At 44.0% G+C, this 144,179-nt stretch overlaps 5 protein-coding genes and 2 non-coding genes across 14 annotated transcripts in view; 3 read left to right on the top strand and 4 right to left on the bottom strand.

Moving 5' to 3' along the window:
• The first annotated feature begins 54,373 nt into the window (after window positions 1–54,373).
• LOC124048309 (protachykinin-1-like) lies at window positions 54,374–67,554 on the top strand. 2 transcript variants are annotated; one of them, XM_046368957.1, is made up of 6 exons: window positions 54,374–54,508; window positions 66,116–66,212; window positions 66,406–66,441; window positions 66,660–66,713; window positions 67,007–67,081; window positions 67,277–67,554. In XM_046368957.1, exons 1-6 carry the CDS (start codon window positions 54,428–54,430, stop codon window positions 67,312–67,314), a joined length of 381 nt encoding a protein of 126 aa, XP_046224913.1. In that variant the 5' UTR covers window positions 54,374–54,427; the 3' UTR covers window positions 67,315–67,554. The 2 variants fall into 2 exon arrangements, with proteins under 2 accessions (XP_046224913.1, XP_046224912.1); XM_046368956.1 differs by lacking the exon at window positions 54,374–54,508 and adding an exon at window positions 65,652–65,930.
• Window positions 67,242–79,744, bottom strand: LOC124048308 (histone acetyltransferase KAT7-like). 3 transcript variants are annotated; one of them, XR_006841200.1, is made up of 15 exons: window positions 79,512–79,744; window positions 78,801–78,951; window positions 78,350–78,598; window positions 78,103–78,185; window positions 77,900–77,980; window positions 77,325–77,423; window positions 76,905–77,015; window positions 76,574–76,777; window positions 74,109–74,198; window positions 73,591–73,731; window positions 73,339–73,432; window positions 72,873–73,019; window positions 72,116–72,222; window positions 68,513–68,679; window positions 67,242–68,356 (listed from the first exon to the last, which is right to left on the bottom strand). XR_006841200.1 is itself a non-coding variant. In XM_046368954.1 (14 exons), exons 1-14 carry the CDS (start codon window positions 79,527–79,529, stop codon window positions 68,578–68,580), a joined length of 1,677 nt encoding a protein of 558 aa, XP_046224910.1. In that variant the 5' UTR covers window positions 79,530–79,744; the 3' UTR covers window positions 67,242–68,577. The 3 variants fall into 3 exon arrangements, 2 of the variants coding, with proteins under 2 accessions (XP_046224910.1, XP_046224911.1); XM_046368954.1 differs by having other exon boundaries at window positions 67,242–68,679; XM_046368955.1 differs by having other exon boundaries at window positions 67,242–68,679; window positions 76,574–76,765.
• Window positions 79,745–81,933: 2,189 nt separating this feature from the next.
• Window positions 81,934–96,326, top strand: LOC124048307 (pleckstrin homology domain-containing family M member 1-like). The gene is made up of 12 exons (XM_046368952.1): window positions 81,934–82,193; window positions 83,166–83,257; window positions 85,082–85,329; window positions 86,065–86,703; window positions 87,033–87,462; window positions 88,290–88,467; window positions 89,853–90,821; window positions 92,697–92,842; window positions 93,093–93,286; window positions 93,831–93,894; window positions 94,058–94,215; window positions 94,316–96,326. Exons 2-12 carry the CDS (start codon window positions 83,204–83,206, stop codon window positions 94,422–94,424), a joined length of 3,189 nt encoding a protein of 1,062 aa, XP_046224908.1. The 5' UTR covers window positions 81,934–82,193; window positions 83,166–83,203; the 3' UTR covers window positions 94,425–96,326.
• Window positions 96,327–99,175: 2,849 nt separating this feature from the next.
• Window positions 99,176–99,289, bottom strand: LOC123989627. Its single transcript, XR_006830584.1, has one exon. It is a non-coding gene; the product is annotated as a U5 spliceosomal RNA (small nuclear RNA).
• Window positions 99,290–101,797: 2,508 nt separating this feature from the next.
• Window positions 101,798–101,913, bottom strand: LOC123989626. Its single transcript, XR_006830583.1, has one exon. It is a non-coding gene; the product is annotated as a U5 spliceosomal RNA (small nuclear RNA).
• Window positions 101,914–107,124: 5,211 nt separating this feature from the next.
• On the bottom strand, window positions 107,125–119,862 carry mfsd13a (major facilitator superfamily domain containing 13A). Of its 4 annotated transcripts, none has more exons than XM_046368950.1 (11): window positions 119,771–119,862; window positions 119,574–119,607; window positions 119,142–119,246; window positions 118,961–119,057; window positions 112,480–112,746; window positions 112,234–112,313; window positions 111,542–111,991; window positions 110,933–111,150; window positions 109,528–109,699; window positions 108,839–109,032; window positions 107,125–108,654 (listed from the first exon to the last, which is right to left on the bottom strand). In XM_046368950.1, exons 5-11 carry the CDS (start codon window positions 112,648–112,650, stop codon window positions 108,404–108,406), a joined length of 1,536 nt encoding a protein of 511 aa, XP_046224906.1. In that variant the 5' UTR covers window positions 112,651–112,746; window positions 118,961–119,057; window positions 119,142–119,246; window positions 119,574–119,607; window positions 119,771–119,862; the 3' UTR covers window positions 107,125–108,403. The 4 variants fall into 4 exon arrangements, with proteins under 4 accessions (XP_046224906.1, XP_046224905.1, XP_046224904.1 ...); XM_046368949.1 differs by having other exon boundaries at window positions 119,574–119,648; window positions 119,771–119,848; XM_046368948.1 differs by lacking the exons at window positions 118,961–119,057; window positions 119,142–119,246; window positions 119,574–119,607; window positions 119,771–119,862 and adding an exon at window positions 115,344–115,631.
• Window positions 119,863–127,794: 7,932 nt separating this feature from the next.
• sema4gb (sema domain, immunoglobulin domain (Ig), transmembrane domain (TM) and short cytoplasmic domain, (semaphorin) 4Gb) overlaps window positions 127,795–144,179 on the top strand; it is a 37,141-nt gene continuing 20,756 nt past the window's right edge. For both annotated transcript variants that reach the window (XM_046368946.1, XM_046368945.1), the window contains exons 1-2: window positions 127,795–127,961; window positions 134,115–134,388. In XM_046368946.1, the coding sequence (XP_046224902.1) occupies window positions 134,259–134,388 (130 nt within the window). In that variant the 5' untranslated portion in view covers window positions 127,795–127,961; window positions 134,115–134,258. The remainder of the gene's footprint in view (window positions 127,962–134,114; window positions 134,389–144,179) is intronic.

Raw genomic sequence — 144,179 nt, 5'->3', positions numbered from 1 at the left:
GACCAATTCTCATAGCTTTTAGCCATACCCTTATCCTACTCCTCCTCTTTTCCTCTGGTGATGGAGAGGTGAATCCAGGCCCTGCAGTGCCTAGCTCCACTCCTATTCCCCAGGCACTCACTTTTGATGACTTCTGTAACCGTAATAGCCTTGGTTTCATGCATGTTAACATTAGAAGCCTCCTCCCTAAGTTTGTTTCACTGCTTTAGCACACTCTGCCAACCCGGATGTTCTGGCTATGTCTGAATCCTGGTTTAGGAAGACCACCAAAAATTCGGACATTTTCATCCCAAACTACAACATTTTCAGACAAGATAGAACTGCCAAAGGGGGTGTGTTGCAATCGACTGCAAATATAGCCTGCAGAGTTCTGTCCTACTATCCAGGTCTGTACCCAAACAATTTGAACTTCTACTTTTAAAAATCCACCTCTCTAAAAACAAGTCTCTCACCGTTGCCGCCTTCTATAGACCACCCTCTGCCTCCAGCTGTGCTCTGGACACCATATGTGAACTGATTGCCCCCCATCTATCTTCAGAGCTCGTGCTGCTAGGCGACCTAAACTGGAACATGTTTAACACCCCAGCCATCCTACAATCTAAGCTTGATCCTCAATCTCACACAAATTATCAATGAACCTACCAGGTACCTCCTCAAAGCCGTAAACATGGCCACCCTCATAGATATCATCCTAACCAAATTGCCCTCTAAATACACCTCTGCTGTCTTCAACCAAGATCTCAGCGATCACTGCCTCATTGCCTGCATCCGTAATGGGTCAGCGGTCAAACGACCTCCACTCATCACTGTCAAACGCTCCCTGAAACAATTCAGCGAGCAGGCCTTTCTCATCAACCTGGCTGGGGTATCCTGGAAGGATATTGATCTCATCCCGTCAGTAGAGGATGCCTGTTTAAAAAAAGTCTTCCTAACCATCTTAAATAAGCAAGCCCCATTCAAGAAATTTAGAACCAGGAACGGATATAGCCCTTGGTTCTCCCCAGACCTGACTGCCCTTAACCAACACAAAAACATCCTATGGCGTTCTGCATTAGCATCGAACAGCCCCCGTGATATGCAGCTTTTCAGGGAAGCTAGAAACCATTACACAGAGGCAGTTAGAAAAGCCAAGGCTAGCTTTTTCAAGCAGAAATTTGCTTCCTGCAACACTAACTCAATAAAGTTCTGGGACACTGTAAAGTCCATGGAGAATAAGAACACCTCTTCCCAGCTGCCCACTGCACTGAAGATAGGAAACACTGTCACCACTGATAAATCCACTATAATTAAGAACTTCAATAAGCATTTTTCTACGGCTGGCCATGCTTTCCACCTGGCTACTCCTACCCCGGTCAACAGCACTGTACCCCCCACAGCAACTCGCCCAAGCCTTCCCCATTTCTCCTCCCAAATCCAGTCAGCTGATGTTCTGAAAGAGCTGCAAAATCTGGACCCTTACAAATCAGCCGGGCTAGACAATCTGGACCCTTTCTTTCTAAAATGATCTGCCGAAATTGTTGCCACCCCAATTACTAGCCTGTTCAACCTCTCTTTCGTGTTGTCTGAGATTCCCAAAGATTGGAAAGCAGCTGCGGTCATCCCCCTCTTCAAAGGGGGGGGGACACTCTTGATCCAAACTGCTACAGACCTATATCTATCCTACCATGCCTTTCTAAGGTCTTCGAAAGCGAAGTCAACAAACAGATTACTGACCATTTTGAATCTCACCATACCCTCTCTGCTATGCAATCTGGTTTCAGAGCTGGTCATGGGTGCACCTCAGCCACGCTCAAGGTCCTAAACGATATCTTAACCGCCATTGATAAGAAAAATTACTGTGCAGCCATATTCATTGATCTGGCCAAGGCTTTCGACTCTGTCAATCACCACATCCTCATCGGCAGACTCGACAGCCTTGGTTTCTCAAATGATTGCCTCGCCTGTTTCACCAACTACTTCTCTGAGTTCAGTGTGTCAAATCAGAGGGTCTGCTGTCCGGACCTCTGGCAGTCTCTATGGTGGTGCCACAGGGTTCAATTCTTGGACCGACTCTCTTCTCTATATACATCAATGATGTCGCTCTTGCTGCTGGTGAGTCTCTGATCCACCTCTACGCAGACGACACCATTCTGTATACTTCTGGCCCTTCTTTGGACACTGTGTTAACAACCCTACAGGCAATCTTCAATGCCATACAACTCTCCTTCCGTGGCCTCCAATTGCTCTTAAATACAAGTAAAACTAAATGCATGCTCTTCAACCAATCGCTGCCTGCACCTGCCCGTCTGTCCAACATCACTACTCTGGGCGGCTCTGACTTAGAATACGTGGACAACTACAAATACCTAGGTGTCTGGTTAGACTGTAAACTCTCCTTCCAGACCCACATCAAACATCTCCAATCCAAAGTTAAATCTAGAATTGGCTGCCTATTTCGCAACAAAGCATCCTTCACTCATGCTGCCAAACATACCCTTGTAAAACTGACCATCCTACCAATCCTCGACTTCGGCGATGTCATCTACAAAATAGCTTCCAATACTCTACTCAGCAAACTGGATGCAATTTATCACAGTGCCATCAGTTTTGTTTCTAAAGCACCTTATACCACCCACCACTGCGACCTGTATGCTCTCGTTGGCTGGTCCTCGCTACATATTCGTCGCCAAACCCACTGGCTCCAGGTCATCTACAAGTCCATGCTAGGTAAACTCCACCTTATCTCAGTTCACTGGTCACGATGGCAACACCCACCTGTAGCACGTGCTCCAGCAGGTGTATCTCACTGATCATCCCTAAAGCCAACACCTCATTTGGCCGCCTTTTCCTTCCAGTTCTCTGCTGCCTGTGACTGGAACGAATTGCAAAAATCACTGAAGTTGGAGACTTTTATCTCCCTCACCAACTTTAAACATCTGCTATCTGAGCAGCTAACCGATCGCTGTACATAGTCCATCGGTAAATAGCCCACCCAATTTACCTACCTCATCCCCATACTGTTTTTATTTATTTACTTTTCTGCTCTTTTGCACACCAGTATCTCTACCTGCACATGACCATCTGATCATTTATCACTCCAATGTTAATCTGCTAAATTGTAATTATTCGCCTACCTCCTCATGCATTTTGCACACAATGTATATAGACTCTTTTTTTCTTTTTTTCTACTGTGTTATTGACTTGTTTATTGTTTACTCCATGTGTAACTCTGTGTTGTTGTCTGTTCACACTGCTATGCTTTATCTTGGCCAGGTCGCAGTTGTAAATGAGAACTTGTTCTCAACTAGCCTACCTGGTTAAATAAAGGTGAAATATATATTTATTTTTTAAAGACCATGCTAGGTAAACTCCCCCCTTATCTCAGCTCGCTGGTCACCATAGCAGCACCCACCTGTAGCACGCGCTCCAGCAGGTATATCTCTCTGGTCACACCCAAAACCAATTCTTTCTTTGGCCGCCTCTCCTTCCAGTTCTCTGCTGCCAATGACTGGAACGAACTACAAAAATCTATGAAACTGGAAACACTTATCTCCCTCACTAGCTTTAAGCACCAGCTGTCAGAGCAGCTCACAGATTACTGCACCTGTACATAGCCCACCTATAATTTAGCCCAAACAACTACCTCTTCCCTTACTGAATTTATTTGATTTATTATTTTATTTATTATTTTGCTCCTTTGCACCCCATTATTTTTATTTCTACACATTCTTCCACTGCAAATCTACCATTCCAGTGTTTTACTTGCTATATTGTATTTACTTTGCCACCATGGCCTCTTTTTTGCCTTTACCTCCCTTATCTCACCTCATTTGCTCAATCGTATATAGACTTGTTTATACTGTATTATTGACTGTATGTTTGTTTTACTCCATGTGTAACTCTGTGTCGTTGTATGTGTCGAACTGCTATGCTTTATCTTGGCCAGGTCGCAATTGTAAATGAGTACTTGTTCTCAACTTGCCTACCTGGTTAAATAAAGGTGAAATAAAAAATAAAATAAAACAAGCCAGCTGGGGGCGTAGAAGCCCGACGAACCGACTCAGGTGTGGGAGCCTGGCGAGCCGGCTCAGGCGTGGGAGCCTGGCGAGCCGGCTCAGGCGTGGGAGCCTGGCGAGCCGGCTCAGGCGTGGGAGCCTGGTGCCTGGCTGAAGCATGACGTGGGGTGGGCGCCTGCCAAGCCTCCCGAAGCCAGAAGGCCTCCCAAGCCAGCTAAGGCGGGGAAGCCCGACAAGCTGGCTGAGGCACCCCGGTTCCCTCTGCGACGGCACCCGGACCCGATGTCACCAACCAAACCAAAAAAACAAAACTCCCTGATGCTTCTTTAGTGGTATCAGCATTCTGAAAGGACAGACGCCAGGGACAAGAAGCAGGTAAAGGGAATGAACAACTAATGAATAATGGACATGAAACAGAACAGGAACAGAATACAGACAGTGTCCGGGCAGAGGAAATGACCACACCACCAATGTTGATACAAGGAATACACGGGGAAGCAGACCGAAATAGGGAAGGCAATCAACAAATCAAGGTGAGTCCAATGATGCACTGCTGCGCGTGATGTGTGTAATGAAGGCAGTCGAGGGAGAGCGGGAGCATACGTGACAACGATAGTTCGTTTGTACCTTAATCACACGCGATATCTCAGACAGCACAGGCCCGATTGTGATGAAACTTGGGTGAATGACGCATCTTGCCATAGAGATCCGGCATTTACAAAATTATATAACAAGAGTTTGAAAATGTAAACTTACCCCATGTGACATAAAGTCAGTACATAGGTCCCGCTCCTGACAAGTTTACAAATTTGCCTCAGCGACGCCATGATGAATTTTGACCGATCTGCATGAAATTTGATATGTGGCATCTGTGACAAAGGTCTCAACACAATATTTTCCAGACTTGTACCTAAAACAATATAGCCGTTATTGACCAATAAACATTCACAGGGCGTGGTCTGGCACATACAGTGCACATAGTATTCAGACCCCTTGTCTTATTTCACAATTTGTTACAGCCTTATTCTAAAAATGATTTAATTGTTTTTTCCCTCATCAATCTACACACAATAACCCACAATAACAAAGCAAAAACACGAAGAAGAAAATAGGAAAAAAATACTGAAATATTACATTTACATTTAGTATTCAGACCCTTTACTGAGTGCTTGGTTGAAACACCTTTGGCAGTGAGTACAGACTCAAATCTTCTTGTGTAAGAAGATACAAGCTTGGAACACCTGTATTTGGGTAGTTTATCTCATTCTTCTCTGCAGATCCTCTCAAGATCTGTCAGGTTGGATGGGGAGCGTCACTGCACAGCTATCTCTCCAGAGACGTTCAATCGGGTTCAAGTCCAGGCTCTGGCTGGGCCACTCAAGGATTTTTCAGAGACCTGTACCAAAGCCACTCCTGCATTGTCTTGGTTGTGTAATTAGGGTCATTGTCCTGTTGGAAGGTGAACCTTCGCCCCAGTCCGAGGTCCTGAGCGCTCTGCAGCAGGTTTTCATCAAGGATCTCTCTGTACTTTGCTCCGTTCATCTTTCCCTCGATCCAGACTAATCTCCCAGTCCCTGCCTCTGAAAAACATCTCCAAAGCATGATGCTGCCACCACCATGCTTCACTGTAGGGATGGTGCCAGGTTTCCTCCAGACGTGACGCTTGGCATTCAGGCCAAAGAGTTCAATCTTTGTTTCATCAGACCAGAGAATATTGTTTCTCATGGTCTGAGAGTACTTTAGGTACCTTTTGGCAAACTCCAAGTGGGCTGTCATGAGCCCTTTACTGAGGAGTGACTTCCATCAGGCCACTCGACCATAAAGGCCTGATTGGTGGAGTGCTGTAGAGATGGTTGTCCTTTTGGAAGGTTTTCCCATCTCCACAGAGAAACTCTGGAGGTCTGTCAGAGTGACCATCTGGTTCTTGGTCACCTCCCTGACCAAGGCCCTTCTCCCCCAATTTCTCAGTTTGGCCAGGCGGCCAGCTCTAGGAAGAGTCTTGGTGGTTCAAAACATCTTCCATTTAAGAATGATGGAGGCTACTGTGTTCTTTGGGACCTTCAATGCTGCAGACATTTCTTGATACCCTTCTCCAGATCTGTGCCTAGACACAAACCTGTCTAGGAGCTCTACGGACAATTACTTCGCCCTCATGGCTTGGTTTTTGCAATCAATTGAATTTGCCACAGATGGACTCCAATCAAGTTGTAGAAATATCTCAAGGATGATCAATGGAAACAGGATGCACCTGAGTTCAATTTAAAGTCTCATAGCAAAGGGTCTGAATACTTATGTAAATAAGGTATTTCTATTTTTATAAAATCTGTTTTCGCTTTCTCATTATAGGGTATTTTTGTGTAGATGAGGATTTTTGTTTTGAACTCATTTTATAATAAGGTTGTAACATAACAAAATGTGGAAAATGGGAAGGGGTCTGAATACTTTCCGAATGCACTGTAAATGCATATAAATCAGTAAAGCATATTTGTATTGTAACAAAAATGTGGTACACATGTTGCAAACACTGTCGAACCTCAACATATGCAAGAACATCCACATCGACCTCACTTTGGCACTATAACAGGCACATGTTTTATCACTTGATCTGTTTGACCCAGAGTGATGACATTTGGCACACATGATCAGGGATATGAATCACACGATATCTCCGACACCACTGGCCCGATTCTGATGAAACGTGGGTAAATGATGCGTCTTGCCATAGAAATGTACAAAATTACACTAATGTGCCCAAGGGGGAGCATTACATCATTTGTGGGGGATGACATGTTTACTGTTGCCTTGTTGTTTAACCATTGATATGTTCTCATTTTGAGACCTTTCTTTCTTTCTTTCTTTTTTACATTTTTATTTCACCTTAATTTAACCAGGTAGGCAAGTTGAGAACAAGTTCTCATTTACAACTGCGACCTGGCCAAGATAAAGCAAAGTAGTTCGACACATAACAACACAGAGTTACACAAGGAGTAAAAGATACATACAGTCAATAATACAGTAGAAAAATAAGTCTATATACAATGTGAGCAAATGAGGTGAGATAAAGGAGGTAAAGGCAATAAATAGGCCATGGTGGCAAAGTAAATACAATATAGCAATTAAAACACTGGAATGGTGGATTTGACAGTAGATGAGTGTACAAAGTAGAAATGCTGGGGTGCAAAGGAGCAAAATAAATAAATAAATACAGTAAGGGAAGAGGTAGTTGTTTGGGCTATTGATAGATGGGCTATGTACAGGTGCAGTGATCTGTGAGTTGCTCTGACAGCTGGTGCTTAAAGCTAGTGAGGGAGATAAGTGTTTCCAGTTTCAGAGATTTTTGTAGTTCATTCCAGTCATTGGCAGCAGAGAACTGGAAGGAGAGGCAGCCAAAGGAGGAATTGGCTTTGGGGTTGACAAGTGAGATATACCTGACGGAACGCGTGCTACGGGTGAGTGCAGCTATGGTGACCAGCGAGCAGAGATAAGGCGGGACTTTACCTAGCAGGGTCTTGTAGATGACTTGGAGCCAGTCGGTTTATCGACGAGTGTGAAGTGAGGGCCAGCCAACGAGAGCGTACAGGTCGCAGTGGTGGGTAGTATATGGGTCTTTGATGACAAAACGGATGGCACTTTGATAGACTGCATCCAATTTGTTCAGTAGGGTGTTGGAGGCTATTTTGTAAATGGCATCGCCAAAGTCGAGGATCGGTAAGATGGTCAGTTTTACGAGGGTATGTTTGGCAGCATGAGTGAAGAATGCTTTTTTGCGAAATAGGAAGCCGATTCTAGATTTAACTTTGGATTGGAGATGTTATATGTGAGTCTGGAAGGAGAGTTTACAGTCTAACCAGACACCTAGGTATTTGTTGTTGTCCACATATTCTAAGTCAGAACCGTCCAGAGTAGTGATGTTGGACGGGCTGGCAGGTGCAGGCAGCGATCGGTTGAAGAGCATGCATTTATTTTTACTTGTATTTAAGAGCAATTGGAGGCAACGGAAGGAGAGTTGTATGGCATTGAAGCTTGTTTGGAGGGTTGTTAACACAGTGTCCAAAGAAGGACCATAAGTATACAGAATGGTGTCGTCTGCGTAAAGGTGGATTAGAAACTCACCAGCATCAAGAGAGACATCATTGATGTATACAGAGAAAAGAGTCTGCCCAAGAATTGAACCCTGTGGCACCCCCATAGAGACTGCCAGAGGCCCAGAAAACAGGCCCTCAGATTTGACACACTGAACTCTGTCGGAGAAGTAGTTGGTGAACGAGGCGAGGCAATCATTTGAGAAACCAAGGCAGTTTAGTCTGCCGATGAGGATGTGGTGATTGACAGTCGAAAGCCTTGGCCAGGTCAATGAATACGGTTGCACAGTATTGTTTCTTATCAATGGCGGGTTAAGATATCATTTAGGACCTTGAGCGTGGCTGAGGTGCACCCATGACCAGCTCTGAAACCAGATTGCATAGTGGAGAAGGTATGGTAGGATTCAAACTGGTCGGTGATCTGTTTGTTAACTTGGCTTTCGAAGACCTTAGAAAGGCAGGGTAGGATAGATATAGGTCTTTAGCAGTTTGGGTCTAGAGTGTGTCCCCCTTTGAAGAGGGGGATGACCGCAGCTGCTTTCCAATCTTTGGGAATCTCAGACGACAGAAAAGAGAGGTTGAACAGGCTAGTAATAGGGGTTGCAACAATTTCGGCAGACAATTTTAGAAAGAAAGGGTCCAGATTGTCTAGCCCGGCTGATTTGTTGGGGTTCAGAACATCAGCTGACTGGATTTGGGAGAAGGAGAAATGGGGAAGGCTTGGGTGAGTTGCTGTGGGGGGTGCAGTGCTGTTGAACGGGGTAGGAGTAGCCAGGTGGAAAGCATGGCCAGTCGTAGAAAAATGCTTATTGAAAATCTTAATTATAGTGGATTTATCGGTGGTGACAGTTTCCTATCCTCAGTGCAGTGGGCAGCTGGGAGGAGGTGCTCTTATTCTCCATGGACTTTACAATGTCCCAGAACTTTTTTGAGTTTGTGTTGCAGGAAGCAAATTTCTGCTTGAAAAAGCTAGCCTTGGCTTTTCTAACTGCCTGTGTATATTGGTTTCTAACTTCCCTGAAAAGTTGCATTTCACAGGGGCTGTTCGATGCTATTTGCAGAACGCCACAGGATGTTTTTGTGTTGGTTAAGGGCAGTCAGGTCTGGAGAGAACCAAGGGCTATATCTGTTCCTGGTTCTAAATTTCTTGAAAGGGGCTTGCTTATTTAAGATGGTGAGGAAGGCATTTAAAAAAAACAAGGCATCCTCTACTGATGGGATGACGTTAATATCCTTCCAGGATACCCGGGCCAGGTCGATTAGAAAGGCCTGCTCGCTGACGCGTTTCAGGGAGCATTTGATAGTGATGAGTGGAGGTCGTTTGACCGCTAACCCATTACGGATGCAGGCAATGAGGCAATGATCGCTGAGATCTTGGTTGAAAACAGCAGATGTATTTAGAGGGCAAGTTGGTTAGGATGATATCTATGAAGGTGCCCGTGTTACAGCTTTGGGGTTGTACCTGGTAGGTTCATTGATAATTTGTGTGAGATTGAGGGCATCAAACTGAGATTGTAGGATGGCCTGGGTGTTAAAAGCATGTCACAGTTTAGGTCACCTAGCAGCACGAGCTCTGAAGATAAATGGGGGGCAATCAGTTCACATATGGTGTCCAGAGCACAGCTGGGGGCAGAGGGTGGTCTATAGCAGGCGGCAACGGTGAGAGACTTGTTTTTAGAGAGGTGGATTATTAAAAGTAGAAGCTCAAATTGTTTGGGTACAGACCTGGATAGTAGGACAGCACTCTGCAGGCTATCTCTGCACGATTGCAACACCTTTCTCCTTTGGCCGTTCTATCTTGTCTGAAAATGTTGTAGTTAGGGATGGAGATTTCAGAGTTATTTGTGGTCTTCCTAAGCCTGGATTCAGACACGGCTAAGACATCCGGGTTGGCAGAGTGTGCTAAAGCGGTGAATAAAACAAACTTAGGGAGGAGGCTTCTAATGTTAACATGCATGAAACCAAGGCTTTTACGGTTACAGAAGTCATCAAAAGAGAGCGCCTGGGGAATAGGAGTGGAGCTAGGCACTGCAGGGCCTGGATTCACCTCTACATCGCCGGTGGAACAGAGAAGGAGTAGGATAAGGGTACGGCTAAAAGCAATGAGAATTGGACGTCTAGGTACTGCTGGAATGTCTACCAATGTCATGTCCATCTTTTTGTGAGCAATTACACTGGTCAATCGAAACATTTATAAAGTATTTATAAAGTATAAATAGCTCACACTTTAGATGAATCTGCACAAAAATACTTAACTAATGATTAGTAAATGGTAAATTAGTAAATGGTTGAAAATGACTTATGTTATTAAACATCTTATGAATGATCTTATGATCATTGTTAAATACAGAACGCCGCAGCCCGTCTGGTGTTCAACCTTCCCAAGTTCTCTCACGTCACCCCGCTCCTCCGTTCTCTCCACTGGCTGCCAGTTGAAGCTCGCATCCGCTACAAGACCATGGTGCTTGCCTACGGAGCTGTGAGGGGAACGGCACCTCAGTACCTCCAGGCTCTGATCAGGCCCTACACCCAAACAAGGGCACTGCGTTCATCCACCTCTGGCCTGCTCGCCTCCCTACCACTGAGGAAGTACAGCTCCCGCTCAGCCCAGTCAAAACTGTTCGCTGCCCTGGCCCCCCAATGGTGGAACAAACTCCCTCACGACGCCAGGACAGCGGAGTCAATCACCACCTTCCGGAGACACCTGAAACCCCACCTCTTTAAGGAATACCTAGGATAGGATAAGTAATCCCTCTCACCCCCCTTAAGTTTTAGATGCACTATTGTAAAGTGACTGTTCCACTGGATGTCATAAGGTGAATGCACCAATTTGTAAGTCGCTCTGGATAAGAGCGTCTGCTAAATGACTTAAATGTAATGTAAATGTACTTTAAAAGTTGTTTACAAATGTGTGAATAACTAGGTTACTAACATTTATAAACGAGGGAGTAATGATTAACAAATGATGAATAAACGATTTAGTAAACCATTATAAATGCTTTATAACGTGGAGTTATTATAATGTGCTACCAAGGGACTTCAGAAAGGTATGGTCACAACGACTTGGTAAAAACACTGATTCTCCCCTTGACATCGTAAGCTAGGACTGAGGTCGACACTTGAATATGATGCATTGCAGCTGTAAATTTTCGTGCCATAACAACAGCTCAGACTCATTTTTCTCGTTCTACGCAAAATATTGTTCCATCATTGTCTGCGCTGTCATAATACATTTCAAGACTTGAAGGATAAACTTCAAGTCAAATGAATCTTTCAGTGACACACAGAGGCTAGTCCGTCTACTCTGCCTATCTTGGAACTGGCTCATTGTCATGCACTGCTCAGTTCGGGGCCCTAAGGGCCTCTAAGGGCCCATATGGCTCAGGTGGCCACCCTCTATTGTCTCCCACAAAGCTTCAGAGATTTACCAACCCAACTCCTTCTCCTTCCCCTACCACCCCACCACCCCACCATCCTGCCAACCCCCTTGCAGCTACCTAGCTCCAGTGTACCTTACAGTGTACACGCCAGAATGGAATGTGTATAAAGCCCATTTGACAATTACAACAAAACACATCAACAAAAGGAATGGGCCCAGCCCAATTGAGTGGCCTCCACTCAGCAGACAATGCTACTGGCTCACCTCAATGCTTCACCCTGCCCTCCATCTCGGCCCAACCCTTGGCCCCCTGCAGACTCCGGAATGCTCAGGGACACTGAGGGGATAGTGACCTTTCCCCCCCACCAGTGTCCCACCTTAGATTTCTCGGGAAGATTATCAGTTGGAATAGGGGGAGTGTCCCAAGCTGCTATCCGTAGCTCCCTCCCAACCCCGTATGAAAAGATTCCAGGGAGACGTCAAGACAGAAAGACCAGATGCTTGGTTTGAGGGAGGCTCGTCTAGAATTTCATGGCGCATTGCAAAAACTTTGTAGGGCTTTAACTTCTCATTGGTCTAGCTATTATTCAAACGTAAAAAAACAGGCGACGTGACAGCAGTTTCATATTACTGGGGGATATGTCTCAAAAACTCAACACGGATTGAGGCCTATAAAGCAAGTCTGTATTATACGTCAACTCCAGACCGTCAGCAAACATGTCATATGTGATTGGTGACTTTATTAGTTGTGCTTCGGGACACCCTTCTCTTCCAGTTGATTTCCATAAGTTGTTATTTGAGTGATGCCCAGAACCTGTATGCCACTCACCTGTGTCTGTCCCAGTGGCATTGGACCATAGCTCTACCCAGGGAGTGCCATCAGGTGTGTTGATCATGATTAAGTGCCAGCCAGACACGCTACCAATCCCTAACAACTGTATGGGTGGTAACAGTGTCCCACCAGCTGGTGACATCACCAATTAAGAAGATGATCAACATTTTATTGGCCCACAGAGTGACAGTGAGCTAGGGAGAATCAACTGTTGGTATGACAAAGACCGACACCAATAGAAATAAGGTCTGAGCACCCCTACCTACATGTACAAATCAGCTTGACTAACCTGTACCCTTGCACCGGTTTTATTGTGTAACTTTTGTATTTTGTATTTTTTAAATTTAGTTTATTTAGTAAATACTTAGCATTTCACGGTGCGTGTGAAGAATACAATTTGATTTGATTTGAAATCCTTTCTTGAATACTGTTGCCAAGACATTTCTTCCACTGTATTGATGGAAGATGTGCTTATAAATGGTACGTGTTTTGATGGGTTTGTTAATATCCAATAAAATCATTAGTATATTAGAAATATGAACAAATTAATCTTAGCAGAACATAAGACACGAGCATGAGACACACCGTCTTTGCAAATGAAAGTCTCTGTGCTACAAACAAGTGCGGCAGTCCACCATAATGTAGGTAACATAATATTTAGCAGACATATTTAGCAGACACAACTTGCAGTCATTCATTAGACAGGTCCCGGGAATCGAACCCATGATCTTGGTGTTACAAGCGCCATGCTCTACCAACTGATCCACAAATGCCTCCAGGTGCAGAACACAACATATTCTAAGAAATACACTTACCAGTCTAAAAACCACGTCACAAAGGGAAAAACAAAAAAGAACAACCAAAGTAACAACAAAGAATGCCAGCCGTACAAACACGCAGGAAATGAAACAGTCTGCATGTGCAGCGTTTGGGTGTAACTCCGACAGGCCAGACTGAAACCAAACGAAAAACTTAACATTTCCGCAATTAAGGGTTTTCAATGGCAGAAAGTTTCAAATTCCAAGCCAAAGATAAAAGAGGAATATATGGAAAACACACTCCTGATAACCAGGGTGAACAGCCATTATTCTAAAATGTTACCAGATGCTTCAATAGCACGGTCACTGAGAGAGGTTATCGTATCTTTGCACTTTATTTTCAGCTTATCTGCCCCATGCTCCATTGCCTTCAATGGCCAAGTAAATCAATATTAAACCCAACCTATTTTGGATAACTGATTTTGGCCTTATTATCTCATACGTTTAATATTTGAATTAAAATTCCAACTAGTTTGGATACTACGCATTTTGCTGGTGGGGTATTCCTCGACTCTCGTTTAACCTTGTGTTGCTCTAGTTCAATATTTGAGACGCGTAATCTCTGATCCCAGTTCACTCTATTTCTATTGTAAACAGACTGGCAATGTGGACGAGGCTCTCTATCTGCCTAGAGGAGAAACCACTCTACCTCCCTTTGTTTACATGCCTAACAAATGGATCCTCAACATGACAATCACACTGTATTGCTCGAGACTTTGCACCAAACTGACAGTGGTGAAAAGGTTTAAACAACTCAAGTAAAGACAAGGTAATGACCATCTATGCTCTTCCCGTGGGAGATGCTGGTCACTCACAGTTGAATGAGGGCCACATGTGACTGACCGATCGGGGGATCTTGTTTGTATCAAGCTCAGTGACAGTTGGGTGGGGGCCCGGGGCAGGGGAATAACAGAGTAATAACAGGGTAATAACTGGTCTAAAACCCCCCGGTCCTTCTCCCCTCCATCACTCAAAACTCCCCAAATCACAGCAAGGCATCCAGAGGCCCCGTGTCTCAATCCATCAGGAAAGACGACTAATGAATGAACAAGGGATGGGTTTGAATAAAAAGTCGTTTTTCCCATCGACCAAGCTTGAGAGGGGGATAGTGATAGATGTTTCTCTTCTGCCGCCAATGAAGAAAGGGTGCATCATCTAAGACTGAATTTAGAAGATTTGACCAATGTCGATATTAAAATGCTCCAAACAATAGGATTCCTGTAGTTTTAGCTGTCAGGTACCAGTCAATGCCACAATCCCGTGTAAAAACACTTGAATTATTCATGTGGACAAGAAAGACTTTGCCGGGGTATTTAGTCACTTGTCCACTGGAGAGACGTACTCATGAACCACTACTGTAATAATTAACTAAGTATTTAAACAGGCCAAACAGCATCTCTCCTTACCCATGACAGTACAGCAGTACATAGACAACATGACACTGCGGATAGGGATCTGGATTTCAAGGTGTATGGAGAGGGGCATTTTCCTATGGTGTGGTAGCTATGTTTATATCAGTGGAGGCTGGTGGGATGAGATATAGGAGGACGGGCTCATTGTAATGGATGGAATGGTACGAGGCGGCAGGTAGCCTAGTGGTTAGAGTGTTGTGCTAGTAACCGAAAGGTTGCTAGATCAAATCCCAGAGCTGACAAGGTAAGAATCGGTTGTTCTGCCCCTGAACAAGGCAGTTAACCCACTGTTCCTAAGCCGTCATTGTAAATAAGAATTTGTTCTTAACTGACTTGCCTAGTTAAATAAAAAAGTACCAAATACAGCCATTAAAATGAGCCAGTCCTCCTATAGCTCCACCACCAGCCTCCTCTGGTAAATATGCATACAATGGTTATAGAATAACACAGCACATCCTTTGAATAAATATTTAAAAAACATTGTTAATGCATAGTATGTTTTTCCAGTGTCTCTTTAAAATAAGTAAATTAAACTGCATCATATTTATGGAATGTTTTGGGAGGTGGCAGGATCCAAGCCACTGTGACCACCCTCATAAAGACATGATTTATTATGAACAAGAGTGTCAAAATCATTGTGGCAGAACTGTAAATCTCCAGTTTTTATGGTGCATATTGGGAAAACAAAAACCCTGACCAAAAGTGATGACAAGATTGAATGCAGCTGCATATTTTATGACCTGCCTCGTTGCATTTCTATTTCTATTTTGGTCATAAAGCAGACACTCTTATCCTGAGCGACTTACAGTTTGTGCATTCATCTGTTGCCTAAACAGCATCAAATCATCGCTTTAATGTGATGGCCTATTGTCTATTTTCTCCAAAGCTAGTTATTCTTGAAGTTGTAGGGACTAGGAAGGAAGCTGTAGATTGGTTGCTGCTCTGCTACAGATGTAGGATCTTAATTTGAGGCAGTTTTCTACAGCAGGAGAAAAATCCTGCACCAACAGGACATGTGAATTTCTATGTGGATTATAGTTAATGGACATGTTTGTATGGGTTGATAGATTTTTCAAAGTGATTACAAACTTCGGAAGACTTTTTAAACCTCAAGTACACTACAAGTTAAACATTCCTGCATTGCAGGAAAGTGTTCCTGCAACAGGGTGATCAAAATTAAGATCTGTAGGTAGGGAGGGAGGAAACCCAATCCATCAGGTCAGTGTTAGCTGCTAGCTAGGCGGGTGGGCTCGAGGTGCCTGACGATTACCAGAAGCCTGCCTGACAGAAGCCGTGGCTTCTCTACTGACACACACGTGTCACCAACAACACAAGATAGGAGAGAGCACACAGGAGGCATACGAAAAGAACAAGCATTAGAAAGATCTGGTTTGAGTAATAGTTTCAAAAATAAATGGAAAAAGATCACATTATCTAAGGGCTCTTCCACAAATATGAGAACATTCAAAGAGGAAATAATAGACTAATATAGATCTACGCAGAAACTAAAACAAAATATTGTATCTATGGGGGCAATCCAGCAAGATGTACTTTAACAGCCAGAAAAGGGCCATCAATAGTATGCAAATGAAGGACGGACACCCAAGCACCATAGATTCTCCAGTGTCCTGATTGGAAATTGGTCCAGTGAGTGAGAATTATCTAATTGTCCCGATCAAATGACCATAGCACGGCTAACACTCTAAGACTAAACAGAGCCGTGCATACGTTCAATGCAGACCCCATTCGTTAATCCTCAAGTGGCTTCCTACTCCAATCAAACCTCTGTAAATCAGGCAAACATGGCCACCACCACCTCACTGCTTTATTTCAAACTCCTCCACCTTCTCTGACCACAAATAGGCCCAATTACTTACTGCTTCCTTAAGCGCTCTAACTAAATTCACTGATACTCCCCAGCAATGGACATTTGTTTGTTTTGTTTGTTTATCTCCTTATCTTCCTGTGCAGCCACATCTACATGTGATCTGCAGAGATTTCAATTCATTTTGAATAAAATGTTTGATATCAGCGTTTGGACGTTTCGTTTTGGATTTTGGGACGTGTATGAAAATCATCAGAGCTCACCCTCGTTCTACCATAGGCCATATATTTTCTTAAATAGATATGTTTCAAATTTCAAGACAATGAATGAAAATGAATTTCAATTCACCCGTTTCAAAGTGTTTTCTGTGTTAGAACACATTCCCAAAGGTAAACTGATAAAATTGATAGCAGAAGTGCATAATAATATAAACGTCTCTCCCAGGAGCCACCCAAGATAGTGAGTCGAGTCCGCATGAAGACAGTGGAGGAGACAGGGGAGACTCTCATTGGTAGCATGTGGTAACAATCCGAGGGAAAGAAGTGAGAGGGGTCTGCCTGGCCAGTGGTAATTAGAAGACAGTCCTCATGTTCATGTTTCGTTTAATAGCTCCACATTGCCCTGTTTGGACTAAAAATAAACAGGCAATTTAGGGGGCGGCGAGGAAGCCTGTGATTTTAGGGGTCCGACCTTTGACCTTTGGGTAAGAGCCCCATAGAGGTGTCCGTGTGGACCACCTGCCCCCAACTAGGACCCAGTCGCAGGGGAATGGATCCATGTTGTGTTTACGCTAGGGGTCAAGGCATAGTAATGAAAGCTATCGCAAGTTTCTATTCATATCTAAAGATTGAAACGTCCCACTGGGCACAGAGGTCAGTTCAACGTCTGGTTTTAATTTACATTTGTTTAAGTTGTCAACTAACGTGAAATCAAATAAAAAATTCAGATTAAGAGTAAAATAAAAATCCCTTACGTTGATGACTTTTTTCAAATCCAATCAGTTTTCCACGTTGATTCAACGGCATCACATAGATTTTTTGGGTTGATATGACTTGGAAACAATATTGATTCAACCATTTTTTGCCCAGTGGGGGTAGTATACTTGGAAATAATTTACCTCAAGGTGCATTGCTGGAACCTTCAGAGTTTGCAGGAGGCCTTTGCAGTTGGCTGGGAAGGAACATACAGTAGGTGCCTTGGTGGTTTGCCATGAAATATCATCCTCCAAATAAGAAATGTGTTTCCTGAACTTTTTGGTGTATCTCCAACAGCATATTAAGTTGTATGAAAAACACAGAAGGAAAATTGGACATTTTTCATATAGTAAGGTTGCATTAGGAACCTTATAACTCTGAGACATTCAATTCCCCAATCCCCAGCCCCACCCCAAAAAGTGTACTTTTGCTAAATTACCCTCCTTGTCTGGCTGGAATTTGCAGCCAAATTCATCTTGAATCTATTCCACTGAGCTGGCCAGTGGTCTGGCACAGATGTTCAAATAAGCCCAAGAACAACAAGGAGATCCTTTCACACCTGGCAACTCTCAATACAGAACGTGGCACCAAAAATGGTGCAAAAATGGTCCTAGATTGACCTCTCACCTCTGGGGATGTATCCGTCGGCCAATCATGGGACTCAACGCTGCCCTTGGACTTGCCTGGCCCAGACACAAAGACAAATGATTCTATCAGATGAAATGTTATTTAATGGCAGGGACCAAATGTGGGCCTTGCTGGAAAGAAAGCCATATGTGCATTTTTCTGATCATGTAACAGTCTTTGAATGGAGGGTTAAGCTCCGGCGAAGCAGGGCCAACATGAGGAAACGTGTTTGAGGAAGTGTTGAGGAATGAGGAAGTGTTGTTTGTTGGTCCAGGAACCAAATGTTATATTTCATATTGTCAGTGTTGCCTGACCACAAACTCAATGGAGTCAGAGCATGTAACAGAATTGTTCATTTACCACGTGAATTCCCCCGTAACCTAAAAGACAATAAATTATATAATGTCATGTGGCACATGAAGCGGATTATGAGTAATATGTTCTGACCTCAGGCCTCCAGAAGAACTAGCAAGAGCAAAACCACATATCTAAAATGCATTGCTATTTTCAACTCAACTTGGAGAGCTTGGCGCAGGCCACAGCAAAGGCCGTTGGAGCCCTCATCCAACCCAACACAAAGAGGTTTTCATGTAGCTGAGGCTTCAAAGGAGCACCAAAGTCAAGTTCTGTATCTATAGTCCTGGATGAACTAAAACTAGATACCTTCTTGCCAGTCTGGTATTGTTAGGACTATGCACTCAGCAAGTAGAGATAATTGTGTCTTAATTTTAAAAAGCTCAGCCCCCCCCCCACACACACACACAACAGGCACACACACACCACCAATCTTACCTATGATCACCCAGGCATAGCCCAATTACTCGGGGAAGGGGCTGAGGGTTACAGGAGGTTACAGGGGGAACCTGCATCCTGGGCATGGGGTGACATGTTCACTCACTCGCCCCCGTGTGTGGACACTGTCCATTGACTCTCTGAAGACAAGCAGACCCCCATGCCACTTATTAAACGTTTGTTCTTCCTGGCAGGCCCCAATCGAGGATAATTGTCTCTTTTAGATCCTAGGGCTCTGTGATCTCCCATCCATTGAGCCTGAAGGAGGCAACAAGTCTGTTTGGGGAGCAAGGTTGGATAGTGTTAGATGAATAAAGACACAAATACAGTAAAGATTAAACTCTGTCAATTTCGACTTGATTTAGTCATGTCAATATGTTGATCTAATGTCAGAGGTCAAGGTTAAACTAGAGAGTTTAGAGTTGAGAGTTTCATTACTGACTGACAGTCCAACATCAGCGGGTTCAACAGAGTTCAGCTCATTCAGATCGTAGCATATTTCACGTCATTGAAGTTCAAACGATAGTATGCTATATATGCTCTTGTCACACACACACACACACACACACACACACACACACACACACACACACACACACACACACACACACACACACACACACACACACACACACACACACACACACACACACACACACACACACACACACACACACACACACACACACAGTGGGAATGGCTTGTGTTAAAATTTACATCCAGCCTGGTTGACATTAGTGAGCTAGAGACGAGAGGGTTCCCTTCCTACATTTCCTCTCCCCATCCTCCTCCACACCTGCAACTGGACAGATAATCGACTCCCAATGAGAGTCAGTTAACCCGCCAGCTGTGGGCTGCACCACCAATCAGAGAATTAGCCAAGGTACTTTAAACCTACTGACATCAGCACACTGTAACACCCTGTAACAAGATGTAGAAGTCCCAAACAAACAGATGGATTTATGTCTGAAGTATATACTGTCAACCATGAAACCCTGCATTAGCATGGGCTCCTCTGCCTCACAAATCCACTGTATTTGGAGAGACAGGGACAGTCCACGCATAATGTGTCAAGAGTTGACTCCTGATGCCATCCCATACTTTTGGACTCCACTAACAGATCAGAGCACGCACGCACACGTGCAAACACACACACATCCCCCCAACACCCCCACACTGAATTGTCAGTGCCCGTTGGTCGGTAGTGCCTCATGTGGGGACAATGTGTTGCTGTGCTGTGGTGGAAGTCTGTAAAAGGAGGAAGTGGAGGAAATGGAAGAAGAGAGGGAGGGAGGGCTGCTGTAGCCTGGAGGAGGAGGGGGGCGAGGAATGTTTATCCTGTCCACCGCTTTTCATCTCTTACTGTTACTGTTAATCACTTCCCGCACACTGTACATGAACTGCAGCATTATGCCGTGGGGGGGGGGGGGCGGCCATCTTAGAATCTCACTATACTGCCCCCATATGAGGATGGTAAAAGGGGAACTCAGTGGGATCGCGATGACGACAGAAGGTGTGGCTGTATCTAGATAGTGCTCTGGTGGTTCTCCATCTGGGCTTGGGCTTGTTGAGAGATTTCATTCAGATTCATTGTTCATTGTAATTATAGTCCACCTGTATACAATTAATGAATGATTGCATGTGTAGTATGTATATACATCCAAAGAAGCTTTCTTTGGCTGGCAAGGAGGACAATGACTTACAATAAACCAGCTTGTAGTGACTTATGAGAGCTTAGAGTAATGTGCATCTATCATGCCCTATGGGACTGGTTCCCACCATAGCTGGCTTGTTGTGGCTTTATAATTGAAAAATTCTGTCAAAGTTACAAAAGTCTTGTTGCCTCACAAAGGATTGGAGTTTTCAGCTGACCCCCACCAAGAATACACACTGACACACAGACACACTGCCCCACACAGGATGTCCAAGACCAATGGCACTACCCAAATTGCCACAAGCATATGAGAGCACTTACGCAGGGTAGGAACCGCTCGGGGAGACGACCCCACACCTGGCAGATGAAATGGGGGCTAGAGCCAAGGCCTTTTGGGGTTAAATGAACAGACCGTGTCCCTCACCCCCAGACACAATCCCGGTTTAGTCACTGTTATCGAGGTGCCTCCCAAAGGCCAAGGAAGAACACGGAGCTGACATGACACGCTGACTTACGTTGACTCCATGCCAGGAACAACAAAGGCAGTCCATCACCATTGCCACGCCCCATACCACACAGGCTGGCGTTGGCAGTTGGCAAATGGCAGGCCTGTTGTGGGGGATGGGCGATGAGAGCTAAAGAAAACCACTTTTGTCTCCAAGTGATTAACCTGAATTGTTGTGGACGTGTTTATTTTCATGGGAACGTTTACATGGACATATTGGGATGGGAACTAATTGAGCTGAATGTTCACAGCAATATATGTCTCAAAACGAACCCGAGACAGACTTAGTTGTGAAACTTGGGAATGCTCTGTAAATCAATATTTATAGATCGGTTGAAAGTGTTACAACAGGTAAAATGTGTGGCGTGTGTGTGTGTGTGTGTGTGTGTGTGTGTGTGTGTGTGTGTGTGTGTGTGTGTGTGTGTGTGTGTGTGTGTGTGTGTGTGTGTGTGTGTGTGTGTGTGTGTGTGTGTGTGTGTGTGTGTGTGTGTGTGTGTGTGTGCCTCCATGCCTGGGTGTGTTTATGCATAATGTTTGTGTGTGTAACTCATGTGGCATTTGTGTGCGCATAAGTATGTGTGTCACCGCGGCACTGTTGAAAAGGTTAACGCCTCTCCTATCAGTCAGTCAGCAATGCCCTGCAGCCTGTTCCCAGCCTGTCAGACTGACTGGGGCTGGCTGCCTGTGTGTGTGTGTGTATGCGGCCCTTCCTACCCAGGCCCTCCTATCTCCACTCCCTTGCTCCCGCCCAGAGTAACTGGTGTGGCTCTATTCAATCATTTAGTATCTGGGAGTTTCTACGTTTCAACGTTTGAAGAACATTGTGATGACATTGATATGAATTTGGAATTCAAACTCAGGCTTCTTGAGTGCAGAGGTGTGTTGTTTCACTCTGCAGACTTTAAAGGATTTGACTTGCGATTGAATAGAGACTAGATAAGTTAGATCCAACTGCAATATCTAGAGGCTAACCAACATACAACGTACATGAAACTACGGTATAAACATCACCCGGCAACATGATGATATCACATTACACAGCACAGTTTATCCAGAACCTCCTCTGACTCATATACTGTGTATGTGTCTCTGTGAGTGTGTGTGTGTGTGTGTGTGTGTGTGTGTGTGTGTGTGTGTGTGTGTGTGTGTGTGTGTGTGTGTGTGTGTGTGTGTGTGTGTGTGTGTGTGTGTGTGTGTGTGTGTGTGTGTGTGTGTGTGTGTGTGTGTGTGTGTGTGTGTGTGTGTGTGTGTGTGTGTGTGTGTGTGTGTGTGTGTGTGTGTGTCCGCATGCCTGCTCTGATGAGGTTGCGTGACTAGATAGGGAGTGTGAGTACATATTCAAAAGGTTTCTGTCCTGCCTAAGGGAAATAGCAGCAGACTGTGTGCAGGGAGCTAACCTATTTCAACAGCGGAGAACCGGTAAAAAGCCATGTAAAACAGCCCAACCTAAAGGTAGATATACAACTTGGTGGATTGCAATAATGGGCAGCCCAGTTCAACACCAGAGTTCACTGGTAAGCTTTTGGGCCCATCATTGCAATCCACCACACATAAATCCCATTGTGTAAAACTTTGAGTATGACAGTTCCCATGTGTGGTTCAAAATTGCCTCACCCTCTTGTCACTTACAGCAACGGATTCTCAGTGCAGTTCAATGGTTGCCAGTCAGTCAGTCAGTTAGGCTAAACAGCATGGGAGTGCCTCACACCATCATCGTCACTGCTGGGTATAACCGCCATACTGGACACTGGAGACTCATAAACTGCATGTTGTCTTTAACGACCACAACAGGGTGCCTTGGAGAACAGTCCTCAGTAGCCTAGGCTCCGTGCAGAGAAATGGGCCTAAGGAAGGAAGTTAATCACCTAGGAATTGGAGTCCTGGACCAAATTAGAGTCGGCCATCTTGTTTAAAGGAGAAGTGAGAAGTCAGTATAAGCTGTAATAAATGTGTGACGAGAGATGTATCAACAAAACTTAATTCCCTGCATAGACTATATATTTTTCTATCTGATAGAGGTCAATAAGGTGAATTAAAAGTCTCATTCCACTCAGATTCTTCCTGGATAAGGAATAGATTTAGAGTTTAAAATAGGGAGGCAGAAGGGGTATTATCAAACTGAAGGGTGTGGAGGGAAAGTGGGCGAGAAAGAGAGACCCATCTGGTTCCCAACCCAGTAGTGACAGGTGGAGGAGGGTTGGAGGTGGGTGTGGTGGGGGACAGCATGGGGAGACCAAGGGGAGTGTGCAGCCAGGGGGAACGAGTCTGGCTCCAAGCCCTGTCGGGCCACAGGGACAGTGGGGCTCACCTGTTTCACTCATGTCTGGACAGGTAGCTGCCCACCTACACACACACACACACACACACACACACACACACACACACACACAACCACACACACACACCAGTACCCTTTCAGCTATACAGGGGCCAACGTCTCCTCACACACAGGAACATGATGGCAGACTTAAAGGTTCCCATCTGCCCGGCCTTGACTAGCTGCCAGAGGAGCTGGGAAGTGCTGGAAGAAATACAGGGAATGCATTTAGTACAGAATACAGATGTATTCACACTTCATGGTCTCTCTCTCTCTCTCTACACCCACTGTGTGGATTTGTACATACTTTTACATTCATTTCAGTGGGGTGAGTGGCAACACTGTACCTTTGCCCGTGTCTGAGTATTTATTGATTTTCCTACAGATGTAGGATCTAGATTTGAGCCAGTTTGCTACAGCAGGAAAATAATCATGCAGTAACAGGAAATATGAATTGTTATGTGATCATAATTAATGGACATTTTTGTAGGGTTTGACACATTTTTTTGTAAGGGAAAATCACGTCTGAATTTTCACAGTGGAAATTACAAACTTCTGAAGCACTTTTAAACCTCAAATACACTACACGTTTTACATTTCCTGCATTGAAGGAATGTTCTCCTGCAACAGGGTGATCAAATGAAGATCTGTATATTAAAAAACCTTGTCCTTCCACATAGTACATAGTAATGTGATAATGAACATAGTATATGATGAAAACATAAATAACTTTGGTTTTGCATGATGCACATACATTGCTAGAAAGCATCCTCCTGTATCTTACAGTCCTATGGAAATATTCAGCCAAACAAGGAGACTAAATTCAGCGGAGGTGTCAGAGTGTGCTGGGTGAATGGACCGGTCTTTGTGTTCCACCGTTCACTCTGCATGCCTGCCGGGTGTGTGGACGCAGCAGTCAAGTGGTGGCCTGGTGCCATGACACACACAGGACCTTTGTCTGTGGGAACCGGCCTCAGGTGTAGTTGACCCCTGACCTCTAGAGCCAGCAGGTGGAACAAAGGGCCATTAAGGAAGGAGATGGCATGTCACCACTGCAGGCTGCAGCCGACTGATAGAAGTTTACAGGAAGTGTTCACTGTCCACTTCAGAGGGCTCTGACTTAAAAAATTTTTTTTTACAAAAATGGACATTAACCAAGTGACCTGAATTAAAATAGTTTTAGTAGACAAGTTGTGTAAATGAGTATATATGCGTCAAGCATTCATTATCAGCATATTATGACTCATTCACTCTCATACAGTACTTATAAATGGCAATAACAAAAGGTTTCTCTATTCTTCAGTCACAGACACTACTTCTAACCACTAGGACTGCCAATCAAAGACATGATGATGTCGACCATCGACACCAGTGAATCCAGACTGGGTCATTCAATGACCATCTGACCGTCGTTCAAACAGGCTTCCACTCGGTTGGCTTGAGAGTGTCCCCCATAGCCTTCACCGCTGACAAAGAGAAGTGGCTTCATTTCCCTGAGATGGTGACAGACAGGTGAATCCCCTGGCCACAGCACAGCTGGTCACTGGTCAGGGGACAATGCCTCTAGTCTCTGTGGGTGCTGGGCAGTTAGGGAACAATGGGGTCACTCAGGTATAATAGGGGGCAAGGTGGTACGACCCGGGGGGAGGTATTCTGTATTCTTTGAGCGCATTTACACCTAAGATGCAGGTGGTTATTGGGTTAAGAATACATTTTGAGCCCAGCGGCATCCTCTTTTGGAAAAACGTAATATCTACCACTACCAGTATGTAGTGCTTTGAGATTGTCTGGAGAAAAATAAAATGTATATTGTTTATGTTTCTTTGTTCAAATATGTGATGGCCCAATTATGTTTGGGCTGGATACATCATCCACATAGGCATATTCCTCTCCTTTCCTTGTAGTTTGCATTACTCGGATCTATCGAAACATCCTATACATACTGTAGGTCATACTGGCTCAACACTCCCACCAAGTGTTAAAACACTGAAAAACATATGGCTGGGAGAGTTGATGCCTGAGGGAGTGTGGCTGTGTTGTGTTAGGTTGACAAGATGAACTCACTGGAAGAGAAATACACTCTGTAGGACAGCAAGGGATTTTCCATTGCAACCTGGAGGGAGTATGCTTAGGCCCTACTACTCTACCCCGCAAGTTGTTAACTAAGTGTTTCCCTCTACATGGTAGAGAAATGGGACTAGCTTATAGCTAGTATTGCTAACCTAGCCCCATAGATAGGGGATAGCCGATCGAGTCAATGACATAGCCCTGCAAACAAAGAGCTCAAAGTACAGTAAATAGATGCAACGTGATCAAACGATCAAAGGTGATAGAAAGCACTGTAGGAGTTGTATAATGTGCGGGTGTCAGTCAGTAAGCGGGGTCAACGAGTCAATTTGCTTCCATGCGCATTTTGTCTCTATTTCCTTAATTAAGCCGTGTGTGTGTGCGTGTCTCCTAGCGTCCCGCAGCTAGACTATCTGCCGGTGAATAAATCGTTATTCCTGGCAGAGATCAGGGGACTTGACGTGACAGGACTGGGGAGCTACTGATGAATAATATATGTCCCAGCGGCACCTCAGAGCAATGACTAATTCCAGGACGACACATCCTCTTGTCACGAGAGGCTAAGGCTTAGCCCTAGCATTAGCCGTCTGTGTCCTGGCCCTCCCTACTCTGCGTAGTAGTAGCTACACCGTCAAGAAAAGCGCCGGAGGGGAATGTCCTAGGTGTGTGTTTGTGTGTGGGTGCATAACAAGTACTTCGTAACTCCCTTGCGCTGTGTTTACCAAAAATGAATGTCCAGCCAGCGTTGCCAGGTGATTGGTGTTTATCCTTACAATAGACACAAGCAAGCACATTAGATATGCAGGACACAAGGGCTAGGGATTCGAGATTCGTCTCTTGCATGTATATGTCAGACCGGGAAGAATAGACGTTTACAATCTCCCTCAATCTGCAAGTGTAGCCAATGACAATACACGTTATTGACGTCTAGATTGAACCAACCGATCAAAACCATCAAAATACTTATTCCTGCAGTGGCAAGTGGAAACATAACCAACCCTGTTACATGTGTGACGGAATGCGTGCGTGCAATAGTGGTCTTTCACAAATTTGATATAACCAGGTGGTTGAACCAGTTACGTTAAGAAAATGTTTGGTAATGACTTGGCAATACAACACACACAACTCTGGCCTAAAACACCAAACAAGAGAAGAACCCTTAATGAGAACTCAAAGATTCAGAGTAACTCTAAGGACAGGCAAATAGTACAGTATGTTCCCATCCATTCAATTATTGGCAACATGGCAAGTGAGGCCTCTTCCTACTGGTTTATGACGCAGGATAGCATTTTTTGTCGTGAATCTTGTTCTGGAGGCAGCTCTGCAGAGCGGTCACTAGCTGGCACAGCCACAAAGTCAAAACAATCTGTTTTAAACTATTTTAAGCCGAGCATTAACCCTAACCACACTGATAACCCCAATGCCTAACCCTAACCTTAAATTAAGACCAAAAAGCAAAATGTTGTTTTCATATTTTTTTAAACAACATAGACAATTTTGACTTTGCAGCTGGCTTATCCAAGGCGAAATCGCTCAGGTCTGCCACCAGGACAAGATTTATTACATAAATGTCACACCCGCTCAGACCACAGAAACGCCTTTGGAAGTTTGATCATGCATCAGCTATATTTGTGCAAGCGCATATTGTAAACAATCTGCTTGATTCAGTTTCAGTTTTAAGGTTTAATGTCAGGTGCACAAGTACAGGGCAATGCCTTTCTTGCAAGCTCTAAACCCAACAATGCAGTAATGAATAACAATGTATTACTAAAACTCTTGTCAGTTCCATTACCATGTTCGCAATGTGCAGGGATACTGGAGTTATAGAGGTAGACATGTATAGTGCTATGGTAACTAGGCATCAGAATATATGATAAACAGAGTAGCAGCAGCGTATGTGATGATTGAATGTGTGTGGGCATGCGTGTGAGTCCGTATAAATGTATGTGCATATTATGTGTGTGTGTGTGTGTGAGCAAATTATGAATTCAGTGTTTGTGTGTGTGTTGGAGTGTTAGTGTGCATAAGTGTGTAGGGGCCTGTGTGTGAGTGCGCATAGAGACTGTGCAAAAATAATATAAAATACAAGGGTCAGCACAGATAGTCCATGAAGCCATTTTGTTAGCTATGTAGTTAGCTATTTTGCAGTCTTATGGCATGGGAATATAAGAACATTTGCCTTTGCTTTAAATAGAAAGTTGTCAATCAAAAAAAGCTACATCTTACAAAAAATCACATGACCTGGTTCACGATTTGTGAGAGGGCTTGGTTGGCGTTGGGAATATCTGTTATTAGCTTAGTCGCGGTTGCTAATAACTAGCTAATGCCATATTAAACATCATAATACTCAAAACCATTAGCATTAGCTAACGCACTCCGCTAACCACCCAGTGGAATGTAATGAAGCAGGTCTCCTGTCGTTGATAATTGAGGGCAATTAGAGATTCCGTTGCTATCTGCAGTGAGTCCTGAAAGAGCCTGCTATTATTACACAACACCGCTATGTTAGCAGTAGTAGTCACCCCAGGGTGTAGGAGCTACCACCAGCTTATCTTAATGATCATATCATCTCACCTCAATTAGCTGAATAGCCTTAGACCATGCCTCTATGGGGCGGCTAATGTAAATTATTGACAAGTGAAAAACAGGTAATTACAAGGTAATGACTGCTATTATGAGGCCAATGAATATGCAACCTGTAACCCTTACCACACACACACACACACACACACACACACACACACACACACACACACACACACACACACACACACACACACACACACACACACACACACACACACACACACACACACACACACACACACACACACACACAAACAAACACACTTTCTTCCTAGTTCTATTTCCCTCTGTGTGCTATCTGATTGGCGCCTTTTGATAGTAAGGAATGTAAGGATCTCTCTGTTGTAACCCCAGTCAGTGCAACAGTAATGACAAATAAACAGCAGACAGTCAGCCACACAGTGGCTGTTAAGGTGTGTTGCTAAAAATGTGGGTGTAGGTAGGAGTCAACTCTCTGGCTCTGTCTTCATCGATCTTGAGCAACCTTTCATGTTCTGTCTCTTGACAGCCGACGACAATCATGGCCATTGTTTGTCACGCAACGCCAAGGTTCAACGTTACGACCCCTGTACTTTCACACAACCAAACCCTCCTTTTGTCTCGGTGTTGTCACGGAGACTGTGATAAATAATACCTTCAAGTACCCAACCTTGAATTTAGGCCACTAGATAGCTAGTGAAAAGAAGAAAAAAAAAGGTGTAAAGGGAGAGAAAGAGGACTTTGAATGATATAGAAACATTTCAACATGAATAAAACCCAAAAGAAACACAAGTTAAAGTATAGTCTTCTGAGGGAGTGGAAGAAAGCCACTTAATGGGGGTGTAAACAACATATGAGGAGAAAAGGAGCCAAAACAATGAGAAATACCATGTACCAGAGCTCTTGTTTTTCAGTACACAGCAGTCGAAGCGACAGACACAGTAAAGTGTTTGTTTTTGGGGCCAGTCCTAAGCCCTCAGTCTATCTTATTTCCCTGACGTCTGCTTTGGTTCTCATGGGTAGGATGAGAACACACACAAACATCTCACACAAATACGTGTTCCATCCCTATTCACCGCCATGCCACCACCGTCCCGCAGTGGCCACAACAAAAACAGTCATTCTGACTTACACATCGCTACCCCAACACCAACTGCACACTATAAGCATCTCCTAATATGTGATAGTGTTTCTGGCTGACGCCATACTAAGCCACCCCAGTTCTGCTGAGGAGTATACTTTTGCAAGGCCTGTCGTCTGCGTCTGGCCATGACAATCATGAGAAAATCACTAGGTGCCTGGATGGGAGAGCTCCCGGGTTACAGGTATGCCTGTTGAAACATGCCAAATCCCTCTCTTTCTTTCTCTGCCGCAGTCAGGTTGGATTCTCGTGAACACAGTGAGACAGAGAAACGCCCTGTCTCCACCGCAGACATCAGACAAACATGCCGACCGATCTGGAGCAAAGCGAGACTTGTTGGGTCACGTGGTTGGTGGCATCACTTGATTGGAACCTAACGAACGAGCATGAATGCGTGCGCAGACACACAAACACACCTCTGTTAGTAGGAGTCACACCACCAGGCAGTGAGGCCCTGTGTTGTGTTGTGCTGCCCTGGCCTCAGCCATGCCTGCTGTGGGAGAAGAGTGGCTGATGGATGGAGAGAGCAGGAGCATTCCACTGGCAGGTGACTGGAGCAGCAGTCATTTGATCTGCAAAAGAGTGCAGAGAGAGCAGGAAGAGGCTAAGAAAATTCTGCCATGCAGATTTATGTCACAGGTGACAGGCCTGCCTTAAAAGGATTAGTAGGAGTGAAATGTTGCTTTACAGTAGATACCAAGGCAATAAATAATAATTCTGGACATGACATTGTGTGTAAAAAGTAGCGTAAAGGTTGACCACCATCATAGCTTTTCTTAGTTGTAAGTTGTGTATGGTTGCATCATTGGCACTGACATCGGCACAAATTACTGCCACGTATTTCAGCTGTTTTGTCTTTTCAAAACCATATTGTGTCCATTACAATGCACATTACTGTGTCAACCAGTCTGAAACCCTGGAACCTTGTATTTAAAAAAAATAATAATTCTCCCCAATTTTGTGGTATCCAATTGGTAGTTACAGTCTTGTCCCATCTCTGCAACTCCCGTATGGACTCGGGAGAGGCGAAAGTCGAGAACCATGCGTCCTCCGAAACACAACACCGCCAAACCAACACACTGCTCACTTAACCTGGAAGCCAGCCGCACCAATATGTTGGAGGAAACACCGTACACCTGGCGACCGTGTCAACGTGCATGCTCCCAGCCCGCCACAGGAGTCGCCAGGGCGAGATGGGACAAGGACATCCTAGGCCGGCCAAACCCTCCCCTAACCGAAACGACGCTGGGTGCAATTGTGCGTCGCCTCATGGGTCTCCCGGTCGCAGACGGCTGCGACAAAGCCCGTTATCGAACAAATCCTTGTACCTTAGCAGTGGGCAGAGAAGAGTATGCCGCAGTATCTGTGCGTTAGAGATGTCGACGATGAGTATGACGTGTCACTTCTCTAACCCCCAGGAATCTCAGATTCAAACTCCCATTAGACAGCTCTGCAAGCATTATACTTTCAAAATACACTACATGTCTTCAAATTAGTGGATTCGGCTATTTCAGACACACCCGCTGCTGACAGGAGTATGAAATCAAGCACACAACCATGCGATCTCCATAGACAAACATTGGCAGTTGAATGGCCTTACTGAAGAGCTCAGTGACTTTCAAAGTGGCACCGTTATAGGATGCCACCTCTCCAACAATCCCTGTTAGAGCTGCCCCAGGCAACTGTAAGTGCTGTTATTGTGAAGTGGAAACGCCTAGGAACAAGAACGGCTCCGCTGCGAGGTGGTAGGCAACACAAGCTCACAGAATGGGACTGCCGAGTGCTGAAGCGCCTAGCTCGTAAATATCATCTGTCCTCGGTTTCAACACTCACTACCGAGTTTCAAATTGTCTCCGGAAGCAACGTCAGCACAAGAACTGTTCATCGGGAGCTTCATTAAATGGGTTTCCATGGCCGAGCACAAGCCTAAGATCACCAATCACCAGCCATCCCCAATGCCAAGCGTCGGCTGGAGTAGTGTAAAGCTCACCGCCATTGGACTTCGGAGCTTTCTTTGGAGTGATGAATCACGCTTCACCATCTGGCAGTCCAACGGACAAATCTGGGCTTGGCAGATGCCAGGAGAACACTACCTGCCTGAATGCATAGTGCCAACTGTAAAGTTTGGCGGAGGAAGAATAATGATCTGGGGCTGTTTTTCATCATTTCGGGCTATGCCTCTTAGTTCTAGTGAAGGGAAATCTTAACGCTACAGCATACAATGACATTCTAGACGATTCTGTGCTTCCAACTTTGTGGCAACAGTTTGGGGAAGGCCCTTTCCTGTTTCAGCATGACAATACCCCCGTACACAAAGCAAGGTCCATACAAAAAGTGTTTGTTGAGATCGGTGTGGAAGAACTTGACTAGCCTGCACAGAGCTCTGACCTCAACCCCATTAAACACCTTTGGGATGAATTGCAACACAGACTGCGAGCCAGGCTTATTGGCGACCTCACCAGTGACGACCTCACTAATGCTCTTGTGGCTGAAGCAAATCACTGCAGCAATGTCCGAACATCTATTGGAAAGCCTTCCCAGAAGAGTGAAGGCTGTTATAGCAACAAAGGGCGGACCAACTCCATATTAATGCCCAAGCTCTTGGAATGAGATGGTCAACAAGCAGGTGTCCACATACTTTTGTAGTGTACGTTCATTATTCTCACCAAATATGGAGTATTGCTGAACAACTATCTTAATTTACTCCCGTACGGCCGGAAGAGGCATTTTTGCGGTTGCTTGTCACTTTTATTCAGACCCGTTTTTGGAGTGCATGCCGGCTACTATTTGTTATGCAGCTATGGTGACGGAGTGAGAGGGGATACCTAGGACACATGGGCAAGTACAGTCGTGGGTGAAGTAATGAGGAAAAAGCGGTTGCAATTACAAAGATGTCCTGTAGCACTGTAGTAGTACCAGTGCCAACACAGGTTTTCACCACAGAAGCTATGCCAGACTCTTCATCCCCAGGGGAAGTATGTGAAGTTCCATCAACAACCTTTCTTTTTTGTTTTCAATTGTCAGCTATCTGTCAGACAACCAGTTACAACAACAACCTCACGGCACGTTCACACCCCATAAGACATAAGCTATACGTTTCCAAGTCAATACTGGAGAAATGTTTCATGTAATGTAGCAATATCTAGTCTTAAATATCATTTTCTATGTCTAAATGCAAGTAAACTTCACTGGTGTCGCAGAATGCCACAGTATGCCTGGTAGTTTAGCAGTGTGCCTTGTGTTTTTGGACATTGTCAGCGAGGTGTTTAATGAATTCTAGGCTTGTGGCACCGGTCTTTCTGGTGAGCGTGGAATTGTATCACACGCTGTCCTCATAAACAAGGCTGTCTAGTATTTCCTGTTGCTCTGCACGACACCATCCTGTAAGTCCTGATACACTATACCATTCTGGCTGCAGGGGAGAAGTTGAGCTGGATCAGGGTAAGTGTGCAAGTGTATAGCGGGGTGTAGTTGGGAAAACAAGTAGGGTGGTATGTGTGTTAAGGGTGGGGTGGATGTTGGGTTGTGGAGGGAAGGTGGTTCAGCCACCGCCCCTGACTGACTTCCAAGCAGCCCCACATAACCACAAACCCCGGTTCCCCCCTCAACGCGCCTCTGCGACCAGTGCCAGGGTCAACAGAATATCCAAGAAACAAACACAAACTCCCACTGTTCTGTTCTACGTGGCTCACAGTGGTTGTGTACGAAGGGCTTAGAAACTCCTCGTTTATATCCTAACGTCAATATAGATCCACGAAGACGACCTTGAATGCCAACGCTATGTCTACACAAGGAATCTACATCAAAACACACAAAACACAACCAAATGAGCCAAAAACTAATAGGCTCATGGGCAGGACACAACTGCAATATTTCTGCCATCATCTCCTCATAAATGTGTAATTCATCCAAGCATCATTCCAAAACTAAACATCCCATTGCATGTTCACACAATCTTTCCCCCCTGGGGTGTCTATGAGTGTATGATATGGCGGTGATATGAATATTTGGTTAGAGGCATGCCTGTCAGGTGGTTAGTTGCCAGAGGGTTGGTCCCCACTCGGTCCCCCCCCTCTCTTAAAAACCTCCAGCACACCTCTGAGTCTAGGGAGCCACAGTCTGTAATTGTGGCGAAGCCACAGCACACAGCTCGATATAAATACCCACTACTCCCAGCCTGGTCAAAGTGAAGTTTATGCATGGAGAGAAGAAATACCCTCTCCTCCACTTTGGTGCCTATTTCGGGCAGGGTTCTACCAAAATCCTGAAACAGCGTAGCTTTAAATATGGTATAACTATAGCATGTGTCTATATGCAGTGAATTGGTGAAGGTCTTCAGCCATTTGAGTATTGACATTCGGTTAAGAGAAGTAAAAAAAGATGGAGGACCTCCAACAAACTAGCAAATCAAACAACTAAAAGCAATTCTACTCTTTTATAATTTAATAATATGCCATTTAGCACCTTCTATCCAAAGTTACATGCGGACATACATTTTACGTATGGGTGGTCCAGGGAATCGAACCGACTATCCTGACGTTGCATGCGCCATATCTACCAATGTGCCGCGCAATAACATTTACATGATGAATATATTCAAAACAAACAATTTCAATAGTATTACTCATTTGAAATGAAATTATGCTTTCAAACAATGGAAACCAAACTGACATGGCCACCTGCTGTAGGCCCCATAGTAGTTTCTCAACATGCCTGATTGCAGTTGCCTTTTAACAGTGATAGCGGGTAATTATTTGATTTAACTTAAAGTGCCCCATCGTGGTGGAAATCTGAAAGGTCCCCCATGTCACACTATCATGCTAGAAGCCTTCTAACAACAGCAAAGGTTGTTAAACTCTTTTATGCTAACATGTATTCCATGTTTTAGTCTCCATATTGACAGTGGAAAATGCCTTATTGTTTTGTCATAGTGATAGAGGTTTGTAAAGATGACCCTGGGCTGCGTACACACTGGAGCCATTTGACGCACAACCTGCTTTGATCTGTGTTATTACCGTGTCCACAGTAACCACGCCTCTAGTTCCCCACAGCCCACACACCTGTCAGTGTCTGCAGCATGTCTCGCCTCGAAAACACACACACAAGACATTCACCCTACAGGGCACCTGCTAGGGAAACGCACACTGTGCCATTTGAGCAAGTCAGCCACATATCAAGACACCTCATATCAACATATATCACTTTGTCTTGACATTCCTTACCTTAGTTTGTAGAACTTACCATGACGTACCATTAAAGAAATTAATGTATGGATCTCCATAGGATTTGGCCCTAGATAGCAAGTACATTAGTCATTAGAGGGTAAACATTCCATGGGAAACTTGTCATGGGAAATATTTTCTTATTGACACGCGGTGCCTCTCTTTCATTTGGCAAACACTCAAGCTATCCTACACACCATCAAACACACTCCCTGAGAGAAATCTTGGCCAACAGACCGCTTGCATATCAACCAGGGACCCAGTATGTTTTGATTAAGCTGGATAGATACTGTCCTGCATCTAAGCCTTACTGTACATCATTTGCATTACCCAATCACATGCTCATTAACACACACTCTGAGTCTCTCTCACACACATGCAGTCACACACACATTGAGAGCATCTTGACTGGCTGCATCACTGCTTGGTATGGCAACGGTTTGGCATCTGACTGCAAGGCGCTTTAGCGGTTAGAGCATATGGCCCAGAACATCACTGGGGTCAAGCTCCCTTCCATCTAGGACCTTTATGCCAGGCGGTGTCAGGAAGGCCCTTAAAAAAATTCTAAACTCCAGCCACCCAAGTCATAGACTGTTCTCTCAGTTACCGCACGACAACCGGTACCAACGCACCAAGTCTGGAACCAACAGGACCCTGAACAGCTTCTACCCCCGAGCCATAAGACTGCTAAATAGTTAACCAAATAGCAACCAGGACTATTAATTGACCCCATTTTGACACATCACATACGCTGCTGCTGCTACCGCTTATTATCTATCTTGTTGACTAGTCACTTTATCCCTACTTACATGTACATATATACCTCAATTACCTCGTACCCCTGCACATCGACTCAGTACTGGTACCCTGTGTATATGGCCAAGTTATCATTACTCATTGTGTATTTATTCCTTGTGTTATTATCTTTCTATATGCATTGTTGGGAAGGGCCGTAAGTAACCATTTTTCTGTCAATCTACACCTGTTATTTATGAAGCATGTGACAAACGCACACACGCACACAGGGAAGCCATTGCTCTCTCGTTTTGCCTATGCAGGGGAGACTCTAGCCTAGTGAGGAGGCAGGAAGCCATTGCTCTCTCGTTTTGCCTATGCAGGGGAGACTAGCCTAGTGAGGAGGCAGGAAGCCATTGCTCTCTCGTTTTGCCTATGCAGGGGAGACTCTAGCCTAGTGAGGAGGCAGGAAGCCATTGCTCTCTCGTTTTGCCTATGCAGGGGAGACTCTAGCCTAGTGAGGAGGCAGGAAGCCATTGCTCTCTCGTTTTGCCTATGCAGGGGAGACTCTAGCCTAGTGAGGAGGCAGGAAGCCATTGCTCTCTCGTTTTGCCTATGCAGGGGAGACTCTAGCCTAGTGAGGAGGCAGGAAGCCATTGCTCTCTCGTTTTGCCTATGCAGGGGAGACTCTAGCCTAGTGAGGAGGCAGGAAGCCATGGTAGGAGGGAGGGAGGGGAATTTGAGGAATGCTCTAAACCCTTGGAGTTGGTGTTCTGACTCGTCCCAGACTTTATGCCGTCACCGCCGGGGTCTGTGGCCAGACCTCCCTGTGCCAGACCCACTGGCTCCAACTACCCGCCCAGCCAGGCCAGCAGAGCAAAACTACAGCTACCGACTTAGACCCATAATTAACCAGCACAGTACTGCAATGCTCCAATCCCCTCTTCCTCCCCTGACTATTCTGCGGGCAAGGGCCTTCGGGACGTGAAGCGGAAAGAAGGAAAGAGCGTGGCCCACTGTTCATGAGATCGCAATCGCTGATATACAACATCGTTGATATGCCTCCAGGGAACATGATGCATGATTTGTTTTATCATTCAACTGTATTGATGATGAATATGTGGGGAGTGGTATAAGCATACGCATCAGCAGCATCGTATGTCAACACACCACGTCGGCTACTTTCAAGCGTAATGAATTGCCGGGTCGTATTTTAGCACGTGACATTAAGTATAATTATAGCGAGTGGTGCTTTTTGGGTCGAGATCAAAGGCAGTATAAAACAAAACGGTTTTCTGAAGGACTTTATGAACTCACAAGCATGGATGGGAGAGGAAAGTGTGTGTGTGTGTGTGTGTGTGTGTGTGTGTGTGTGTGTGTGTGTGTGTGTGTGTGTGTGTGTGTGTGTGTGTGTGTGTGTGTGTGTGTGTGTGTGTGTGTGTGTGTGTGTGTGTGTGTGTGTGTGTGTGTGTGTGTGTGTCCCTACAAGGTTAGCTGTACAAGACTGCATGTGTGCATGTGTATGTACATGTGTGTGTGTCTGTCTGTGAAGAGGTACAGCCGCTTGTCTGTGTGTATCAAAAGTAATGGCAGGTTTACCTTTGATTCTCCACCACTGGCATAATTATGGCACAGCAGCAGACGTCTGATGCTGTAAACACAGCAGGAGTAAGCAGTGATCATCATCATTCTTTTAAAGCCGTGGTTCCCAAACTTTTTATTGTCACGTACCCCTTCAAACATTCAAAATCCAGCTGCGTACCCAGCAGCTAGCACCAGGGTCAGCGCACTCTCAAATGTTGTTTTTGCCATCATTGTAAGCCTGCCACACACACACACCATACGATACATTTATTAAACATAAGAATGAGTGTGAGGTGTCTTCACAACCCGGCTCGTGGGAAGTGACATAGAGCTCTTACAGGACCAGGGCACAAATAATAACATAATAATAATCAATCATTTTGCTCTTTATCTAGCCATCTTACATATAAAACCTTATTTGACCATGGTGCTTGCCTACGGAGCTGTGAGGGGAACGGCACCTCAGTACCTCCAGGCTCTGATCAGGCCCTACACCCAAACAAGGGCACTGCGTTCATCCACCTCTGGCCTGCTCGCCTCCCTACCACTGAGGAAGTACAGTTCCCGCTCAGCCCAGTCAAAACTGTTCGCTGCTCTGGCCCCCCCAATGGTGGAACAAACTCCCTCACGACGCCAGGACAGCGGAGTCAATCACCACCTTCCGGAGACACATGAAACCCCACCTCTTTAAGGAATACCTAGGATAGGATAAAGTAATCCTTCTCACCCCCCCCCCCTTAAAAGATTTAGATGCACTATTGTAAAGTGGCTGTTCCACTGGATGTCATAAGGTGAATGCACCAATTTGTAAGTCGCTCTGGATAAGAGCGTCTGCTAAATGACTTAAATGTAAATGTAAATGTAAATTTGTTCATCATAAATTCTGAATAACTCACCGCAGGTTAATGAGAAGGGTGTGATTGAAAGGATGCACATAACTCTGCAATGTTGGGTTGTATTGGAGAGAGTCTAAGTCTTAAATCATTTTCCACACACAGTCTGTGCCTGTATTGAGTTGTTATGCTATTGAGGGCTGAGAATCCACTCTCACATAGGTACGTGGTTGCAAAGGGCAGCAGTGTCTTGACAGCACAATTTGCCAAGGCAGGATACTCTGAGCGCAGCCCTATCCAGAAATCTGACCTGTGGCCTCTGATTAAATTCAGTTTTATTTACTTTTCTGCTCTTTTGCACACCAATATCTCTACCTGTACATGACCATCTGATCATTTATCACTCCAGTGTTAATCTGCAAAATTGTATTATTCGCCTACCTCCTCATGCCTTTTGCACACATTGTATATAGACTGCCCATTTTTTTCTACTGTGTTATTGTCTTGTTAATTGTTTACTCCATGTGTAACTCTGTGTTGTCTGTTCACACTGCTATGCTTTATTTTGGCCAGGTCGCAGTTGCAAATGAGAACTTGTTCTCAACTAGCCTACCTGGTTAAATAAAGGTGAAATAAAAAATAAATAAAAAACCGCTTGTTGAAATTTCAATGAGGCTCTCTTCTTCAGATATCGGTAAGTGGACTGGAGGCAGGGCATGAAAGGGATAACGAATCCAGTTGTTTCGTCCGTTTCAGGAAAGTACCTGCATAATTGCGCACCCAACTCACTCAGGTGCTTCGCTATATCATATTTGACATAGTCTGTATGCTTGAGTACATTTGCACACAAAAAAATTGTATAATGATGGAAAGACCTGTGTGTTGTCCTTGTTCATTTAGACAGAAAAGAGCTCCAACTTCTTAATCATAGCCTCAATTTTGTCCCGCACATTTAATATAGTTGCGGAGAGTCCCTGTAATCCTAGATTCAGATCATTCAGGTGAGAAAAAACATCACCCAGATAGGCCAGTCGTGTGAGAAACTTTTCATCATGCAAGCGGTCAGACAAGAAAATTATGGTCAGTAAAGAAAACTTTAAGCTCATCTCTCAATTAATAAAAACGTGTCAATACTTTGCCCCTTGATAACCAGTGCACTCTGTATGTTGTAAAAGCATTACAAGGTCGCTGCCCATTGTCACAAGCTGTCCAGTGCTTTAAAAATATCATCTCATGTTGTCCTGGTTTCCAGAATAGGATGTCTTCCTTAATTGACCCCCCATAAACGTAACGGACATATACAGTGGGGCAAAAAAGTATTTAGTCAGCCACCAATTGTGCAAGTTCTCCCACTTAAAAAGATGAGAGAGGCCTGTAATTTTCATCATAGGTACACTTCAACTATGACAGACAAAATGAGAAGAAAAAAATCCAGAAAATCACATTGTAGGATTTTTAATGAATTTATTTGCAAATCATGGTGGAAAATAAGTCTTTTGTCACCTACAAACAAGCAAGATTTCTGGCTCTCACAGACCTGTAATTTCTTCTTTAAGAGGCTCCTCTGTCCTCCACTCATTACCTGTATTAATGGCACCTGTTTGAACTTGTTATCAGTATAAAAGACACCTGTCCACAACCTCCAACAGTCACACTCCAAACTCCACCATGTCCAAGACCAAAGAGCTGTCAAAGGACACCAGAAACAAAATTGTAGACCTGCACCAGGCTGGGAAGACTGAATCTGCAATAGGTAAGCAGCTTGGTTTGAAGAAATCAACTGTGGGAGCAATTATTAGGAAATGGAAGACATACAAGACCACTGATAATCTCCCTCGATCTGGGGCTCCACGCAAGATCTCACCCCGTGGGGTCAAAATTATCACAAGAACAGTGAGCAAAAATCCCAGAACCACACGGGGGGACCTAGTGAATGACCTGCAGAGAGCTGGGACCAAAGTAACAAAGCCTACCATCAGTAACACACTACACCACCAGGGACTCAAATCCTGCAGTGCCAGACGTGTCCCCCCTGCTTAAGCCAGTACATGTCCAGGCCCGTCTGAAGTTTGCTAGAGAGCATTTGGATGATCCAGAAGAAGATTGGGAGAATGTCATATGGTCAGATGAAACCAAAATATAACTTTTTGGTAAAAACTCAACTCGTTGTGTTTGGAGGACAAAGAATGCTGAGTTGCATCCAAAGAACACCATACCTACTGTGAAGCATGGGGGTGGAAACATCATGCTTTGGGGCTGTTTTTCTGCAAAGGGACCAGGACGACTGATCCGTGTAAAGCAAAGAGTGAATGGGGCCATGTATCGTAAGATTTTGAGTAAAAACCTTCCATCAGCAAGGGCATTGAAGATGAAACATGGCTGGGTCTTTCAGCATGACAATGATCCCAAACACACTGCCCGGGCAACGAAGGAGTGGCTTCGTAAGAAGCATTTCAAGGTCCTGGAGTGGCCTAGCCAGTCTCCAGATCTCAACCCCATAGAAAATCTTTGGAGGGAGTTGAAAGACCGTGTTGCCCAGCAACAGTCCCAAAACATCACTGCTCTAGAAGACATCTGCATGGAGGAATGGGCCAAAAAACCAGCAACAGTGTGTGAAAACCTTGTGAAGACTTACAGAAAATGTTTGACCTCTGTCATTGCCAACAAAGGGTATATAACAAAGTATTGAGATAAACTTTTGTTATTGACCAAATACTTATTTTCCACCATAATTTGCAAAAAAATTCATTAAAAATCATACAATGTGATTTTCTGGATTTTTTCCCCTAATTTTGTCTGTCATAGTTGAAGTGTACCTATGATGAAAATTACAGGCCTCTCTCATCTTTTTAAGTGGGAGAATTTGCACAATTGGTGGCTGACTAAATACTTTTTTGCCCCACTGTACCAGGAGCTGTGCCAGGCCCGCCACGTCTGTTGACTCATCCAGCTGTAACGCATATAATTCACTGACCTGTATGCGAAGTAATTGTTTCAAAACATCTCCTGCCATGTCACTGATGCATCGTGAAACAGTGTTGTTTGATGAAGACATTGTCTATAGTTTTTTTGGCCTTTTCCCCCAGCATTGTCCCAGCCATATCAGCGGCAGCAGGAAGAATGAAGTCCTCCACAATAGTATGGGGCTTGCCTGTTTGAAAATGTGAAGAGAAAAAAAAGAAAAAAAGAAATATAATACATATATTTTTATGTGAATCACATTTTTATCTGGCATACCCCCGACGGCACTGCGCGTATGGGTACGCCTGCCCCAGTTTGGGAATACCTGGTGTAGATGAAGGAGGAGATAGATTCCATTGTTTAAAAAAAAAAAAAATTTTAAAAAGACAATTGAGCCTTGGCTTGTATGTGTGCCATTCAGAGGGTGAATGGGCAAGACAAAATATTTAAGTGCCTTTGAATGGGGTATGGTAGTAGGTGCCAGGCGCATCAGTTTGCGTCAAGAAATGCAACTCTGCTGGGTTTTTCACACTCAACAGTTTACCATGTGTATTAAGAATGGTCCACCGCCCAAAGGACATCCAGCCAACTCGACACAGCTGTGTGTGGGTAACAAATGGAGTCAACATGGGCCAGCATCCCTGTGGAACGCTTTCGACACCTTGTAGAGTCCATGCCCTGACGAATTGAGGTTATTCTGAGGGAAATGGGGGGGGGCGGGGGGGGCGGGGGGGCAACCCAATATTAGGATGTTGTCCGTAATGTTTTTTACACTCAGTGTATAACATTCATTCGACGAAGCAGGTAGCAAGAAAGCTTTATTTGATTCAATGCCAGTTTAGTTTAAAATGTTGACATTGCTTTAGTTTTATGTTTATTCAAGGCCCCCTGAAAACAAGATCTCATGGGATTTTAATAGTCTCAGTGCACTAATGTTGTTTTGATACCTGTTCTATAAAGCTGAGTAGTTAGTCTTGTCCTGTAAGGGTTACTGCTCGTTCAGACCATAGACCGAGAAGCTCCAGGGACATATCTCTTCAGCCCTTTGAGAGGAGCGGCACGAGCCCCATCTCATTGATTTGAGGTCAACTATCTTGACCAGAGGGCTCATAAATTGAACAGAGCTTCCTCGAGGAATACCTCATCCTTTGAAAATAGAAACAGGAAAATTATACGGTGGAACGGCCCACTTCCGATTTTCTTTTTCTCTTCTCGTCTCTGTGCTGTAATTTTCTCCTGGAGCAAGGCAGGGGTTGCCGAAAATAACCTTAACCTAATATTCACAACCCGGAGAGACTCCTTTGGAGTTGCTGGAGGTCGTCCCCACTTGGGTGGTTTGTGTGTTTAACGTGTAGGCGGTTGGGAGTTTATTTGGTTGCTTTCGTCTTGGATAGGCATTCAGGGAAGGAGGTATTATTTCAGCTAGAGTACTGTAGATGAGTCAAATTATATTTGATTTGCAGTAGCTAATTTACAGTATATGTAAATTTGTCAGAAAAAAAAATCTCTTAAGGTGACTGATTGACCAAATATTTAGGATGAGGTCATCATTTCACAGAGTCTGTGAAGGAAGAAACCAGTTGGAAAAAGTTGTAAGGAAGTCAAATGAAATTGTGTTAGAGGTTTCATGATGCGTGTATTTAAACCAAAGTAAATCATTTAAAGATTGTTCTACACATCAGTTGGGGTCTCTATAAGCTACAATATGAGGTCCTAAAGCTAGCATGAAAGTGCATCCTTGTAGCTGTGTGGGCTAATAGAGTCTAAATGGTTGCTTTGTAGTAAATTGTGCCGTTTAGCCAGGGCCAAGTTGAGCCAATGGCTCAACATACCCCATACGAATGATGACTACATGGTGTCAGTTTTATGCATAATATGCATTTGAACTCAAGGTAGTGCATATTTTATTGTTACATAGTAGACATCATCATGCCCCATGTATACAAAGGTAAAACAAGCAGGGGTCTGGCCCCCCTTTGAGGTTCTTGAAAGAGCAGCCAAGGAAGTGAGAGAAGGGAAGAAGTTAATTTGAGCAGCAGCAAGGGATGAACAAATAAATCAATCAAGACACTGAAGAGGTAGATTGACAACAAAAGAAAATGAACATGTACCTGTGCAAAAGAGAGGCTGCGATAGAGTAGCAGGGGGGAAAAGGGGATTGTGTTGAACTGTGTTTGTGAAATAAAGATAAACATGGTTTTAAAAAGGTGGTGGTAATATTTCATTTAGTACAGAAATGTACCCCAAAGCGGCTCAACTTACCCTGTCTATATAATGCTCAATTTACCCCATACCTAGGTCCATAGAAAATCTGTTGCCGAGAACGCGGATAGAATCACGGAATCGGGACATTAAAACGTAATTCAACAAAATAAAAAAACGTGTTGAACTTAGTGGGAAATCAACTAAATGTGCTGAACTTATTAGGTAATTCATGAATTTGCCCGAGTTAATCACAAAACATGAACAAAATGCATCAGCTGTCTGACACGGCACAGGAATACCCCCCCCGTCTGTGCATGTTTACGGTGCGCACGCATGTCTACACCTTCTGTAGCCGTTAGCAAGGATGCCAATGATAACTTTCTGATAGAGACGGAAAGGCTTTCCCCCAAAAATTCTCAATTAAATCTTAAAGACCCAATGCAGCCATTTTTATCTCAATATCAAATCATCTCCGGGTTACAAATAAGTACCGTACTGTGATCGTTTTCAATTAAAATGGTCGACAAGAAAGAAGCGAAGTGATGATAACGAATGACATGATAACAAGATAATAGGTCATTTTATTTCAAACATTTACATTATGCACTCAGATTGTGCACACAAGTGCATGCGCATGCACCCCCTTCCCCCCCCCCCAACCTCAAACAAACCCCCTTCCCACCACACAACACACGCTGGTTCTCATATGGAATATCGTGGGTGGCACTGGACCGGTACTGGGCTCTGTAAATAGCTCAGGAGCAACCCCTCCATTTGAGAAAACCCAAATCTCCTTTTCTGAGGTGAGAGCCCAGCCTGGATGTTGCTGTGCAGCAAGCAGTCAGTCGCCACAGTCGACCGCAGCGGCTACGCTGACAGTACTTCACAGGGACCACGGACAGCAATGGCGGGGTGACCAGATGGCCCTCCTCACTTAGGGAGGACACCGACACTGATGCCACACAACTATAAAACACACACCACCCGTATAGACCACACCTTAGCTTCCATCAAAGACACCAGAATACTGTGTGTGTGTGTGGGGGGGGGGGGGGGTCTGTTTGTGTGTTTGTTTGTATGTGTGTGAGTGTTTGCATTTGATTGCCAGGATGTGTGTGACTGTGTGTGTTGGGTGGCATTTGGAGGTTTTATGTGAGTGTGTGTTTACAGATGTAAGATCTTCATTTGATCACCCTGTTGTATGAGAACTTTTAGGACATTTTTAGTGTATTTTAGGTTTAAAAAGGCTTCTGAAATTTGTCATTTCCACTTTGAAATTTCAGACTTGATTTTCCTTTACCCCCCCCCCCCAAAAAAAAATATCAACCCTTACAAACATATCCATTCATTCAAATCCACATAATAATTCACATTTCCTGTTTGTGCAGGATTATTTTCCAAACTGGCTCCAATTAAGATCCTGCATCTGTATATGTGTTTGTTGGAGATAAAGTTCCATAGTAGTGGGATGGAAAAAAGATGGCAATGTGGAGACTTTGACTGAAGTTCCACCACATTTCAAGTCACTTTCAAGGCTAGGCCTTACTATTACAGCTAGAGCGTGACAGACCTGACCTCATGATGAATGAAGTTTCTCTTTCCCTATAAATCCACAAATGCAACGACCAGCAGACAAGTGACGATGGAATAAAAACACAAGTAAACAAACAACGTATTAAAAAAAAGTGTATTTGCAGAAGATACATTATATTGTTCATATACTGTATTCACATTAAACTGTCAAATGAAAGAGAAAATGGAAGTGTAACTGTAGCTAGAAAAGCAGAAACAAAAATTAAACTGCACATCTTTCTCCCTCTGTCAAAGTCCTTTTGTTAGTAGTGGATGGGGGCTGAATGTTGCCATTCAAGTGGCCATTTTTACCCAGGACAATATTTTCGGAGCATTCGGAGGGTTCCGGCTTCCCTTTCCTGTGGTTTCTGGGGCGACCGAGCAGACGGGAGGAGGGAACAGCCAAACCCAAATGTAGATGCTCAACTTGGCAACGCCACAGCAGAGTATCCTGACCAGACAAAAGAAGAAGAAATACAGACGTTTATTTAGATTTGGCGGTTTTGCGTGTTTTGCGTTCTAGACTTCCAGACCCCGAGAGGATATTCCGACAGAGGACGAAGACAGATGAACACTCTGACTGACATACTCATAGAGCTTTCCGGACTAATGTCATATCCATGTGTGTAAACAGTGCGACTCAGGGTTTTATGTGTCGTCCCCCTCTACCGACCCGATGTAGGCCCGACATCAATTACAGTTCATTTACATCCCACTGGGCTCAAACTGGTTAAATAAACGTTGTTTCCACGTCATTTCAAACAAACCCGCAAAATAAAAAAAATCGATGTGATCACGTTGAATCATCGTGGGGAAATGATTGGTTTCGGAAAGTCATCCACGTAAAGGCATTTCGTCTTTTGTTCACCAAAATTTGAACCTAAATCCAATGACATGGTGAATTTTCTTTTTGATTTCACGTTGAAGTCATGTTAGTTGACAACTAAACCAAATGTAAATCAAAACTAGACGTTGAACTGATGTAGGTGCCCAGCGGGAACGTTGCGTTGAAACAATAATGACAGACAAATAGCAGCTATGGAATTAGGTGACGGCTGTGTCATTGTCACCAGCTCACTATCTATCACCAGTGTAGGCCATTCTTCTCAGAGCTCAAAAGACCTAACCACTGTCAGCCAAGGTATGGAACCAATTTAGCAATGCTCCCCCTGTCTTCTACTGTGTGGATTGGTCCAATTCCTGCGGTGCACATCTTGGCCCGCCTCCAGCTCAGTAACAAGCAGACTCCACCATGGGGTTGGAGGAGGGGGAGAGAGCTTATTACCAAAGAAACGGACAAAACCGCAAACTACCAAACATGAGACTCTCTGACTCACCTAGGCTGAGGAAGAGCTCTACTTGGAAAAGGGTGTTTCTCCATCAGCACTTGCACACGCAAATACATACGCTCCACTCTTCACAAACTCTCATTCTTTCTTTCCCGCACACACAAACAGCGAGTGCCGCCATTGGCTGGACCCCTCTGGTCAGGGTGAGCGCCAAGCCCCAGGCTGAACACTGGAACACTGGCAGCCTTGTGCCTGCTTTTGGAGCCGCTGGATCTCTGAAGCTCGTTTCAAAATACACTGCGGCTTCAAGGAACAGCACTCTCAGCAGTTGGGAGGCCGGCCACGGAAAATGTAGATGCAACTAGATGAGGAGGGGGGGGGGTTCTTATTCACGTTTGTTGCTGTGAGCATTTTACTGATGCTTTTAAGAGTTGCGAGGGGCTTTGACATAGAAAAGTGAAGAACCCCCCCCCATTATTTCAACATGATTTTTTAGACAATTCAATATTGTTTCATGTTGCAAAACAAGCGCTGGGTTTCTCTGTACATAGCGAACTATCGGCGCTGCGTGCGTCGGCTGTAAGTGTAACATTAACCGTCTCATTACATCTGATGAGAAAGTACCACGAAACGCCATATTCTGACAGTCCAACATGAAACGCCATTGTGAATTCCCATGAGAATTCAGTCCGGGAGCACTCTTGTGATGAGAGCGCTGGTCTTGGAAAGCCCGGGAGTGGCACAAAGCGGGTCTGACATCTCACCTGACGACTACTGCATAATAACACCTTGTCGCACTAAATGGTTTGTTTAATGACTGCTTTTACCCTGTAATCTCTCCCCAATGTGTCTGTGTGTAACGGCTATCATATCAAACCAGGCTGCGATGGGATCAGTGACGCAACAAACCCCACTGTAGGCATGAGATGGGCGGAGAGTCCGGACAGCCACTTCGGTCGATAACTGGTTTGATGCATTCTTAGAAAGACAGGCTCCTAGGTTCCTCTCGACGCTACCCTTTGGTGGCGGCGTGGGAACCGACCTTGTTGGATGTTTCCCCGGAGAAGGTTTTAGTAAAAGACAGGCAAACCGACACACACTCGCACTCATTCACATGCTAATTGCAATGCATCAACACAGACAGTTGGGGTCCTGTCAAGATCTCTCTTTTAGTCACTCCGCCAACTGACATTCACCTAATAACAATGGGTAGTGATGTTCTGGAGGTTACTTTCCAACGACGGTTTGTAGAGTAACCCCTAGGGCAAAACACGACATAACCCACAGTAAAAACATCCAGGTATGGCTGAAGAAGTAACATGAAACAACTACTGTTCCATCAGAAGTAGACCAAACCCTCAACAGACTTTCATCTCCCTTTCATCCTTTTATCTCCACGACCGGGAGATATCAAGGTGTTTCTACTACCTTTATAGTGTGTAAACTGTTCAAGCCCCCCATAACGCTAACAGAGGAGAGTAGCAATTGTCTGGAGGGTCTGTCTGCCTCCTCTGTAATCCCGGCTGTTTTTTTTAGGCCCAACACAGAGATGTAGCCTAATACGGTTTTACATACATTTTGACAAGCTTGCCCCCCCCCCCCCAAAAAAAGTCAATAGCGAGCTTTCTTTCTGGCAGACATTTGTTTCTGATCATTCGTTCAACAATGTCCTTAATGTCAGGTGGTGTGTCCAGCTCCGTACATGACTACAAACACAAACCTGCCCCACGTTTGGAAAAGTACTGTTGACTTCCTCACTCTTCTTCAGGGGTGTGTAATGCCTGAGGATCTGCATTCAACATGTTCGGTCTGTTCTGCCCATTCACACACCATTGAGCTATGAGTGACAGGTCGTCACGCCCAGGAGAAAACAGAGGGGGGGGGAGAAAAAAACAACTTTTTACAACTATTCGTCTAAAATTTCACACACACAGTTCAAATGTGGCCCAAATCTGAGCGGAAGAGAGAGGAGAGACAGAGAGTATGGTGGGAGAGAAAAGGGGGAGACCTGAGAAGGAGTGAGAGAACGAGGGAAGGAGGATGAGGTGGGGGGGGGGGGGGGGGGGTCTTCCTGTCACCATTCCTCACTGCCCACATAGACACCCAGGGAATCTGGGCGGACTGCAGGCCACATGACATTACAGTCCCTCTGCTGCAGAGTGATGTGTTCCTCCGCTCTCCCGCCCTCCTCCTGCCCTTCAAAGCTTCCACATGTCATCTTCCACCACAAAAACAGAGGTGGGAAGACTCACTGGCGCTACTGCTGCCTCAGGGTGTCTGGCGCTAAAGCTGCCTGCAAATATAGCAGGGAAAGGAGGGGGAAGGAGGGAGAGAGAGAGAGAGAGACGATGTGTATTAAAGCAAGGTTTGTAAAGCCAAGGGCATCAACGTGTGTGGATAGAAGCTGTCTGTTATTAAGGTGAGAGGTGAGAGGAGAGAGCTGTCTGTTATTAAGGTGAGAGGTGAGAGGAGAGAGCTGTCTGTTATTAAGGTGAGAGGTGAGAGGAGAGAGCTGTCTGTTATTAAGGTGAGAGGTGAGAGCTGTCTGTTATTAAGGTGAGAGGTGAGAGCTGTCTGTTATTAAGGTGAGAGGTGAGAGGAGAGAGCAGTCTGTTATTAAGGTGAGAGGAGAGAGCTGTCTGTTATTAAGGTGAGAGGTGAGAGGAGAGAGCTGTCTGTTATTAAGGTGAGAGGAGAAAGACGAGAGCTGTCTGTTATTAAGGTGAGAGGAGAGAGCTGTCTGTTATTAAGGTGAGAGCAGAGAGGAGAGAGACGAGAGTTGTCTGTTATTAAGGTGAGAGGAGAGAGCTGTCTGTTATTAAGGTGAGAGGTGAGAGGAGAGAGCTGTCTGTTATTAAGGTGAGAGGTGAGAGGAGAGAGCTGTCTGTTATTAAGGTGAGAGGTGAGAGGAGAGAGCTGTCTGTTATTAAGGTGAGAGGAGAGAGCTGTCTGTTATTAAGGTGAGAGGAGAGAGCTGTCTGTTATTAAGGTGAGAGGTGAGAGGAGAGAGCTGTCTGTTATTAAGGTGAGAGGTGAGAGGAGAGAGCTGTCTGTTATTAAGGTGAGAGGAGAGAGCTGTCTGTTATTAAGGTGAGAGGTGAGAGCTGTCTGTTATTAAGGTGAGAGGTGAGAGGAGAGAGCTGTCTGTTATTAAGGTGAGAGGTGAGAGCTGTCTGTTATTAAGGTGAGAGGAGAGAGCTGTCTGTTATTAAGGTGAGAGGTGAGAGGAGAGAGCTGTCTGTTATTAAGGTGAGAGGAGAAAGATGAGAGCTGTCTGTTATTAAGGTGAGAGGTGAGAGGAGAGAGCTGTCTGTTATTAAGGTGAGAGGTGAGAGGAGAGAGCTGTCTGTTATTAAGGTGAAAGGTGAGAGGAGAGAGCTGTCTGTTATTAAGGTGAGAGGTGAGAGCTGTCTGTTATTAAGGTGAGAGGTGAGAGGAGAGAGCTGTCTGTTATTAAGGTAAGAGGAGAAAGATGAGAGCTGTCTGTTATTAAGGTGAGAGGAGAGAGCTGTCTGTTATTAAGGTGAGAGGTGAGAGGAGAGAGCTGTCTGTTATTAAGGTGAGAGGAGAAAGATGAGAGCTGTCTGTTATTAAGGTGAGAGGTGAGAGGTGTCTGTTATTAAGGTGAGAGGAGAGAGCTGTCTGTTATTAAGGTGAGAGCAGAGAGGAAAGGGACGAGAGCTGTCTGTTATTAAGGTGAGTGCATAGAGGAGAGAGACGAGAGCTGTCTGTTATTAAGGTGAGAGGTGAGAGGAGAGAGCTGTCTGTTATTAAGGTGAGAGGTGAGAGGAGAGAGCTGTCTGTTATTAAGGTGAGAGGTGAGAGCTGTCTGTTATTAAGGTGAGAGGTGAGAGGAGAGAGCTGTCTGTTATTAAGGTGAGAGGAGAGAGCTGTCTGTTATTAAGGTGAGAGGTGAGAGGAGAGAGCTGTCTGTTATTAAGGTGAGAGGTGAGAGGAGAGAGCAGTCTGTTATTAAGGTGAGAGGAGAGAGCTGTCTGTTATTAAGGTGAGAGGAGAGAGCTGTCTGTTATTAAGGTGAGAGCAGAGAGGAAAGAGACGAGAGCTGTCTGTTATTAAGGTGAGTGCAGAGGAGAGAGACGAGAGCTGTCTGTTAAGGTTAGAGCAGAGAGGAGAGAGCTGTCTGTTATTAAGGTGAGAGGAGAAAGATGAGAGCTGTCTGTTATTAAGGTGAGAGGAGAGAGCTGTCTGTTATTAAGGTGAGAGGAGAGAGCTGTCTGTTATTAAGGTGAGAGGAGAAAGACGAGAGCTGTCTGTTATTAAGGTGAGAGGAGAGAGCTGTCTGTTATTAAGGTGAGAGCAGAGAGGAGAGAGACGAGAGTTGTCTGTTATTAAGGTGAGAGGAGAGAGCTGTCTGTTATTAAGGTGAGAGGTGAGAGGAGAGAGCTGTCTGTTATTAAGGTGAGAGGTGAGAGGAGAGAGCTGTCTGTTATTAAGGTGAGAGGTGAGAGGAGAGAGCTGTCTGTTATTAAGGTGAGAGGAGAGAGCTGTCTGTTATTAAGGTGAGAGGAGAGAGCTGTCTGTTATTAAGGTGAGAGGTGAGAGGAGAGAGCTGTCTGTTATTAAGGTGAGAGGTGAGAGGAGAGAGCTGTCTGTTATTAAGGTGAGAGGAGAGAGCTGTCTGTTATTAAGGTGAGAGGTGAGAGCTGTCTGTTATTAAGGTGAGAGGTGAGAGGAGAGAGCTGTCTGTTATTAAGGTGAGAGGTGAGAGCTGTCTGTTATTAAGGTGAGAGGAGAGAGCTGTCTGTTATTAAGGTGAGAGGTGAGAGGAGAGAGCTGTCTGTTATTAAGGTGAGAGGAGAAAGATGAGAGCTGTCTGTTATTAAGGTGAGAGGTGAGAGGAGAGAGCTGTCTGTTATTAAGGTGAGAGGTGAGAGGAGAGAGCTGTCTGTTATTAAGGTGAGAGGTGAGAGCTGTCTGTTATTAAGGTGAGAGGTGAGAGGAGAGAGCTGTCTGTTATTAAGGTAAGAGGAGAAAGATGAGAGCTGTCTGTTATTAAGGTGAGAGGAGAGAGCTGTCTGTTATTAAGGTGAGAGGTGAGAGGAGAGAGCTGTCTGTTATTAAGGTGAGAGGAGAAAGATGAGAGCTGTCTGTTATTAAGGTGAGAGGTGAGAGGTGTCTGTTATTAAGGTGAGAGGAGAGAGCTGTCTGTTATTAAGGTGAGAGCAGAGAGGAAAGGGACGAGAGCTGTCTGTTATTAAGGTGAGTGCATAGAGGAGAGAGACGAGAGCTGTCTGTTATTAAGGTGAGAGGTGAGAGGAGAGAGCTGTCTGTTATTAAGGTGAGAGGTGAGAGGAGAGAGCTGTCTGTTATTAAGGTGAGAGGTGAGAGCTGTCTGTTATTAAGGTGAGAGGTGAGAGGAGAGAGCTGTCTGTTATTAAGGTGAGAGGTGAGAGGAGAGAGCTGTCTGTTATTAAGGTGAGAGGTGAGAGGAGAGAGCTGTCTGTTATTAAGGTGAGAGGTGAGAGGAGAGAGCAGTCTGTTATTAAGGTGAGAGGAGAGAGCTGTCTGTTATTAAGGTGAGAGGAGAGAGCTGTCTGTTATTAAGGTGAGAGCAGAGAGGAAAGAGACGAGAGCTGTCTGTTATTAAGGTGAGTGCAGAGGAGAGAGACGAGAGCTGTCTGTTAAGGTTAGAGCAGAGAGGAGAGAGCTGTCTGTTATTAAGGTGAGAGGAGAAAGATGAGAGCTGTCTGTTATTAAGGTGAGAGGAGAGAGCTGTCTGTTATTAAGGTGAGAGGAGAGAGCTGTCTGTTATTAAGGTGAGAGGTGAGAGCTGTCTGTTATTAAGGTGAGAGGAGAGAGCTGTCTGTTATTAAGGTGAGAGGTGAGAGGAGAGAGCTGTCTGTTATTAAGGTGAGAGGAGAAAGATGAGAGCTGTCTGTTATTAAGGTGAGAGGTGAGAGGAGAGAGCTGTCTGTTATTAAGGTGAGAGGTGAGAGGAGAGAGCTGTCTGTTATTAAGGTGAAAGGTGAGAGGAGAGAGCTGTCTGTTATTAAGGTGAGAGGTGAGAGCTGTCTGTTATTAAGGTGAGAGGTGAGAGGAGAGAGCTGTCTGTTATTAAGGTAAGAGGAGAAAGATGAGAGCTGTCTGTTATTAAGGTGAGAGGAGAGAGCTGTCTGTTATTAAGGTGAGAGGTGAGAGGAGAGAGCTGTCTGTTATTAAGGTGAGAGGAGAAAGATGAGAGCTGTCTGTTATTAAGGTGAGAGGTGAGAGGTGTCTGTTATTAAGGTGAGAGGAGAGAGCTGTCTGTTATTAAGGTGAGAGCAGAGAGGAAAGGGACGAGAGCTGTCTGTTATTAAGGTGAGTGCATAGAGGAGAGAGACGAGAGCTGTCTGTTATTAAGGTGAGAGGTGAGAGGAGAGAGCTGTCTGTTATTAAGGTGAGAGGTGAGAGGAGAGAGCTGTCTGTTATTAAGGTGAGAGGTGAGAGCTGTCTGTTATTAAGGTGAGAGGTGAGAGGAGAGAGCTGTCTGTTATTAAGGTGAGAGGTGAGAGGAGAGAGCTGTCTGTTATTAAGGTGAGAGGTGAGAGGAGAGAGCTGTCTGTTATTAAGGTGAGAGGTGAGAGGAGAGAGCAGTCTGTTATTAAGGTGAGAGGAGAGAGCTGTCTGTTATTAAGGTGAGAGGAGAGAGCTGTCTGTTATTAAGGTGAGAGCAGAGAGGAAAGAGACGAGAGCTGTCTGTTATTAAGGTGAGTGCAGAGGAGAGAGACGAGAGCTGTCTGTTAAGGTTAGAGCAGAGAGGAGAGAGCTGTCTGTTATTAAGGTGAGAGGAGAAAGATGAGAGCTGTCTGTTATTAAGGTGAGAGGAGAGAGCTGTCTGTTATTAAGGTGAGAGGAGAGAGCTGTCTGTTATTAAGGTGAGAGGAGAGAGCTGTCTGTTATTAAGGTGAGAGGAGAAAGACGAGAGCTGTCTGTTATTAAGGTGAGAGGTGAGAGGAGAGAGCTGTCTGTTATTAAGGTGAGAGCAGAGAGGAGAGAGACGAGAGTTGTCTGTTATTAAGGTGAGTGCAGAGAGGAGAGAGACGAGAGCTGTCTGTTAAGGTTAGAGCAGAGAGGAGAGAGACGAGAGCTGTCTGTTATTAAGGTGAGAGCAGAGAGGAGAGAGACGAGAGCTGTCTGTTAAGGTGAGAGCAGAAAGACGAGGGCTGTCTGTTAAGGTGAGAGCAGAAAGACGAGAGCTGTCTGTTAAGGTTAGAGCAGAGAGGAGAGAGACGAGAGCTGTCTGTTATTAAGGTGAGTGCAGAGAGGACAGAGACGAGAGCTGTCTGTTATTAAGGTGAGAGCTGAAAGACTAGTGCTCTCTGTTATTAAGGTGAGAGCAGAGAGGAGAGAGACGAGAGCTGTCTGTTATTAAGGTGAGGGCAGAGAGGAGAGACGAGAGCTGTCTGTTATTAAGGTGAGAGCAGAGAGAGACGAGAGCTGTCTGTTATTAAGGTGAGAGCAGAGAGAGACGAGAGCTATCTGTTAAGGTGAGAGCAGAGAGACGAGAGCTGTCTGTTATTAAGTAGAGAGCAGAGAGCTGTCTGTTATTAAGGTGAGAGCACAGAGGAGAGAAACGAGAGCTATCTGTTATTAAGGTGAGTACAGAGAGGAGAGAGACGCGAGCTGTCTGTTATTAAGGTGAGAGCAGAGAGACGAGAGCTGTCTGTTATTACGGTGAGAGCAGAAAGACGAGAGCTGTCTGTTATTAAGGTTAGAGCTGAGAGGAGAGAGCTGTCTGTTATTAAGGTGAGAGCAGAGAGACGAGAGCAGTCTGTTATTAAGGTGAGTGCAGAGAGGAGAGAGCAGTCTGTTATTAAGGTGAGAGCAGAGAGACTAGAGCTGTCTGTTATTAAGGTGAGAGCAGAGAGGAGAGAGCTGTCTGTTATTAAGGTGAGAGCAGAGAGCTGTCTGTTATTAAGGTTAGAGCTGAGAGGAGAGAGCTGTCTGTTATTAAGGTGAGAGCAGAGAGACGAGAGCTGTCTGTTATTAAGGTGAGTGCAGAGAGGAGAGAGACGAGAGCTGTCTGTTATTAAGGTGAGTGCAGAGAGGAGAGAGACGAGAGCTGTCTGTTATTAAGGTGAGTGCAGAGAGGAGAGAGACGAGAGCTGTCTGTTATTAAGGTGAGTGCAGAGAGGAGAGAGACGAGAGCTGTCTGTTATTAAGGTGAGTGCAGAGAGGAGAGAGGCGAGAGCTGTCTGTTATTAAGGTGAGTGCAGAGAGGAGAGAGATGAGAGCTGTCTGTTATTAAGGTGAGTGCAGAGAGGAGAGAGACGAGAGCTGTCTGTTATTAAGGTGAGAGCAGACAGGAGAGAGACGAGAGCTGTCTGTTTTTAAGTGACACTGCCCCAACCACACTGCCTGTCTCCTGTTTCTCTCTCAAACAGACATGCAGCGGTTGACTGTCGTCGGTTAAGTCTCATACACCCACCCACACACTGGTAAAATGAAGAGACACTAGGACACTGTCTGTGTGGCCCTAGACCCAATCACAACCACAAAGACACAAGGATGATACCCATAAAAGGTTGAGGAAATTGAATAGATCGCACTGATCCTCCAATGTAGAATTCATGTGACTTGAATCTCTATCACATTCTGTATCTGTTCCAGTTAGACAGCAATTTTCCCCAAGATACAGAACTTTCCGGGACTCTAAATGCCTACATTAGATGGCCATTCATGGTGAATTGATGACTCTGGGCCAACTGATTGCTGCTTGAAGAGCACTAAACGTGCAGATTGATTTAAGGCGTAATCATGCACTTGGCTTTTAAACTCCTTAGGGTTTCTGAATGAATGAACGAATGAATGAGTAATTGGGTCAGAGACGAGCACATTTTGACCAACTGAAGCGGAGCCATCCGCTGCCTGCGAGAGGACAACGCCACGAGATTTGACAACGAGCACATCTCTGACTGGTCCAATTATGACCTAGCAATGTAAGGACAGACGCTGGAGACGAGAAGCAGGTACAGGGAGTGAACATTTAATAACCACGGACAGGAACAGAATACGGACAGCGTCTGGACAGGGGAAACGACATGACAATAACGGCGACACGGGGAACCAACGGAGGAGCAGACAGTTATAGACGGGGCAATCAACAACGGGAAGGAGTCCAGGTGAGTCCAGTGAGCGCTGCTGCGCGTAATGATAGTGGCAGGTGTACGTAATGATTACAGGCCCTGGGAACCAAGTGGTTCTTACCAAGCAATTAGACACACTTCTTTAAATCGGGCAAAAAGAACACGCACACGGATGACTCAAACAGATGAGAGAAGAGCCGGTGAAATAACTAGCTTACAGCTGCTGGTATGAAATTGACCTGACTGAACTATTCTGAATCTAGGTTCAAGTTCATGAGTAGAACCGTTTCATGCACTGAAGCGCTCCACATTGATATTACCTCAAGTTTAAAAATAAATAAATAGGCATTTCCAAGCAACTGTTTTGTTGGCTGCCTCTTAAACTCTCACTCCCGTGACAGCGTTATGAAGGCCTATGGGCATTCAGTGAGACAAACAAGTAGGCCTGAGGCGTCTGGACAACTTCAAAGCCTGTAAGGTCATCTATACATCGCTGGCCTCCGACAGAGCGCTCCAAACCAGTCACTGAGGATACTGTTGTGTTAGGGTTGGTTGTGTTTGAGTCGCTCCGATGGAGCTGCACACACTGCCATACAGCGGAACTGAGGAGATAAGGCGTCCACACGACCAGCTCCCCGTCTGAGTGTGTTGCCAGGGGTCACCTTCACTGTCTACTGCTTGGCGATGACAGGCGCTTTCAGTTTGACTGGTTTGGAAGCTGCTTAATTGTCATAGTTGTGCGAAATAGGACCGTAAAAGCATAGCGAAAACACCTGTATCTCCCCAAGAGAATCAAATCAACCAAATGTTATTAAACAACACGTGTAGACTGACTGTGAACTGCTTATATACTGGATCAGAACCGAGTCGATGTGCAGGGGTACAAGGTAATTGACTTAGATATGTACATATGACAACAGGATAGGTAATAAACGGTAGCAGCAGCGTATGAGATGAGTAAAAAAAAAAAATGTTCGCGCAAAAGGGTCAATGCCAATAGTTAAATAGTTAACCAAATAGTTAACCCAACAGTCTATGACTTGGGTGGCTGGAGTTTTTGACAATTTTTTGGGCCTTCCTCTGACACTACTTGGTATAGAGTTCCTGGATGGCAGGGAGCTCGGCCCCAGTGATGTACAGGGCCGTACACACTACCCGAATGCCAATCAGTTGCCATACCAAACGTGACCCAGTCAGTCAAGATGCACTCAATGGTGCAGCTGTAGAACTTTTAGAGGATCTAAGGGACAATTCCAAATCTTTTCAGCCTCCCAAGGTGGAAGAGCCATTGTCGTGCCCTCTTCACAATTGTGTTGGTGTGTGTGGAACACGTTAATTCCTTAGTGATGTGGTCACCTAGGAACTTGACGTTCTATACCCTCTCCACTACAGCCCCGTCGATGTGTAGGGTGGCGTGCGCAGCCGTCCGTTTCCTGTAGACCACAATCAGCTCCTTTGTCTTGCTTACGTTGAGGGAGAGGTTGTTGTCGCTCACTGACCTCCTCCCTATAGGCTCTCTAATCGTCGTCGGTGATTAGGCCTACCACCCTTGTGTCATTAGCAAATCTGATGATGGTGTTGGAGTCCTGTGCGGCCACAGAGTTGTCGGTGAACAGGGAGTACAGGAGGGGACTAAGTACTCACGCCTGAGGGGCACCCATGTTGAGGGTCAGCATGGTGGATGTGTAGTTGCCTACCCTTCCCACCTGGGGGCGGCCCGTCAGGAAGACCAGGATCCAGTTGCAGAGAAAGGTGTTTAGTCTCAGGGCCCTGAGTTCAGTGATGAGCTTTGAGGGCGCTACGGTGTTGAACGCTGAGCTGTAGTCAACAAACAGCATTCTCACAGAGAGTAGGTGTTCCTCTTGTCCAGGTGGGAGTGGGAAGTGTGGAGTGCAATAGAGATTGCGTCATCTGGGGATCTGTTGGGGCGGTATGCAAATTGGAATGGGTCCAGGGTGTCTGAGATGTCAACAGAGCAAAGTAAGGCCAACAAAAGTATGTACAGATGTAGGATCTTAATTTGAGCCAATTTGCTACAGCCGAAAAATAATCCCGCAGAAACAGGAAATGTGAATTATTATGTGGATTATAACCAACGGACATTTTTGTAGGGGTTGATTATCAAATCTGGAATTTCAAAGTGGAAATTAAAAACTTCGGAAGTGTTTTTAAACCTCAAATACACTACACAATGTACATTTCTCCTGCAACACGGTGAGCAATTTAAGATACTACATCTGTAACATGTTGTAATAAACTTGTGAAAATAATACTCTCTCTAGCATACACCAACACAGCCATTCCAGAAGGTTTTACCAACGGTTCTGTTGCCGTTTCTGTAAGGGTCCTTGTTCTCTGGAATCCTTGGGACTTCCCTACCCCCATTGAAATGTAAACTGGTAAAGGTAAGGGTTAAGATAAAGGTTAGGGTTAGGTAAGAGTTATGGTTAGGGCAAAGGTTAAGGTTAGGCTTTAGGGTTTACAGCAGGGTCCTCACAAGGATCCCGGATAGCACTAAACTTTCTGTAAGAGCAGTACACCTGCAGCGGTCAAGTGTCTACTGGTACAGGGTAGAATGAAGTCGTACACAATAGACACTGACCTCAGGCCAGTTTGGAACTTTCTATCCTAATGGCTTTGGGGTGGGTAAACTGATCCTAGTTCTGTACCTAGAACCACAGCTTCCCAGAGCAGTTCATGTCTCCTATGCAACATGGGAGCAGGAGCCCTCACAAAGAACCAAATTGGCCCAGCCTGCAGTGTCAGACAGTTGGGCTTCACCCTGACACAGAGAGCCTCAAAGTCCAAATTTATGGCTCTCTAGAGGAACCACACAGAAGTGCCACAGGGCACCAAACGAGAAAAACAACTTGAGGAACAAGAGAGACGAGTGAGGCATTTAGGCCAACTCCAACAGTGAAAACTAAGATGATCATTTATAGTCAGAAAGCAGACTACCATTGTGAAGGATGAGAGTTTTTCTTGACAATGTCAGTCTGTGTCGGATTGTTAGACAACAACAAAGCAATGAATGTGTAGTGGCAGCATCAGAGGTAACACAAACCTTTAATTGAGGGCATAGTAAATATTACATATATATATATATATATATATATATATATATATATATATATATATATATATATATATATGGTTTGTGTTGTTATAATGCAACAGTCATTAAGTGATTGGAAAAGCAAGAAAACAGTTCAGTTGTCTCCATGAAGTTAAATCGTGATAGTAGCCATAGTGTTTGAACTTGAGAAATGTCTGTTTTGTAAAGCTCTGACATAAGAGGCCGATTATAAGAAGAGATATAAGATGGAAATATGCCGAGAGTATGATGTCTCAAAGATCTCAAAAAAGGGTCACAACCACAAACAAACAAAAGTAATAATTAAAAACATGCCTCATTCTTATTCATCTCTCCGTCCTATTCAAAGTTTAGCCACATACAGAAGAGCGTTTTTGTAGACTGCTTGGGAATAATGTTGTGTTCAATTTTTAAGAATACACGACAATGAATGAAAGCCACACAGGCTAAGACCTACTTAAACAACTACTGTCAAGACAAACAGGGCTGTTTTAGAAGTATGAATTCAAATGTCAGGCCGTAGTATTTCATAGGTTTAAATGTTAGACAAGACTGCCCTCTTCTGGAGAACTGAAGAAATACAAATTCATGGAAAGACTGGCCAACAAGCTCAATCGAAACACACATTCAAAGTGTTGTTGGACGATGAATTGTCCGTCACTTAAATGTAAAATTATTAATCAATCGATTTATCAATACTGTATATCTTTTTTTAAACTAATGAAAACACTGCTATGTATATTTCATGTATTCAATCTTATCTAAACATAGTTTTTCTTCTAAGGCTCCTAGCAGCAAAAGCGCATGAAGTCCTCTTTTTTGTTAGTGTTCCGATTATTCAGTTATTTCTTTATTTTCAGACAATAACTCAACAACCAATTAGTAAAAGGTTGTAACATTTGGCATAATGGTGGAACCCTGAAAGAGTAACTGGCATGCCAAAGCTGGCATTGATTGGCCCCTAGGTGGCGCTACAGTAATCAGTCAAATTCTAAAACACACAAAACAAATCCCATCTAAACTGAGATGAGGGGGGGGGGGGGTGAGCAGGGCACGTGAAAAGCAGGTGAAGAGAAGGTCCGGTTCACGACATCTTTTACTAGATGCAGCAACACAGAAGTCTACGGGGGAAACGATTGGCTCTGCTCTTCTTCAGCTTGACCACATCGCCTGGAAATTACACAGAGGATCAATGGCTCGTCCACACTAACCTTAGGAAAGAAACGAACACAGGCAAGTAGATGAGGTATATCAGTGTGAAAATACTTCATGACAAGGGACTCTGTGCAAATCTACCTGACTGGAGGTCAGCTGTTACCTCGTTCATTTCTCAGTGTATAGAGGTCGTGCTCAGTGGAGTTGACCCAGGAGTCTCAGGTGGTGTTGTCAGCAGGTTAGTTGACACGGGAGTATTCACGCGCACAACAGACTGAAAGCAGAAAAGACAGAATGCCATTTTTTACAACCAATTTACTAATAGCGATCATTTCTATAAAAGTTTGAGAACACAAAAGAGTTGTGTTGCTTACCTCAATGGTCTTTGGAGCTGGCGTTCGATTCAATCGGAGTAATCACCTTGCTCTCCTTCTGTCCCTTACTGGACGGTTTCAGATCGAAGTGTCACAGCTGGGGCTCGACGTCAGCCAGACGTTTCTCGACCATCATGTTGGCCACATTTAAACGTCTCGTCATCCCCTGAGAAGGCTTCAACCCCCAGACCACTGGGGTGATAGTTAACACACTTCAGGTACTCCCAGTAGCTCTTACTGTCAGAGTCAGTAGACTTCTCCAGCTCCTCAGTGAACACGCTGTGGGATCCATCAATGACTGTCTGAACCAGCATGCAGAACCGCTTGGCCAAAAGGGAAGGACGTTTACACTTTGCCGTTTGGTGCAGGAGGAGAGAGCTTCTCCAGGAATCGGACGACAATTTGCTTCAGAACAGCCTGTGCCGGGGGCAAAGCCTGGTGGAGGGCGCAGTGCCGGGTATACATACAGTGACCAAGCTCACCTCCACGGTAATTCATCATCACCAACTTTTCTGTTGTTCGAAGAGTCCTTGGCCTTCTTCATTTCTTCAACCACAAGGTGAACCATGTGCCTCGTTAGCATGGTGGCGCTGTAAGTTGTGGCAAACTTTAAGATCTTCTCTGTGCCACCATCGTGAAGGTCAGTATGGATGTTTGTCATCTCAAGGATCTGGTCCCAGCCCAGATGTCAGTTGGCTTTCCGCTTCTTCTTCATAACTGACCCCCCACACAGCGAAAGCTGGTTGATGATGTCATCTGTGAGGGTCCGGTAATGAAGGTTGATCCTGCCTTTCTCCAGTGTCCCACCATAGATTAAGATGGTTGTCAGACCAAAGCTGATGGGATCACCAGCTGGTCAGGGCACTTTGGAGGAACCTCGTTCCAATCGCCCACTGCTTTGGCCTCTGATAACTAACCATGGATAGAGCTGAATGATATATAATCAGCGGGAGCTTCAAACAGTCTCTGGACTTTAGTGCTCACAGCTTCAATGTCAGTGCTGATCAGAGAGAGACTTTGGATGAAAAGAGTCCTCTTCAGGGCCTCTGGGCTGCCTAGGCGCTGGATCTTATGGTTGAGTGAGTGGACCATCCTGACACCAGTGGAACGGAAGTAATAGACCTGAGGTGCAGGAGGGACCTTCAGACCTGTTAGAGGTTCTCCACCACTGCCTTCACCATGGTGACAGCCAGATCCCTCAGGGCCGGTCACAGGGGCCTTTGATCTGGTGGGGTCACAGGCTCTGGAGTAGCCTGGGCAAGATGTTCACCACCACATTAGAGGAACAGCACAGCTTGGGAATGAGGATGGAAGGTTAAACTCTGGGAAATGCTCGTCAGAACTCTTACGACCTCTTACGAAACTCGTAAAAGATACGAGCCAGAGAGAAGGAAGAGGTCCCTGTACTCGTCATGTCACATACTGTAGCATCAGGGTATTGAGCAAGGAGCTGTAACAAAGAGAGTGAATGTGACTTGCAGGTTGGAGAGATCAATAGTAGAGTCAAGATGGCTACGGTTGGGGGTTGACTAAGGTTTTTGGTCAAATCGCTGGAAGTCTGATGTTCAAGGTCCCTCATTCTGAATTAAGCCTGGTCTGTCACAGAACACAGGAAGTGCCTTTAGTGCCCATGGCAATGAGGAAAACATTTTGACATAAAAGATCAATGAGAATGTCAAAAATGTGCTTGTGTCTATGTAAGACAAAAGAGCTCACTAACTATACATTTCCACTCCATTTATACTGTAGCTAAGTCTCTTAACAGGTTAGCTACGTCATTCCCTTTCTCTGCTTCCTTTTTGAGCCTTCAAATCAAATAAAGAGCAACTTAACTTTCCAGCTATTTTTGTCCCCACTAATCTCACATAGATTTCACATAGTCTCCCCTCAGGAGACTGAAAAGATTTGGCACGTGTCCCCAGGTCTTCAAAACTTTCTACAGCTGCACCATCGAGAGCATCCTGACCGGTTGCATCACCGCCTGGCGCTACAGAGGTTAGTGCGAACGGCCCAGTACATCATTGGGGCCAAGCTTCCTGCCATCCAGGACCTATATAATAGGCGGTTTCAGAGGAAAGCCCATTAAATTGTCAGACTCCAGTCACCCAAATATAGACTGTTTTCTCTGCTACCGCACAGTAAGCGGTATCGGAGAGCCAAGTCTAGGACCAAGAGGCTCCTCAACAGCTAAAATCGCCATCGGACCCCCCCCCCCCCTTTTGTTCACGGCTGCTTCTTGCTGTTAATTATCTATGCAGTCACTTCAACCCTACCTACATGAACAAATTACCTCACCTAACCTGTACCCCCGCACACTGACCCGGTACCCCCCGTATATAGCCTCATTACTGTTATTCTTACTGTGTTACTTTTTCATTATTACTTTAGTCTACTCTGTAAATCTTTCCTTAACTCTTCTTAACTCTGTTGGTTAAGGGCATGTAAGGAAGCATTCCACGGTAAAGTCTACACTGGTTGTATTCAGAGCATGTTACAAATAAAGTTTGATTTGATTAAACCCTAAACCTAATCATTTACCCCCCACTAAAACGGGAACTTTATCTAAGACCACTTGAATAATGTCAGGCCTACTGAGCAGAAGGCTACATTCCACAAGAGCCAGCTTGACAAGTCTTAACCCTGCGGCATTTTGAAAACGAAACAGGCAAGCGGGTGTCGTCATTTAATCATGATTTGCACAGAAAAAAAGGTGTGTAGTCTTGAAATACACAATGCGGTCTAAATTGTCAGTTAATTACATTGAACGATATTTGGACACAGTGTGATATAGCTAACACTAGTGGAAATCCATTCATGAATATTTCTCAGAGACCAATTAAATCCCCTCTGTGTCACCCGAGTAGTCCAACTATCCCTACTTAGTTCCATGATCGGACTCATTTGTTCCTGTTAAGATGAACCCCAGATTGTGCTTAGATAATCAATTGAGGAATAAAGACAAGGTGCCTTAGGGGCCATTAAAGCAGCTCTATCAAACCAATGGAAGGTGAGGATAGGCCACGTCCTGACTAAACTCACATTTTACGATCTGTGGCAGCCTGCCCATCTGATAACACACAGTACCTGTCAACACCAGATTACAGGCCACAACTCAGACATTTGGTGTCGTATATCACAGGTTGGTTGGTAGAGGCCTCTGTTTTGGGTGGAAAGTGACAGGTTCAAGGTCTGGGTTGAGCTAGCAGAGTGAGGCAGAGGCAGACAACAAAAAAGGGAAGTTTAACATTTATTTCCTGAAGGCATAGTTTTCGCCACAAGTTGAAATCAAAGTTCAGACACGTTCTCAGTTCACATTCCAGTTCCGTAAATCATGTCCACACTTCGTGTCATTTTCTTATTCTTTTAGCTTTACAAACCATGCTATTTAAAATACAATAAACCAACACAAACCAAACAAAAAGAGGCAGAGGAAGCGACACAGTCCAGCAGGCAGGAAACCATTTCTTCATACATTCTATTTTATTATACTCCCTTTTATCCATCTTCTCTCACTAAATATGCTCTTCTCAAAAGTTCCACCATGCCTACAGACTGCATTTTATTTGTACCTTTATTTAACTAGGCAAGTCAGTTAAGAACAAATTCTTATTTTCAAGGACGGCCTAGGAACAGTGGGTTAACTGCCTGTTCAGGGGCAGAACGACAGATTTGTACCTTGTCAGCTGGGGGGGTTTGAACTTGCAACCTTCCGGTTACTAGTCCAACGCTCTAACCACTAGGCTACCCTGCCGCCCCATCATTTCCTGTTGACAGCCACCAAGAAGCACAAAACAGGTGGGTTTAAATACGTGCAGCGCAAGTCACATGGCCAGGCAATGAACCAATAAAAATACTTGTTTAGATTAAACGTTGCAAACGAGTCACACCTGACATAAGTACAGTTTTAGTATATGATACCTTGGTCTAGCCATATGGGTTGACCAGTGTGCAGGTTGAGCAGTTTGCGCCATTCTGGGACCTTTCCACTGGTTGGTTAAAAATCAATTCTCAAAGTAATCATTAAATGTACAACCCACACATCATCAAAAGAAAGCAATAAGTTTGAATGAAGTCAGGAACGCACAAGTCACATTTTTGCAAAGAGGGCTCAAATGTAATAATAGCCTACTTCCAGAGGACTCTGGAGGCCATTACCGGGTACAAATCAATTTGGCACGTCCCATTACTTCCTCCATGTACATGGTGAAGGATGCAACCAATCAAGAACAACAAAAATCTTTGAAAGAGAACCAATTCCAAGAGAGTACAGACTGTTCCTACTGTACTTGTCAGCGCAGGTATACTTCAGATCAAAACAGGCACTGAAGAATCCTCACAGATTTCAGGCGTGTAAAGATGTCAGAATATTTCTAGCATCGGGCGAGTCTCAGACCACCAAGGAAGTCTTTCGAGGCAAAAGTAACAGTTTTGCAGCTAAGTAGCTGGGTTCAAGAGGTTCCAAGGAAACACATTATACTTGAAATCAGATCATTTCTCTATGGAGCAAAGTCCAATAGCAGTGCATCCCTCCCTTTTCATTGAGAAGTTCGGCAGCCATGGACATGGTGAAGATGGCAGCCTCCCGTTGACTTTCTGTTGGATAGTACTGTACCCAGGACATTCTGAACATGGTTATTGTAGGGACATGATTGGACTTTGAAGTAGCATGACGTGGCCACGTTCATAGAGTTAGTGCAGCGGTGCGCCTGACGGAAAATGTCACCTTTACCGTTAGATGAGAAGACATTCAAATGACACGGAGACGACGCAGCAAATGGGTGAATTACCATGTCGACTTCCCATTGAGTTTCCCGAAATTGCAATGATACAATTCCTTTAAAAAGCGGGAATAGAAGGAATGCAGTGATCTATGTCAAGTCCAAATCAATCCCCACTGGGGTTGTTCGACTGCCACTGGTTCACTCTGTGTAACATGGAGACATAATGGCCCTAGTCGTTACAGGAAGTAGGAAGCCATTTCACATGCAAATGAAGGTCCTCCGATTCCCTTTGATTTGCCACTCAGCGTTAGCCGTCGCGTCTGTGGGAACACGACACGAGGGTTGTTCTCTGGTGTAATTGCCTTTCAGCTCAAATTGCCCTGTTTTCCTTGCTTTGTGGAGCACCTGTGCAGAGTTGCAAGCATTTGATGTGTGTGTTGCCCACATTTCAAGAGGACATCCTTAGAACACCCGATTGACAAGTAATTGCTCCTTGAAAACATTTTGTAGCCGGATTATACTGGAAAAAATGTATTGCTAATAATGAAAAGGTTATATGATTGAAGTAAAACCGCAAGCATTTGAATGACTAAGCAGTTATTAATGTCTATGGACTAAGCAACCAAACATCATATAAAAGGCTTTGCTACACTAATTATCCTCTAGAGATAAATGGATGGCTTTTTAAAAACAATTATTAGTCGATCTGTGTCTACAAAAATAAATATATAAAAAAAAAACATTTCAGCTGTGCCAGCACAACATAGTGGTTCGAGAGCATCGCTCTCAGCTGGACATCGCACTACCCTCAGTGCTGTAAGGAAAAACCATCTGCTCGCTATAGCCATCTCTCTCAAGAAAAGCCTGAAGTAGGTCACTAAAATGTGGCTTATTATTGAAGTGTAGAACCCATACGAGAGTGTCAGATTCTCTGGTGCTCTGTTCATCTCAGCTGAACCCACTTCGGCCGACATGAGACTCGGTCACAGAGCGGTATCCAACCCGATCACTCACCATACTATACCCTAGTGCTCACCGCTTTCTCAAGACATACAGCTTCAAGTTCAGATGATTGAATGAGCCATTTAGCTATCCACTTGGTTTGTTTTTATGTCATTTAAAAAGAAAAACGTATTTATGAGGTCTATATTGGGCTGACCTGTCCTTGGTATGATTCACTGAGCCAATTAATGAACAGGCAAACACTGACTGGGTTACAAGGAGCCATTATTATCACGACATTGTTCAAAGATGTCAGGCGGCAGTTTTCAAGCGCCCTCACATCAAAGAGAAAGATCAGAAGGTCAAACATGAGGCTGCTGACTTACGTTTCTGGCAAATATAGAGTTCTGGTTGTAGGTTTGATAAACATGGAAATTACAGAACCAAATTTGAAAAAAAAAATGCAAATATTTAACTGAATCACATACATACACTCAGATCCCAATCAAACCCAAGGGAACGAGGTGAGCACCAGGTTAAACTTTTAAAGCAAACCAAGGATTATAAAAGTACAAGCACAATGGCCCTTTCTGTAAATTGGATATTGGGCATTATGCATATATCATCAGTCCATGTGCTCAAACTGGACGACAGCTCGTTGCATTCGCCTCACCTATATTTCGTTTCCTTAACGATGGACCTGCATACTACAAGTATTCAAAAACATATTTCATGCATCTCTCTGCATGATGTGAAAAACACGTCATATTTGTTAAATGTTGCATAATAATATTATGAGGTTGATGATTTGATGGCGCCCAGAGGGGAGGGAACATGAGGTTGTACGGGGTACTGTGTTATAAAATGGACGTTGTATTCAGTGCAGGATCAGACCGACAGGGAATAGACTCAGTCTGCAATCCATCAGAGAAGATAGACCTTTTCTGAGCTCACTCAGCAGCCAACTATCATTATTTCTTGAAGAGATATACTTCTTAAATTAATTTTTTTTTAAAAGTCTTATTTGAATATAGCTTTGCCTAGTATCATCACATTCAATGGATATCTTGAAATTCCAGCTGGTAATAGTTACCCTGTTTGCACTGGTGTATACATACCAAGGATTGTCGTTTAGTGTTGACAAGGAACACTGGGTATCAAAAGACTGGCAGGTAAGTGAAACGTTTTCGATTTCTATTATCAAGACGAGTTTATATCATTAGTATATTCCAGATTTGAACCAAGAACAAAAACATATTTGCGAGTAATAATTGTCGCAATCGAACATTGCTTTTTCACAAATAAATCAAGAAAAAAAAAATGTGGAAAAAAAGACACTCTTTAATCCTTTCGCCAGGATGAGCCACTGGAAGAGAGATTGTCCAGCCAAGTGGCTAGTCTGATAAAGAGATCCAAAGTCCGTCAGTTCTACGGGCTCATGGGCAAACGCTCAGGTAAGCACTATAACGTTCTGCCTGTCCATAACAAGAATGAATGACTTGAAAAGGGATCTTGAAGGAGGTAGACTAGAATACTAAATTCTATGATGCGTACTGTATGTTGAGTACGTATTATATCTAATTGACAAGAAAAGCAAATATTTTGAACTCAAATACATGAGTGCTCATCAGGTCCCTTTAATTACAGACGATCAGCCGCAGCCTATTAAAGTGGATAGAAAACGTGAGTATAGCACAATGGACTAACACAAAAATATATTTTTAGAATAGTGGTATACAGTACATTCTGGTCTATATACTATATTGTAGATGATTCAGTATATAAATCATAACAACACATTTTCTGCATTATATGGATTTAAAACATGTTTTACATTTAACATGAGAAACAAAATATGCATCTCCTTTTAAATGACTCTTTCCTGGTGATGTCTTAAACAGGAAACAAAGGGGACATGTTTGTTGGACTTATGGGAAGAAGAGCACTAAGTGGGGGTAAGAATTATTACACTTCATATAAAATCCTCTATAGCTCAGTTGGTAGAGGAGTATGGCTCTTGCAGCGTGGGTTCAATTACCCGAACCCACCCAATACATAAACATTTATACACAGATGACTAAAACACTTTGGATAAAAGTGTCTGCTAAATGGCATGATTTATATCATTTGAAATCTCAAGGCATTTGTTTTTTTTAGACAAACACACAGCAGAGAGAAGTCAAATTTTAAACGGGTGTCAACAATTGCAGTCGCGTGTCATAACCAAATGCAATGTTTTGTGCTGCAGAATCGTTCACGAGGATCATTCCAGATTCTCCAAGCACTGCGGTCGATGTCGCCGAGGGATCAGACACACAACCAGGTCTGTCATATACATTGATGTTACGGTTAAAACCAGAGAGCACTTTGTAACATTGTAATGTACAGTTTGCAAAATGTAATACAAGTTTTACTGTGCAATTTAAAAACACACATGTAAAACTTGCATTCGTGTTGACTAAATGCAAACGAAACATTTGAACTTGTATGTAATATTTTTTATTTCTTCATTTGGCAGATTCACAAGAGGAATGGGACCAACTCCAATATTACTAAAGCTAGAAAAAAAAAGAGATTTGTTTTCATGACCTATACAATTTTGATATAGACTCAAAAAGGACTACAATACAAAACGAAAACTGTATCTCATACTTGTAAGAAACAAAATGCTATATCTAAGGTATCAAAGTTCATGCTGATGATTATTGAATATTCCATCCCCCCAAAAAATGTACTTGTCTCTGCAAAACAACCGCAACTGTTGAATGAAATAAAATAACCAGGAATGCTGCAGTCGGTCAGTTATATAGATTTTTTTTGTGGACAAAGAAGCAAAAACACATGTGATCCACTAGTGTCAGAGCTCCGACAAGATGTACCTACATTCATAGCTCATCTTTAAGTGGATCTTTTAAAACAAGTCATCAACTCAAATTCTGTAACCTTCATTGTTTAACAATATTTCAGCCAAGAATTGATTGAATGGTTACATGGTGACATATTACTAAAATATAAATACAAGTCGAAATGTAAAAAGGGAAGAGAGTTCCTCCAGACACAAAACAACAAGTAAGGGACAGCTACAGGGTGGGTTTAGGGATAGAAGATCACTGTGGTATTGATGGGACTCCTATCCCGGCAGGTGCGATAGAAGAAAGATCACTGTGGTATTGATAGGACTCCTATCCCGACAGGTGTGGTAGAAGAAAGATCACTGTGGTATTGATAGGACTCCTATCCCGACAGGTGTGGTAGAAGAAAGATCACTGTGGTATTGATAGGACTCCTATCCCGACAGGTGTGGTAGAAGAAAGATCACTGTGGTATTGATAGGACTCCTATCCCGGCAGGTATGGTAGAAGAAAGATCACTGTGGTATTGATAGGACTCCTATCCCGGCAGGTGTGGTAGAAGAAAGATCACTGTGGTATTGATAGGACTCCTATCCCGGCAGGTGTGATAGAAGAAAGATCACTGTGGTATTGATAGGACTCCTATCCCGGCAGGTGTGATAGAAGAAAGATCACTGTGGTATTGATAGGACTCCTGTCCCGGCAGGTGTGATAGAAGAAAGATCACTGTGGTATTGATAGGACTCCTATCCCGGCAGGTGTGATAGAAGAAAGATCACTGTGGTATTGATAGGACTCCTATCCCGGCAGGTGTGATAGAAGAAAGATCACTGTGGTATTGATAGGACTCCTGTCCCGGCAGGTGTGATAGAAGAAAGATCACTGTGGTATTGATAGGACTCCTATCCCGGCAGGTGTGATAGAAGAAAGTCAAGTTTATGAAGTGGCTCACTGGTGAGCCTATAGCTTATGTCCCTTTGGGCGGGGTCCATTTAAGTGAGCTGGGGTCGATGGTTTTGTTGTTGCTGCCTCTTTTGGTCTCCTTAGCTTTCCACTCATCGATCAGGTCCTGTGAGGGAGAGTTCAGTTCAATTCATTTATTGGCCCTTGAGGAATTTGCCTCGCATTCAAGAGCACAGAGTCAAAGACATAAAATGATGAACATTTAAAGATATGAAATACAGTGGGTATCATATTCACCCCCCTTGGATTTTGTTCGCGTTACAATGAGGGAATGGAGTAGATTGAATTGTGATTTTGTTAGTGACCTACACAAAACAATCCATAATGTCAAAGTGAAAAGAAAAATATATAAATGTACTAAATAACTCAAATATAGGTCAAGTATTCACCTCTGTTTAAGAAAGCCTAAATTAGTTCAGGAGTAAAATTTGTCTTAAATCACAAGGGGTTGAAATTATTTTGGAATGACTACCCCTTCCACTGTCCCCCATTAATGTGTAAGGTCTCTAGGTCACGTATTGAATTTAAAGCATAGATTTAACTACGAAGACCAGTGAGCATTTCGAGAGCCTCAAAGAAGGGCCGTGATTGGTAGATGGGTAACAATAACGAATCAGACATTGAATATCACTTTAAGCATGGTGACGTTAATAATTATGCTGTAGATGATGTATTAAACCACCCATACACATCAAAAGATAATCGTCCTTCTGTATTGAGCTACAGGACAGGAAGGAAACTGCTCAGGGATGTCACCATGAGGCCATTGGTGATTTTAAAACAGCTATTGGGTTCAATGGCTGTGATGGGAGAAAACTGAGGATGAATCAACAACATTGTAGTGACTCCACAATAATGATCTACATGACAGAGAAAAGAACACAAATACATATCAAATAAAACAATATTCCAAAACATGCATCCTGTATGCAACAATACATACCTAAAAAAAAGCACTGTTTTATTCTTCGTTAATCTAAAAAAAATATATATATACAGTACCAGTCACTACCTACGAAGGTTATATCTTTATTTTTTTTTACCTTTTTCGACGTCGTAAACTATGAAATAACATATGGAATCATGAAATAACCAAAAGTGTTAAACAAATCAAAATATTTGAGAATCTTCAAAGTAGGCACCCTTTGCCTTGATGACAGCTTTGCACTCTTGGCATTCTCTCAACCAGCTTCATGAATGTTCTTCCAAAAGTCTTGAAGGAGTTCCCACATACACTGAGCACTTGTTGGCTGCTTTTTCTTCCCGCTGTGGACTGACTCATCCCAAACTGGGTTGAGGTCGGGTGATTGTGAAGGCCAGGGCATCTGATACAGCGCTTATATCACTCTCCTTCTTGGTCAAATAGCCCTTACACAGCCTGGAGGTGTGTTTGGGGTCATTGTCTTGTTGAAAAACAAATGATAGTGGGACTAAGCACAAACCAGATGGGATATCGCTGCAGAATGCTGTGGTTGCCATGCTGGTTAAGTGCGCCTTGAATTCTAAATAAATCAGACAGTGTCACCAGCAAAGCACCCCCATACCACCTTCTCCATGTTTCACGGTGGGAACCACACATGTGGAGATCATCCATTCACCTACTCCGCATCTCAGACACGACGGTTGGAACCAAAAATCTCAAATTTGGACTCATCAGACCAAAGGACCGATTTCTACCGGTTTAATGTCCACTGCTTGTGTTTCTTGGCCCAAGCAAGTCTCTTCTTCTTATTGGTGTCATTTAGTAGTGGTTTCATTGAAGCAATTCGATCATTAAAAGGCCTTTTTCACATAGTCTCATCTGAACATTTGATGTGGAGATGTGTCTGTTACTTGAACTCTGTGAAGCATTTATTTGGGCTGCAATCAGAGGTGCAGTTAAGTCTAATGAACTTATCCTCTGCAGCAGAAGTAACTCTAGGTCTTCCTTTCCTGTGGCGGTCCTCATGAGGGCCAGTTTCATCATGGCACTTGATGGTTTTTGCGACTGCACCTGAAAAACTTTTGACATTTTCCGGATTGACTGACCTTCATTTCTTGAAGTAATGGCCTGTCATCTCTTTTCTTATTGGAGCGGTTCTTGCCATAATATGGACTTGGTCTTTTACCAATAGGGCTATCTTCTGTATACCCCCCTACCTTGTCACAACACAACTGATTGGCTCAAACGCATTTAGGAAAGAAATTCCACAAACTAACTTTTAACAAGGCACACCTGTTAATTGAAATGCATTTCAAGCGACTACCTCATGACACAGGCTGAGAGAATGCCAAGAGTGAGCAAAGCTGTTATCAAGGCAGAGGGTTGCTATTTGAATAATCTCAAATTTGGTTACTACAGGATTCCATGTGTGTTATTTCATAGTTTTGATGTCTTCACTATTATTCTACGATGTAGAAAATATAGTAAAAATAAAGAAAAACCCTTGAATGCATAGGTGTTCTAAAACTTTTGACCGGTAGTGTATATATGAAAATGTTTTCCACTGACATTAGTATTTTGTGTCGATCGGTGACATTTTATTTTTATTTTTATTTTTTAAACAATTAAATCCATTTTAAAAATCACACTTTGCAACACAAAATGTGAAGAAATCCAAGGGGGTGAATAATTATGAAACCCACTGCAGATAACCACATAAAACAGATGGACAGGGCTACATACACACACGCTACAGTAAACACATGACACATCCTTGATTTTGCAGTCTCTCAAATGTTCACAGAACTCCTTCACAGGTTTTAGGTGCATCGCCTAGGGTATTAACTGACAAACTGGAATGAATGGGATATTGTGATGTCACACACGGTTGGGTACGTGATGGGGGACATTACTTAACCCTTTACCTATATGGATAGGCCCCAATTGAAATGCTCAAACAGAAAAAAATATTAGAAGATCACAGTTGCAATTGAAAGGGAAAACTTCTGAGAATTATCTGAACAAACAGTTCACCTGAGACAGGAACCGAATTCACTGTTGATTTTATGTGCATTTCACCGACACTGTACTTTTTGCAGCCATTTGTTTCGATAACAGAAAATAGGGCAATACTAAAACGCTGAATACATTCAATAATATACATGAATATTCCTGCAAGATCTGGAGTAGATACAACATAAGATAGAACAATACAAGGATTTGAGTGAGAGGTCTCACTGGTTTCTTCAAGTGGCCACTCCAAAGTGTGCAGTGATTTCAATACACGTAGGACTCAGGCAGTAGAGCATTCAACGAGGAGTTTATTATTTTTTAGCTTTCCTAGCTGTGCCTTTGGAGGAACTGAACAGAGCACACTTGAAGCTAGCGGGTGTTAGTCCAGTTTAGAACGCCTGTCAGTTGAAAGCTATACATTGTAAAGCGGACACCCAGAGTTCTGATGTAATGTATAGTATGTTACTGTACAGCCACCGCGTTCCAATTTAATCTCTTATCAGTGACCAGATCTCCCATTTTTGATCCCGTACATGGGATCAGAGTATAAAGGGTTAACCGATGTTGATATTGTCATGACACACACCTTCATGAAGGGGACACTTACCTGTCTCTTCAAGACGAGGTGCTTTCCCTTCCAGTACTTAAGCATCTGCAGGGACTGCAGGGTGCTGACAATGTCCACTGGGTTCACCGCGGTCTCCTGGCTGATCTCTGAACACACACACGAGTACAACGCACAGCTCTTCACGCACTCATTCAAAATACTGAATCGTGCCAAGAGTACCGTTTCATATGCTGTTCCTAGTCATTCAAATGCTTGGTAGAAAATCCTCTCACGTGTTCTAATGAAACTGAGGCTAACCTGAACAAGCTAAATAATTAACAACATTAAATCAACATTTACAGACTTGACAACCATAAAACAGATTGATAGGGCTGTAAACACACAAGCTACAGCGAATACATGACAAACAGAGTGATAAATCAAAGGTAGCCTTCCAAGGTTTAATGCATCTAGTTCGTTAAGCAGTTTGATGCTCCACCTATGGACTAATTCATTATGAGAGGAGAATTAGCCTATATGGACAGGGCCAAATTAAAATGTTTCTAAAGTAGAAAAAAAATACATATGCTTATGTGGGAGAAATTTAAAGAGGACACTTTGGAGATTGTGTGTGAGTGTATGGCGTGTGTGTGTGATCGGAACAAGCTACATAATTTACCCGGGTAATTTTAAAACCTCACTTTTGACCCTAAACTAATTGTAGATTGTTGAGGAAATATTTTCTCAACAGTCAAGAGCGGCATTAAGCACCAAAACATATTTGCAAAAATCAGTTCTTTGTAAAGTCCTCTGTCACCTTTGATGGAGATCTCTTTGCCCTGGAAGTTGTACATGTAACGCAGCAGCACCTCTTTCCAGTAGCTACGGTAGCTGATGAGGCCCAGGTCCGAGAGGGGCCGCTCTGGGGAGCCCACCTTCTCCTCCACCTTGGACAGCAGGTAGCCTACAGAAAGGGGAGAGCGCCGGCAGGGTGGTCACTAGCAGTTCTAATAAGTAATGAGATGGACTGCACTTACATAGCAATGAGACCTGGTGGAGAAAAGCAAAAAAAACTGCTAAAGGAACTGTAGTTTCTACTGCAATAACCGTGTAATGACAACACAAAGAAGTTGCTTTCAGGACATTAAAAGACATTTTTGACCAGCAAGACTCTTGTCATTCCTGGGAGGCTTAACAAAATAAATCAGCATCTCGAAATGCCACCTGGCTGTAGTTGCAGTAGCCAATCTAACAAGGGGAAAACAGAGTTGGTCTATACTTACTGAAGTCAATCAGCATCTTCCCAAAGCCTTGCCTCATGTACTGGGGCATTGTCAGGATGCAGGAGACGTTGTAGTTGAGGAAAGAGTTCTTCTCCTGAAAAAACAGAGGATATGGGTCTGAATCTCATCTTTAAAACTAAAGTAATGACAGAGACGTCCCTAATAATAATTTTTTTAAAAGCTCCATTATAAACCGTATCAAAAAGTTATGGGAGACACTATCAATTTGAACAGAGTATAATGGATGGGTACCTTAGAGAAGTATCCCACAAGATGGCAGCCTGTGTTGTCTGCCTCAGTCATAACGTAGAACAGAAAGGGTTCCACGTCGTAGTACAGCGTCTTGTGATCCAGGAAGAGCTTGGCGAGTAGACACAGGTTCTGGCAGTAGATCTGGAAAAGGAAACCACACACCATTTAAATTCCCCAAAGACCTTGCCAGGGATAATGTAAGGGCGAAAGGTAGACTAGAGCTAATTTCCTCCAGGGGTGCCCTACTACTGTGGTCGACCCTGTAAAACAACACATTTCACTGCACCCATCCAGTGTATGTGACCTATCCATATTCTATGTAGCTTGTTTTATAGGAGTGCAAGGCACCAGTGGGGTTAGGGTCCCTGAAGAAATGTGAGACATGACAAAACGAAAGGTAATAACTCAACCATGATTATTTCTTTGCTCTTTAGACTGGAGAATAAAACGGAGACAGGGAAAAAAAGCATTTGTTGTGTACGAGTCCAGGGTGAGTTCAAGTGTGTAGGCCCCCTCACCTTGTTCTTCTTGCCGTCCACCTCAAAGACAGAGATGGCTCCCTTCCTGTAGACCTCATCGCCGGGCGGATGCTTCCACACACACTTAGCCTAACAAACACACGGAGACAACACTACTGATTTGCTCATTCAAACCCCCATGAAAAAAGGCCTCTCTGAACAGTTTCAGCTGAAATTGAAGTCATTGGGTGAGTTTAGAATTCCCAAACATATGACAAAAGGAGCTTAAACTTTGATTGGCTGTTGCATGCAGTTTCAATCACATTTGAGTTGCTTCGAGTATCAGCAAAAGTTGCTTGAGAGGATGTCACTTGCAACCTGCAACAAACATTGTGTGAAAGTTGATTCGTGTAACCCCAGCTTAAGAGGTGATAGGACTGGCTTTTCTACAGTGCCTTCAGGAAATATTCATGCCCCTCGACTTATTCCACATTTTGCTGTATTATAGCCTGAATTCACAATGGATTAAATTGATTTTGTTCCCCTTACCCATCCTGTCACGCTTTGGTCATTGTATCTTGTGTTTTTGTTATATGTTTGGGTAGGCCAGGGTGTGACATGGGTTTATATGTTGTATTTCGTATTAGGGTTTGTATTAATTGGGAGTGTGTATTATTAGGGGTGTGTCTAGTTAGGCTTGGCTGCCTGAGGCGATTCCTAATTGGAGTCAGCTGATTCTAGTTGTCTCGGATTGGGAACCGTATTTAGGTAGCCTGAGTGCGCGTTGTATTTCGTGGGTGATTGTACCTGTCTTTGTGTTAGGCTGTAATTTGTTTAACTTGTTTGTTGTTTTTGTATTTTCAATTATTTCATGTACCGCTTTATCTTTATTAAAGGTCATGAGTAACCTACACGCTGCATTTCGGTCTGCCTCTCTTCTAACAGCAGACGAAGTTCATTACACATCCATACACAATACCCCATGACGACAAAATGAAAACGGGTTTTTAGAAATATTTGCAAATGTATTGAAAATGAAACACAGAAATCTCATTTACATAAGTATTCAAACCTCTGAGTTAATACTTTGTAAAAGCACCTTTGGTGGTGATTCAATCAAATGTATTTATAAAGACCAGCTTTGAGTCGTCTTGGGTATGTCTATGAGCTTAGAACAATGTTTATTTTTGTAACATGATAGGACCCTATATCATTAACACTGTACTCCGGCGTTGGTGTTCAGGAGAGTCAACATTTGTCAGGATAAAAAGGAAAATACTTTTTCTCAAAAGGAGTGCGGCTGCCGGAGTTGTACCGTAGACCATTTGGAAGAATCTTTGAACATCTGCAGATTTTCTCAAAGCTCTTAAACTAGATTGCTGTTCATCGCCTCTCCCAAGTCTTTCCACAGATTTTCAATGAGATTTAAATCTTGGCTTTGACTGGAACACTCAAGGACTTTCACATTTGTGTTCTGAAGCCAATCCAGCAGTGTTTTGGCTGTATTTTTGGGGTCATTATCCTGTTGGAACGTGGAATCTATGCCCCAGTTTAAGGTCGTTTGCACTCTGAAGAAACTCTCTCATCAAGAGTTTGCTTTATTTGGCTCCAGTCATTGTTCCTTCTATCCTTACCAGTCTCCTAGTCCCTGGCGCTAAAATGCATCCTACATTGCATGATTCTTCCCCGTTGGGAGATGAGCTGTGCTTGATTTTCTCCAGACACACAGCTTTGCATTCAGGCTAGAGTTAAATTTGTCTCATCAGACCACAGAATAATTTGCCTTATGCATGCTGTCATGGGACTTTTTCTCAGGAGTGGCTTCCGACTGGCCACTCTCCCATAAAGCCTAGATTGGTGAAGTGCTGTAGAGACCGTTGTCCTTGTGGCAGGTTCTCCCATCTCAGCCAAGGAATTCTGTAGTTCTGTCTAGGTCACTTCCATGACCAAGGTCCTTCTTACAGCCAGATCTAGGCAGTTTCATATTTGTTTTAATTTGTCAATGATGGAGACCACTGCTCTCTTCCAAACTTTTCTCTTTAAAACTTTTAACACTAGAAATGGTTTTATACCCTTCCCCAGACACAACAATTCTATCTCGGAGATCTACAAATAGTTCTTTGGACTAGAGAAGTTTTTGCTCTGACATCTACGGTCAACTGTGGGACCTTATATAGACATGTGTTTCTTTGTAAATGTATGTCCAAACAACTGAATTGGCAACAGGTGAACTCCAATCAATTTGTCGTGACAGCTCAAGGATGATCAAAGTAAATTGGATGCACCAGAGCTACGTTTTGGGTGGCATAGCAAAGGGGTGGGAATGCCTATGTAAATGAGATATTTCTGTAATTCATTTTCAACACATTTCTAAAAACATGTTTTCACTTTGTCATTATGGGGTATAGTGTATAGATGGGTGAGTGAAAAAAAAAAATCATATTTAATCTATTTTGAATTCGGGCTGTAACAAAACGTGAATAACAAAGTCGAGGGGTACTTCCTGAAGGCACTGTATATCTTACCATGTGTCGTCTCAGAATGGTCTGGCTCTTCATGTACTTGAGGCAGAACTCGCAGACGTAGAGACGTCCCAGGCGGGCGTACTCCTCGGGGTAGGGCGAGTGGTACCACGTGTCCAGCTCGTAGCGGCCGAATAGGATGGTCTTGATCATGTTGCTGCCCTCCGTGATCTGTCCCTGGATCCGCAGCTTCTCCTGTGGCGTTTTCAATAAGCGGCAAACGAGAGAGGAGAAATATGAAATTCTTCTAAACTACCAAGAACATCTTATCTACAATAATCTAAAACACGATTGGTTTATTATGCATGAAGGTGCACTGAGGTTTTTGTCTTACCAGATCTTCAGATGCGCGTGCCTGGGCTTTTCTGAAAAGCTCCAGGTCATATTCACTAGTGATGTTCTCCAGAAGAGGTTCTCTGGTGTTGCCGTGGCTCTGTCGATGCTCCTGTAGAAGAGATGGAAAGAAAAAGAGTTGGGTGACGGAGTGCTGATTGTGTCAATAAATGGGCTTTATTGAATATACTCTTTAAAGAGGTAGCGGTTCAGACTTTTTCAGGAAGATGGGCCACTGTCCTGACATTAGGGGTAAGCTTGTTCCACCATTGGGGTGCCAAGACAGAGAAGAGCTTTGACTGGGCTGATCGGGAGCTGCCCTCCCGTAGGGGTGGAAGGGCCAAGTGACCAGAGGATCCCCATAGCAAACATGATTCTCCCTCTAGTCATTAGAATGGGGGAGATCTGTCCTATGTCTCACCATGTACTTCTCCTTCTGCTCCTTGGGAAGCCCAGAATTCCTCCCCTTTCTCATCTCCGTCACCTGCTCTTTGTATCTCGTCTGTTTTGATGTGGGCATCTGGTGGACACAACAGGAATTCATTGTGATTTTAGCCATTTTTTATTTTACCCCCTTTTTTGATCTTGTCTCATCACTACAACGCTCCAATGGGCTCGGGAGGCGAAGGTCGAGTCATGCGTCCTCCGAAACGTGAACAGCCAAACCGCGCTTCTTAATACCTGCCTGCTTAACCCGCACCAATGTGTTGGAGGAAACACCGTTCACCTGACGACCAAGGTCAGCCTGCAGACGCCTGGCCAGCCAGAAGGAGTTGCTAGAGCGTGGTGAGCCAATTGAAGCCTCACCCGGCCAAACCCTCCCTTAATCCGGGTGGCGCTGGGCCAATTGTGCGCCACCCTATGGGACTCCCGATCACAGCCGGTTGTGAGACAGTGCCCTAGACCACTGTACCACTCGGGAGGCCCTTTATTTACTTTTACATGATAAAATGAATCACCTTAAAAAGTATTCAACATTAATGTAATTAATTTTACCTGATGTCGTGTAGCGTGTCTGTTGCTTTCCTCCTGCACCTTTGATTCTTCTTCGTGTTTCTCGCGAGTGGTTGCTTTCACCTGTCAATCAAAAGGATGATTAAACTTATTGGGCATTTGATTCTCTGTAGCTCTCATTGTACGAGACAATGAAGTTAATGTACCTCAATAAGCAATGCCAAATATTTTAATTACATATTTACCTTGCATTCATCAGCAGATAGGTTATGGTAAAGAGGACATCCTGAAACCGCAAAATGGCGTTCATGTTTTCCTGTTAGATGTCCTGCAAGGAACACAAGAGACAGAAAAGCAATGAGTTTACATATAATTCAATTAATTGACCAGAGATATTTCATAACAAGAATCTTAACAAGAATCATGACAAGTCTTGTTCAGCATCCACTAAACTAGCAGTGGTGCCACTAACCAAATAGTAACTTGTCTTACCCAGTGAGTTGCATCCCGGTGTGGGACACTTCATGTTAAAATTGTAGGTCTCATGGCAGCGGCGGCGCTTGGGCCGGTGGGAGAGGTCCTTGTCTGAGTCTCTGAGGGCGGGGTCTTTGGCCACACTCTCGTCGTGGGAGGCGTTGGGGCTGGAAATGTCCAGCTCAGACTCAGATGATGGGGCGTTGCCTGTGGGCGTCAACGGCGGAGACTCGTCATGGTCGCCGACTCGCTTCACATCTGGTGTGTCTACATTGACATGTGGGAGAAACAGCACAACATTCAGCTACACTGACAATGTAGGATAAAATAATGGAATCTTCTAGCAATTGTTAGCCCTCACAAGGTATCCTATACAGGTGATTGACTCATTGTTCGCTAGCCTAACTACTACAGTTTCAATGTAGGTTTTGATTCATAACTAAAGCACCCATCCCATGGCTTTCTTTACCTTGTGAGCTTTGGCTGAGGCGTAGAGATGCTCTTGTGAGGCGTGTTCTCTTGGGTATGTTTCCATCACTCTCTGAGCTGTTTGTCTGTTCTCTCTCTGCAGAAGAGTCTGAATCTTCAGTCCCATCAGAGCCGCTCCCCAAATGCACACTCTGTGATAGAATGAAAAAAAAAAAGTAAGACTGGTAGGGCTAACGCGTTAGCCAGGTAACTATAGACGATTCTAGCTAACTAACGTTAACTATTTGCTTGTCATGATGGCTCTAACTAGGTTATAGAATTGTTGCGAACGTTAGCTCCTTCAAATATATCAATTTATCATAAATGAGATATACAGCTAGCTAATTACTCTCTACAAATCGCTATGTAAACACAGCCTTAATAGCTAGCTAGCTAGTCAGTTAACGTTAGTTAGCCAAATAGGCAACGCAACATTAGCAAAACACCATTGTAGCATTAGCTAGCAATCTACCGTAAAAGCGTAAAAAAGAGGCCATTTTAGCTTACTAACTTAGGTTATCTGCAGTAGCTAACTAGATAGTTAGCATCAAGTTATCTAGCTAGTTAAGAAACATACATAAATAGAGACCACTGGCTAACAACTAGCTAACATTTTAGCAACGTTATGCTAGCAGCATAGCTAGTCAAGTTAGCTTTATCCAGCTAGCTAGCTAACGCCGTAACGTTAGCTTCCGACCTACATGTTTCGTACCTGTCGTCTACGGGGCATATTTGCCTTGATGAACGCCGGTTTCTATGCCGCCCGTCTCATACAACAACGTAGTTCCCAAATTGTATAATAAATGCAGTGGATGGAACTGTTTTAGATTAAGTTTTTACTTTAAAAAACCGTGTATGTACACACAACATTGGCTATGTCTCGCGCCACATTTTCGGTACAACACACTTCCGTTTGGAAACTCTGTGTAATGTCACATGTGGTACTGTCTCCACTGGGTGGCACTGTATAGGTGGCACGCCAGTCTTATTTTCAACTCATTTAACATCTGATCTACTTATCAAAAGGCACATCTCAATCGGTGGTCCAGATAAATTCAAATCAAATTTGATTGGTCACATACACGTGTTTAGCAGATGTTATTGCGGGTGTAGAGAAATGCTTGTACATCATGAAATAGCACAAGTGTGGGGGTGGGCCTTTCTTCTTTTGTTCTTTTTTTCCCCTCTTGTTTTTTTTTGTGTGTTTTTTTTGGGGGGGGAGGTGATAGATTTTTGACCCAGTTGTTCCTCGCTTCGTCTCTTTAAAAAAAATACATTTTTTTTAATTTAATTTTAAATTTCAAATTCCAATACAATAACAAAAAAACATTGAACATCACTACAAATATGTATTTTCTCTGAAGAAACATAATATTGTTCTTCAAGCACGGGGGCGGCCTATGACATTATGACTTCCCATCAAACCAAAGCCTTGAATGCCCTACTCCTTGAAGTTTGCAGTTGTGTCTAAAAACACTATTTTACAGAAGAAACAAAAATAATAATAACATAATAATACTTTACTGTATTAATACTTGGGATACCGCTTTTCAAAAAGAAAAGTCATTTTTTCAATGGTAATAAACGGCCTGATTGAACTATCTTAATTTATCTGCCATCTTTGCTAACACTAGTTCTCGAATATATTTCGAAATCTTTGTTTCTTTCTAATTTGTATGACTCTTGTACAGTTCTACTAGTTTACATACATTGGTGTGAGTTCTAAAGCTATCTGTACTATGGGATAACTATGTGTTGTCTCATGTCAAAAACCAAAGCAGACATATCAGTGATGATTAAATGTATTATCCCACTGATTGGACATTACTCACCTTTTATTGTGAAGCTCGGTAACTCTATGTAAAAATAGAGTCTATATGGTAACAAGCCTATCTGTTACTCAGATCACTGCTCATCAAATGATAAATAAATACATTAGCTGCTACTGCTTGGCCTCTATTTGATATTGGTCTCCGGACCATTGTTTGTGGTAAATGTCTTTCATCAATATGAGAGATTAGTATCATTGCGAAATAGAAACTGTCTATACACTGATAGTGTAATTCAATCAAAGAGTAAATACCATGACACAATCATTCATACTCAGCAGAAACCTTGGTAAAGCGAGAGAGAAAAAGAACTCGTAGTGCTGTGAAACATTTCCTGGAATACTGATTATGAACAGATACAAAAAAGCTATGATATGTTACAGTAATCACTTGAATTCAATCAATCTATATTATTTCTCATGCGTTCTTACTTTTCTAATTTTCTATTGCTGAACTGTGCACACACATCCTTTGTTTTTTTTAAAGAAGAGAAGAAAACACACACATATAAATGCTTTAGAAAAAACTAGGACAACGCACTACATAAAACAAACAAAAATCAGTAGACCTAATAGCATGAACATATCCACAGCAATGGGCAAATCTCCAAAGAATTCAAAGAAATGATCACGTGGAAAAGTTAAAATCTTTTATTAATTGACAAACATAGCATAGAGCCCTAGGCATATAGGACAGTCAGCAATAGCCTATAAAGAATATAGGGGTAAGGGTATGCTAGAGCGGAATGGTGTCCTATATTGCAAAATTAAAATAGCAGAGCATACCTGGTTCTGGAAGACTTCTGCAGCCAGACTATTTATCCAACAAAACGTCACTGAACAGGAATGAGAATAATTTCGCTTTTTACATGAAGCTGACATATTTTGGGGACGTAGTTCTGGAAGACTTCTGCAGTAGTTGGTACCCATCTGGTTGCATGCAAGTGCACATATAACTTTTCTGCAAGCCCGTATGTTCTGAAGGAATGTAGAGCCAGACATATCACATCATGCATTTGTCCCCTCAGCTGAGCTGAACCTGAACCATAGGCACTTTTGAGGAGATGGAATTGTGTTAATGCCCCTTGTATACTTTACCCATACGTTGTCAATGGGCCGCACAGCCTATTCTGGGCTATTTTGAGGAAAATAACAGGTTTCTCGACTCATAATCGGACTTCGAGAAGGGATTGCGTGACGATTTGTTTAGCAACCGTGCGACGCAACATAACAACATTAACGCGATTGGTCGACAGTCTGCTGGGTGGAGGCTTATACCTAATTCATTGTCCAATGCGATTCCGATCTCCTACTTTCTCGAACATCTCTGCCTGAAGCTGAGCTAAAGGTTGCAGACACATTCGATTAGACTTTTCTTCCTGTCTCCGATTCAGGAATGTACATGTGAAAGAAACGACTCTGTGAAATGGCATCTTGCGAGACAATGTTGCAGTTTATGTAGGAGTCAAACAAGAACGACAAAGCAGCGGGGAAAAATCCTGTAATATCGCTTGTTTTGGATATCGCTAACTGGCTAGTTAACGACGTTGACCCAACAATAACACGGTATGTATCTAGCTAGCTTGTTAGTAACACAATGTTCCTTGTGTTTTTCTTTGTGTTTCTTGTCAACTACACATGCATGTTTGTATTTATGTAACTATATTGTTCATTTAGCCTTCTATTAAGAGCATCTCTTTACGACAGTACCGGGGGTTCTCAATCAGCTGATTTGTAGACGTTAACGTTGTCATTTGGGAATTAGGGTTTAGGAATTATATATATGTTTTTAAAGGAATGTTGTTTTTGTCCACTAGATAGACACAGCCGTTAGATAAGTGTCATACAAATTGGGATAAAGGGATGGGCTCCAGTGATCATGCAAAGCTTTTGACAAACACGTTAATGCTCTCGTGAGCACTCGCTGTACGTTCACGTTCCCTTCTTCCAGGAAGTTATATTCCTGACTGGTATTTTTTCCTCTGTGGCAACTTGTCTTACTGTCAACAAAAACCTCAGTAGACCGTGTGATTGATTTCTGAGCTGGTGTCAACACACCATAAATGTAGATGTAAGCTAAAACAATCTTGTGATCTCTAAATTGTGTGACTCGGCACGATGTGGAAATTATCTTATAGTCAGTCTCTCTTCTGTCAATGAATGTCACTATCACTAGAATATTGTACTGACAGCCCTTGATGTGTTTGTTTACTTATATTATGTCAAATGCCACCTAAATGGATATAAAGGGGGCTTGCAGAACTACAAGGAGCACATGTGCGCCTAAATTGGAAAATGTAGTCTCACACAAATACATTTAGGAGCACAAGGACAAATATTTGAGGTATTAAAGCTAGAATCATACATTTTTCTAGACGCACTGGTGCTCCTAAATTAAAATTTAAAGTACAGCAAAATATTTATTTGCAAGTAAAATGGTCACACTGTAGAGCCCTGTAACAATGTGTTTTTCATGGGGTTGTTTGTTCAGCTTGTTGTCAGCATAACCACCGGAGATATCTTATGTGTATGTCACAGCGTGTCATGTGGGAGTAACTCTCATCCCTGGAGGCAAGATGTTAGCCACACAGACCCCAGATACAGGGCCAGAGGCAAAAGACGTCAAGCAGGTAGGCTAAACCTTTTTTTTTTACTGTTAATGGCCCATCCAATCCCATAAACCACTTCCATGTGACTCTGAAAAGATGATCAGATCTCTCTCACAGATACTGTTTTAGTGACACATTGACCCTGTCTATGCCTGACCAATCTTAGTATTTTAACAATAAGCCTAAGTGTATCTTTATTGCTTAGCCTAATGTTTATTTCTTACTGGGATGCCCTGATTTCCCGTTCTTAGTCATTGAAGTCCAGGTTACTATGTCAAACACCTTAGCCTATATGACATAGTTATTCACGTAAGTGACTGTGTGGACAAGTAGCTGGGGTCGCGTTAGAATTCAAAAATGTGCATTTTCTAAATGCAGACCATCAAAACATCTGTGTTTAAACCAGTTCACCAGTGTTTTATATTGAAAGAAAACAGTGTTTCTTTGCTTCAATAGAGTGATCAGGGGCAGGTTTTCTTTGCAGAAAATACCATTTTGGGCAAAAACAATGCATGGCCAGATCTTTAGAATGTTTATCATAGAAAAATGCAGCCAGCTACATTTCTTAATGTTTTGTTTGAAGTTAATCTTGCATTTTACTGGAGAAAAGTAGGCTACATGGTGAAAGTACAGGAGAAAAGTAGCTATGCATCAGTCAGAGCCCTGTCTGCTGATAGAATGCCCGTTCATGAATTTTCATCCAAGTGAAGTGCAACTGAAGCACAAAATTAGTCAGATGCACAGCAGAAATTACAATCAGAAGCATTTTCGATCTGCGTTTATAAAACGCAACCAGATATTTCTTTTATGTTTTTTTTTTCATCTTTTTTTTTGCGTGAAAAAACAGACTTCTGCTTTAATGCAGCCCATTGATGTCGTGGCGTTTTTATGTCACAGTTTGATTGCACTACTTTATAACAGACGGTTTAAACTAAGTGAATAAAATCAATATCTGAAACTTATTTTAGGTCTGTTTAAGTGGTGTAGGCTATCTTTGCTGTTCTAGTAATAACCTGCGAAACGCACCATTATATGATGCAAAATGTCTCATACCACCTTTGTTTCTGTATTTTTAAAGTTCTACATCTTGAAAACTTGATTGCTGACATGCAAAACAATTTGGGTCTATCAATAATGGGCTAATGAATCAAGTACTAAAAGATAGTTCTTGGGTGGAGTTTTCCTTTAACTGAACTCTGTTGATGTTTGATTTAGGCTAGACATTGTGCAATGTAGCCTGTGGGATAAATATCATAGATAATCAATAATATGCTGTCATTTTCAAGTTTTACCGACAACGTCAATGAGGCAAAGGTTTGTTTTATCAATTTAAATTGTAGGCCCGTGTCCACTGTTCCTGTTTTCTGGGGAAAATAAAGATCAAAAGTGTTCCTATTTGTAGTCAGGTTGGTAGAACTTGTATGAGCAGCAGTTAAATAGGTTTACAGTCTGTTTTAGATGTCAAAGAGCCATTTTGACAAACATGTATTTGGTCAAGTGTTATTAGATGCCCAGAACACGCTTTGTCATGAATGCCAAAACCCATTCCAGCCCAACAGTAGCTCATAATCTGTTTTTTGTGTTATTGCCTAAAATGGATTTTCTCTGGCCCTTTTGCCAGTGTCAGCTGACATCGGGCGACTTGTATGTGTGTCAGGGTATGTTTCATATTCACATGGCTAATGACCCTTCTCAAGGTGATGACACATCTTTTCTGCCATCATTTTGTTTCCAATATCTGGGGAAGTCCATTGCCAAATTGTGTCACTTCAAACAGTTGAAGACATTTGGAAATGTTTCATCTGTTGGGCTATGTGATTTAACCCAATCTTACAATTTCTTTAGTGGATTAAGGAGAAGTTGGCGTGGTCACTCAAGGCGTTGCAGAAGCGCTACGTGACAACCGATGTCGTGGTTACCAGCGAGGATGGGGACGCCAATCTGCTGTGCTGCGCACTGGAGGCCATCTTTATCCACGGCATCAAAAGCAAATATGTTCGCTCCGAGGCTGGGGGACGCGGCAGGAAAGGGGGGTCCCGGGGAGCCCTCCCCCAGCCTGTGTTCTGGAGCCTCCTCAAGACTGTCACTCACGGGTGCGTGGATGCCTGAAGCTGTACAATGAGAATCCCACTTCACCTATAGATAGCCGTACAGGCTCCTCTAGTGCAGTGTCTCCACCCTCAATAGCTTTAGTGTGCTAGAGAAGTTGAAGTTCAGATAATGGGATGTTTATATCCTCTATTATGTTGCAATAAGTGTGCATAACAAATCACAGAATGTTATTAATTTACAGTAGTAAAGCAGAATGCTATTTATTTACAGTAGTTAAGCAGAATGTTTATTTACAGTGGTTAAGCAGAATGCTATTTATTTACAGTAGTTAAGCAGAATAATGTTTATTTACAGTAGTTAAGCAGAATAATGTTTATTTACAGTGGTTAAGCAGAATGCTATTTATTTACAGTAGTTAAGCAGAATAATGTTTATTTACAGTAGTTAAGCAGAATAATGTTTATTTACAGTGGTTAAGCAGAATGCAATTTATTTACAGTAGTTAAGCAGAATAATGTTTATTTACAGTGGTTAAGCAGAATGTTTATTTACAGTAGTTAAGCAGAATGCTATTTATTTACAGTAGTTAAGCAGAATAATGTGTATTTACAGTGGTTAAGCAGAATGCTATTTATTTACAGTAGTTAAGCAGAATGACAAAAGAAAATGTTTCAGATCAGATGGTGTAGCTTGTTTCAATATGTGTGGTGTATACTGTACATGAAACAATTCTCTGTAATGATAAATTATGTAATGCCTCCTCCTGGTGCCCTCAGTGACGTGATCACGGAGCTGGAGAAGCTGAGCTTTGTGGGTACGGACACGGGTCGCTGCCGGGCCTGGCTGCGGCTGGCCCTCAACCACGGCCTAATGGAGTGCTACCTGGCCTCCCTGTTCCGCGAGGGCTCCAAACTGCAGGCCCACTACCAGCCCTCCGCCCTGCTTCTGGACCCTGAGGAGCGTGAGGTGCTGCTCAGTTACATCCAGGGCCTGGCCTCCCTCACCTTCAACCTCTCTTACAAATCGGCCGTGCTCAACGAGTGGACCACCACCCCTCTGGCTCTGGCTGGCCTCTGCCCTGTCGCCCAGGCTGAAGCGCTCGACCTCCCCTTTCTCACCAAGCGCAAGGAATCCTATGATACGGTGTCACAGTCGTCCGGAGGGTCGGACACGGTTGAAGTGCAGCGAGGGGTGCTGGGGAAGGGGATTGGGGGGGTCTCAGGGTTTAAGACCCCACTGAATTCGTCCAATTTGAGCCTGGACACCACAGGGTCGTCTCAGCTCTCCTCCAGTCTGAGCTCTGACAGTCTGCTTCAAGGCCACGACCCCAAGAGCCCAGACAAGGAGCCCTGGCCATGTGACCTGGAAATCTCCAACATGGAGAACAATGGCAATGCCAAGAGGCCTCTCAAAGAGTAAGTAATGTGTGAGTGTGGGTGTTGTTAGTGTACCTGTGCTAATAAATGAGGTCCTTGGAAAATCACCAAAGCAGTATAAGACAGAAAATAATTACTGCTTTTAGCAAATGCTTTTATCCAAAGCAACTTGAGGTCAATGCCTGTAGGCGTACTCACGCAAGAATTAAACCCACCGCAATTATGGTGATGCAAGCAACGTGATTCGACTAACAATGTTATAAAGAAATATATTAAATACTTAAAGGAACTGTCTAACATGTTGTCCCTTGTTTCATTTGGTGATTTCTGTCGACCTCTGACATCTCCTATTTTGTGTAACCATGCAGTGTTCTGGCAGACTTCAGGGAGAGTGCCCATTCCAGTCAGGACTCCATGCGCGAGGATTCGTACGTGTCCACCCCAGGCGCAGACCACCTCTCTGAGAACACTGCCTTCAGTGGCTCCGACAGCGAGACCCAGGGACATGTCACACATCTCACTGGCCCCTCTAACCCTGCTTCACTGGGGTCAGACCAGGAGGAGCCGTCCACCAGGACCCACGCCCCCTCCAACGTGTACTCGCACATTGAAGGGCCCTCCAGTCTCAGTGACTGTGTGGAGAGCACATCGACAACTCCTCACCTGCCTGCCACTGAGGCGCCACAGGGGGAAAAAACAGAATATTCTGTTAAGAGCGCCTCGGAGCCTTCAGCCCACATGAACCTACACCGCACTACCAGCGTGCTCAGTCGGATGGTGTCTACAGACTCAGTCACAGTAAATTTAATCTCTCTCTTATTCCCTCCCATCCCCCTGTCTGACTCACTCATCATGTGATTTGCCTTAAAGAGCGACTGCCTTTTAAAAGCAACAAATCCCTTTGAAAATGGCCTATGTGGCATCGATATGAATCAGAAACAGTTATTATCGTGTCAAAATTGACGACAAAGTGTAAGTATGATAATTTTGGTCATAAAGTCAGTCTAGCCTAAAACAGAGTTTGTAGCATCCGTGCGTATAACAGGTAAGTTACCGTTTGGTTTTGATGATGGCCATTTGCCTTTAGCATGGGGTGAACAGCTGCGGTGATGGCTCTCTATCCAAAAGCATAGACAGTGAGACAGACCTGCCCAGCAGCTCTGACTTTGTTTACTTAAGACATGTTGCACATTTTTGAACTTGAGAAGTACTACACCAAACATACTTTAGTCAGGTGTATAATTGTGCAACGACAACATCTTAGACAAAAATCGATTCCTTGAGTTGTCTTCGATTCATTCTGGGGATTTTAAGGAAGTGAAATAGGCTTCCACGTCTACCGTGTCTCATAATTTGTCTAATGAGTAGCAGAAAAAACGTGGCAATCGGCATGTTCAGTCGCTCTAAGTTATTTGAGTTCTCCTTGACCTTTGCCCTAGATAATGATATAATGATATATTTTCCACTGTAGTCTAGGCTGCATTAGTAGAATGTATATTGGGCAAAGCTTTGCTAAATAGTAACGCATCTGTGGGCTTATATGGTTAAAAGCTGAAACAACAATTATTTCCAGATTTGCGAAATGAGCAACCGATCACCACTGAGACCCATTTACCCTTTCTTAGCATTCCCACTCCTGGATCTCTGAGGATGACATCTATAAGCCACACCTTGAGGAACTGGCTTACCCCGATGAGTCTTTGCTAGGGTCTGGCCCAGCTTGTGTGAACGGATTTACCTCTCCCCCTCTAGAGCCCGAGACCCCCCAGTCCCCCCCCAGCGTGGTCCACCGCAGGCAGATAGGTAAGCTCCCAAAACCAGGGACACCAACTCTTCTAGCACTTCTTGAACACAGAACACCTTGTGATGCAGTCTGTTGTAACCACCATACGAATGGCCTTGGTCATGAGGTGACAGTATGCCAAAGGATTGTTCCTAGTTTTCAGCACATGTTGTTCTGGTCTTTGTCACACTTTAGTTCAAGGAAATTAAGATGAACCAAAGACTTGCTTGTTCAATGGCAGGGTTTGTGAGTCATTGGACAGTCCACAACTTCCATAATTTACCCTTTGCTAAGCCTCACACACCCTTGCTTCCTGTTGCAACCTCGGCCAAAATATTCCCAGGAAGCTCCATTCCTCATTCAGAAAACCCTACACCATGATCTCAAACTGTGTTTTTAATACATAATAAAATTCAACACAGACAACCCCTTGCTAATCAGGAGACTGTTGAGTATGTTATGGTGGACTGTCATGACAATTGCTTCACAGGAACCTGGTACAAGTTAGTTTGTAGTGTGGCTAGTTAGCCACTGACTGGCTCTGAATGTCAAGCAGATAAAGCTACTACTAACCACTCTTGGAGCTAACTAGTTCCCTCAAGTCATATCCTGATGTCAACAACAGATGATGTTGTAGTTCTATTCATAATATAGCTAACTTAACTTGCTAACATACTGTACATTTCAAGAAAACAAGTTATATTAACTGGCTAGTTAGCCACGTTTGGTGGTCAATGAGACAGAGCTAGCTAACCGGCTGAGCTAGCAAACAATGTAACAAAAGTACAATTTTGGATTAGAAAAATACTCCAACAGGCTCTACATTTCAGGTTCCCCTGGTGCACTCTTATTCAGCCATTTAAACAATTTATCTTCCTTTTCATGAAAACTCTGTTTTGCCATAGCTTTCTGTGGCTTTAATGCGTTTGACACGTGAGCTTGTCCGATGTGTCCATTGGAGCACTGCGATTGGTTGCTCAAAATTATGGGGCGGGGCTTAGCGAAGGGTCAATTGTGAAACAACTATCTAGGCTCAAACCAGGAAGAACTTTTTAGTTCTACCAGTAATGTTCATGAATTCTCTTACCTTTTTGGTATAAGATCGTGCTTCCTCGTTTTTGCTGACAACTTCCTAAGATCGTACTTCCTCCTTATGGTATGTTTGAACCTCAGAGTTGAATATCATTTTTGCCCGGTGGTTTCATGATCAGATAAAACCTGTTATACCGGTTTAGTGTCATTAAAAAAGAATGTTTTTTTGCTGGCATGCAAATTTTTATCTGGACAGAAATTAGACCCACGCACTTTAGAGATCTGTTGGGCAGTTTTTCTATAGCATCCTTGAGTTGATTTAACTCTTTCTTTCGCTCCCTCTTCTCTTTCACTCTTTCTCTCTGTCCTTCAGGTCTCTCCAACCCTTTCCGCGGACTACTGAAGCTGGGACACCTGGAGCGGCGGGGCACGGTAGGCATGTGGCGCGACTACTACTGCGAGCTCTCGCCCTTCGAGTTCCGCCTCTACCTGAATGCAGAGGAGCGCACCTGCTGCGACAATTGCTCCCTGCTGCGTTGCGAGGATGCCTGCGTCACCTCGGCCGAGGGCCGCTTCGACCTTGCCTTCCCCGGGAAAAGGCTCCTTATGCGGGCGGCCAACTGCGATGAGGCCGAGGACTGGGTGGACCGCATCACTGAAGCCGTCAACAAGTGCCGCCCACTTCACCTCCTCGATGACCAGTGGGAGGTGCTGCAGCTCTCTGACAGCAGTGTAACCCCGGATGAGCCCCCAAAATCTTCCCCTTCGTCCCCCTCCTCCGTACCCGCCAGTCCCGATCGAGGGGGGGCTGTGGTTGAGCAGGTGCAGCAGCTGGAGCTGGACTGGACGCGTCCCACAGACCCAGAGTCAGACGCCATTAAGGAAGCGGTGCTGTACTTCTGCCAGGACTCCGAGCCTCGCATCTGGACTCCTCTCGTCTTCTCCCTCTCCTTAGAGACTCTCAAGGGCTTCCGGATGCAAGACGGGCAGAAGGTGCTGCGCTGCTCCCACCCCATCGAGGGGATCCGGGACGTGGTCCCAGACGTTTCTATGGGTGGACCAGCCTTCTTTAGGGTCGTAACGGCCAGGGATACGCTCAAGCTGAGGGCCAAGAGCTCCGAGGAGGCACGGGCCTGGAGGGACCTCATCAGGGGAGCCCTGGACTCCTACCTGGAGAGTGGAGAAGACTGGGAGCCGGCGAGCCCCGGGGTGGCCCCTGGGGCGGGAGGGAACACCCACAGACTGGTGCAGCATAGACTGAAGGGGGACGGGGTGCTGCTGGCCCATCTATGCACAGTGCCCACAGAGAAGGGGCTGGACCTTCAGGGCTTCAAGTGTGCAGGTAGCTCTAAATCTCATCAACCTACTAGTTGTTACAGGCAATACCACAGTAACAATGACACTGATACTCTCATTTTTCATTCAAACCAAATCCAAGGATTGCAAAAAATAACATTTGACAAAAATGTACATTTACTTGAAGAACAATGCATATGCAAAGTTTTGTAACAGAATGACGGCACGAACTGTCATTCTGTTACCAATCTTGCATCTGCACTGTTTTTCAAGTAAGTGATTTTTGTAAAGAAAAATCTGAGGAAATGTGAATGTACAGTTGAGATTGGAGTCATTAAAATTTGTTTTTCAACCACTCCACAAATTTCTTGTTAACAAACTATAGTTTTGGCAAGTCGGTTAGGACATCTACTTTGTGCATGACACAAGTAATTTTTCCAACAATTGTTTACAGACAGATTATTGCACTTATAATTCACTGTATCACAATTCCAGTGGGTCAGAAGTTTACATACACTAAGTTGACTGTGACTTTAAACCGCTTGGAAAATTCCAGAAAATTATGTCATGGCTTTAGAAGCTTCTGATAGGCTAATTGACATCATTTGAGTCAATTGGAGGTGTACCCTTGGATGTATTTCAAGGCCTAACCTAAACCTCAGTGCCTCTTTGCTTGACATCATGGGAAAATCAAAAGAAATAAAATGTAGACCTCCACAAGTCTGCTTCATCATTGGGAACAATTTCCAAACGCCTGAAGGTACCACTTTCATCTGTACAAAAAATAGTACGCAAGTATAAACACCATGGGACCACGCAGCCGTCATACCGCTCAGGAAGGAGACTCGTTCCGTCTCCTAGAGATGAACGTACTTTGGTGCGAAAAGTGCAAATCAATCCCAGAACAACCGCAAAGGACCTTGTGAAGATGCTGGAGAAAACGAGTACAAAAGTATCTATATCCACAGTAAAACAAGTCCTATATCGACATAACCTGAAAGGCCACTCAGCAAGGAAGAAGCCACTGCTCCAAAACCGCCATAAAAAAGCCAGACTATGGTTTGCAGCTGCACATGGGGACAAAGATGGTACTTTTTGGAGAAATGTCCTCTGGTCTGATGAAACAAAAATATAACTGTTTGGCCATAATGACCACTGTTATGTTTGGAGGAAGAAGGGGGAGAGGCTTGCAAGCCGAAGAACACCATCCCAACCGTGAAGAACGGGGGTGGCAGCATCATGTTGTCGGGGTGCTTTGCTGCAGGGGACTGGTGCACTTCACAAAATAGAGTGCATCATGGGGTAGGAAAATTGTGGTTATATTGAAGCAACATCTCAAGACATCAGTCAGGAAGTTAAAGTTTGGTCGCAAATGGGTCTTTCAAATGGACAATGACCCCAAGCATACTTCCAAAGTTGTGGCAAAATGGCTTCAAAAAATTCAAGGTATTGGAGTGGCCATCACAAAGCCCTGACCTCAATCCTATAGAAAATATGTGGGCAGAACTGAAAAAGTGTGTGCGAGCAAGGAGGCCTACAACCCTGACTCCGTTACACCAGCTCTGTCAGGAGGAATGGGCCAAAATTCACCAACTTATTGTGGGAAGCTTGTGGAAGGCTACCCAAAACGTTTGACCCAAGTTAAACAATGTAAAGGCAATGCTACGAAATACTAATTGAGTGTATGTAAACTTCTGACCCACTGGGAATGTGATGAGAGAAACAAAAGCTGAAATAAATAATTCTCTCTACTATTATTTCACATTTCACATTTCACATTCTTAAAATAAATTGGTGATCCCAACTGACCTAAAACAGGGATTAAATGTCAGGAATTGTGAAAACCTGAGGTTAAATGTATTTGGCTAAGGTGTATGTAAACTTCCGACATCAACTTTATTAACGCCTTTCTTCTCTGCAGGTTGTCCAAAGGTGATAGGCGTCTCCCGAGGGAAAGCCAGACTGTGTGAGTTTTCAGGGCAGTACTACTGCGACGCTTGTCACCAGGGCGACACCATCGTCATACCCTCCCGCATGGTGCACAACTGGGACCTTGCACCTCGGGAGGTGAGTCTCAAGTGTCTATGGACCACACACACACAATATTTGTGCCAAAGTATATCCATGGTCAATAAAAAATAAATAATTTCCCAACATAATCAGAATAGAAACATACCTTAACTTCCTCCTTGCATAACTTTTTTCTTTCTTTTACCTTTGACATGGAACTAAACCAGTACTGTTGTCCTTAATATTATATGTGTTTGTTGTTAAGATGCTCTTGTATGCATCCTTTGCCCTGGTTGTGTAAATGTAGGTCTCCAGGCATGCCCTTAAGCTGCTGGCTCAGATTGAACATGAGCCCCTGCTCAACCTTGACCTTTTGAACCCTGACCTGTGGGAGCATGCCGAGGCCATGGCCCAGGCACAGAGCCACAGACAGAGGCTGAGTCTCCTAGGAGACTACCTGCTCACCTGCCGCAGCGGAGCATGCAAGAACATCCAGACCAGGTGTGTGTGTGTGATCCACTTTTGTATTTTTTGTTTAAAGCTGCAATATGTAACTTTTTGGGTGACCTGACCAAATTCACATAGATATGTGTGTTATAGAACTGTCATTATTATTGAAAGCAAGTCTAAGAAGTGATAGATCTGTTCTATGTGCACTATTTCTATGCTTCCCTTAAGTTGCGTTTTTGCAGCTTTTGCTTTCGGTTTTGAACACCAGCTGAAAATAAAATAGTTTTGGTTATGGAAAATATATTTCAGTGGTTTAGATGGTACAACGATTCTTTAAACTATGCTTGCTTGTATTGTCACAAACTGAAATTAAGCAAACTATTTGAATTTTAGAATCCAGGAAATACTTTAAGCATTACAGAATGAAAGTTTATCAAAGTGAGCTGGTTAACATATTGATCCTGCTTCCTGAGAACTCGGGTCATCTAGGTCATTCTTCAGGTGATCTGGACTTGGGCCAAACGTCAATAGATTAATGATTTCCACATACCAGTAAACATTTATTGTGTAACTATTGTGTTATTTTTCTCTCAAGACTGGGTCCAAGGACATACTTATTGGAATCAAGCCATCTCTACAGTGTCATGGACTTACGACAGGTATCAATACAGTCATTACTTAATTATCCCTGTTAGTCAATTCACTTTTAAATGAAATAATGCACATTATTTACCTGCAAAACTACACCACCAGAAACCAAATAGATGTAGGTAAAAATGTTGAACTTGCTTTTTCTCTCTGTGTGTGTGTGTGTGTGTTCAGATAGCGGAGGGAATGTATGTGGCCTACCTGAACACTTTGATCCAGTTTGCCTCCAACCACGTCCACCACTGTGACCTTTGCACCCAGAGGGGCTTCATCTGCCAGATCTGTCACACTAGTGACATCATCTTCCCCTTCCAGTTTGACACCACCACCAGGTAGGGCCCTGGCCATTTATCACTTCAATACACTGAAATGTGATCACTCACTGAACCCCCCCCCCCCCCCCCCCCCCCCCCCCCCCCCCCCCACATACAGGTGTAAAGAGTGTAAGGCCGTGTCTCACGTAACCTGCAAGGCCAAGTCGCCTTCCTGTCCACGATGCCTGCGTCTTCAGAGGTACCTCGAGAGAGATCTGCAGGACTAACCGGCAGCCCTGCAGGAATGGTCTTTGTGACCCAGTGGGCTTCCCATAGCTGCAGATACCTATGAAATGACAAGAACAGACATTGACATCCTGCTTCTAGTTTCTTTTTTTCTACATGAATTAACCTCAAGTGCAATTAGGAAGTGCGACTGTATGGACCGACCACAGACCAAACATGATCAACCGAACTGGATAGTGGTCGAGCCAGGAGCTATTCGTCAACGTGCACTAACATGGAGAGGTTTCTGCTATTGACATGATTGACAAGGTGAAGCAAGCTGATATTTTCTTACCTCTCTGAACTTGCTCTACGTCATGAGTGTCCAAGCCATGGAATCATCTGAACAATATAATCCAGTAAAGGATGATGCCAAGAGTCTCCTTGATGCAATTTCTATGACATTTATACATTGATGTTGTCATTGTTTGGGGGGGCTTATGGTGTTTTGTTACCTAGTTATTTCATGTTTACAGGAAACACTCGGTGGAAATTTGTACAGGACTTTCTGGGAAGCTCAAAGGAGCAAGTCACTCATATAAAAAAAAATAATATTAAACTGCTTCCAGTTCCACAAGACGGGATAGATGTTATACGCCTGAGATGAAAAAAACTGCACTTGAAAATGTTCTCAAACTTTAGATTGTGCCTTCATTTAGATTTGTTTTACTTTTACACTCAAAACCATAATGTTTCATTGATTGTAGAATTGTGCATCATGCAACATCACTGACGGTAAGAAACGGGCGATTTTCAGGTACTGTAGGGTCAAAGCATAGACTGGCATTATTGAATGTTAGTTGCCAAATGTCAACAGTTGTGAGTACTTTCATCTTGATACAAATCCATTCATTCAGAATGGGAATTTCTTAATTAATTTCTTGATGTTATCACCATCTGATAAGTTCTGACCACATAAAGAAACATGATTCTGGCCAAGTTATAATAGCTAGTCATTAATTAGATGCATTGGGTTAGAATTTATGCTCTACTTTACCCTGAAACCCTTTTGCTGCAAAATATCAGTCTAGTTCCAGGCTAACATTGAAAAGAAGCTTTATAGTCTTGAGAAATTTGTTCCCCACCCATTGTGGTATCCTACCAGTATGATAAAGCCATGTGAAATAACAGAATATTGATTAGCATAACAACAAATGCTAATGTTGCAGCAAAACCAAAAAGCAGCTTTGTAGAGTGAGTGTTGGTTCGTCAATGTTCTTGCTTCGTACCTGAACTTCTCAGTGTTTCAGGATATTCTAAATCATTTTGCATCACTTGCACCTTAACACGTTGGTATGACTGTTTTATCCTGTAGTTATTTTCATTCAATAGTTTCAGCCAGTTGTCCTCCCAGAGAAATCATGATTCTTTCAAAGGGTATATGGCCTTTTTAATTATTTAATGTATAATTGTGTGTGGGAATGCTTTTGCCATTCAACCATTGTGAGAAGTTGTCATTATTTGAAATGTTAACGGAAGGAAATTGGATGGCTTTCCTGATATCTGACGCCGAGATCATGTGAGACGATGTGTAAAGCAGAATTAAGTACTGAAAGCAGAGCCCTGGGATTATGTTACACTATGCCACTGGGCTCCAATGGTTACTCACGAGGAGCCAGAATATCATTATCTCTTTTAGCTATGTTTTTATGAGGTATATCAAGGTTTTATTAGTAGTTAGACTGACTTGTACACATTCACAGCTAAAAGCTGAATTGCAGTATACAGGCCAAAAAAAAATAAAGAAGATAAAAGTTGAAGCAAAAGATATGGCATGAAGTCTCTAGTCTTTGACATCTTCCGATGGGGACTGCTCTTGGTGTTGAAGGTCTCTTCGTGTGGTCATTTTATAAATGCTCATTATTATATTATGATGAACATAAGAATAAAGACTAGTTCATTTGCTTTGTAGTTCCATTGAATCATTCACATTTTCCAAAAGAGTTTGTCTGTGTAGAAAGTGTGTACTATTGTACGACCAGTGGTGTAAAGTACTTAAGAAAAATACTTTAAAGTACTACTTAAGTCATTTTTTGGGGTGGCTGAACCTTACTATTTTACTTCACTACATTGCAAAAGAAAATAATGTACTTTTTACTCCATACATTTTCCCTGACACCCAAAAGTATTAGTTACAGTTGAAGTTGGAAGTTTACATGCACCTTAGCCAACTACATTTAAACTCGGGTTTTTACAATTCCTGACACTTAGTCCAGGTAAAAATTCCCTGTCTTAGGTCAGTTAGAATCACCACTTTATTTTAAGATTGTGAAATGTCAGAATAATAGTAGAATGATTTATTTCAGCTTTTATTTATTTCATCACATTCCCAGTGGGTCAGAAGTTTACATACACTCAATTAGCATTTGGTAGCATTGCCTGTAAATTGTTTAACATGGGTCAAATGTTTTGGGTAGCCTTCCACAAGCTTCCCACAATAAGTTGGGTGAATTTTGGCCCATTCCTCCTGACAGAGCTGGTGTAACTGAGTCGGGTTTGTTGGCCTCCTTTCTCGCACACATTTTTTCAGTTCTGCCCACAAATGTTCTATAGGATTGAGGTCAGGGCTTTGTGATGGCCACTCCAATACCTTGACTTTGTTGTCCTTAAGCCATTTTACCACAACTTTGGAAGTATGCTTGGGGTCATTGTCCATTTGGAAGACCCATTTGCGACCAAGCTTTTACTGATGTCTTGAGATGTTGCTTCAATATATCCACATAATCTTTCTTTCTCATGATGCCATCTATTTTATGAAGTGCACCAGTCCCTCCTGCAGTAAAGCACTGCCAAAACATGATGCTGCCACCCCCGTGCTTCACAGTTGGGATGGTGTTCTACAGCTTGCAAGCCTCCCCCTTTTTCCTCCAAACATAACGATGGTAATTATGGCCAAACAGTTTTATTTTTGTTTCGTCAGACCTGAGGACATTTCTCCAAAAAGTACAATCTTTGTCCCCATGTGCAGTTGCAAACCATAGTCTGGCTTTTTTATGGCGGTTTTAGAGCAGTGGCCTCTTCCTTGCTGAGTGGCCTTTCAGGTTATGTCAATATAGGACTCGTTTTACTGTGGATATAGATACTTTTGTACCGGTTTCCTCCAGCATCTTCACAAGGTCCTTTGCTCTTGTTCTGGGATTGATTTGCATTTTTCGCACCAAAGTACGTTCATCTCTAGGAGACGGAACGTGTCACCGTCCTGAGCGGTATGATGGCTGCATGGTCTCATGGTGTTTATACTTGCATACTATTGTTTGTATAGATGAACGTGGTACCTTCAGGCGTTTGGAAATTGCTCCCAAGGATGAACCAGACTTGTGGAGGTCTATAATTTCCTTTCTGAGGTCTTGGCTCAGATTTTCCCATGATGTCAAGCAAAGAGGCACTGAGTTTTAAGGTAGGCCTTGAAATACATCCACAGGTACACCTCCAATTGACTCAAATGATGTCAATTAGCCTATCAGAAGCTTCTTAAGTTATGACATAATTTTCTGGAATTTTCCAAGCTGTTTAAAGGCACAGTCAACTTAGTGTATGTAAACTTCTGACCCACTGGAATTGTATACAGTGAATAATAAGTGAAATAATCTGTCTGTAAACAATTGTTGGAAAAAATACTTGTATCATGCACAAAGTAGATGTTCTAACCGACTTGCCAAAACTACAGAAAAACTTGTTTTAATGACTCCAACCTAATCGTGTGTAAACTTCCGACTGTACATGATGAATGCAGGACAGGAAAACGGTCCAAATCATGCACTTATCTAGAGAACACCTGGTCATCCCTACTGCCTCTGACCTGGCAAACTCACTAAACTCATGCATCGTTTGTACATTATATTGGGGTGTTAGAGTGTGTTCCCCTGGCTATCCGTAAGTTTTAAAAACAAGAAAATGGTGCCATCTGCTTTGCTTAATATAAGGAATTTGAAATTACCTCTACTTTTGATACTTAAGCATATTTTAGCAATTACATTTACTTTTGATACTTAAGCACATTTAGAACCAAATACTTTTAGACTTTTACTCAAGTAGTATTTTACTGGGTGACTTTAACTTTCATTTGAGTAACTTTCTATTAAGTTACTATGCATTTATTCAAGTATAACAATTGGGTACTTTTTCCACCACTGTATTATTTTAGAATTTTCATTGCTTTCATCAGATTGAAGTAGTGTCCAGCAAAGTATACTGCATTAAAAACAGCATTCAATGCCTCATCAACATACAGTTCTAAACCGACCGAGTCGCACTCCAGTCCAACAGGTGGCGATAAAGTCGTGCACCCCCAATAACATCCAGGCAAGTGTAATGTCATTTCAGGTTTTTCTTTTTCGTTACACTCGGTGTATATTTGTGTAATTAATTAAACATGTTGATATTAAATCAGTCACTTGTAATACACAATAAGTAGTCCTACTCTAGATGAGGTGTAGATTAGAAATGTGATAGCAACTGAAAAAATATTGTAATAATAGTGCAGAAGGTAATAACGTGTATTAAACCAAAAACGAACTGGTAAATGCACCACCTAACCTCGTGTCCAGCAGGTTTCGCTTATTTTTTTATTTAACCTTTATTTAACCAGGTAGGCCAGTCTCATGTACAACTGCGATCTGGCCAAGATAAAGCAAAGCAGTACGACACAAACAACACCGAGTTCAAATTGAATAAAAAATGCATTGTTTACATTAAGATATGCAATATACCCAATTGAATACGACTGCGATTTCGTTTCAAAATCTAAGGAAGCCCCGTGGTAAACCAAGGAGTCAAAAAACTTTCTGATTCTTATATTGTTCCGGCTCCACGGAAAACTTTAGTAAAAGGCGAAAGAATTTGGCGATCCGAAAAGAAAAACAGGGCATACACATTAACATTGGGAAGGGTTTCAAGGAGTTCCCTTTTCCGACAGCGGTAATACTAATCTCGCTGTCCAGAAATAAATATCGTGCCCTGTTCAACGTGTACAGTCATAACTATGTAATGCATAACATTAGGATAGTAAATAATATATTATTGTTTTAATATATTACAGTAGAAAACAAAATTATTTTAAGCGCCGTGCATGATGGGTAACTAGAAACGCATGCGCAGTTGGATTTGCACTTGCTTGTGCTGATTTCGCCGTGCGTTAGAAGCTGTCGGAGGTTCTGAAATCAACCACGTATCATTGAAACCCAGCCTCAGTTCCAAAGAGAAAAATTCTAATGTAAAATGAAATAAACAACTGGGTCATTGTATCTTAGGTAAAGTAGAAGTGTCCCCACAAGATCTTAGAATGTTTACCATAATAACTTAATAAGAGGAATTTATTTCTCTACCTGTCTGATCATGATTCCGTGCAGCACATATTTACACTGAACAAAAATATAAATGCAACATTCAACAATTTCAAAGATTTTACTGAGTTGCAATTCATATAAACCAGTCAGTCACTTGAAATTAATTAATTAGGCCTTAATCTATGGATTTCACATGACTGGGAATACACATATGCATCTGTTGGTCACAGATACAATACATGGCCAAAAGTATGTGGACATCTGCTCATCAAAAATTTAATATCAAAATCATGGGCATTAATATGGAGTTGGTCCCCCCTTTGCTGCTATAACAGTCTGCACTCTTCTGAAGGCTTTTCACTATATGTTGGAACATTGCTTCAGGGACTTGCTTCCATTCAGCAACAAGAGCATTAGTGATGTCAGACACTGATGTTGGGCAATTTGGCATTGCTCGCAGTCGGCGTTCCAATTCATCCCTAAAGGTCTTCGATGGGGTTGAGGTCAGGGCAGGCCAGTCAAGTTCTTCGAAACCGATGTCAACAAACCATTTCTGTATGGACCTCATTTTGTGCACGGGCATTGTCATGATGAAATAGGAAAGGGGCCTTCCCCAAACTGTTGCCACAAAATTGGAAGCACGGAATTGTCTAGAATGTCACCATTTCCCTTCACTGAAACATGAAAAACAGCTCCAGATCATTATTTCTCAAACTTTACAGTTGGCACTATGCATTGGGGCAGGTAGCGTTTTCCTGGCATCCGCCAAACCCGGATTCGGCCGTCGGACTGCCAGACGATTTTTACATGCTATGCTCTTCAGCAATCGGCGATCCCGTTCTGTGAGCTTGTGTGACCTACCACTTCACGGCTGAGCCGTTCTTGCTCCGAGACGTTTCCACTTCACAATAACAGCACTTACAGTTGACTGTGGCAGGGTTAAGAACTCGAACACGCTGTCATACACGTAAATCCAGAGCATCCCAAACATGCTCAATGGATGACATGTCTGGTGGTAGAACTGGGACATTTATTTTTCTTCCAGTTATTGTGTACAGATCCTTGTGTTATGTGGCCGTGTACTATCATGCTGAAACATGAGGTGATGGCGGAAAATTAATGGCACGACAATGGGCCTCAGGATCTCGTAAAGGTATCTCTGTGCATTTAAAATTGCCATTGAAGGCCTCCCGGGTGGCGCAGTGGTTAAGGGCGCTGTACTGCAGCGCCAGCTGTGCCATCAGAGTCCCTGGGTTCGCGCCCAGGCTCTGTCGTAACCGGCCGTGACCGGGAGGTCTGTGGGGCGACGCACAATTGGCTTAGCGTCGCCCTGGTTAGGGAGGGCTTGGTTGGTAGGGGTGTCCTTCTCTCATCGCGCACCATTCCTGTGGCGGGCTGGGTGCAGTGTGCGCTAGCCAAGGTGGCCAGGTGCACGGTGTTTCCTCCGGCGCATTGGTGCGGCTGGCTTCCGGGTTGGATGCGCACTGTGTTAAGAAGCAGTGCGGCTTGGTTGGGTTGTGTATCGGAGGACGCATGACGTTTCTCCCGAGCTCGTACGGGAGTTGTAGCGATGGCTTTAGAACAAGTCTCTGAATGTCCTTGAGTTGCCCAGCCAGAGCCCGGACTTGAACCCGATCGATCGAACACATCTGGAGAGACCAAATAGCTGTGCAGCGACGCTCTCCATCCAACCTGACAGAGCTTGAGGGTCTGAACATTTATGTAAATGTGCTATTTAAATTTTGTATTTGTAATACATTTGCAAATATATATATAATCCGTTTTATAATAAGAACTTGATGTAACAAAATGTGGAAACAGTCATGGGGTCTTAATACTTTCCGAATGCACCGTACAATAACACGACATATAAGTGTTATAGCGACTGAAAATAATTATAGTAGTAATAGAGCAGCAAAGCAGAAAGTAATACGCTCATCATCAAACATAAGTAATTTGTAAATGCACCACCTAGCCTCGAGTCCACCAGGTTTCGCCTTACTGATGTAGGGTTTACATTGACATAGTCATGTCCTACATTTTAATACCTAACTGAAAACGTCTGAGATTATAATTCACAAACCAAAGGCAGCCCCGCAATTAAGCAGGGCATCAAAAAATTCATTGATACTCATATTGTTCCTCTCCACGGAAATCTTTAGTAAAAGGCGAAAGATTTATACGATCTGAAGAGAAACCAGAGTTTACTGACTGTTCTTACGTGACATTGGGAAGGGATTCTAGGACTTCCCTTTTCCGACAGCGGTAATACTAATATCGCGATCCAGAAACAAATCTCGTGCCCTGTTCAACGTGTCATAACTATATAATGTATAACATTATGACCGTAAAAACATATTCCTGTGTTAATATATTACAGTAGAAAACAATTATTTAACATGAAGTGCATGATGGGTAACCGGAAACGCATGCGCAGTTGGATTTGCATTTGCTTAACGGCAGGTGGCACTGTTGTGTTGATTTCGCCGTGCGTTAGAGGCTGTCAGAGATTCTGAAGTCAACCACGTATATCATTGAAACCCAGCTTCACTTCCAAAGAGAAAAATTATAATATAAAATGAAATTAACAACTTTGTCATTTTTATCTTAGGTAAAGTAGAAGTGTCCCCACAAGATCTTAGAAATTTTACTGAGTTACAATTCATAAAAGGAAATCAGTCAATTGAAATACAATCCTTAGGTTGTAATTAATGGATTTCACATGATTGGGAATACACATATGCATCTGTTGGTCACAGATACACTACATGGCCAAAAGTATGTGGACACCTGCTCGTCGAACATCTCATTCCAAAATTATGGGTATTAATATGGAGTTGGTCCCCCCTTTAACAGTTTAACTGCTTTAACAGTCACCAGTCTTCTATGAAGGATTTCCACTATATGTTGGAACATTGCTGTGGCGACTTCGATTTAGCCACAAGAGCGTTAGTGAGGTCCGGCACTGTTGGGCAATTAAGCATGGCACGCAATTGGTGTTCCAATTCATCCCAAAGGTGTTCAATGGGGTTGAGTTCAGGGCTCTGTGCAGGCAAGTCAAGTTCTTCCACACCGATCTCGACAAACCATTTCTGCACGGACCTCACTTTGTGTACGGGGACATTGTTATGCTGAAAGAGGAAAGGGGCATTCCCCAAACTATTGCCACAAAATTGGAAGCACAGAATCGTCTAGAATGTCATTGTATGCTGTAGCATTAACATTTCCCTTCAATGGAACTAATGGGCCTAGCCCGAATCAAGAAAAACAGCCCAAGACCATTATTCCTCCTCCATCAAACTTTACAGTTAGCAGGTAGCATTCTCCTGGCATCTGCCAAACCAATATTCTTCCGTAGTACTGCCAGATGGTGAAAGCAATTAATTCCTCCAGAGAACGCGTTTCTACTTCTCCAGAGTCCAATGGCGGCGAGCTTTACACCACTCTAGCAGACGCTTGGCATTGCGCATGGTGATCTTAGGCTTGTGTGCAGCTGCTCGGCCATGGAAACACATTTCATGAAGCTCCGACGAACAGTTATTGTGCCCACGTTGCTTCCAGAAACAGTTTGGAAGTCGGTAGTGAGTGTTGCAACCGAGAACAGACGATTTGTACACGCTACGCGTTTCAGCAGTCTGCGGACCGTTCTGTGAGCTTGTGTAGCCTACCACTTGTGTAGCCTACCATAACAGCAGTTACAGTTGACGGGGGCAGCTCTAGCAGGGCAGAAATTTGACAAACTGACTTGTTGGAACAGTGTCATCCTGTTCCAACGGTGCTACGTTGAAAGTCACTGAGCTCTTCAGTATGTGCCATTCTACTGACAAAGTTTGTTTATGGAGATTGTATGTCTCTGTGCTCAATTTTATACACCTGTCAGCAACAGGTGTGCTGAAATAGCCAAATCAGGCTGTTGATCGTGGAATATTGTCCCACTCCTCTTCAATGGCTGTGGGACATTTGACATTGTGTACAGATCCTTGCGACATGTGGCTGTGCATTATTATGCTGAAACATGAGGTGATGGCGAATTAATTGTAACGTCGTTCTTCGTTTGTCGAAAGAGAGTCGGACCGAAATGCAGCGTGGTGGTTACTCATGACTTTAATGGAAAAAGTGACACATGAAATAACTATACAAAATACAAAACAACAAACGGAACGTGAAACCTAATTACAGCCTATCTGGTGAAACTACACAGAGACAGGAACAATCACCCACGAAATACACAGTGAAACTCAGGATACCTAAATACGGTTCCCCATCAGAGACAACAAGAATCACCTGACTCTGATTGAGAACCGCCTCAGGCAGCCAAGCCTATACAACACCCCTACTCAGCCGCAATCCCAAATACTACAAACCCCCAATACGAAACACAACATAAACCCATGTCACACCCTGGCCTGACCAAATATATAACGAAAACACAAAACACTAAGACCAAGGCGTGACAGAACCCCCCCCCTAAGGTGCGGACTCCCGGACGCACCTCAAAACCATAGGGGAGGGTCCGGGTGGGCGTCTGTCCATGGTGGCGGTTCCGGCTCGGGACGTGGACCCCACTCCATAAATGTCCTAGTTCCTCCCCTTCGCATCCTGGGATAATCCACCCTCGCCGCCGACCATGGCCTAATAGTCCTCACCCAGAACCCCACTGAACTGAGGAGCAGCTCGTGACTGAGGGGCAGCTCGGGACTGAGGCAGCTCGGGACTGAGGGGCAGCTCGGGACTGAGGGGAAGCCCAGTACTGAGAGGAAGCCCAGTACTGAAATGAAGCTCAGGTAGGTAGTAGGCTCCGGTAGATCCTGGCTGGCTGGCGGATCTGGAAGATTCTGGTTGACTGGCAGATCTGGTTGACTGGCAGATCTGAAAGATCATGGCTGACTGGCAGATCTAGCTGCTCTATGCAGACTGACAGCTCCTTGCAGACTGGCAGCTCTTTGCAGACTGGCAGCTCCTTGCAGACTGGCAGCTCTGGCTGCGTCATGCAGACTGACAGCTCTGACTGCTCCATGCAGGCTGACAGCACCCTGCAGACTGGCAGCTCTTTGTAGACTGACAGCTCTGGTTGCTTCATACAGACTGACAGCTCCCTGCAGACTGGCAACTCAGGCTGCTCCGAACAGGCAGGAGGCTCCGGCAGCGCTGTAGAGGTGGAAGGCTCTGATAGCGCTGAACAGGCGGGAGACTCCGACAGCGCAGGAGGGAAGGAAGGCTCTGATAGCGCTGAACAGACAGGAGACTCCGGTAGCGCAGGAGAGGAGAAAGGCTCCGACAGCGCTGGAGAGGCGGGAGACTCCGACAGCGCAGGAGAGGCGAGGCGCACTGTAGGCCTGATGCGTGGTGCTGGCACTGGTGATACTGAAGCGAGGACACGCACAGGAAGCCTGGTGCGGGGAGCGCACTGGAGCTCTTGAGCACCGAGCCTGCCCAAGCTTATCTGGCTTGATGCCCACTCTAGCCCGGCCAATACAAAGGGCTGGTATGAACCGCACCGGGCTATGCACCCGCACTGGAAACACTGTGCGCTCCATAGCATAACACGGTGTCTGCCCGGTCTCTCTAGCCCACCGGTAAGCACAGGGAGTTTGCGCATGTCTCCTACCTGGCATAGCCATACTCCCTTTAAGCCCCCCCCCAATAATTATTTTGGGCTGCTTTTCGGGCTTCCATCCGCGTCGCCGTGCTGCCTCCTCATACCAGCGCCTCTCCGCTTTAGCCGCCTCAATTTCCTCCTTGGGGCGGCGATATTCACCAGGCTGAGCCCAGGGTCCTTTTCCGTCCAGTTCCTCCTCCCATGTCCAATTCTCCAAGTGGTGCAGCCTCTCCCACTGCAGCTGCTCCTCACGATTAACAGGGAGAGTAGGCTCAGGTCTGACTTCTGACTCTGCTTCTCTCTCCCTGAGCCCTCCCCCAATAAATATTTGGGGGTGACTATCGGGTTTCGCTCTGCGCCGCCGTGTCTTTCTTTTCGACTCCATTCGCCTAGAGCCCTCTTCGCACTGCTCCAGCGAATCCCAGGCGGGCTCCGGTACTCTCTCTGGGTCGACCGCCCACCTGTCTATTTCTTCCCACGTCGTATACTCCATGCCTCTGCTGTCCATAACGTTCTCCCTTCGCTGTTCAAGCTGTCGCTGCCTGTTAACACGCTGCTTGGTCCGTGTGTGGTGGGTGATTCTGTAACGGCGTTCTTCGTTTGTAGAAAGAGAGTCGGACCGAAATGCAGTGTGGTGGTTACGCATGACTTTAATGGAAAAAGTGACACATGAAATAACTATACAAACTACAAAACAACAAACGGAACGTGAAACCTAATTACAGCCTATCTGGTGAAACTACACAGAGACAGGAACAATCACCCACGAAATACACAGTGAAACTCAGGCTACCTAAATACGGTTCCCCATCAGAGACAACAAGAATCACCTGACTCTGATTGAGAACCGCCTCAGGCAGCCAAGCCTATACAACACCCCTACTCAGCCGCAATCCCAAATACTACAAACCCCCAATACGAAACACAACATAAACCCATGTCACACCCTGGCCTGACCAAATATATAACGAAAACACAAAACACTAAGACCAAGGCGTGACATTAATGGCACGAAAATGGGCCTCAGGTTCTCGTCACGGTATCTCTGTGCATTCAAATTGCCATCGACAAAATGCAGTTGTGCATTTGCCCACTGAAATTGGTTACGCCGCCTAATTGCAGTCAGGTCAAGACCCTGGTGAGGACGACAATCCCGCAGATGACCTTCCCCGAGACGGTTTCTGACAGTTTGTGCAGAAATTATTCGGTTGTGAAAACACAGTTTCATCAGCTGTCCGGGTGGCTGGTCTCAGACGATCCCGCAGGTGAAGAAGCTGAATGTGGAGGTCCAGGGCTGGCGTGGTTACACACGGTCTGCTGTTGTGATGCTGGTTGGATGTACTGCCATATTCTCTAAAACGATGGAGGCAGCCAATGGTAGAGAAATTAACATGACATTCTCAGGCAAAACAGCTCGGGGACATTCCTGCAGTCAGCATAGAATGCTACATTGAACCCTCTACTAATCTGAGCAAAATACACAAAATACACAATTAATGGATGACTAGGCAACAAAATATCTGCAGAAACCATGTTCATGGATCTGTCTTACACATTATCATTGTGTATGCTGTGCAGTGAGAGCACCTATGTTTAGCCTAGTTTTAAAAAAAACATCATGGTAACATTCTGTATTTTGTAATTAGTGTTCCAGAAGAGGCCTGAGGTGAGACACTTCACATGTCCCAGTTGAGGAAATTAAGGTAGACCAGAGACAGACCTGCGCTTCTGGGTTTGGTGCAAGGCTGCTAGACTTGTCCTGACAGAGCAGAAAACGTATCGGTGAAAAGGGGGCAACAAGACACATTCCACAAGCTCTCAAGTAGTGAGATCACTTTAATAAGTCAAAGATAGTCAGAAAATGGCAGATGCTACATTGAGCAGTGGTACAACCAGACAAACATTGTACAGTATTTTGTGACAAAGCTGGCAAATACAGGCATCTCTGCTGTAAGGCTGTCTTGTAACCTCTGCTTTCCTTCTGGTTACTTAAATAACATTGTGCTGAAACTGTAATTCCTGAGTCACTCAAACACTTCCATGAAGGGATCTCCAGTATTTGACAAATTACGAGAATACTTTTGATTAGAGATATAAATTGATAATGGAATTTAAGACTCCTTAACACTCAGACAACTCATGTAGCAGCAGTAATAAAAATAACTTTGAAAAAAAAAAAGCACAGAATGTATTCTCCATGATTATCATATATCAGGTCATCATGACACAATAGTTTCATGTTCAGTCAAATCAGTTTCTTAATTCTCTTCATGGTCTATAAAAATGCATTTCTTTCCTGATCTGGGGTACAAATGTAAACAGAGGTTGTTTAGGGCCTTGTTTTGTAATAGTCACCTAAATGCTTCCACGCATCAGGTTAAAACATAATGTGTGAGAAAACATAGGAGACAACAGAGTTGAATATTGGAGATGGCAGTTATTTTAGTACCGGTCACAGTAAAAAAAAAATAGAAAAACATTTGTTACGACTTTTGAAAATACAGATTAGTACTAGTAGTACTTCATGAAGACAATAGCATGGTGATGGTCACAAACCTTAATGCAATTTCAAGAGCAACATCTATGCAAATCAGGATTTAGATGTTATGCTCATGTGCACGCACACACCCGTTTTCTGTACTTAATATTTCCCTAAACACATCAGAAAGATGGGTATTTACCTAGCTATGCAGACTCTGGCTTTGGTTAACCACACTGTAATAGCAAGGTTAGTGACAATGTGTATTCCTTTGGGGATAGAAGTGCATACCAGGCTACGCCTCAACCTAGGATGATGTCTACTCGCTGGATAAACAGGAGGCGTCACACCTTTGCCCTATCCCAGAGAGGGGTATGAGCTTCGCATTCTTTGATTGGCTCTGTGGTATCATTTGGTCATCAGTTCATACATAAATATAGTCTTTGTCCTCTTCATATCAAAATAAGGCATGTTTCACACCCCAAAAATATTTTTGTCCCTGGCTAGAAAGTGAGATTTCATCAGTTCTCTAGTCTACATTGCTCTCTGCTGACCCAATGGCAGTGGGTGGTATGGCATTACGCAGTTGAGCGAAGGTGCGGACGAGCTGGCCTCCTATCAGATAGCCTTGACGTCCATGAGATGGCTGTGCTGGGCTCCCTGCCTCTGGGCCTTGACGCCCTGCAGTCTGCGGCCGTGGAGGGTGAAGCGGGACCAGGCCATTAGCTGCAGCAGGGCGCAGGAGATGGGCACAAACACCAGCAAGTAGAAACAGCCCTGGCGCAATGGAACAGTGGAGCTCGCTTGGCCCGAGACAGGGGGCGCTGCCGCCGAGTCCTGTACGGAGTTTCTCTCAAAGATATCGTAGCCTGGAAAGAAATAGCCAGATTAGAATAAATAACAGGCATGAACTCGTGGGAATCCACCTAGAGTAAGGTTGGTGAAATTGGTTTGATTCTAGTTCATTCACAGCGGCGGATATCTGCATTTCCATCATCAAGGAGCCTTCATTAAAAACAGACTTTTGCCCCCCACTGTCCATATAAAGTATACCTGTGTAGACACACAGCAGCCAGGTGCCAATGAGAGGGGCGAAGGTCTGGCCAGGCTTGGTCACCAGGGCCACCATGCCAAAGAGCAGCGCCGACGCCGCCTGCTGGCGCCGGTTGACCACAAAGTCCTCGTCCACCAGGTCCGTGATGACCAGGTTCAACAGCTTGCAGGTGCCCTCCGTAAACACTCGGTTACTGAGGGAGAAGGACATTTTAGAGCCATTACTGAAGTGTTGTCACTGTTTCCAACTGCTAATATACAAATGAGGTGGATTCTGCATCAGATTTTCTTGAGCAGGAGTTTAAAAACAACACCAGAACTAATAAAAATAACAATACTGGATCAAGGCATTTATACGAAGTCCGAAACCAATAGAGCAAAGCCTCTCCCCCACTCTGACTTTATCTCAGTGTACGCTATGAAAACAATGAAACTGTGCCAAGAGGACAAGTGGTAGGCTGCGCCCAGCCACTGCCAGCCCCATGTTGATAAAGGGATTGTTCGTCTTGGCTGACAACACTCAGCCAGATCCAATGCAAACAGAGCCACACAAAACAAGTATTGGAAAAACACACTGGGTCCTTGATATGAAAATAACTTCCATGACTTGAGTACATGACCTTGATATCTAAACTGTGTGTGTGTATGTGTGTGTGTGTGTGTGTGTGTGTGTGTGTGTGTGTCAGTACCTGGCAATGAAGATGCACAGCAGGTAGACCTGGTCGGCCCCGGCCAGCAGCATGGCCACACTGAGGGCTAGCTTGACCAGGAACAGCCAGCGGATGACCGTATACACCCCGTAACGCTGACACAGGGTCAGGAAATACAGGTTGTTCAGGTGGGGGGCTATGTAGGAGATCCCTGTGAGGTGAGAGCAACTGTTAATGGACAGTAAATAAACTCAGCAAAAAATTGTTCTCGCAGTGGCAGACCACGTGTAACAACACCTGCACAGGATCGGTACATCCGAACATCACACCTGCGGGACAGGTACAGGATGGAAAACAACTGCCCGAGTTACACCAGGAACGCACAATCCCTCCATCAGTGCTCAGACTGTCCGCAATAGGCTGAGAGAGGCTGGACTGAGGGCTTGTAGGCCTGTTGTAAGGCAAGTCCTCAGACATCACCGGCAACAACGTCGCCTAGGGGCACAAACCCACCTCACTGGACCAGACGGTACTGGCAAAAAGTGCTCTTCACTGACAAGTCGCGGTTTTGTCTCACCAGGGGTGGTCGGATTCGCGTTTAATCGTCGAAGGAATGAGAGTTACACCGAGGCCTGTACTCTGGAGCGGGATCGATTTGGAGGTGGAGGGTTCGTCATACTGCTTGTTCTGTGTGTGATTTTCTGCAGGACAGGAATGTCAGTGTTCTGCCATGGCCAGCGAGGAGCCCGGATCTCAATCCCATTGAGCACGTCTGGGACCTGTTGGATCGGAGGGTGAGGGCTAGGGCCATTCCCCCCCAAAAATGTCCAGGAATATGCAGGTGCCTTGGTGGAAGAGTGGGGTGACATCTCACAGCAAGGACTGGCAAATCTGGTGCAGTCCACGAGGAGGAGAAGCACTGCAGTACTTAATGCAGCTGGTGGCCACACCAGATACTGACTCTTACTTTTGATTTTGACCCCCCCTTTGTTCAGGGACACATTATTCCATTTCTGTTAGTCACATGTCTGTGGAACTTGTTCAGTTTATCTCAGTTGTTGAATCTTATGTTCATATAAATATTTACACATGTTAAGTTTGCTGAAAATAAACACATTTGACAGTGAGAGGACATTTATTTTTTTGCTAAGTATTAAATATGTAGACAAATAATATTAATTACTGACGATAATAACAAATGTTTCCTCACATTCTAAAAACGAATCCTCCCCAAAAAAGAAAAGACCAAAACGAAAAGCCTGGTCCCAGATCTGTTTGTGCAGTTTTGCCTATTCCTATGGTCATTGTCAGACCAAATGTACAGTATAATAGACAAGACAGCACAAATAGATCTGGGACCAGGCTATGAAACTAATCCCATTCTATGAATGAGGCCTTTCCCTGGTCATGAAACATAACCAGCAGTAGTACGCTCGTCTCTTACCCAGCAGAATGGAGCCAGTGGAGGCAGAGATGCTGTCAGAGAGGAGGTGCTCCAGGAACAGAGGGAAGAAGTTGCTGTTGAAGTGGCAGTGAAAAACCTGTACCAGGTTCATAGAGGCGAACCACATAAAGTTTCTGTGCTTGGAGAGCTGCCTTAGATACTCTCCTAGAGTGACTGGCATCTCCTGCTGAGTCAGAGGGTTCTGGACAATGCTCAACCTGAGAGGGGGAGGAGGAGGGGGATTAGTGAAAGGACAATCAGTGTCACACACACTACCCAGGGGATTGAGTCTGTAAACTGAGCAAGTGTTAGCGTTATCTCCCTGCCAGATATACTGTATGAGTGTGTGCAGACTGTGCAATGTTATTAACTCGCAATTCAATTCCATTACAGTCTCTTTAAAAATACCATTAGCAAGCAATATCCATGGCCAAGGCTGGCATAGGCACCACGGGATAGAAAGATTAAAGGCTTGATTTGAAGCCATAAGGTGAGTTGTTGGAAGCAAACCCATAAACAACAGGTGTTGTTCAGTTGCCCCTTGCTTGTCAGTGAATAATGTAAACCGAGTGTTTCTCAAGTGCATACATGAATGATCGTGTCACCTACTCCTTGAGTTCCTGCGCCTCGTCCTGCCTCAGACGCGCCTCCTTCTCAAATCGCCTCGTCAACAGGCGCGACACGGCGGCGAATCCCAGTGCCGAGACGGCCGCCAGCGTCACGCAGAAGAGCCGGAACGAGTGGAAGTCGCCCTTGTCCCAGACGCTGTAGGACAGGAAGACGGAGAGCGAGCCCAGGGCACTGAACAGCGAGCAGTGGAAGTTGAGGCGCGTGCGGTCATTGGCCGACACGGCCAGGTCGGCCAGCAAGGCATTGTGGTTGAGGTCCACCACGGTGAGGAATCCGTCGTACAGGCACAGGCACACTAGGAACTGGATGCCCGGCCGTGCCCATGACACCCAAAAGGCCAGGAACGAGATGGCGAACAGGGGGCCATTCCGGGAGAGGGCCGCCAGCCGCTTTAGTACCACCTCTGGGCTGGAGACCTGGGTGCCAGACCTACGATGGAGGGGAGTGAGAAAAAAAAAAGTTCAGTGCAACGGTAAAGACAAACTTCTCCCACTTTTCACCAACTGTGGCGTTCAACCGTGCTTTCAAGATAGAGAGTGAGAGAAAGTTAAAAATAGGGAGGGAGCGAGAAAGCGGGAGAGAGAGCAAGACAAAGATATTTAAAAAGAGCAGGGGAACGAGAAAGCGGCACCATTGATTTGAGAAAGAGAGGAAAGAGAACGAGGTCTTACTGTGAGGAGCTGAGGAAGGAGCGGTCACTCAGCCAGCCGAAGAGAGGGTCGTTCAAGCTGTTCCATATCAGAAACACTGCCTGTGTGGGCAGAGAGAGAGGGGAGGAGTTAGTAGAACAGACTAGCATTAAACACCCTAACCCAGAAAAAAGACAGGGTATCGGTCATTGTCACACTGTCTAAAGCAGAAAGCCTCCAAAATACAGCTATTATAATAACCCATGGAGAACAGGAAGTGTCACTCACCTCTCCCACCCAGAAGGAGAGCTTGTCGATCTTGTAAACAGAGACAAAGGTCTCCACGTAGTACAGCAGGAAGACGTTGTGCAGGATGGAGACAAACAGAGCCAGGGAGCCGTAGAGGACTGCAGTGGAGACACCAGTGGAGACAGCTAGCCTGCAGCCCCTCCTACCCATTCTCGTCACTCAGTCACTCTGCTGTTCCGTTCTCCGCCGCTACACCACGCTCATACCACAGACCAGCCGGGGCTAGGGGCACCACCGTACCCAATCCTGCCAGAGCAAACAAACATGTGAATAACCATTTGGAGGGCTGACTAAATGTGGATGTGCGAAGCAGTGGAGGCTGCTGACACGAGGACGGCTCATAATAATGTCTGGAATGGAGTGAATGGAATGGCATCTAACACCTGGAAACCACCTGTTTAATACCATTCCACTGATTCCACTCCAGCCATTACCATGAGCCCGTCCTCCCCAATTAAGGTGCTACCGACCTCCTGTGGTGTGAAGTATGAGGTGGGTTACATTACCGTACAGAGTGGGAGAAGAGCGAGCTTGAGCAAATAGACATGAAGGAACAAGAGTAACACATAGCGTACTTACACACACACACACACACACACCTGACAATAGGCCATGTCTGAACAGGGTAGTCTCCATTACAGAGATCAGGGTAATTTCACACACCAAGGGCCATTCAATGCATTATAAACTGGATCGCAGGGCTGTGTAAGCAGGTGAGGGAGAACCTGCTCTACTCTATTCAATTGGTGAGAGTGAAGCTATTGTGAGCAGTTACACCATGTCCCAAATGGCCCCCTACTCTCTACACAGTGCACTACTTTTGATCAGAACCCTATGGGCCCTGGTCAAAAGCAGTGTGCTGTATAGAGAATAAGGCGCCCTTTAGGACAGCATTAGTTTCTCCTGTGTCTCCTCTGGCCCAGCTGGATGACAGGAGAGGGTGTAATCCTATCCTCTGATCACTGCGATTATGGGGTCCCGTCTCAGGATACTAATGACACCATTCTCATAAAAGCTCTTAGCTGGCCTCTATCACACAGGGAGACAATTTAAAAAGACACCAAATCTCTCACGCTCATATTCTAGCTGTTGGTCCTTATTTGTTCTATGGTTGGTTTTGTAGGTAGGCCCTCTTTTTGCCCGAGGCACACTACGGTGTAGCCTTGCTTTGTCCCCTGTCAAATGTCAATAAAGAAAAGTTGCCTCAATTCAATATTGATCTGTTGAATCACTTCAGCAAACAATTAGCTCATCTGCTATTTGCTAACTGGGTGGAGCATCGCCTGCAAAGCCTAACAATTATTTGTATCCTCATATCCTCCTCCTGTGGCCTGGTGGTTTACTGCTGTAGTTTTGCCATCTGTAATGTGAAGCCTAGAGGCAGTTATTCCCCGCAATTATTCCAACACGATCCTCCCTTCAGAGCACAAGTCTCACATGTGGCATCCAATGGAAAAAAAACACACAGCCTAGGCTCCGGCTACACACAGCCTAGGCTCCGCTCCGGCTACACACAGCCTAGGCTCCGCTCCGGCTACACACAGCCTAGGCTCCGCTCCGGCTACACACAGCCTAGGCTCCGCTCCGGCTACACACAGCCTAGGCTCCGCTCCGGCTACACACAGCCTAGGCTCCGCTCCGGCTACACACAGCCTAGGCTCCGCTCCGGCTACACACAGCCTAGGCTCCGGCTACACACAGCCTAGGCTCCGGCTACACACAGCCTAGGCTCCGGCTACACACAGCCTAGGGTCCGGCTACACACAGCCTAGGCTCCGGCTACACACAGCCTAGGGTCCGGCTACACACAGCCTAGGCTCTGGCTACACACAGCCTAGGCTCTGGCTACACACAGCCTAGGCTCTGGCTACACACAGCCTAGGCTCTGGCTACACACAGCCTAGGCTCTGGCTACACACAGCCTAGGCTCTGGCTACACACAGCCTAGGCTCTGGCTACACACAGCCTAGGCTCTGGCTACACACAGCCTAGGCTCTGGCTACACACAGCCTAGGGTCTGGCTACACACAGCCTAGGGTCTGGCTACACACAGCCTAGGGTCTGGCTACACACAGCCTAGGGTCTGGCTACACACAGCCTAGGGACTGGCTACACACAGCCTAGGGTCTGGCTACACCTCACAAGCCCTGGTCCTGTTCTACCACGATGCCATGTTACAGAAAACAGTCAAATCAGTCAACTCGCAACAACTCGCTCTAAACAATTACATTTGCTCCAGCTCTCACTATAGAAACTGCACACAGGGTTCTGGTTAGACTACATTTCAACAAATACAAGTACAGCAAGTGCCAGCTGTGTCTGATCCCATCAGATCCACGCGGTGGAGCGGAACGACTTCGGAGCATTGTACTGTATCACATCTCCAAATGTGATTCCCATCCCGGTCGTCTTAATTGATCTAATCTTCTGGAAACAGGGAGGAGAGTAGTATGTGTACAGTATAGTTCAGTGCACCTCGAATTAAAAAGGTAGAACTAAGTTGTAATGGATATCAGGGCAGCCCTCACCTGACTAGAGACTGGAGACGCTTCTTGGCAGAAAGAGTAGGTCGTGATTATCAGCCCGTCAAGGCATTTGGTAGCTAGTTAGTAACGTTACCTATTTAAATTGAGTTAGCGAGATAGCTGTACACATATAGCTAGCTGTACACATATAACTAGTTAGTTACACAATACGATTTCTGCCCCGTATTAGATATTTGTCCAGTCCTTCCACAGGTTAACGTTAAGTTAGCTGGTTACAGCTAGGCTAACCAGTAACCAACGAGTTAAGTAGCTCGCCCTGGCTAGACAGGCGCCTAACCACAAAGACAATGCACTTACCATCGTCATTGAATGAAGCCTCTGAAACGAGTGGGAAACCTTGCTAATCAATACAATTTTCAACAGGCGGCTGCTAGCAAGACAGTTTACATTAGTACACGTCACATCAACCATATATCAGCCTCGCCCACTGGGCTGATCACGAATCGGATTTCAGAAGGGTTTCCCCACCATAGAGATAGATAGAGGACTCATCTTTGTATTTGTGTTATTATAGTGTTTTGACAGCATGGGCAGCGCCATGGAGGCAATCTCCATTTTGAAGTTGTCCATTTTCTTCTTCACGATTGGCCGATCCCTCCTGATGACCAATTTTGACATGACTCCATGTCAACAGGAGGGTTCAGCCAATGAAGTTGAAATTCCCACCCAGTTGATTACATTAAAATGGTGGAAGCCCTCAATGGCTCTGCCTATTTATTTATTTATTTCACCTTTATTTAACCAGGTAGGTAAGTTGAGAACAAGTTCTAATTTACAATTGCGACCTGGCCAAGATAAAGCAAAGCAGTTCGACACATACAACGACACAGAGTTACACATGGAGTAAAACAAACATACAGTCAATAATACAGTATAAACAAGTCTATATACGATGTGAGCAAATGAGGTGAGATAAGGCAGGTAAAGGCAAAAAAGGCCATGGTGGCAAAGTAAATACAATATAGCAAGTAAAACACTGGAATGGTAGATTGCAGTGGAAGAATGTGCAAAGTAGAAATAAAAATAACGGGGTGCAAAGGAGCAAAATAAATAAATAAAATAAATAAATACAGTAGGGAAAGAAGTAGTTGTTTGGGCTAAATTATAGGTGGGCCATTTACAGGTGCAGTAATCTGTGAGCTGCTCTGACAGTTGGTGCTTAAAGCTAGTGAGGGAGATAAGTATTTCCAGTTTCAGAGATTTTTGTAGTTCGTTCCAGTCATTGGCAGCAGAGAACTGGAAGGAGAGGCGGCCAAAGAAAGAATTGGTTTTGGGGGTGACCAGAGAGATATACCTGCTGGAGCGCGTGCTACAGGTGGGTGATGCTATGGTGACCAGCGAGCTGAGATACGGGGGGACTTTACCTAGCAGGGTCTTGTAGATGACATGGAGCCAGTGGGTTTGGCGACGAGTATGAAGCAAGGGCCAGCCAACGAGAGCGTACAGGTTGCAATGGTGGGTAGTATATGGGGCTTTGCTGAAGTCGAGGATTGGTAGGATGGTCAGTTTTACAAGGGTATGTTTGGCAGCATGAGTGAAGGATGCTTTGTTGCAAAATAGGAAGCCAATTCTAGATTTAACTTTGGATTGGAGATGTTTGATGTGGGTCTGGGTTTACAGTCGAACTAGACACCTAGGTATTTGTAGTTGTCCACGTCAGAGCCGTCCAGTAGGGTTGTTAACACAGTGTCCGAAGGACCAGAAGTATACAGAATGGTGTCGTCTGGGTAGAGGTGGATCAGAGACTCACCAGCAGCAAGAGCGACATCATTGATGTATACAGAGAAGAGAGTCGGTCCAAGAATTGAACCCTGTGGCACCCCCATAGAGACTGCCAGAGGTCCGGACAGCAGACCCTCCGATTTGACACACTGAACTCTATCATTAAAGTAGTTGGGAAACCAGGCGAGGCAATCATTTGAGAAACCAAGGCTTTCGAGTCTGCCGATGAGGATGTGGTGATCAATGAATACGGCTGCACAGTAATGTTTCTTATCGATGGCGGTTAAGATATCGTTTAGGACCTTGAGCCTATGCTAATAAGGCTTTTGGGTATCATTGGGCTCGGAGTAGATCACATTTGTCAAGTCGTTGACCACAGCCTTTCAACATGTATTGCATTATGGGGCTAAAAATTGTCCTGCTTGCACCTACATGTCAACTGCATGAACTTTAGAACAACCATTTGATCAAAGTTCATGAAGTTTCGACTGTAGTCGATTTAAAATGTCTGCAGTTGCTCCTCACCAGCGGCAACTTGCAGCCATCACCTGCATTGTGGGGGGCACTGTTTGTCTACCAATCATTCAAAAAAAAAGTTTTGACCCACGTTAACCTAATGTAGTATGCGTAAAATAAACAACATACTGGTTTTGACAAGGGGAAAAAAATAACAGTGGCAACACTGCCATGTTGCACTGAGCCTTGCTGTTGGAAAACCATTCGTCTGCAGTCTGTTGTTTTAGCCTTGCCACTCAAAGAAGCCCAATCGCCATGTTCCCTACTAATTTCTGGAGCGTTGATGTTTGTAGTAGCTATACCCAGGGATGGGAAACATTTAAAAAATACAAATACGAAACACTATAAAGATCAATGTATCAAAATAAGTATTTTCAAAAAGTACTTTGTAGTTTAACATTTGTATTTTATTTTTATTAAAATACATGTATTTTTAAATACAAAAAAATATGCGGCAAGTAGCCAGCCTGAACAGCCAAAATATTATCAGTAATGGTTACAGGCATGTTTTACTTGCTGACTGTGATATGTTGTTTATCTACTTTAGTTGAGCAAGTTACTCTGCAGAAGAGTGCCTGCTAAATAACCCAAATGTAAATGTAATGTGAAAATTAAAATACCAAAATGAACTGCAAAGCACACTGGGTATTATTATTGGCCTTGTTTGGGGGGGCGAAGATTATTAGAATAACACTCAGCATGCTTTGTAATTGTTCAGTTATTTACATTTTAGTCATTTAGCAGACACTCTCATCCAGAGCGACTTACAGTTATGTGAATTCATATTAAGATAGCTAAGTGAGAGAACAGCATATCACAATCGTATCAAGTACATGTTCCCTCAACAAATTATTTATCAAAAAGTGTACATCTACATTTATATTAATTAATTTAGCAGACGCTCTTATCACACCGTAGTGCTATCAGACTTATGATACCAATGCAGGGTGAAAGGGGGGCCACAACATTTGAACCGCTATAAATAAAAATGGTATAGAAAAGTATTTTATATTTTCAAAAATGTTATCACAGTATTTTGAAAATGCAAAACAATAAATACATTGGAGTGTAGTTCAGCCCAGTGTAATTCAAATGCTTATATCAAATACATGTAACAGAAATACTGCCCATCTCTAGCCATGACAAGGGTTGTAGTGCCACCTAGAGTAAAGTTTGCTTGAAATTGTGTTTGTGTTCTTGTTATGGTTTCTTCTTTATTTTCTGCAGATTCAAATATCTGCACAATAAATGGGACAAGTGTGCTGACAATAAGAATGAAGCAACTTTGTTATAATTCACATGTATCTGCTAAGGGGGCCAGACATTTTTGCAATATCTTACCAACGTCAAATAAACAAAGTGTTTCTTTCCTTGTCTCTGTTGTCCTTGACAGGTGATGGGTTGCTGATTGTAGCTGCCAGGCAAGAAGAACTGAATCCATAGATGTCTAACTGAGCAACTACCATCTATGGAATTCAGTTCTCATGGCCAAACGCTCATTTGCAGCATCAGATAGACTTGTTGGTTTCTACAATTACATTGTATTAGTAGACCAGAAAGTAGCACACCAGAAAGGCCAGAAACAAATGTTTTCATAATTAATTGTTGTTTTATTTGGTAGACATCTTAATAGGAAATGAAATAGCACTGCTATTGACATTTAAAACCATACATACCTCTAATCTCTGATAGCACATCTAGGTGCTTCTTCCCTGTGAGAGCCCATTGAAAGTACAGTGCTAGGGCTGGTTCACAACCCTCCAAAGTCCCCAGCTGAAATGACAGTGAAATGTCCAGTAACTGGAAAAAGAGTGGCCACGGTATTTCACAATATATTTGCAGAGAAAACAAACTCACATGAGAATGAATGAGTCGGGGTTATCTCTAGGCCACTCGTGTGAGATCAGACAGTTTTTGTGTGAGTCACATGAGTCCCAGGGTGGGCATTTGAGTGCGTGGACCCTTCGTGGAATAAGACATAACACATACTTTAGGTAAGCTATAGCCTGTCACAATATGCATGTAGAGGACAAGTGTAAAGTGAATTATTGATCTTTGTCTTGTTAAGTCTGATTTAAGTCACAACTGTTTAATCTCTCTCTCTCTCTCTAGAAGTACAAGTATGGGGATAAATCACAATAAATTATCAAAACGATCCACTTTACTAAGATTTTATTTCACCAAATAAAATTAGATAGAGATCAGTCACAAGCAACTGTTAGGGAGACTAGTAAAACAATCTTGAGCAGCATTACCATAATAATACAATAGAGAGAATCGCTAACTTACCCCTTTACATTTCAGTTACACTGGTCCCTGGTCCCTGTTGACATTAGCACTGTTACCATGTTGTACAATAGATCACTGTTGAAAGAAAAAAGCCTACTTTCATCCAAAGAAAACTATGTTCTGTCTTCAGTTTGACTTCGATTATTGCACGGCTTTCTGATACATACTAGCATTAGTGTATGACGAACTCTACATACCCTCTATGACATATCGGTTTCTGTGTCTGTCTTTCTTCAAGTTGAGCCAAGCAATCACTTCCAAGTATGAAGGGAATGGGTGGGAGGGTGCCTCTGAATCAATACAAATGTACAAAGCAGTTCTGAGACTAGAGAAACAGCTGACTGGCTGCCCGGCCCTTGGTTCCCATAAAATACAAAGGGAACTGCTTGGAGGAGGAACTAGGAATTCCCCCAGTTGAGATTCAACTGTGACATAGTCCAGAGAGACGAGAACTGAAGATGGACTATGGACTGGAGGAAGAAAAACTTGTGATAAAATTAGATGTTTTCAGATTATGTAACGACGTCTGTTGAAGAAAGAGAGTCGGACCGAAATGCAGCGTGTTGGTTACTCATGACTTTAATGAAAGAAACGCGTACATGAAATAACTGATACTAAATACAAAAAAAAAACAACAACGGACCGTGAAACTATTACAGCCTATCTGGTGACCACAACACAGAGACAGGAACAATCACCCACAAAATACAAAGTGAAACTCAGGCTACCTAAATACGGTTCCCAATCCGAGACAACGAGAGTCACCTGACTCTGATTGAGAATCGCCTCAGGCAGCCAAGCCTAGCTAGACACACCTCTAATCATTCACAATCCCAAATACAAAAACCCCAATACGAAATACAACAACAAAACCCCATGTCACACCCTGGCCTGACCAAATATATAACGAAAACACAAAATACAATGACCAAGGCGTGACAGATTATGTCACCCTGTAACCTTTGTGGTGTAAAAAAAAAAAAAAAAGGAATGGGGCAGTCCCACTCCTTAAGCATTTTTTGTGTTTTATTGGATAGGATAGAGATAGCGAGGTAGAGATGAAAGGAAGGGGGAGAGCCGTGCTTGCAGCTGTACACAGTGCATGTGAATCTAGAGGCAGCAGCTTAGACTGCTAGACCACCCCAGGACCCAGGCCATCATTGGGCTCTTTTTGTTAGAGGTGTAATATTGTATTGGTGTAGGCTATACAATGCCACTGTATGTCTTAGTATGAGGTGAATCCTTGAAAAAGGAGCTATTTGGGCTTTTGTGTCTCTTTATTTAGGTCTTGTGGGACATTCGTTTAATTCGTAAATACCCATCTATTTTAATTGTATAGCCTCCAAAAAACAGTAATTGTCTCTGGAATCTTATGTATCAAGCTTCTCAGAATAGGAGAGCTGATTTAGGATCAGTTTTTCCATTTGATCAGAATGAATAACATTTCATGGATGGGGGGAGCTGATCCTAAACTAGCACTCCTAATCTGAGATGCTTGATACATACAGTACCAGTCAAAGGTTTGGACACACCTACTCATTCAAAGGTTTTTCTTTATTTGTACTATTTTCTACATTGTAAAATAGTAGTGAAGACATCAAAACTATGAAATAACACATTTGGAATCATCTAATAACCAAAATAGTGTTAAACAAATCCAAATATATTTTATATTTGAGATTCTTCAAAGTAGCCACCCTTTGCCTTGATGACAGCTTTGCACACTATTGGCATTCTCTCAACCAGCTTCACCTGGAATGCTATTTCAACAGTCTTGAAGGAGTTCCCACATATGCTGAGCACTTGTTGGCTGCTCTTCCTTCACTCTGCGGTCCAACTCATCCCAAACCATCTCAATTGGGTTGAGGTCGAGTGATTGTGGAGGCCAGGTCATCTGATGCAGCACTCCATCACTCTCCTTCTTGGTCAAATAGCCCTTACACAGTCTGGAGGTGTGTTGGGTCATTGTCCTGTTGAAAAACAAATGATAGTTCCACTAAGCACAAACAAGATGGGATGGCATATCACTGCAGAATGCTGTGGTAGCCATGCTGGTTAAGTGTGCCTTGAATTCTAAATACATCACTGACAGTGTCACCAGCAAAGCACCCCCACGCCATCACACCTCCTCCTCCATGCTTCACAGTGAGAACCACATTTAGCCAGTGCTGTACTGCACCACTGTAGCTCTGCGTTGTGTGTGGTTGATTGAGACTATAGACGTGGACTTCGGAGATCAGGTTGTTTTAATTAATCAGAATTCACTCTCTTCATCCAAAAGAAAAGACAAAACATTTGTAGAGCACAAATATGTTCTGCGAATCGTTGTCTCTTTAGTGCATCAAAATGATTTGCCAGAATACAAAATGTGTACAGCCTCTCCTTATTATGCATCAACACATAACATATATTTGACATAGATAAAACCACATACCTGCATCCAAAAGAAAAGACAAAACATTTGTAGAGCACAAATATGTTCTGCGAATCATCGCCTTTTTCTACAACAGACGCACAATACAAGGGACTGGAATCATTCGAGGAGCTAGCCATCGTTCACACATACAATAGCTAGCTAGTAACAACATGTTGAATTCAGAATGTTAATATCATCCTAAAAAGTACAATTGCATTTTAACATGGGTTAGAGCGAGCGGTCGCATCCGCATTTCGCTCCGCAGGTAGTATAACTTTTTCATTACATTTCATTATAGTACAACGGTTTGATTTGTCTAATCTTAGCAATTTCTTCTTAGCTAGCTACATAGCCGTCTTTGTATCAAAGATAATTGCGTAATTATCGTATTTTGTCGTCCTAACGTAGTCTTCACTGCTCTGCCCAGCAGCTAGCCAGCTAGCAAACGTCCACCGATTAGCAGCACTGTAGAAACTATTACACTCAACTGAACGACTTGATTAGTGTAGTGTTAGCTAGCTACATAGCTGTCTTTGCTGTCTTCGTATCCAAGATAATTGTGTAGTTTAGAGTGTGTAGTCTTAGAGTGATTATCTTAATTTACCGAGGTTAGCTAGCCAGCTATTTGTTGTTCTTTTAACGCAACGTAACGTAATCAACACTGCTAGCTAGCCAGCTAGCCCCCGAATAGCAGCACTGTAGAAACTATTACACTCAACGGAACGACTTGATTAGTGGGAGACACAGCTAGCTAGCCAACAGCTAGCCAACGTCTTCCGAATAGAACTCAACAACCCGGTCGCATTCCGCTTCGCTCCACAGGTAGTATCACATTTTCATTTCATTTCATTACAGTACAACGGTTTGATTTGTTTGATCGTAGCTAGCTACATAGCTAGCGACATAGCCGTCTTTGTATCAAAGATAATTGTGTAGTCTAGAGCGATTTTCTAGGTTAGCTAGCCAGCTATTGTCGTTCTTTTAACGCAACGTAACGTAATCAACACTGCTAGCTAGCCAGCTAGCCCCCGAATAGCAGCACTGTAGAAACTATTACACTCAACGGAACGACTTGATTAGTGTAGTGTCAACAACGCAGCCACTGCCAGCTAGCCTACAAAGTCAACAACGCAGCCACTGCCAGCTAGCCTACTTCAGCAGTACTGTATCATTTTAATCATTTTAGTCAATAAGATTCTTGCTACGTAAGCTTAACTTTCTGAACATTCGAGATGTGTAGTCCACTTGTCATTCCAATCTCCTTTGCATTAGCGTAGCCTCTTCTGTAGCCTGTCAACTATGTGTATGTCTATCCCTGTTCTCTCCTCTCTGCACAGACCATACAAACGCTCCACACCGCGTGGCCGCGGCCACCCTAATCTGGTGGTCCCAGCGCGCACGACCCATGTGGAGTTCCAGGTCTCCGGTAGCCTCTGGAACTGCCGATCTGCGGCCAACAAGGCAGAGTTCATCTCAGCCTATGCCTCCCTCCAGTCCCTCGACTTCTTGGCACTGACGGAAACATGGATCACCACAGATAACACTGCCACTCCTACTGCTCTCTCTTCGTCCGCCCACGTGTTCTCGCACACCCCGAGAGCTTCTGGTCAGCGGGGTGGTGGCACCGGGATCCTCATCTCTCCCAAGTGGTCATTCTCTCTTTCTCCCCTTACCCATGCTGTCACAGTTACCAGCCCTTTCAAGCTTAACATCCTTATAATTTATCGCCCTCCAGGTTCCCTCGGAGAGTTCATCAATGAGCTTGATGCCTTGATAAGCTCCTTTCCTGAGGACGGCTCACCTCTCACAGTTCTGGGCGACTTTAACCTCCCCACGTCTACCTTTGACTCATTCCTCTCTGCCTCCTTCTTTCCACTCCTCTCCTCTTTTGACCTCACCCTCTCACCTTCCCCCCCTACTCACAAGGCAGGCAATACGCTCGACCTCATCTTTACTAGATGCTGTTCTTCCACTAACCTCATTGCAACTCCCCTCCATGTCTCCGACCACTACCTTGTATCCTTTTCCCTCTCGCTCTCATCCAACACTTCCCACACTGCCCCTACTCGGATGGTATCGCGCCGTCCCAACCTTCGCTCTCTCTCCCCCGCTACTCTCTCCTCTTCCATCCTATCATCTCTTCCCTCTGCTCAAACCTTCTCCAACCTATCTCCTGATTCTGCCTCCTCAACCCTCCTCTCCTCCCTTTCTGCATCCTTTGACTCTCTATGCCCCCTATCCTCCAGGCCGGCTCGGTCCTCCCCTCCCGCTCCGTGGCTCGACGACTCATTGCGAGCTCACAGAACAGGGCTCCGGGCAGCTGAGCGGAAATGGAGGAAAACTCGCCTCCCTGCGGACCTGGCATCCTTTCGCTCCCTCCTCTCTACATTTTCCTCTTCTGTCTCTGCTGCTAAAGCCACTTTCTACCACTCTAAATTCCAAGCTTCTGCCTCTAACCCTAGGAAGCTCTTTGCCACCTTCTCCTCCCTCCTGAATCCTCCTCCCCCCCCCCTCCTCCCTCTCTGCAGATGACTTCGTCAACCATTTTGAAAAGAAGGTCGACGACATCCGATCCTCGTTTGCTAAGTCAAACGACACCGCTGGTTCTGCTCACACTGCCCTACCCTGTGCTCTGACCTCTTTCTCCCCTCTCTCTCCAGATGAAATCTCGCGTCTTGTGACGGCCGGCCGCCCAACAACCTGCCCGCTTGACCCTATCCCCTCCTCTCTTCTCCAGACCATTTCCGGAGACCTTCTCCCTTACCTCACCTCGCTCATCAACTCATCCCTGACCGCTGGCTACGTCCCTTCCGTCTTCAAGAGAGCGAGAGTTGCACCCCTTCTGAAAAAACCTACACTCGATCCCTCCGATGTCAACAACTACAGACCAGTATCCCTTCTTTCTTTTCTCTCCAAAACTCTTGAACGTGCCGTCCTTGGCCAGCTTTCCCGCTACCTCTCTCAGAATGACCTTCTTGATCCAAATCAGTCAGGTTTCAAGACTAGTCATTCAACTGAGACTGCTCTTCTCTGTATCACGGAGGCACTCCGCACCGCTAAAGCTAACTCTCTCTCCTCTGCTCTCATCCTTCTAGACCTATCGGCTGCCTTCGATACTGTGAACCATCAGATCCTCCTCTCCACCCTCTCCGAGTTGGGCATCTCCGGCGCGGCCCACGCTTGGATTGCGTCCTACCTGACAGGTCGCTCCTACCAGGTGGCGTGGCGAGAATCTGTCTCCTCACCACGCGCTCTCACCACTGGTGTCCCCCAGGGCTCTGTTCTAGGTCCTCTCATATTCTCGCTATACACCAAGTCACTTGGCTCTGTCATAACCTCACATGGTCTCTCCTATCATTGCTATGCAGACGACACACAATTAATCTTCTCCTTTCCCCCTTCTGATGACCAGGTGGCGAATCGCATCTCTGCATGTCTGGCAGACATATCAGTGTGGATGACGGATCACCACCTCAAGCTGAACCTCGGCAAGACGGAGCTGCTCTTCCTCCCGGGGAAGGACTGCCCGTTCCATGATCTCGCCATCACGGTTGACAACTCCATTGTGTCCTCCTCCCAGAGCGCTAAGAACCTTGGCCTGGACAACACCCTGTCGTTCTCAACTAACATCAAGGCGGTGGCCCGTTCCTGTAGGTTCATGCTCTACAACATCCGCAGAGTACGACCCTGCATCACACACACACGCAGGTCCTAATCCAGGCACTTGTCATCTCCCGTCTGGATTACTGCAACTCGCTGTTGGCTGGGCTCCCTGCCTGTGCCATTAAACCCCTACAACTCATCCAGAACGTCGCAGCCCGTCTGGTGTTCAACCTTCCCAAGTTCTCTCACGTCACCCCGCTCCTCCGCTCTCTCCACTGGCTTCCAGTTGAAGCTCGCATCCGCTACAAGACCATGGTGCTTGCCTACGGAGCTGTGAGCGGAACGGCACCTCAGTACCTCCAGGCTCTGATCAGGCCCTACACCCAAACAAGGGCACTGCGTTCATCCACCTCTGGCCTGCTCGCCTCTCTACCACTGAGGAAGTACAGTTCCCGCTCAGCCCAGTCAAAACTGTTCGCTGCTCTGGCCCCCCAATGGTGGAACAAACTCCCTCACGACGCCAGGACAGCTGAGTCAATCACCACCTTCCAGAGACACCTGAAACCCCACCTCTTTAAGGAATACCTATGATAGGATAAGTAATCCTTCTCACCCCCCCCCCTTTATGATTTAGATGCACTATTGTAAAGTGACTGTTCCACTGGATGTCATAAGGTGAATGAACCAATTTGTAAGTCGCTCTGGATAAGAGTGTCTGCTAAATGACTTAAATGTAAATGTAAATGTAATCCACTTATGAGTAACCTCTAAATATACAACATTATTCATGAACAAAACACTATGTGTATGACTTTGTGCTTAACGGAAACAAGCTTTTCTGAAGATGACAGAAAAGGTGTGCCTACCTCTCACAGTGCACTCACTTGATTCTTTTTGCGACTGCACTTGTAGAAACGTTCAAAGTTCTTGAAATGTTCTGTATTGACTGACCTTCATGTCTTAAAGTAATGATGGTCTGTCGTTTCTTTTTCCTTATTTACACTGTTCTTGCCATACTATGGACTTGGTCTTTTACCAAATAGGGCTATCTTCTGTATACCACCCCTACCTTGTCACAACACAAGTGATTGGCTAAAACGCATTAAGAAGGAAAGAAATTATACAAATGTCCTTTGAACAAGACACCTGTTAATTGAAACGCATGAAGCTGGTTGAGAGAATGCCAAGCATGTGCAAAGCTGTCATCAAGGCAAAGGGAGGTACTTTGAAGAATCTCAAATATAAAATATATTAGGATTTTTTAAACACTTTTTTTTGGTTACTACATGAGACCATATGTGTTATTTCATAGTTTTGATTTCTTCACTATTATTCTACAATGTAGAAAATAGTAAAAATAAAGAAAAACCCTTGAATGAGTAGGTGTGTCCAAACTTTTGACTGGTACTGTACGAGCATCACCAGTTCGATCCAGCTCCAACCGGAAGTTACTTTTTCGTAGCACTAACAGGTTAGGAGAACCTGCTCTCCTAACTTACTACGAAAATCACTTCCGGTCATAGCTGTATCGAAGTGGCGTGAAAAGAGTGTGTCCCTGAAACATATGGTCCCTCTCACTTCAACTCCCATTGTCCGCCAACAGGTGGCGCTCAGTCGATATGGGTGCATCTTTATCATCGTGAAGAAATTCATGAAATCACGTAAAAACATATGAGCGCCAGATGCAGTTTCACGTATTTATTTTTATTTTTTCACCTTTATAGGCAGGCAAGTTGAGAACAAGTTCTCATTTACAATTGCGACCTGGCCAAGATAAAGCAAAGCAGTTCGACACATACAACGACACAGAGTTACACGTGGAGTAAAAAAAAACATACAGTCAATAATACAGTATAACCTGTGTAAGATAATTTAACCTGTCAGAAATCAATCACACACACACACATTTCTATGAGGGATAATAACATTTATTATATCGATTTGAATATAGTTTAATCGTAGGCGGCTATTATAATTATATATGCTGTAGGCTTTCGACATCAGGCATACACATTAAGTAACACTATAGACCCATTAAAATAACACGTTAACCTATGTGTGGTGACACATTTGACCAATGAGTTGCATGTTATCATGTCAGGAGTAGCAATGACATAAGCATAGAGAGAATTGTTTACAATGGCAAGAAGGGATTACAATTCTGTTTTGAAACCATTTGCGCATGTTTTGAGAGAGAGAGAGAGCGCGGGCGAGCGAGCGACACCGGTGTACGTCTAGAATACACATGTGCAAAAATACGCTGGTTTTGACAGAGCAGAGGCTGGCATCTGCGCACCACTTCACCACGGAGGGACTCAAATAATTATTCTTCAGAAGATAATTCTCTAGTTCCGTAGAAGATTTTCAAGGTAAGATTGACAACATTGTAACTACAGTAGGCTTACTGTACTGTACGCTACTCTACCGTAGCCTACTGCTCTATTTTGTATTTCGTTCCGTTTACCTATTCAGCCTTGAATGTGGTGTAAGAGGTATGGGACAAATTGCAGGCAGGTGAAGGTGAATGAGAATGTGCTCTGCTAGGTGTTATTTAATAAAATGCTGCCGTGTTCGTCAAACAGGTTACATTGTGGAAATGTGTATTGCATCGGGAGTGTACTCGGCTATGTAATTTTTTTTAGACAGCACATCGAACGGTTTTATCAATATCTGTAAACGTGTAATAACATGGAACAACACTTGCACGCGTGGCAGAATCGTCAGAAGTTATGTGGGAATGTGTACATTGGGGCATCGGAATGCAAATTAAGCATAGCTATGGTTTTGTCTGATCTTGGAAATAATACAAAATATTTAGTCTACAAAATTGCTACGATATTGAGAACCAGCCTGGTCTCATAGACTAGACGTAACATAACACATGTAAATCCGGGACATTCAAATTAGTACGATTTGTTACGTTTGGTATGGTTACACAAGACAGAAGGTTAAAGCCCAAATAATTTTTTTAATGAGCGTGAATGAGAGTGTACACACTGGAATTATAATGCATGGTAGAGAATGAGAGAAAAAAGACGGACTCCGAGTGTCAACTTAGTGTCAACAAATTAGAAAGCATGCAAACAACAAACACTGAGCCTTTATATATGAATATGATGAACAAAATACTGAAAGACACTGTAGTTTTGAGTTCCACAAAGTGGGTGTGGAAGAGGTGAGAAAATGGTTGCTATCTATAAATAAGGACAAACCACCTGGTACCGACAACCTGGATGGTAAACTACTGAGGTTGGTAGCGGAATACATTGACTCCTATATGCCACATCTTAGCCTAGAAGACGGAGTGTGCCTTCAGGCCTGGAGGGAGACAAAGGTCATTCCCCGCTTCCCAAGAATAGCAGATCACCCTTTAATGGTTCAAACAGCCGACCAATCAGCCTGTTACAAGTGCTTAGCAAACTTTTGGAAAATATTGTATTTGATCAAATACAAAGCTATTTTACAGGAAACAAATTAACAACAGACTGTCAGCATGCTTTTATAGGGAAGGGCACTCAACATGCTCGGCACTGACGCAAATGACTGATTGGCTGAAATAAATTGTTCGTGAGAAGATTGTGGGAGCGGTTTTGTTAGACTTCAGTGCAGCTTTGGATGTAATTGATCATAACCTATTGCTGAAAAAAAACATAGCTGTTATGGATTTGCATTCTCTGCCTTATTATGGATTGAGAGTTGCATATCTAGTAGAACACAGAGGATTTTCAATAATTGAATCATGTGGCTATTGAGCAAGTTCAGGAGACTGAACTGCTGGGTGTAACCCTACATAGCAAGCTGTCATGGTAAAAGCATATAGACTCAATGGTTGCTAAAATGGGAAGAGGTCTGTCCATGATAGGACCAGTCGACTAGACAGGTCCTACAGGCCCTAGTTTTGTCGCACCTGGACTACTGCCCAGCTGTGTGGTCATATGTGCGGCAAAGAAGGACATAGGTCAATTGCAGTTGGTCCAGAACAAAGAGGCACGTACAGTATCGCACTTAGATGTACACGGAGGGAAAGTGTCAGTAGCATGCATGTCAGTCTCTCTTGGCTCAAAGTTAAGGAGAGATTGACTGCATCACTATTGGTCTTTGTGCGAGGTATTGATGTGTCGAAGGCACCAAACTGTCTGTTCAAGCAGGTGACACACAGTTCGGACACTCATCGGTACAAAACAAGACATGCAACCAGAGGTCTCTTCCCCAGGTCCAGAACAGAGTCTGGGAAACGCTCTGTATTAAATAGAGCCATGACTACATGGAACTCTCTGCCTCCCCAGGTAACTCAAGCTAGCAATAAAGCAGTTTTTTTAAACAGAAAGGGACAAAGGGGACTGTGAAGAGACACAGGCATTTTATACATCTTGTATTGTAATTTCCACTGTACTATGTATTAGATCAATATATTGTGTATATGTACTGATATGTAGGCTATGTGTGACGTTTTAAATGTATGTTTTTCAGTCTTTGACTAATAATGTGCTGTACTATGCATTATGTTATGTTCCATGTGGACCGCAAGAAGAGTAGCTGATGCTTTTGCAGCTGCTAATGGGGATCCTAATAAATACCAATACCAAGTCTATTTTTCGTGCGTCTACGCAAAGTAATGCTGGTAAAGTGAGCGGATAAATTGCTAGAAAATAGACTGTGCGTTACGTCTGGAATGGTGACATGTATAGTTAAAAAGTGTGAAACTCGAGGAACTCCGTTCAAGAGAAAATACTGTTATGTAGAAAGAATGAGACTAGCTAAATTCTTTATAAAATGCTAGGGTGTATTAGCTACAACTTGCCTCACCTTCATGAGCTAACATAACAGGCGGCAGGTATGTTGGCACTCGTATGATATATAAGGTGAGTCAAAAGTAACACACAACAAAAATTCACAAGGGCTTCATAGCGAACTTAACAAATACAACTGTTTATTATGGATTCTCATAACAATTAGTTTGGAATACGCTACGCAATGTACGTGAATTTACGCTCTCTTCTCTCGCACGCATATTATGAAGCTGTTGACGGCGTCTTTTCGGTTTCAGTTTACTGCAAAAGCAAAAGTGGCGTTGTTGGTCAGGGTGAACGTCTAGCAACCCAAGGGTTGCGTGTTCGAATCTCATCACGAACACCTTTAGCATTTTTGATAATTAGCTACTTTTGAAGTACTTATTACTTTTTAGCTACTTTGCAACTACTTAGCATGTTAGCTAACCCTAATCTTTTTAGCTAACCCTTGCCCTAACTTCTAACACATTAACCTAACTTCTCAACCCCAAACCCTAACCTAGCTAACGTTAGCCAGCTAGCTAACGTTAGCGTTAGCCACCTAGAAACCTAGCTAACATGAGCAACAAAAAAAATAAATTTGTAATATATCATATGTTTTGAAAATTCATAAAATATTGTACGTTTTGCAAATTCGTAACATATCAGACGAAATGGATGATGGACATCCCCAAATTAATACATATACGAAAGCTTTAAATGACATCAACATCATGGGCATCCATTGCCATCCTCTTCATGTTTGTGTATCACCAACCAATTAAGTGTTAAAATGAAAGTGCGTAGCTACTTGTCCATCGCTCAGAAGGAACTTACATTGCGTCATGGCTATCCACTAGCCTTTTAATGCCCTTATCTGGATTGGCTTTAGTTTTAAAAAATACACTTTTTATGCAGTTTGGTATTTTACAAAGCATTGTTAATATGCCTCTAATTACTACGTTGTGGTAATGTTGTTAGAATGTTGTGCCAATGTATTTGTTGTTGGGTGCAATTGGCTGCAATGTGTCAGATAAGGCTAAATAAATTGGCATATTAACAATGATGTCATATGTTAAATTGTCATCCGGTTCAAATATGTGCTTGATACCCAAATAAGATTGACATAGACATCTCAATCATTCTGTATACAGTTCTTTAGACTTATCCAGAATAGAATGACAGATTATTTGAGACACAATCCCCATTTCATGCTACATTGCCTTGGTACATTTGATGTTTGCTGTCTCCGAGTGGATATGGTCTCTGCTTAGAACAGGGTGATTTCATTCATCCATCCTCATTCATTTGATTAATCTCTTCAGTTACGGTTATTTATTTCATACTTGCCAAACAAGTATCCGACAGCAGGCAGAGCTCTTTCCCCCCTTCTATGTGGGACAGAAAAAGTAAGTCTTAACCCAATCACTTGGTTTCCTGGTTACTAAAATTCAAATAGTTTGCCTAATTCCCGTTTATGTGACAAAACAAACAGTCATTGTGTAGAGAATCATTGTACCATCTAAACCTCTATGAAATATATTGACCATAACCAAAAATATTGTATTTTACCAAAAGTACAAAACCGAAAGTAAAAGCAAAAACAAAACTTAACATTGGGAAGTATAGAAATAGTGCACATAGATCCGATTTACCGCTTCTTAGACTTGCTTTCAATGAGAATTTTGGTCAAATGTTATTCTCATAGCTAAAGTACCAGTCAAAAGTTTAGACACACCTACTTATTCAAGGGTTTTTCTTTATTTTTTTACTATATTCTACATTGTAGAATAATAGTGAAGACATCAAAACTATGAAATAACACATTGAGATGGTTTGGGATGAGTTGGACCGCAGAGTGAAGGAAGAGCAGCCAACAAGTGCTCAGCATATGTGGGAACTCCTTCAAGACTGTTGGAAAAGCATTCCAGGTGAAGCTGGTTGAGAAAATGCCAAGAGTGTGCAAAGTTGTCATCAAGGCAAAGGGTGGCTACTTTGAAGAATTACCACATTATTCCATATGTGTTATTTCATAGTTTTGATGTCTTCATTATTATTCTACAATGTAGAAAAAAGTACAAATAAAGAAAAACACTTGAATGACTAGGTGTGTCCAAACTTTTGATTGGTTTTGTATATTAAAGCGAGGAAGAGAAGAGACAATTGGAGCGTATCTGTAGAAATGTCAGACTGGATAATATTTTGCATATCATTATGTCTTGCCTGACAGATGGCCATATCCAGAGAGACTATAACTCCATTTTATATCTTTGCACATTCTGTAGGCCATCAATCAATATAACTGTGCTTTCTGAACAGGGAGGCAACTGAGGTCAGTTTGTCAGAACTGTTTAAAAACGCTCAAGGGAAGTAGCCTCCAGCAGTAGTGCTGAAGAATTTACACTCAACCCAGTACTTCTTCTGTCCCAGATAAAACCCTTAGAAATAGTTTAATTCTATGTCAACAATCCATGTAATATATTTGAGCTCCAATTAGATGTAAAAAAATATATGTTTTGGCCAGATTTGAAATGTTTTTCAAAGCGTTTCAGGGGAAATCCTGCTTGTGCTGTTTTGTTCGACCCTTTCGTTCATGAGTGTGTAATGATCCAGGCGTGATACTGCTCAGGCAGATGTCTTTACCTTTCCATGTGCAGTTTCCATGTTGTCATCATGGTGACAACAGATAGGCCGTCATCGCCTGGCCACCTTCCACAAGCGACACCATACACACAATAGTGGCAGATGGGTGAGACCCTGGTGTGTTTACACAGTAGGCTGTGTGCGTGTGTAGTAGTGTTTCTCAACTCTGATCCTCGGATACCCCCAAGGTTGCTCGTTTGTGTTCCAGCCTAGCACCAGGACACCTCATTCAAACTCCTCAACTAATCACCAAGCCCGTGTGAATAAGTTATACCTTGGAGGTAGCCTACCTACACAAGGACTGGAGAAACACACAGACATACAACAGACTCAACCTTCCAGAAAGAGTTGCCTCCCTCTCTCTTTTCTCTCTCCGTGTGGGATCCTATAGAGAGGTTAGAGTGCCCTTGCTGCTACTACAGAGTTCATTAGCCACATCATGTCTTCTACTGTGAAAACATTGTCAGAGAGGCAGCCGGGGAGATCAAGGCTATGGGAATTCTCCTGTGTCGCCGTGCGGAGGAGAGGAGAACAGGATTCATGGCAGAGGCCTTTGATCAGCGACAGAGCGCGTGAGTGCAGGAGACCAGGCGAAGACTGTGCTGATGGCATCGTTCCTAATCACTAGATTAGTCATCAGATAGCCTAGCCCGCCTAGCCTAGCCCCTTGACGCACACTGCTAATTAGGAAGTGGAGAAGTGGAGCCATGTGCCAGAATATGAGAGAAAACAACAATACTTCTTCATCATTCACTTTTTAAATTGGTGTTTTATGTAACACGTCTTGTACTAATTATTCCTATGCTAATGTGGGGTGACGCAGTGTGATTATGCACAAATTCAACCAGGCCCAGGAAATCAACACGCACGCGCGCACACACACACACACACACACACACACACACACACACACACACACACACACACACACACACACACACACACACACACACACACACACACACACACACACACACACACACACACACACACACACACACACACACACACACACACACACTCATCTAAACAATGGCATCTATAGTTGCAAGTTGCGCTATATCCTTATGGATCTCTATGAGGGATAACATCTGTTTTTCTCCTGTGTAGAGTGAGCCTTTCTACAGACGGAGAATGACCTAGAAGCCACCACTGCTGAGCCCAGCAGAGCAGGATATCATTCTTGTGTGTGTAAGCAACAAGGTGTGTGACAGCAAACAGGGCTCCAGCTGCACCCGGGTCAATTTGTCAAACATGGAGGGCCACGTCACACTGCTGCCCCCCCTGCTGCTGCTCCTCTGTAGCCTGCCAGGGGTGTGGGGGTTCCCCTTCGGCCCCGTCCTTGACATGGACGTCACCCCCAGGACCACGGTGTTCTCCCAAGGTAAGATCAGACCAAGGCTCCAGCTCTGCTGTACACTCTTAGAAAAAGGGTTCCAAAAGGGTTCTTTGGCTGTCCCCATAAGAAAAACTTATTTGGCCCCAGTTAGAACCAATTCTGGTTGCAGGAAAAACACTTTGGGGTTCAATGTTGAACCCTCTGTGGATAGGGTTCTACCTGGAACCAAAATGGTTCTACCAGGAACAAAATAGGTTCTTCAAAGTGTTATCATGGGGACAGCCGAATAACCCTTTAAGGTTCTAGATTGCATTTTTTTCCTAAGAGTGTATACTAGTTTGAGCCAGAAGGTTGTCCTGTCAACATGACTGCACCTGACCTAGAGAAACCTCTGGGACCTAGCTATAGGCCTAGGAGTTCTTCCTGGTCAGATCACATGGCCTGAGAAAACTCCTGGCTCTACTTATAGGACATCTACTGTGTACTAGTATCATAGTGTCCTGATTCAATACAACTGACTTTTAGCAAGTGACACAGTTTTGAAATTTTCCCTGAAGACAGCCAGCCTCTACTTCCAGGGAGTTATTAATCGTCTCTCTCAAGTCAAGTCCTAGTTCACTTAGTTCACCATGCAGCTCTAATGAAACACTAGAGAATAGAAGAGGACCCCTTTACGGTGGAACCCTGACCAGTGCCTGTGTCGAAAATGAAATAGTATTTTACAAAGGGGTTAGGGTACATCATTTACACGCATCAGCATCTCTTTCCCTCCCATATCAGCTCAGCCTCTCTTTGTCTATCCACTGCAGCATATCTATCACCCAGAAAGCTACTGTAGCAAAGGGATTACCCAGCCCTGGCAGGTTCTTCAGATGACTATACTGTACCTGGCTACTTTCTCCTCTCCACTCCTCTCTACTCCTGTCTCGAGAGGAGGAATATTATTAACAGAGGAGGGGAGTAAAGAGAGCCTGGTGTATCGCCTTCCTGGACAGTGGTGCCGTCACAAAACCAGGCCATTACAGTGGAAAGAGATGGTTAGAGATAAGATAGACAGGACTTTTAGGCGGGGGATAAAGGTGACATAAACCACCCAAAAGTATTAGTTGAATATTTCTTCCCTCTACCCAATCAGGGAAATGGATTCCAGATTATTTGATGGGTGCCCTATGGAAATCATTTTTTTTGTTCAGAAAGCCTCTATTGCTAAGTCGGTCTAACACAGTCAATCTTATTTTTCTCCTTGTCCTTGTAGAAGGAAACCCGTGACCTACATTCAGACTCCCATGGGCTGTGTGTGTGTGTGTGTGTGTGTGTGCACACGTGCGTGTGTGTGTGCATGCATGTATGATCTCTACTCACATCTAAAATCTGCACTTGCATGCACCCCCAGTCACTTTCACTTAGGAGAAACATGCCCCAGTGCAGAATGAAGAGTGGAGAGAGTAGCACCTCGTAGAGAAAAATGGCCGCCGGGCCAATGACTATAATGTGTATGAAAAGGAGGGCTATTCTATGTGGGTGGTGCTAGTGGTGGTACTGTATGACCACCGTTTTGGTAGTCTGAGATCTCAGCTATATTTACCTCTGGTGGGTGGGGTGAGAGGGCGATCATTAATTTGCTCTGTGTTTTACAGATGGTCTGTAGGAGTGGGTGTACATTGACTCACAATAAAACTCACTATGAACGGGCATATCTGACATACTGAAATTCAAAAAATGTGTATGCATGCGTGTTTGTGTGTGTGTGTGTGTGTGTGTGTGTGTGTGTGTCTCTCTCTGTGGTTAGATGAATGCCTGTCTCTGGTCTGAACTCAAGGGAGGAACCTAGGGGATTGTCTCCCACTCTCTCTGCTGGTGCCAACCAGACCTGAAGTAATGGAAACATGCATGCAATATTGATGCATGTGTAAGATCTGTTTACTGTTGCTATGAGGAGAGAGTGCAGCGGAGGTCTTGATAGTAGTGGATTTCTGTGTATTCATTGGTTTAGAATATTACAGTTTCTTCAGTTGAAAGGGGGAGATTTTATGTAGACTAGCATACCACTCCTGAGGCATGTAGCTATGTTCAGGGCTTGCAATAGTAAGGTTCATAATTGGCAATAGTGATCTGTAATTCACATTTCAAATCAAATTGTATTGGTCACATACACATATTTAGCAGATGTTATTGCGGGTGTCGTGAAATGCTTGTATCTATTTAGTCAAGTCAGTTGTTGTGTCTAGGTGAACAAAAAAAACTCTTAATAAGTTGACAGGGCTCAATCTGACAACAAGTGTTTTGTCTCTCTCAGCCCCTAGAGTCTATCTCTCTGCCTTTTGTTCTTCTTGTTGGATGCAGCATCTCACAATTTGTTCTCACCAGTCAGTGTTTGCAGAAAACGGCTTCTTTTAATGTGACACTCGGGTGACAATGGAGAAGAATTGGACATCTTAGCCCTGGTGAGTTATCCAGTGATGCTCTGATCGATCTCTTTCTCTGGTGTTTCCTGAGCTTGGTGGTTGACAGGATCTTAGCAGAGACAGACTCTGCCTAGATACCTGATATGGCACCAGGATGTATGCACTAACTGTAGGTGTTTTTGATACCATCGTAAGAGAAATATCTCTGCTTTTTGTTATCGCTGTGCGTGCACTGCTTTCATTGTAATATTGTCTTTCAGAACACTCACGGTAACAAAAATATATTGGGAAAACCACAGTCAGGCTGATGGAGATAAATAGAATGGGTTACATTGTGACAGGCAACCATGGGAGTTGCATAAGGCCAAAACCACAGTACTGCCAAACATCACAAGAATAATGGTAAATATGACAAGACCACTCGTGATGGAGAGAACACACTTGTTTATGTTGACAGTGTGTGGGCTGTTCTAGCCGATGATTTAAGGAAATGAAGCCACTAGTGGTGAGGCAGCTATGCCGATCCTTGGTCGAAATAATCGATTTTCCGATATGCTCAGACATTTTAGAGGTATTGCATTCTTGATCATTTATTTTTGTCAAACTTCATTTTAAAAGTCAGTACTTTCATAGTCTTGCTTCTCGAGATGTACATTTGGGTGAAATTTATTCCAATCATGTTCTATAGAGAAATCTATGATAGTGATGACTAGAAGGCTAGAACTCCTACGGTTTGCCTTGTCAGGTATTGGTGGACTAATACCTTACAAGGCAACATAATAACATTGATCAATTTAGCAACAGCTGACAGTTCTCACCAGTGTCAACAGTGGTTAAGTCATGTGTTGTACCCCCAGCCCATGTACCCATGTGTGTGTGTGTCATGTGCCTGTCTTAGTTAGTCAGAGAGGATCAGGCGTGCGCAATGAGTCACAAGGGCAATCACACACAGTACAGCTCTATACTCCCTCAATCCACACAGACACACACAAGATTTACTGTGCTTTTGGACCGACCCTAAGGATAGGACAACACACACACACGCACGCACGCACGCACGCACGCACGCACGCACGCACGCACGCACGCACGCACGCACGCACGCACACACACACACACACACACACACACACACACACACACACACACACACACACACACACACACACACTCACACACACACACACACATCCTTTGTTCTTCTATCCATGAAAGCACCTGTAGGGACATCATCTCTTCACATACACGAACAGACATGAACATACATGTACCCTCAGACCTCTTCTGATGCTGAGAGAGCCGTCCTTCCTTTTGCTCTGTGAGACAGGTGAAATGGCATAGGTGCAAAGTGTGTGTGTTCAGTTTACACACAGGCTGCATTCCACGTGCGGCACTAGGGACAGGGGTGAGAGGTCACAGCGACAGCCTCCCTCAGATCGCTGCACGACAATGGTAGATAGAAGAAACCGCCCCGTCGGCTCAGACTCAGCTGGCACTCTCCGTCGCTTGTTGACTCCCCTCATCGATTTGTTAACCGAGCGCAAGGTGCAGCTTGTGCTGTGGGTTTAGAACAGGAACCGTAAGCCAGTATATGTCTCTCCTTTTTCTATCTCTCTCTCTCCCTGTCTCTCTCTTGGTCTCTGTCTATCCTGAACTCACTCACTATTTCTCTCTCTCTCTCTCTCTCTCTCTCTCTCTCTCTCTCTCTCTCTCTCTCTCTCTCTCTCTCTCTCTCTCTCTCTCTCTCTCTCTCTCTCTCTCTCTCTCTCTCTCTCTCTCTCTGTCCTAATACTTATGTCTATATAATCTTATTCTTCTGTGTTGAGAAAAATGTACCTTCTATGATATGTGGTTGTCTCCCCTAGCTATCTTAAGATGAATGCACTTACTGTAAGAACTGAACAAAATAATTCAATCATCATAATCGTTTTATTGCGTTCTTGTAGGATTCAACTTTATTTTCAAGTAGATTCACCCAATGGAAGTTCTTCATTTTAACATGAAGAGGGTAAAGTTGGTAATAATTTTACGAGCAAAATTCAATTATCGTCACATCCCTACTTATGTGTTTGTTTGGCCTTAGAACGTTGCCTTCGGAGCAGCTCATAGGTCAGGCTTCTGACAGACATCAAGGACACTTCACCCCCGACTGCCTTGGGCGGCGGCCATTTTGCGTCACCCTCATCGTCATCATGGTCGGACTATTTTTTAAATGAAGAATCCAAGGCTATTCTTGTGCACACACTTGGATTAGTCAAATTAAAAATGAGATTTGTTTTTACATTGCCACGGGTTGTCATTATGTTAGCATAACTGCGCAAAATAAAATAATCTGGGACAAAACATAATGTCCTTGTCGGGTTTTGAGAAAGGGAGAGTGATAGAGAGGGTGAGTGTGTCTCTGTGTGTGCGCGTCTTTGTGTGTATGCGCGCGGATTTTCTTGTCTGTGTGTGTTGTTCTGTTTGTGTGTGCCCTGCTGTGTCGTGACTGCCCCCCCCCCCCCTTTCTGCATAACCTCGAGTGTGGCCTGACCTTTGAGTTGGTCAGTGGAGAAGAGATTCTCATGGCTCACTCATGTCTCTGCCTGTCTCTCGGACTGCCCGTCTCTCTGACTGCCTGTCTGACTATCTCTCTGCCTACCTGCCTGCCTGCCTGCCTGCCTGCCTGCCTGCCTGCCTGCCTGCCTGCCTGCCTGCCTGTCTGCCTGTCTGCCTGCCTGTCTGCCTGTCTGCCTGCCTGCATGCTAGTCACGGGTGCTACTCATAGTATCACCATTGTATCCCTGAGTGACTGTTTGTGTGGGGAGGAGGTTTTCAAACAGGTTTGCCAGCATAACGAAGTGACTTTACCAGTGACAAGTGACAACATGTAGTATTTGTTGTAGTAACCTGCAATCCCATTTTTTTGTTGTCATTTAAGCCATTGACGTCTGCGAGGGTGGTTGAATTATGCGAATTGTGCACCTGTCCAACGAGATGTATTGAAGGACATTCACTACTTTTTTTGGTCAGAAACTACAGTCATGCATTTGATGACATTTATTAACCCTATCAGAAGAACAACAATAAATCTGACTGGCATGATTGTGTGTATTATAAGTCTTGGCACAGTGTGGTCTTTCCCTAGTGTGTTTATTGAAACCATTTTTCAACCATTATAGAAGACCAAAGAGTCAAAGCAAGATTTAAATGAACCACATGGGCTATAAAAATAAAGAGTCGCACATTCTATAAATCAAATCAAATTTGATTAATCGCATACATATATTTTGCTCGTGTTATCACAGTTGTAGCGACATGCTAATGTTTCTAGCTCCAACAGTGCAGTAATACCTAACAATACACACAGATAAAAACAAAGAAATGAAGAAATATCAGAACGAGCAATGTCGAAGTTCGGAATATAAATATATATATACAGTGCCTTTGGAAATTATTCAGACCCATTGACTTTTGTCACATTTTGGTTACAAACTTATTCTAAAATGGATGATAAAACATCAGCAATCTACACACAATACCCCGAAACAGGTTTTTAGAAATGTTTGCAAATTTATATAACTTTTTTAACAGAAATACCTTATTTACATTAGTATTCAGAACCTTTGCTGTGAGTCTCGAAATTGAGCTCAGGTGCATTTTGTTTCCATTGATCATCCTTGAGATGTTTCTACAACTTGATTGGAGTCCACCTGTGGTAAATTCAATTGATTGGACATGATTTGGAAAGGCACACACCTGTCTATATAAGGTTCCACAGTTGACAGTGCATGTCAGAGCAAAAAACAAGCCATGAGGTCGAAGGATTTTTCTGTAGAGCTCTGAGACAGGATTGTGTCGAGGCACAGATCTGAGGAAGTGTACCAAAACATTTCTGCAGAGAGAAGGGCCTTTGTCAGGGAGGTCCCCAAGAACCCCATGATCACTCTGACAGAGCTCTAGAGTTCCTCTGTGGAGATGGGAGAACCAGACGGAAGCCACTCCTCAGTAAAAGGCACATGACAGCCCACTTGGAGTTTGCCAAAAGGCACCTAAAGGACTCTCAGACATTGAGAAACAAGATTCTCTGATCTGATGAAATCAAGATTGTACTATTTGGCCTGAATGCCAAGCATCACTTCTGGGGGAAACCTGGCACCATCCCTATGGGGAAGCATGGTGATGGAAGCATCATGCTGTGGGGATGTTTTCCAGCAGCAGAGACTGGGAGACTAGTCAAGATCGAGGGAGAGATGAACGGAGCAAAGTACAGAGAGATCCTTGATGAAAACCTGCTCCAGAGTGCTCAGGACCTCCGCCTTGGGTGGAGGTCCACCTTCCAACAGGACAACTCATAAGTGGCTTTAGGACAAGTCTCTGAATGTCCTTGAGTAGTCCCCAAATTTGGCACACAAATACAGGTGTGCCAAGCTTGTAGCATCATACACAAGAAGACTCGAGGCTGTAGTTGTTGCCAACGGTGCTTCAACAACGTACTGAGTAAAGGGTTTGAATACTTATGTGAATATGATATTTCAGTTTGTGATTTTTTTATAAATTTACTCAAATTACTAAAAAACTGTTTTTGCTTCGTCATTATGGGGTACTGTGTGTTGATTGATAAGGGGGGAAAAAGGATGTAATTCATTTTAAGATAAGGCTATAATGTAACAAAATGTGGAAAAAGTCAAGGGTTCTGATTACTTTCCGAATGCACTGTATGTATATAATGGTGTGTATAGACAGTATGTGAGCCTTGACTAGAATACAATATATACTGTACATACTGTATGAAGTGAGTGAAACAGTATGTAAACATTATTAAAGTGACCCGTGTTTAATGACTATGTACATAGGGCAGCAGTCTCTAAGGTGCTGGGTAGAGTCCCGAGTGGTAGTGGGCTAGTAACAGTGATTAAGGTTCAGGGTAGGGTACTAGGTGGAGGCCTGGCTAGTGGTGACTATTTAACAGTCTGATGACCTGGACATAAAAGCTATTTTTGAGTCTCTCGGTTCCAGCTTTGATGCAGCTGTACTGTCTCCGCCTTTCTAGATGGTAGCGGGGTGAACAGGCCGTGGCTCGGGTGACTGAGGTCCTTGATAATCTTCATAGCCTTCCTGTGACACCGGGTGCTGGAGATGTCTTGGAGGGCAGGCATTGTGCCCACGGTGATGAGTTGGGCAGAACTTTCACTTTTACTTTCTGTGCTTTGGTTCCGTCCAGCCCCTTTCCCCACCTTACCGTGTGAAGGAAGAATAAATTCCCTGTAAACGGTAATAGTCTCTGTCATCCTTACCCGCACCTACAATCACATACCTTTTCTTTACTCCACAGGGAGTTGAGTTGTAGCAGGGTGTTGCGTTCCCTCCTCCAAGAGGTGTACATAACACCAGACCACCCTCTAGAGAGCCCTGCAGTTGCGGATGGTGCAATTGCCGTACCAGGTAGTGATATAGCCCGATAGAATTCTCTCAATGGTGCATCTGTAGAAGTTTGTGAGGGTCTTAGAGACCAAGCTGAATTTCTTCTCCTGAGGTTGAAGAGGCGCTGTTGCACCTTCATCACCACACTGTCTGTGTGAATTGACCATTTCAGGATGTCAGTGATGTGCACGCCGAGGAACTTTAAGCTTTTAACCCTCTCCATTGCGGCCCGATTGATGTGGATGGGGGCGTGTTCTCTGCTGTCTCCTGAACTCTGACATCAGCTCCTTCATTTTATTGATGTTGAGGGAGAGGTTATTTACCTGGCAGCACTCTGCCAGGGCCCTCGCCTCCTTTCAGTAGACTGTCTCGTGGTTGTTGGTAATCAGGCCTAACACTGTTATGTCGTCAGCAAACTTGATGACAGGAGGGTGTTGAGCACGCACCCTTGTGGGGCCCCCATGTTGAGGATCAGCATGGCGGAAGTGTTGTTGTCTACCTTCACCACCTGGGGTCGGCCTGTCAGGAAGTCCAGGACCCAGTTTCAAAGAGTGGGGTCAAGAACCAGGGCCAAGACCCAGGGCCCCAAGCTTAGTGATGAGCTTGGAGGGCACTATGGTGTTGAAGGCTGAGCTGTAATTAATGAACAGCATTCTGTTCATCAAAGAAGGTGTTTAGGTTGTCTGTGAGCGAGGCGTTGGTGTCCGCGACGTGGCTGGCTTTCCCTTTATAATCTGTGATTCTCTGGAGTACCTGCCACATATGTCTTGCAGTCACTTTGCCCCTGTACTGTTATTTGATTGCCTTATGGAGGGCATAGATGGTCTGTTTGTACACGTCCATGTTCCCAGTTACCTTGCCGTGTTTAAATGCGGTGGTTTGCGATTTCAGTTTTGCGCGAATGCTGCCATCCATCAATGTTTTTTGGTTTGGATAAATTCTAATCGTCACAGTGGTAACAACATCCTCTATGCACTTCCTGATGAACTCAGCCACTGAGCCAGTGTATACGTCAATACTATTCTCAGAGGCAACCCGTAACATTTCCCAGTGCGTCATCAAAACGATCTTGAAGCATAGATTCTGATTGGTCAGACCAACGTTGAACAGTCTTTACATGGGTGCTTCCTGTTTAAGCTTCTGCCTGTAGCCGTCCCGGAAGGGGGAGTAGCAATGGTCAAGAGTGCTCGATGAGCGAGGAGCTTTGGTTGCATTTTCCTCAGATTTCCTTTATTAAAATCCCCAGCTACAATAAATGTTGCCTCAGGATATGCGCTTTCCAGTTTGCACATAGTCAAGTTTAGTTCCTGAGAGGGCAGATATACCTCGGGAGGTAATGCGGTCGGCATTTGATGGTGAGATTTTCCAGATCAGCAGAACTTGAGTTCCTGTCACACCCTGAACTTAGAGAGTCTTTTTATTTCTCTATTTGGTTAGGTCGAGGTGTGATTTGGGTGGGCATTCTAGTTTTTCTATTTCTTTGTTGGCCGGGTATGGTTCCCAATCAGAGGCCGCTGTCTATCGTTGTCTCGGATTGGGGATCATACTTAGGCAGCCCTTTTCCCACCTTTTAGTTGTGGGATCTTGTTTGTGTGTAGTTGCTTTCTGCACTGCATGTAGCTTTACGTTCGTTTTTGTATTTTGTTGTTTTTTCGGTGTCATTTAATAAAAGTAAAATATACGCCTACCTGCACCTTAGTCCAAGCCATCTCTAAACGATCGTGACAGTTCCTGTACGTTACCACAATCACACCACGAGTAGTTAATCATGAAACATACTTTACACCTCCACCTTTCTTTTTCCTGGAGAATTCTTTCTTCCTGTCTGTGTGAAGGACAGAGAACCCGGCTGGCTGAATGGACGGGGACAGTATATCTGGAGAGAGAAATGATTTCGTAAAACAGAGTATGTTACAGTCCCTGAGCTCTTCTATTTTATTGTCCAGGGACTGAACGTTAGCGAGTAATATACTTGGAAGCAGTGGATGATATTCACACCTCCTGAGTCTGACTAGGAGCCATGGCCGT

Source organism: Oncorhynchus gorbuscha, linkage group LG11 (genome assembly GCF_021184085.1).
Source record: "Oncorhynchus gorbuscha isolate QuinsamMale2020 ecotype Even-year linkage group LG11, OgorEven_v1.0, whole genome shotgun sequence".
In the NCBI taxonomy this organism is placed as follows: Eukaryota; Metazoa; Chordata; class Actinopteri; order Salmoniformes; family Salmonidae; genus Oncorhynchus; species Oncorhynchus gorbuscha.
The sequence above is the reverse complement of the archived record's forward strand: the minus strand, read 5'-3'. Positions and strand labels throughout refer to the sequence as shown.

Bases quoted from the DNA above. Each gene is read 5' to 3' on its own strand.
- mfsd13a (XM_046368950.1), bottom strand. From the start codon at position 112,650: ATGGGTAGGAGGGGCTGCAGGCTAGCTGTCTCCACTGGTGTCTCCACT. The intron at 111,151-111,541 runs GTAGGTGACACG...TCCCCCTCTCAG, and splicing joins GAGGCGCAGGAACTCAAGGA to GTTGAGCATTGTCCAGAACC. The intron at 109,700-110,932 runs GTAAGAGACGAG...CTCACCTCACAG, and splicing joins CACTGGCTCCATTCTGCTGG to GGATCTCCTACATAGCCCCC.
- LOC124048307 (XM_046368952.1), top strand. From the start codon at position 83,204: ATGTTAGCCACACAGACCCCAGATACAGGGCCAGAGGCAAAAGACGTC. The intron at 86,704-87,032 runs GTAAGTAATGTG...GTAACCATGCAG, and splicing joins GCCAAGAGGCCTCTCAAAGA to TGTTCTGGCAGACTTCAGGG. The intron at 94,216-94,315 runs GTAGGGCCCTGG...CCCCACATACAG, and splicing joins CAGTTTGACACCACCACCAG to GTGTAAAGAGTGTAAGGCCG.
- LOC124048308 (XM_046368954.1), bottom strand. The intron at 78,599-78,800 runs GTAAAGAAAGCC...ATGTCAATGTAG, and splicing joins CCTCAGCCAAAGCTCACAAG to ACACACCAGATGTGAAGCGA. The intron at 68,680-72,115 runs GTAAGTGTCCCC...TCTCCCTCACAG, and splicing joins ACCTCGTCTTGAAGAGACAG to GACCTGATCGATGAGTGGAA.
- LOC124048309 (XM_046368956.1), top strand. From the start codon at position 65,817: ATGGATATCTTGAAATTCCAGCTGGTAATAGTTACCCTGTTTGCACTG. The intron at 66,714-67,006 runs GTAAGAATTATT...TTTGTGCTGCAG, and splicing joins AAGAAGAGCACTAAGTGGGG to AATCGTTCACGAGGATCATT. The intron at 67,082-67,276 runs GTCTGTCATATA...TTCATTTGGCAG, and splicing joins GGGATCAGACACACAACCAG to ATTCACAAGAGGAATGGGAC.